The sequence below is a fragment of the Hyperolius riggenbachi genome, chromosome 5 (genome assembly GCF_040937935.1).
Source record: "Hyperolius riggenbachi isolate aHypRig1 chromosome 5, aHypRig1.pri, whole genome shotgun sequence".
NCBI classification, from domain to species: domain Eukaryota; kingdom Metazoa; phylum Chordata; class Amphibia; order Anura; family Hyperoliidae; genus Hyperolius; species Hyperolius riggenbachi.
Genome location: NC_090650.1, coordinates 111,080,302 through 111,224,480, shown reverse-complemented (window position 1 = coordinate 111,224,480; position 144,179 = coordinate 111,080,302).

Here is a 144,179-nt window from a genome sequence, read left to right as displayed (position 1 = left end):
CCTAGTGTCATATTATAGCGCAGTCCTTGCTGGTTTGCACATTTTTCCTACACAGGAATAATTTGATATATGGAATATATATATATATAATGTTTTGCACTTGCTATTTTACACTATTGTATGTGGATGTATATATTTATTTGTTTTTCTTGCTGAACCCGGGTTCACCCTTGAGTGTGCTCTGATCAGATGCACACTGAGGCGATTACTTATAGACAATATCTGTGCCATATTTTGTGATTATATCTATACGGTGGATTGCACCTTCATTTACCTTAAGACATGATTGTATGCAGCTGTTACCATTTTGGACCAATTGGTCGGTTTTAATTGTTTTTATCTTGTTTGAAACTCAAAGATGTCATATTTTGTATTAATGCTATACACTTTTGAATAAATGCTATTTCATTAGAGTGGTGCTATCTTTATGGGCTTTCTGTCCTTGATATTTTTCATATGCTTTTTGAGCCCTTGCACACTCTTATTATTATTATAGTGTGTGTTGCGGACACTCTGTTACTCTTTTATATATATACTAGCCGACCCGCAGCGTAGCATACGCCGCATAAGGGGGTAGAGGGCAGGAAGGGGGTATTGGGCACAGTGGCGGGGAGGGGGGTCGGACCCCCCCCTCAACTGGGTCCCCCATGTGTGCTCCCCCTCCAGCTTAAGCTCAGCAGGAACCCCCCCTCCCTCACCTGGGTCCCCCATGTGCGCTCCCCCTCCTGCTTAAGCTCAGCAGTACCACCCTCCCTCACCTGGGTCCCCCATGTGCGCTCCCCCTCCTGCTTAAGCTCAGCAGGACCCCCCCTCCCTCACCTGGGTCCCCCATGTGCACTCCCCCTCCAGCTTAAGCTCAGCAGAAACCCCCCCTCACCTGGGTCCCCCATGTGCATTCTCCCTGCAGCTTAAGCTCAGCAGGAACCCCCCCCCTGCCTCACCTGTGTCCCCCATGTGCGCTCCCCTCCTGCTTAAGCACAGTAGCAGCCGCCACTATTAGTAAGAGGCAGCGGGCGGGGATGCCTCACCTCTTCCGTGTTCAAGCGTGCAATCCACTGTTGTCACTTCCTGCAATGCTCCCCACTGTATTGGTGTAATTTGCCTTTTTAAAACAGAAGGAAATCTGCAATAATTCAGCTATAAGTGAACAATTTTAAATATGCAAATTATCCCTTTTCAACCTTAGTAATCCAAGCAAGCATCCAGAACCACTGGTGTATAGCAAGCTTATAGCTTTAAATTTTACACAGCTATATCAAACCCACATGTGACAGCCTGTTTCAGACTTTTGGTCCTCATTAGTACATAGCAGAGATTGATATGGCAGTATGAGATGGGGCTTGGACCAGTACAACAGAGTAACCAAGCAGCTCAGGGTGACCCAAACCACTCGGAATGTATAGGGGGATAAAAGGAACCAAAAAGACCTTCTACTAAAAAAAATCAAAGCTTGGTGTAATTTGGCTTCTTAAAACAGAAGAAAATCTGCAATAATTCAGCTATAAGTGAACATTTGTGGTTACCCACAATGCACCGCTACTAAATATGCAAACTATTCCTTTTCACTCTTGGTAAGTCAAGCAAGCCTATGGGCCTGATTCACAAAGCGGTGCAAACTGTTTAGCACGGTTGTGCTAAACAGTTAGCACGTGAAGTGCCGTTCGCGGACTTTTGCGCGCACAAAGTGCCGCGATTTGCATGATTGCGGTCTTTTGCGCGCGCAATTTGCCACAAATCGCGGTACTTTACACACGCAAAAGTCCGCGATTGCGGTCTTTTGCGCGATTCACAGCACTTTCCACGCACAAAAGTCCACAAATGGCACTTCACGTGCTAACTGTTTAGCACACCCATGCTTAACAGTTTGCACCATTTTGTGAATCAGGCCCTATAGCTTTAAATTTTACACGGTCATATCAAACCCACACGTGACAGCCTATTTCAGACTTTTAGTCCTCATCAGTTCACAGCAGAGATTGATATGGCTGTCTGAGATAGGGCTTGGACCAGTACAACAGAGTAACCAAGCAGCTCAGGGTGACCCAAATTACTAAGAATGTATAGGGGGATAAAAGGGACCAAAAAGCCATCCTACTAAAAAAAAAGCAAAGCTTAGTGTAATTTTCCTTCTTAAAATAGAAGCAAATCTGCAATAATTCAGCTATAAGTGAACATTTGTGGTTACCCACAATGCACTGCTACTGAATATGCAAATTATCCCTCTTTGCCCTTGGTTTGATATGACACTACTTCTTCTTGCTTGGACCAGCCCCTTCTTCTTGCTTGGACCGGCCCTGGGGGCAGGGCGCTACTTCTTCTTCTTGCTTGAAGGTTGAGGCACTTACTCTATTATATATATAGATATATATGTAAATATATATATATATATATATATATATATATATATATATATATATATATATATATATATATATACAAATATTTAATTTGGGTATTTATGGGAGAGTGGTGGGGTAAGGGGTTAATTCTAATGGTATTTATGTGTCTATTTATTTAAAAAAAATGTTTGTATGTGTAATTTTACTATTTGGCCACAAGTTGTCCTCATGCATTATTTCCTATTAGCGTACTGTTAGTATGCAAACAGGAAGTAATGCGTGGGTGCGTTACTGTATTTGTTACAATGACTGCAGGCATCTCATTGATGCCGGTGATCATTGATAAGGGGACTCGGATCAATGAATGGGAACTGCGCTCTTATTCAATGAACTCCCCACTAATGGGCCGTGAAGAGAATGTGCGCGGCGGTCATTCACCGCAATAAATTCTTATCTCTGCCAGAGATGAAGTTTACAGGGACATAGATAAGCATGACAGAAGTAGGCAAGCGGCTACCGTTATTAGCATATTGGTAAATTAACTGATATTTTAGCATCTAATTTTGCCATTACTAGAATATTGGTAAATTTACTATTGTTTTAACTATGTAATTTTACCTTTAGTGGAATATCTGTAAATTTACTGATATTTTATTATAACATCCCTGGAACCTAAACCTCACTTGAACACTCCTTACCTACGCCTAACCACCATACCCAAATTAATGTAACCACCCCTGCCATACCTATCCCCTGTATGTAGCCAGTCACATATTCATCAGAGATCAGGTAAATGTTTGCACTCCTTTGGCTCATTAGCCTTATACAATAAGGGTGCTCTATAGCTGGTTGGGATCAGCTACTATCCCATCAATCATAAAACACAATGTAGAAGTCAGTAAGCACACCAACTGATTGAAGTAGTTTTATTGACAACACGTATTCATAATCCAAAATTTTGGGATCTCTAAGGACCAATTTCTCAAGGAGGACATTACAGCAATGAAGCCCCCGTGTGCAAGAACTGCCATGTATGGGATCCATTTGTCCTGAGTGAATGCTACATCGGGAACTGGCAGTATGAAAACTTGTAGTGTGTGGCTGCTTGAAAGAAGAGCAGACAATGGTGAAGCACTCGAGCAGGATAACATTACATTGTTCTGCTGTGCTTACTCTGCAGAAGTGGGGGAGGAGCTACCCCTCAGTCCTGAGCCCTTCCCCCACGCTCATGGGGGTCACAGGGCTATTGGTCCACCATTTACATATAGTTGAAACGTTTAATTATTCACTACATTTGAAATTTGTAAATGTGAACCCTGAAAATTCTATCATCGTGTGCCTGAAGTTATGATACATTTTTACCAGTCTTTTCTCCTTCATATTAAGTATATAATGCAGATTTTATATAGAATGAACCAGAAAATTCTCATTAATGGAAAGTTGAAAATAACAGAGGCTTTATAAACTGGGCTTTTATGGGAAAATCCTAAAACGTTTTTGATGATGGTGATAGAGTTTCTTTACTTATTACTAACCAGTATTCCCAAGTCCTTCTTTAACTCTAATTATTCCAGCTGTATCCCTTTTTAAGTTATATGTTGCTATGCTATTGGCACAGCCAAGAATTTTGACCTTACATTTATGAACATTACATTTCCTATGCCGTTTAACTGTCCATATAGTCATTCTGTAGTATGTTCATATCTTGCTGAGTATTGCTCACAAACATGTTAATCATCTCTAAAAGAGAAACTCCAACCAAGAATTGAACTTTATCCCAATCAGTAGCTGATACCCCCTTTTACATGAGAAATCTATTCCTTTTCACAATCAGACCATCAGGGGGCGCTGTATGACTGATATTGTGGTGAAACCCCTCTACACACACACACACACACACACACAAAGAAATTCTGAGTATGTACTCTTGGCAGTTTACTGTCTGTGAACCTTGCTGCATTGTGGGAAATAGCTGTTTACAGCTGTTTCCAACTGCCAAAAAAACATGCAGCAGCTACATCACCTGCCAACAGTAAAAATGTCACCATGCAATAAATGTCAGAATGTAAATCAGGGATTTAAAAGATTTTACAATGGGCAAACACTGACTAAATCATTTATACATAATTATTGTAAAAATGAAGCACTTTTTTAATTACATTATTTTCACTGGAGTTCCTCTTTAACTTACGCACATGAAAAAACACATTTTTTAAAAGCTGAGTATATGGGCATGTAAAAACGCATTAGCCCTAGTGCATTGAAGGTATAAGAAAACACATTTGAAAGAAAGTTTGCGTTGTTAAGAAAATGTACATTCTGTGAAAAATCATTAGACGCTGTATAAGCTGTAACAACAAACCTGCTATTCCAGTCTAGAGCTTACCCTCTATGGGCTGCAAATGGCACATATTACATATTTCTATGTAGTTAGTATACTTAATGTAAGAACATGAATATCTTAGTAATGAACATGCTTAACCTATTTTGGTTCCTGGACGTAGTTTCTACGTCCAGGAACCATGCGCGCTACCGCACGCTCCCGGCCGCGGATTCGGTAGCCAAGGAATCAATGTATCGGGCTATGGAGCCCGATCACTGATTCCTCTCCCCCGCTGAAAAAGCGACAGCTTCTCTCGGAAGCTGCGCCTTTTCTGGCCGTTCCCTTCCCGATGTGTCACTCTAAGCGCGTGCTACGCTTAGAGTGAAGTCATGTAAACAAACTCATGGCCGCCATCTTGTGGCCAAAAAGTAATACTACACCTGAAAAAAAAAAAAAGAGAATTAACACACATTTACATTATAAATCTATTGTTTACCTCCCACCCTCCCAAAAGTACCCAAATAAAATGTTTACTATAAAAAAAATCCATTACAATTAAAAAAAAAAAATCATGTAAATATTTACCTAAGGGTCTAAACTTTTTAAATATCAATGTAAAGATGAAATATTTCTATATTTTTTTTATCTTAAACTTGTAAATAGTGATAGATGCAAAATGGAAAAAATGCACCTTTATTTCCAAATAAAATATTGTCGCCATACATTGTGATAGGGACATAATTTTAATGGTGTAATAACCGGGACATATGGGCAAATACAATACGTGAGTTTTAATTATGGAGGCATGTATTATTTTAAAACTATAATGGCTGAAAACTGAGAAATAATGAATTTTTCCATTTTTTTCTTATTCTTCCTGTTTAAATGCATTTACAGTAAAGTGGCTCTTAGCAAAATGTACCCCCCAAAGAAAGCCTAATTGGTGGCGGAAAAAACAAGATATAGATCAGTGCATTGTGATAAGTAGTGATAAAGTTATAGGCTAATGAATGGGAGGTGAACATTTCTCACGTGAAAATGACGGAACCTGAATGGGTTAATTTTCACACAAAAGTACACAAACATGTTTTCCCTTATACAGTAACTGATCTGTACCTGTGGAGCTTCTGTTGAAATGGCAAGGCATGGAGGGGTTCCTCAAACTTTTCTATGGTTATTCTCTGATTAGGGAACATCTGGACAACCTGAAAACACAAATGGAAGAAAGGATGAGATACAGAGATATATAGAGGTTATGCAGCTTCTGATTTTGAGAAATAGACCCAGGAGTTCAGATAGTGATCTAAAGAATACTCACTCTTTCTTCCTCCCATAGTAGAGTAAACTTTTTGAATTTGCAAAAAAATTAAGTCTGAGTCTAATTAAAGGGATACTGTAGGGGAGTCGGGGGAAAATGAGCTGAACTTACCCAGGGCTTCTAATGGTCCCCCACAGACATCCTGTGTTGGCGCAGCCACTCACCGATGCTCCGGCCCCGCCTCCAGTTCACTTCTGGAATTTCTGACTTTAAAGTCAGAAAACCACTGCGCCTGCACGCTCGTGTCCTCGCTCCCGCTGATGTCACCAGGAGTGTACTGCGCAGACACAGACCATACTGGGCCTGCGCTGTGCGCTCTTGATGACATCAGCGGGATCGAGGACACGGCAATGCAGGCGCAGTGGTTTTCAGACTTTAAAGTCTGAAATTCCAGAAGTGAACCGGGGGCGGGGCCGGAGCATCGGTGAGTGGCTGCGCCAACACAGGATGTCTGCGGGGGACCGTTAGAAGCCCCGGGTAAGTTCAACTCATTTTCCCCTGACCCCCCTACAGTATCCCTTTAACCTGCCTGGCGTTCTATTAAGATCGCCAGGCAGGCTGCGGGAGGGTTTTTTTTTAATAAAAAAAAAACTATTTCATGCAGCCAACTGAAAGTTGGCTGCATGAAAGCCCACTAGAGGGCGCTCCGGAGGCGTTCTTCCGATCGCCTCCGGCGCCCAGAATAAACAAGGAAGGCCGCAATGAGCGGCCTTCCTTGTTTTGCTTACATCGTCGCCATAGCGACGAGCGGAGTGACGTCATCGACGTCAGCCGACGTCCTGACGTCAGCCGCCTCCGATCCAGCCCTTAGCGCTGGCCGGAACTTTTTGTTCCGGCTACGCTGGGCTCAGGCGGCTGGGGGGACCCTCTTTCGCCGCTGCTCGCGGCGGATCGCCGCAGAGCGGCGGCGATCAGGCAGCACACGCGGCTGGCAAAGTGCCGGCTGCGTGTGCTGCTTTTTATTTCAGCCAAATCGGCCCAGCAGGGCCTGAGCGGCAGGCTCCGGCGGTACTGGACGAGCTGAGCTCGTCCAGACCGCCCAGCAGGTTAAGTCTAATTTTTATGCTAATACAACTTTGCCTAAAATGTAAGCTCATTCCTGCCTGCCACTGCTTCTTCTACTACTACAATTATATTACATATTCTTCTCCATGTATCCAGATCTCAAACCATACTGATTTGATTCATATGATTTATAATTTGTTACCATTGTTATGAAACAGTAATTCTATAGCTTACACTGCATTTAAACAGCCTACCTCTTACTTGTTACTTACATAAATATACAATGATTAATTAACTGTGTTCTTTGCAACATGACATTTTATTACCTGTAATGAAAACATGTCAATTACATTATAAATGTATACAAATCATTTGTTGTATGTTTATGTAAAGGCATTTCAGTGCAGAAATGTGAAACAGTTTCATGTTAAATACTAACAGATGGTATTGTTTAGTACAGAAATAGATAGAACTGAAGTGTAAGTGGCTCTGCGTGTGTGTGCATGTGTGCGTGCGTTTTTATACAGTATACGTACATTTAAAATAATATTACAGTAAAACCTTGGATTGAGAGTAACTTGGACTTGAGAGCACTTTGCAATGCAGGCAAAAATTTGTATGACGTTGAATTAAAATACAAGCAACGTCTTGACATACAAGCAACAAATATATACCTGTGTCAGGTCATCACAACTGAGTGTAACGATTGGTGTCGGCAACACAGATTTTTCTGATTATTGGTGATCTGCAGTATCACCAATAATGCAGATGCTATACCTGATTATGTGGTGATCTGCAGAATCACCAATAATACTGGTATAGCTAGACACAGGACACCCAATGTGGTATAGTGTTTGGTGCAACAGTAAACGGAGAGGTTATCTCCCGAGAAGTGGGAGATACAGATACTACTGCAGCCAAGGATTCCCTGAGGAGCAGGGAATCAGACTGCACTGCAGCCAGTGGACCTCTGAGGGGCAGAATCCCACTGACTGTGCTGCCAGATGATTTCCCGAGGAGCAGGGATCACTGGCTGGACTGCAAGGATGATATGTAATGGAATGAGTGATTCTGATAGACTTGCAGCCGAGGATTTCCTGAGGAGCAGGAAATCAGACTGTACTGCAGCCAGTGGATACCTGAGGAGCAGGGACCACTGACTGGAGTAATATGACAATGATTGGTCTACAGCTAGTGATTCCCTGAGGAGCAGGGAATCAGACTGTACTGCAGCCAGTGGACCTTAGAGAGGTAGAGATCCACTGACTGTGCTGCAAGATGGTCTCCTGAGGAGCAGGTGACCATAGGCCTGAGCTTGCAGCTAGTAAACACCTGAAGAGCAAGTGTCACAGATAGTACAGTAAGGCTGATCACCCAGGGGCTAGGTGACAGCCAGAAAGGTCAGACAAGCCAGGTCGGCAACACACGGACAGATAAAGTACAGAGGCGGAAGACTGATTCGGTATCCAGGTACAGGCAATGTTGGCAACAGATAATCAGATGGGTGGAAGTACCGAATCAGAGAGCAGGAGAGTAGTCAGGAAAGCCAAAGATCATAACAGGTAACAGTAATATATATCATTCCTAGTCTTAGGTGTGAGGTCCTTGGTCTCAACACCTGGGAACTAGTCTAATAGATAAACAGTAGCAATGTAGCAAACTCCTAGTCTTAGGTGTGAGGTCCTTGGTCTCAACACCTGGGAACTAGTCTAATAGATAAACAGTAGCAATGTAGCAATCTCCTAGTCTTAGGTGTGAGATCCTTGGTCTCAACACCTGGGAACTAGTCTAACACACAAACAGTATTAAAGCAATAGTACTTTAAAGCTATCAACGGAATCTGACTCAGTGTGAATTCCCAGCTCCAGCTGGTTCTAACACACTGTAGAATCTGACTCAGGTCTGCGCGCTCACATGTAATGTTCGCAACAGCAGACAACTAGCAACTGACAGGCAAGTCCTATATATACCAAAAGCGCTCCACAGCGCCACCCCAGTCACTTAGCCAATCCGGAGCATAGCTGAAGTCAGCTGATCGGCATGATCAGCTGACTCCCCTTCTGCTAGCATAAAGGTCCTGTCGCCTGGCGCGTGCGCGCGTAGCTCTCACCCTGTGTGCACTAGAAGGACCAGGCGAACCAGCAGCATGTAGCCGCACGGCAGAAGCTGCCGGCTGAAACGTGGAGATGGCCGCCCTGCCGCTTGCCCATCGGCGGCATATCCGCTATTCATTACACTGAGTCAATGGTTTTTCTCCCTTCAATGCTGCAGGACTGTACTTAATCCAAGTGTAGGGACTGTACAATATCACATCTCCATTACAGCCTCAAAAGTAGGCAAAAGCAACTGTCAATGGATAAGTTCCTTGTTAAAGTCACACACAAAACAAAGGTTGGAGTGAGCCAACAGATAGCGATGATTATGTTAGTTATAGAGAAAGTCTTGTTTACATTTTTATTTTATACAGTACCTTACTTTGTATTAAATATTTTTCTCTAACTGTTTTTGGTTTGTGGAACAAATCACCTGAGTTTACATTAATTCTTGAGGGGAAATTTGCTTTGATATAAGAGTGCTTTGGATTACAAGAATGTTTCTGGAACAAATTATGCTCACAAACCAAGGTTCCACTGCATCACCTTTACATGATCCTAAAGTTACAGTACACTGGTGAGTTAAAACAAAATAAAACAGTTTAAATTAAAATAATGTGTTTTTAAAGGGAATCTAAAGGGAAAATAAACTTATGAGATAATGGGCTTGATTCACAAAAGAGTGCTAACTGTTAGCACGGCCGTTTTCGCGCGAATTTTTGCATTGCACGCGTTTGCGAATTTTCACGTGAAAACGATATCGATTTTGTGGTAAAATTCGCATTTGCGCGCGAAAACGTTATTGTTTCGCGCGAAAAATAGCAATCGCTGGCAATGCGAAAATTCGCGAGAAAACGGCCGTGCTAACAGTTAGCACTCTTTTGTGAATCAAGCCCAATGAATTGTATGTGTAGTACAGCTAAGAAGTATAACATTAGTAGCACAGATATGAGTCTCATATTGTTTCCAGTAAAGGGAGAGTTAAGAAACTTCAGTTGTTATCTATGCAAAAGAGCTTCTCTGAGATCTCTGACCAAGCTTGGTGGGCTACAGTGCTGTTTTCTGAAGCACTTATCTCACCCCGTCTTTCACTGTTTCTTGTTTTGAATAGAGAGTGTAATTTGTAAACTGCAAATATTAGAGAATAATAACTGAAAATAAAAATATACAATGTATTATATGATATTTGTTTCCGATTCAGTGTCACGTTAAGTTTTTGTTATCTTATCTGCATTTATTTCTTATTGAATCTCCAAGTTATTATGCCTTTTTTGTAAGGCTCCATTAGAAAGCACTTTTTGGTTGCCTAAGGTAAGTCGAAAACATCTTTCGAATTTTACTCTACTGCATTTCTTTCTCAAGTCAGAAGAATCTGTTCATTAGCATGAGTATGCACATATAGAGTAACAAAGACCTTGTCCCAGATGTGGCTGCATCTTAATTAGCAATTTAGCAGTCCTTTGGCAGGTTTTTACAAACTGTTTGCATGGTTTTGAAATTTGCTTGCAAACCTTTATTTTTATTATATCTTCTTCTAAGAGTCATTGTAAATTGTATATTTTAATAAACTATAGTAACGATAAATATATGTTTGCTACCTACAGTATTTTTACAAATATTCTTTTTTATTATGGTTTAACAGTTTCATAATTTCATTGGCAGAGGTAGCAGCAATATATTCTTTTTAATAATATTATTATTATTGATTTTGTATAGCACAGTGAGGATGCACAGCATAAGACACAAACATGGGTACATGAAAATACAAACTTTGGTATACATAAAAATACAGACATTTGGCACATAAAACAGAGGTGATAGTTAAACTAGCCAATGGCATCCCTCTTCAGGGTGCATTCCCATTTGTATGTTACAGGACAAATGGGGAACCCCAGCAGCACATTTAAAGATGCTTTGTTGGAGCTTGGTATACTTTAGTATAGCGACTGCAGGTGGCGGAGAGCAAGTTGTGTCACAATATTTGGCGGATATCTTCAATCAAGGTCCAGAGGAGATTGTTGGAGGACATTTTCCCGAGTATACTGGTCTGGGGTCAATAATTACAGTTAAGCATTTATGGTAAATTAAGAACTTTAACTAAACTTGTCACAGGAGCCCGAGTGGCTGACCGCACTTAGCCTTCTAAACGGTGCCAGCGCACAGATCGTGCGAACTCTGGTCGCAGTCAATGCGCAGGAACCGTTAAGAATTAGCCGCAGACAACTCAGAAGGGAGCCTGTGAGACACGGGTGATTACAACTTCACCCACTGGTTCAGAGTAAACTGCCACCACCGCGGTTACCATGGGACCGTGGAGCCCACTAACTGACTGACTAGTCCTGCGAATAAAACGGTTAAACACACGGTATTCTGTCTAGCCAACAACAAACAAACAGTAGCGTATCTTCAGAGACCCGGGATCAGTTCTGTGTGTGCTGATAAGCAGGGTAGCGGACAGTGAATGACTTGGAGAAAGTCGTTTATTCACACAATATAAATAATTAATATATACAGACAATGATTAAAATCAACAATTATTAAAACAGTAATAGCCAGTATAAAAAATAAAAGAAGGGAGAAAAATACTTAGTTCCTGGAAAGATGTCCTTTTTGTGGGAAAAACAGAGTTCTGGGTTTCAATCAAAGTTCAGAGTTCAGACCAGGTAGATGCCAGCATATCCTCAAGCTGGCACCGATGAGTTCAAGATGTTTTCAGGGTGGAGGACACTGAGTTTGGCTCCTCTGCCATTCTTATGCCCCTGATTCAGTAGGAGGGAGTGAGGGCGGGGAGCCACACACCCCCTTAGAAGATGAGATGAGCCCTCCCCTTGTCCTGGGGACTAGAAATCATATCTACCCATATATGGGCTCTATCTCACAGAACCGTACAGGTCAGGGCAGATTTATTAACATTTTCAGGTCTGTCTCGATTTACCCAGCGCCCTGATACCAGACATGAGGGGTGGGACCCCTGTGGTATCATCAGGGCACTTTCAAACTGCCTAACTGGCAGTCCTTACCTCAGAATGTTCTGAAACTTCCTCAGAACCAGCACCGGGGCTCATGCTACACTTCCCCCACGTTTGGCGAAGCTGCCATCTCAGGAACCCCAGAAATATGACAGATCTGGGAAGTTATGGATATGCTATGAGACTCAGGTTATTCCCAGGCAAAGGCTCTTTGAAGTTTGGGGCAGCCAGCTAGGTGTCACCTCCCCTGCTGGGAGGGAGCCAGCGGGTCTGGTTTTTCCCCCAACTAGATTGCTTCTGCCATGGTGCTTGTCACCTTATACCTGATGGATGGGCCATCAGCACAGCTTGAAGCCAGGGACTCTCCGGGGCAGATTAGGCTCAGGCTCATTAGCATATCAAAAGAGCCATCCAGCATTTAGGCTGGTGCTCTCTCTCTGCTAACAACAGACTGCAGACCTCCTACACAATCAACCCAGATTCTATCGATCTGAAGCGCAATCGATGCAGGGAATCGAGTGCGATCGCTTTTTCTTCACGGGCGGTTACAGGACGCGCCTGCGGCCCCGCAACCGTCCGTGACAGCCCCCCCTGGGGAGAAGGCAGATAGACATTCATCAGCAAGATGTGTGTCGTTGCCGCTAACCTGCGAGATCTGATCTAGTTCCCCGTTGGCGTTCTGGGGTCGGCTGCCCGCTGCGTGTCGGCCAACCTGGCTGACGGGTCTTGGGTTGCCGGTGCGGCGGGAAAACCTATTGGAGCCTGTGGCTCGGTTCCCCTGGACCGGTCGCGGTCTGCTACCCTCAGGGTTGACCCGACATGGACCGTTCTGGACAGGGAGTTTGCGCCACTGCAGTCGGACGTGGTGTCTGCCGGGACTGCTGACAACGGGCAGTGGGTTGGTTAGGTCAACAGCCAGCCCACGCAGGGTTCCCCTGCTAAGTGGCTGTGGACCTAAGGGAACCCCGCGGGAATCCCTGGACCTTCCCAGCTCCTGACAGACGGCACATGCTCTGCAGTAGTTTGCTACATCCCTGTTCATCCGGGGCCAATAAAACTGTTTCCGAATACCGGCAAGTGTCTTGCGGACCCCTGAGTGCCCTGTCAGAGGATTACCATGTGCGGATTTCAGCACATGTCCCCTGAACGCACTCGAGACCACAAGCCATTTGGTATTCGCGTGGGATCTACCTGTAGGGGGCTGTACAGACTCACTGTACAGTCTGCCACCTTCCCAGTACACCTTGAAAGCGGCCCCGTCTGCGAGGGGCTCAGCGGCCTGCTGCCTGAGCACCTCCAGGCTTGGGTCACTTTGTAGTGCGGCTGAGAATATGGCGCTGTCAGTTTCAGCCAACTGGCTCATGTCACACGAGGGCAGCGGCTGAAAGGTCTCATCCCTGCGGTCAGAGGAGGGGGAGGAGGCCGGAACCCCCTCCACCTGTTCTGAGCTCAGGTTCTGAGCAGTGCAGCTGCGCGCTACTGCTAGCACAGGTACACTGTCAGAATGGCACAGACGGACATTACTCAAATCATCATTGCATGCAGTAATGACATTGACAGGTATAGACATTTTTTCATTACAGACAGGTTGTACAGTAAACTCAGGTACAGTTACAGCATCATCACAACAGACAGTCTGTACATCAAACTCAGGTGCCTTTGAAGCAGGCACTATTGAACCTGGTACCCTTGAACTGGGCACATTCAACCCACCTCCCCCTGGTGCTCCCCCAAGTGTATAAATTACCTGGTGGTGGGTGGAGAGTCCGTCTCCTTCCGTGAGCGACAAGGCGGTCGTGGCAGGTTCATAGTAGGACACAAGCTTGCCCAAATCAGTCCCCAGCAACACAGGGACTGGGAGATCCTTCATAACCCCAACAACCCTTTCTTGGATTCCTCCTACTCCCCAATCCAGCTTCACTCTTGCGTGGGCTATGTGAAAAAGGGTGCCCTCTACTCCAGTAAGGGCAAGGGATCGGCTGGAGCTGATGCTCTCCTTTGGCACAAGGTGTGAGTGAACTAACGTGATGTCAGCTCCGGTGTCTCGAAATCCGGTGACAACTTTGCCGTTCACTCTAACAAGTTGTTGCTGGTCGGTTCGGTCGCGGATTTCCTTTCCGCGGGCAAACAGGACAAAATCTGATGATCCAGGCTGTGGTTCGCCGGCGGGTCGCCTCTGCTGGGGGTGAGGTACAGGTGATGCAGATGATCCAGGTGCTGGTGGTGTCTGTCTCCGCTCCGGACAGTCGAATTTCATGTGTCCGGGCTGGCGGCAGTAGTGACAGGTGACCTCTCCAGGGGCTGCAGCCCTGGGTGCAGAAGCTGTGCTGGATGGCCTCTGTGGCTGACGGCTCACAGGGGCATTAGAGTCTGCCGAGGTATTGGGCTGACCTCCTCTACAGCTGGATGGGACAGTTCTGCGGGTATCAGCCACCCGGGTAGTTGCAAAAGTCTCAGCAAGGTCTGCAGCGACAGTGGCTGACGCAGGCTTGCGCTCCAACACAAATTGTCGTACATCAGCAGGGCAAATGTTCAGAAATTGTTCCAGGACTATCAAGTCCTCCAGGACATCATAAGGCCCTTTGGTGAGGCCTCGAGTCCACTGGCGGAGTGTGGTGAGCAAGCTGCTGACCACATCTCGGTACGAATCAGAAGACTTTTTCTGCCAGGCCCTGAACTTTTTCCGATAGGCTTCCGGCGTCAGCTGGTACTTAGTAATGATAGCGTCTTTTATAGCAGCATAATCATTATCCTTCTCCGCAGGCAATTCTGCAAAGGCATCAAGCGCTTTGTAGCGCAGCAAAGGTGTCAGATGTCTGGCCCACTGGTCTTGGGACAGACGATACTGACAGCATGCTTTTTCAAAAGACCGCAAAAACAAGTCAATGTCTGTGTCTTTTTCAATATTAGCAAATTTAAATTTTGCACTTACGGGTGGTGCAGCTCCTTCAGCAGGGAGGCTGGGCGGGAACTCCGGCTGGCCTGTTGCACTTTTGCCATGTTTAGCTCATGCTGTCGTTGGCGCTCCCGTTCTCGCTCAGCGGCATCCCTCTCCGCGTGACGTTCTGCAGCAGCAGCCTTGCGTTCTGCAGATTGGCGTTCCCGCTCCTCTCGTGCCTCTCGCTTTTGCTCCGCCATGTACTGCAGGTACTTGTCCAGGTCAGTCTCCATCAGCTTTTGTAATGCCTGCTGCATTACCGGGTCAGCGCCCATGGACAGTCCAGTACTGGCCAGTTCCAGGCGAGTACTGTCAGAAACTCTGGGATTGGGGTCCATACTGACAGTCTCTGGCGTAACTGTTGCAACAGGGCCCGCAGGATGCTCAACCTCTGTACGCCTAGGATCTTCAGCCTCTGGTTCCCCTCGATTGTCAGATGGGCTGGTATCCACCTCAGCGGACACTCCCGGCTCCCGCAGTTGCTGGGTATCCCATCTGGACAAGTCTGCTATCAGGTCCTGTTGTTTCCTGCGGCCGACGTCAATGCCTCTCGCTTGGCAAAGATTTTGCAGGTCCGACAGGCACATGTTCTGGTAGTTCCCGGACATTTCCATGCCAAATAAAATAAAACTTTTGGGGAGGGGTACTGGCTACACAGTCTCTCTGTATATATAAAAAATATATTGCCTTCCAGCTACACCAACGAATTAGTTCGTTTCTCGATAGCACTAGCGCTATCTTAGATACTTTCAGCACAACACAGGTCCCAACCGCTGCCTAACACTGTCACAGGAGCCCTAGTGGCTGACCGCACTTAGCCTTCTAAACGGTGCCAGCGCACAGATCGTGCGAACTCTGGTCGCAGTCAATGCACAGGAACCGTTAAGAATTAGCCGCAGACAACTCAGAAGGGAGCCTGTGAGACACGGGTGATTACAACTTCACCCACTGGTTCAGAGTAAACTGCCACCACCGCGGTTACCATGGGACCGTGGAGCCCACTAACTGACTGACTAGTCCTGCGAATAAAACGGTTAAACACACGGTATTCTGTCTAGCCAACAACAAACAAACAGTAGCGTATCTTCAGAGACCCGGGATCAGTTCTGTGTGTGCTGATAAGCAGGGTAGCGGACAGTGAATGACTTGGAGAAAGTCGTTTATTCACACAATATAAATAATTAATATATACAGACAATGATTAAAATCAACAATTATTAAAACAGTAATAGCCAGTATAAAAAATAAAAGAAGGGAGAAAAATACTTAGTTCCTGGAAAGATGTCCTTTTTGTGGGAAAAACAGAGTTCTGGGTTTCAATCAAAGTTCAGAGTTCAGACCAGGTGGATGCCAGCATATCCTCAAGCTGGCACCGATGAGTTCAAGATGTTTTCAGGGTGGAGGACACTGAATTTGGCTCCTCTGCCATTCTTATGCCCCTGATTCAGTAGGAGGGAGTGAGGGCGGGGAGCCACACACCCCCTTAGAAGATGAGATGAGCCCTCCCCTTGTCCTGGGGACTAGAAATCATATCTACCCATATATGGGCTCTATCTCACAGAACCGTACAGGTCAGGGCAGATTTATTAACATTTTCAGGTCTGTCTCGATTTACCCAGCGCCCTGATACCAGACATGAGGGGTGGGACCCCTGTGGTATCATCAGGGCACTTTCAAACTGCCTAACTGGCAGTCCTTACCTCAGAATGTTCTGAAACTTCCTCAGAACCAGCACCGGGGCTCATGCTACACTTCCCCCACGTTTGGCGAAGCTGCCATCTCAGGAACCCCAGAAATATGACAGATCTGGGAAGTTATGGATATGCTATGAGACTCAGGTTATTCCCAGGCAAAGGCTCTTTGAAGTTTGGGGCAGCCAGCTAGGTGTCACCTCCCCTGCTGGGAGGGAGCCAGCGGGTCTGGTTTTTCCCCCAACTAGATTGCTTCTGCCATGGTGCTTGTCACCTTATACCTGATGGATGGGCCATCAGCACAGCTTGAAGCCAGGGACTCTCCGGGGCAGATTAGGCTCAGGCTCATTAGCATATCAAAAGAGCCATCCAGCATTTAGGCTGGTGCTCTCTCTCTGCTGAGAACAGACTGCAGACCTCCTACACAATCAACCCAGATGCTATCGATCTGAAGCGCAATCGATGCAGGGAATCGAGTGTGATCGCTTTTTCTTCACGGGCGGTTACAGGACGCGCCTGCGGCCCCGCAACCGTCCGTGACAAAACTTTTTCCTAGTTACTTATAAAATAAAATAAGACAATCGAGAGCCTCTGACAGTGTAGTAAGTTAGACCAAATTATTGTATACCAGAGTAAGGTGAAAAGGAACTCACAATGTTGGGTTACCAACAGGCAACCACTTTTATAGCAGGTGGGGACAATGAACCAGACCCCACTCGGGTTAAGTTGTTGGCTCTGTAGATGGTGAACCACAAAAGGGTAACACCCCTCCACCAAGATAAATCTAATCATCATAAAATGACTCAGATAGTCAATTTGGACTACCTGAGTCCATTATTGGGGAAGTAAGTCCACAACTACCTCCCTTTTTAAACTTTTTTTTTCATGGTTAGGTTTTTATTAATATTTTAATTATTTTTGGAAATGAGTAAAGGGTACATTAGTACCCCTATACCCATTTTACCTAGGAGTGCAGGCATCTGAGGATCCCCTTGTCCACTAGTGAAACCTCCCCTCCAAGCCTTCACCTGCAGTAAATGTAGATGTCAGTATAGTTAACTTTAAAATAAAAGATGTATAAATGCATATATTTATATGGATGTATATTTTGTAAATAAATGGGATTTTTTTTCATGAAGATCTGTCAGCACCTACAGCAGTGTTGAAATCTGTTTACCCTAACTACCTATGCCTAATCCTAACAGAAACCGTATGCCTACCTCTAAAGGAGGGTACAGACGTACAATGATTGTTACCCACAGAGTTTGGGATTTGATCTCTTGGATGATATTTTGGGGCCAAATGCTGTACAGACACATCACAAAGCAACAGCCATGATGTTGGTAAGGATGGGGGGGGGGGGAATAGTGTGTTGCACATCTGTGAGGCTGCTGATGGTAAGTAGGGGAACAATATGATCAGCTGACAGGATACAGCACCCCTGTACACATTCTAAAGTCTTGGCAGAGATGACCCCTGACTGACCAGGCACCTCTGTCAAGTTTACTATAGCATATGTATACACATCAAAAAATAATTAAACTTCTCTGCTGTAGAAAATTTGCCACAGCATAATAACTTTATGGACAAAAACGTCTTATTCACAATTTATGGAAATCTTAAAAAAACCTGAAGTTTACAACATGATTTAACTGTTCATGGAGCACTTAAAGGGCTAAGCCTCAATGTTCCTTGTATGGGGAAAGCTGCCTGGGTGGAGTTCCTGCAGTCTATTTAAAGTTGCTGAGAAGAATTAATTAGGCATTTTGATCTGGCTCAAACAAAACAAGAACACAGAGCAGTTGATTTCTTCAGCAACTATATGTTATACAACGGCTTTTTGTTATGTACTATACAAGAATTCAGTTCTGCTTTAACTGTAGTCCTTTATTAAAGGACTCAGAAGTCAGTATAATGGATGCCCAGTTCCAGATAGCAGGGAAGGCATAATATTGTCGGGCTATTACCAGCATTAAGATTAACCACTTAAGGACCGGGCTGTTGTTAGCTGATCTGTGCTGCATGGGCTCTCCAGCCCACAGCACAGATCAGCAGTGTGGCAGGGCGATCAGACTTCCCCCCTTTTTTCCCCACTAGGAGGATGACCTGCTGGGGGGGTCTGATCGCTGCCACTCCGTGTGGCCGAGCGGGGGGGGGGCTCCTCAAAGCCCCCCTCTGCAGCGCTATTCCTACCTCCCTCTCCTTCCCTCCCTCTCTCGCTGGCTCTGGGCGGCACAGGACGGTGATCCGCCCTGTACCGCCTCCAATAGGCTTTAGCCTATCACACGGCGGCGATCCCCAGCCAATCAGAGGCCGGGGTTCGCCGATCTCCTTTACGGCGCTGCTGCGTATTGATGTAAACAGCGGGGATTTCTTCCCCGCGTGTTTACAATTAGCCTGCGAGCCACGATTGGCGGCTCGCAGGTTGTTCACTGCGGCACCCTCCGTGAACTGACATGGAACGAGCGGTCGTTTCCATGCAAAACCACAAATGACCAGCCGCTGCCTATCGGAGTTAGCTGGTCGTTAAGTGGTTAATGTTAACATTGATCTAATGCTTGTAATAGCTCTGGCAATAATATGGCTTCCCTGCTATCCAGAACTGGGCATCCATTATACCAACTTCTGAGTCAAAGTCACTTTAACCACATGCACAAAGAAACAGAGTAACTAAGCAGCTCGGGGTGACCCAAAACCACTCAGAACGTGTAGGGGACCAAAAGAGACCAAACAGCCCCCCTACTAAAAAAGCAATGCTTAGTGTTCTTAAAACAGAAGGTATTTGTGATAATTTAGAATTAAGTGTGTAACTGCAGTTACCCACAATGCACATTGCTGAGTATGCAAATTATCTCTTATACAAAGAAAATAATTTTGGACTTATTTTCTACAAACACAACTAGAGAGGAAAATAATGCATTCAAATAGATATTTGCTAGGACCAGTGTACTATCAGAAAGATCACAATAGTCTCTTTCATCTGCTCTAAGTTACTCCATTATTGTGAAGGTGGCATCTTTGATTGGCAGCTCCAATGGATGATCCCAAAGAACCTGCAGCATTTAGTATATTTCTACAAGTTCAAGTCTATGTGTGAAGTTAAACTAATAAAAAATAGCAGAAGATGAAAGCTGTTAGGGAGCATGTTCACTGCAAATAAACTGGAGACATACAGAGATAGTGACAGAGTTCTGTGTTCTGATTCTTTTGCTTTAATCCATGATTAAGGAGATCTGAAAACTGTAATACCAAATTGAGCTCAGAAATGAAAGACGTTGTCATCAAACATCTGAAATCAATCCTGCTGAAGTACATGTTATGAAATCCTTTTATTTTTACATAATGCCAGATGAAACAGTGCAGTAGAGTAGGCACAACCCCATGAATTATTAATGCAGAAAACTTAACCAGGGTATATGGTAAAGGAACTTTCAATATTTTTCATGAACAGTTATATTCATTTTTCTTGGAAACAACTTAAATCATTAGATTTTGTATATGGTTATAAGCTAGACATAATCAAAATACAATTAACATATAACTTATTTGGCTAAAGGGTTTTTATATATCTGTATGAAATGTATATTTCACGATTACAGTGACATACAACTTCAGAGATTTCACAGTGGGAGCATGTTAGAATCAGATGTCATTGTAGCAATATAGGAAAAAATGCTTCCTTACATACCTTATTGTGCTTTTATATAGAAAAATAGATGCCTTATATGCCTGCCTGTGCTGTCACACAGGAAATGCTTGCTTATAGGAAAAAATGCCTTCTTGCATGTGCAGTTTTTGAATTAAGTAAGCTTTAGAAAGACAAAGATGTGTACATTTGAAAATAGCACACAGTACAATGGGCACAAAATAGTGCCAATAGTGTAATACAGTCATTTTACTGATATTTTACCACCCCCAATACCCAATAGTAGAACACACTGATATGCTGCTATCCCTCTCTGCAATGTTATTCTCATATGAACCCTCCCCTATCTACACCTAACACTAACCTCCCTCCACCTTCTCCTAACACTTATCCCCCTACATATGTCTAACACTAACCTCCCCCACCTTTTATTCTCAGTAACCCCCTTACCTACTCCTAACGCTAACCCACCCGAGTATGTTCCTCACACTGGCCGAGACCCAAGAAACACATTGTCCTTTTTAATTGTGCTTGAATAAACTTTACCTGATCTAAACCCTTGTTTTTCTGGGTTGGTTCATCTGGAGAGGTAAGATACCTGTGTTTATGTATATCTTTATAACGTATACACTGAGATATTTATTTTCAGGTGCCTCCACCCTTCTTCATTACTGTAAAATTGGATCATTTTATTGTATCATGTGTGGCCACCTTAAAGGCCTTGCTGTGAGAGAAGATTAGCTAACTATGGTCTTAATGCACTAAGATTGTTCTTATCATCTTTTCACCTTAACTATAAGATACCTATAGATACCTAGTGGTAAGTAAAAAATTATTACAGGTGAAAAAAATAAATATAAACTTGAGTTAATCACAGATATATTATCTTAGGGACTTTTTTGCTGGAATTATGTTAAAAATGGTTAAACAAATATGGTGGGATTGGACATAGACCCCTATTCAATTCCCATTTTCTCCTGAGTTAGGTGATATTTTTTACACATTAGCAATAAAATACTCTTTAAGCTACTAGTAATAAAGAAAACAGTCAATATAATTCTGATTATACTATTTCACATACTTTTTGGTACTTTTTCAGTTGCAAGGTGCAAAAACTTAATTTTATCGGAAAAATAAAGTGTATCTCCTAGGAGAAAAAACTGGAGAAAAAGTAAACTGAATGAGGGTCATAGTATACACACAGTATAATGTAATTGCATCAGGGACAATGGTACAAAAAAAAAGAAATTGGAATCTAGACAAAAATGCTGGCAAGAAAATCTGCTCTGTGTTAGAAAATTAGGGGCCTTTATTCAAGTCATTTTTCTCTGCATAATTCTCTTAGGAGATACATTTCCCTCTTCTGTTTAAAATTCTCTATCAGTACTTCAGAACTCAGAACTTATCAGTACTATGAAGTTGAAAAAGTATCAAAGAATTGTAAAAAAAAAAAAAAAAAAAAGGATTTTAAAACTCATTCTGAGAATTTTCTTGCTTGCTGGTGGCTTGGAAGACATTTTATTGACACGGTGTGGAAATATCACCAAGGAGAAATCTCAGGATAAAAACTGAATTGAATAAGGGCCATGGAGTTTAGTGTGGCTGCCATTTTTGACAACCTTTAACAACATATTTTGTCCAGCCTTCTGGAATGCTGCTGCAAGAGGAAAACTGACCCTAAAATGTGCAGAATAATAATGAGAATCATACACAAACAGCCAAGGGCAGCTTCCAAAGAGATACAAGCTGACCTCAAAGTCAAAACGCTATCAGTGTTTAATCACACCATCCATTGCTTTTTGAATCACACTGGACTTTATGGAGCAGGACTTCGCCACTCTTTGTAAGAAAACATTAAAAAAATATTAACAATCCATAATGCCTCTTATATGATGTCTTTGTGGGCAGGTGGAATGCATAAGTCCCCAGAGGAAAAATTAAGTGTTTAGGGAAAAGAACATTATAACTGCCAAGAAAACAAGGCAAGGCTCAGTTATGTAGCATCTAGCATGGGGTGTCTTGAATCTGTGCGGAGAACAATGAACCCTTAAAGGGAACCTGCAGTGAGAGGGATATTGAGACTGCAGTATTTATTTCCTTTTAAACAATACCAGTTGCTTGGCTGTCCTGCTAATCTTTTTGGCATCAGTAGTCTCTAAATCACACACCTGAATCAAGCACAAGCATTCCCCGTTTCTGTATACAGGGACTGTGAGTGCTCCTTTGTCTTTTTAAAGTTAACAGTGTATATTCATAATGGAAATATATAACGATTTCTAAGGCAGTATTCACAGATTAACAAACAAAGCATATTAGTATTGGAAGTGTGTAACATTGGTTTGAGAGATGAGATAGAGATGGAGAAATAGGAACACTCAGGACCAATCCCTTTAAGTTAGCTTGCAAATAAAACATTATTGATGAACAAGCTGTCTTTCTCTTGATAAAGACTTCATCTGCATGATTGGTTACATTAACTGTCAGTGCTATTGCAGGTGCCTCCAATGCTTAACATATGAAAGTCATAATACATTACATTTTAACCTCCAAATAGATGTCTCTTGCTTGAACTTGCCAGGTCTTCCTGCCAAATATCTGTATTTGTCAAGTCAAGAAACCCCAGTAATACACTTTCCAAATCTCCCAGATGTCAGATAGTTGGATCCTAACATAGCAGCTCCACCATTGCCAAAAATAAACTTAAAACATTCGGATAATCATCCAGCTGTTTAATTGCCAGCACTCTTCATCCTTAATTACCCCGCCTCCACGCCAACACCCTAATGGTACATTCTGTTCAATAATAGTTTGGCAATGATCAAGAGTGCCAATGGCAACGTGAAAGATAAAGCATGCGAATAGCATAGGTCATATTATGACTACAAGTGCTTGAAATTAAGCATGTGAATACTTTTATGAAGTGAGAAAACAAGACTGAGGGCCATTTCTGTTTGATGTGGATACAAGAAGCAGTTTCCAGCATTATGCAAATTTCAACAATAAGGAATCCTTGTTTAAGACCAGTTTCCTTAAAATTGCTGAATAAATGCTCAGATTCTAACTTTCCAGCAAAGATTTGACTATTGCTAGCTGCTAGATATCAAAATTCAGACAACTTTTTAAAACTTTAATTAGAGATGGAATGGAGTGTATCCATACATGCACCTTATGTCTGCATTATAGATGAAAAGATAAATTACAATATAATGTTATTTTTTCACCAAATCAGATCATGCTTAGGGACATTGGGGTTGATTCATGACAGCTCACTGCGCTCAGTAGCGTAGGTAAAATCTAAGCTGCTTGAAGCTACACAAGCTCCTTTAAAGTGCAGCGCGATGGTAGAAATTGCAACCACCATACTTTACTAGCGCAGCCACTATTACGTAGCTTAATGTAGTAGCGGCCGCACTAGTAAAGTATTGCGGTAACACTACATACCATCTCGCAGCACTTAGCTGCTTAGCGCAGTAAGCTGTCATGAATCAACCCCTATGTTAAACGGTTGCTGTACTCAGTTTTTTTGTGTTACACAGTTACATACAGTATCTCACAAAAGTGAGTACACCTCTCACATTTTGTAAATATCTTATTATATCATTTCATGGGACAACACTGACGGTATGACACTTTGATACAATGTAAACTAGTAAGTGTACAGTTTGTATAACAGTGTCATTTTGATGTTCCATCAAAATAACTAAACACACAGCCATTAATGTCTAAAATATTTTCAGAAATGTGAACGGTGAACGGTGTACTCACTTTAGTGAGGTACTGTACATGGTTAGCTGGGCTGAACTTATGACAAGTGCCTATCAAACTCAGCCAATCACAAACTCCAGTAGGTTTGGGAGACAAAATGTTCAAAAGAAATTAAAGTGGTGATTGTGGCCACTGGCAACATATGGTACATGTGGCCAATTTTGCCTTGAGAGTAGTTTAAAAAAAACCCTCCTCGTAAAGTCGTCTAGGGTATAAGGCAACCCAAACATTTGATCCTTTTAAAATGGAATTTTAGGTTAACCTTGGAAAGTTCGCGGGTTGCACTTGGGGGCCAGGAGGCGTTAACGGCTACACTTGCGGACCAGGAGGGGTTAATGGCTGCTTTTGGGGACCAGGAGGGGCTACCAATGGCACTACATAAAATGCTATACATATTAACCCCTCCTAGTACCAGAATGCAGCCATTAACCTTTCCTTGTCCCAAACTGCAGCCATTAACTACTTGTGGCCCCCAAGTGTGCCCATTAACCCCCCTGCAGCAATTATCCACTCACCACAACTTAGTACCTTAGTAAGCAGTGCTGCTATTATTTATCCCCCCTCCCCAGTAATAAGTAAGGCCAGTACCAGCCCCCCCTTTAATGGGGGTCTTTAATTAAATAAAAATAAAATATAAAACAAAATAAATACACACACACATACTCATATGATTGGATTTCGTTTCTTTAAAGAGACACTGAAGTCTCAAAAAAAAAATATTTTTATTTAACAAATGTGTTTAACATATTAGCCCAAACTAAACTGCCGCATTCCTGCCGCTGTAAACTAAATCCCCCCTAGCTCGCACCTCCCTCTCCCCTCCAAAAACCACAACTTTCTTGGTCGTGGATTTTGCTGCCCTAAGCGCTTCCGTGTGAGGCAGAGCTATGAGCTGCAGCCCTGCCTCACACACGTCTGTCAGCGGCGGATCTCCACCTCTCCCCCGCCCCTCTCAGTGAAGGAAGACTGAGAGGGGCGGGGGAGAGGCAGCAATCCGGGCAGACAGATGCGTTGAGAGGCAGAGCTGCGGCTCATAGCTCTGCCTCTCACAGAAGCGCTGCCCGGATTGCCCCCCGGGGAGTTTGGGGGGGATTTAGATAGTGTACAGCGTCGGGAATGCGGCGGTTTAGTTAGGGCTAACATATTAAAGATATTTGTTAAATAAAAATACTTTTTTTTGAGACTTCAGAGTCTCTTTAACACTCGCCAAAGGTAATCCAGGCTGAAACACTGCATGATTCACCTACAATGCTGCAGTAAACTAGGAATCTTCACTCAAATCCAGTTGGAGACCAATAATGTATATCGGTCTGGTGTGCATGCTTAGGATCTAAGGGTGTGTGTATATATATATATATATATATATATATATATATATATATATATATATATATATATATATATATATATATATATTTTTATATATCAGATTACCTCTTATATGTCACATTGCCTCTTTCTTAGCCATAATGTATGCAAATTAAATACTGTGATGTACTTTGCAGACTATTAAATTAAATATCCTGGTGACACTATTCTAAGGATAAGGAATAAGATACTAGTCCACATTTCTCCAAGAAAAATATTTCTGCTCTTAAAATTTAGAGTGTTGTATTAACATCATTTGATATGACATTTTTGAGCAGCAGTAAAAGCATTTTGAAGCATTCTGTGCTGATAACATTGACCTTTGAAAGGCAGTGCGCATAATTCTGCAAAGGCAAATTAAAAGAATGTGGTTACCCAACAGCGCTTGTTCAGAGGATTAAATAACTATCTACATATCATAAAAATAAACTTTGCTTTTCCCAGGAGTTTTTCAACTAGTTAGGTTCCAAAAATTGTTGGTGGCTGACAATGTAACACATGATGAGCGATGCATTATTTTAATAAGCGACTAGAAAGAGAATGTATTAATTTTAAACATAAACCAGCTTTGTAGAAAAAAAGAAGATCCATTTTAACTGTGTAATATTGTGCAGATGTGGCAAAAATATTGAAATGAAACTTGGTTAAAGCTCAGGGAAAGCTGCCATTGTTTTTTCCACACGTGTTCGGTCAATGAGGAGAAAACAATTCTCAAAATAGACCTCACAAATTATATATTTTTAACTCTTGCTTTGTGATTTAATACTTTAAATATGGGGAGAGCAGAAAGGAAAGCCACACAGATGCCACATAAATCAAAAGAATGAATATCTCCACCAAAGCTGCAGATGTGTTTTGCTTCTGGTGTCTTTCAACAAGTGGTTGCCATCTGTTGCCTGATATTTCCATTGGATAGCAGACTGAACTCCTCCTTCTTAATGAATTTTGGCCACCTGCCTAAGCTGCTTGTTTTCAGATTCTGCTACCTGTTAGCTCTTACAGCCAACCAGTGTTCCAACACACTCACTTGTTAAACTGGGAACAAAAACTATTTGGCTCATTAACTACAGTTAAGGCATTAACTAACTAAAGAGATAAATTGATCCTAATCACAAAAAAATAGGATGTTTTCCCCTGTATGAACCATGGAGAAAACTGAACTTACTATATTTTATGTTAATATAACTGGAGGATATAAAAAACAGTAAATGAAATACACCCTGTATGTATTTAGAGACTTTAGCCTGTCTAACTCCCCACCCCACCCCCACATCTGTGACTAATCACCACTGCACTTTGATCTGTTCAGCTGTGTCAGCTCAGGAATCTCCCCTGCCATGGCAGAGCAGCTCATTTGTAAACACAGGATGTTAACTATGCCCCTGTCTGCTTCCATGAAAGCAGAAAGTAGATACACTGCAGATGAATTGCAGGATTTGTATCAGCTGTAACAAAGAAATGTTTTTCTTTACCTAATTAAAGTTTCAGGACGTAGATTCTACATCCTAATTAGCCCCCCTGTGTGTTCTAGGACATAGAATCTGTGTCCTGCATTAATTCCTGCCGTCTGCCGCCGCGTGTGCGATCCCATGCATGCACGTGACCGCGCACATGACCGCGCATGCACGTGACAGTGCACGCTCGTGCACAGTCACGTGAATGGTTAGCTCGCAACAATCATTCAATAAAGTTAGGGGAAAAAAAGTTGTAAAAGTAAATAAAAGAATTAAAGTGACATAGTTCCAAAAAATAAAATGTATTTTTTTTTCATTCCCCATTAATTTGTAACCCAAACCAAGGCTAGTAACCCCTTATTAACCCCAACAATACCTAAACCTGTTTATAAACATTTAATGACTGCGCGAGTAGCGATCGGATGCAATCGCTAGGGTGAAAGTTTCAGGCCCCAATGCTCTACAGATGTAATGCTCTGCCATTGCCTAGCGATGCATCTGTACAGCTCTCTGGCCGCCTGAACTGTTGCCCTAGTGAATGCATTCGATGGCCACAGACGTGCAGACTGGGGATAACGGTCCACCACACACTCAGCTACAAGTAAAATAAGGCATATGGGGTATCATTTTAATCAGGAAGGGCCAAATGATTTATTTGTAAATGTTTTATAACTGTGGGACGTGTGATGTGAAAATTAGGAAGGGTGAAAAGTGAAAAAATGTTTGTTTTCTGCATTTAGCCTAATTTTTCCCCATTAATGGACTGTAAAGCAAAATAGTTTTGGGAGAACAATATTACCCAAAGAAAGCCTTGATTGTTCTGAAAAAAACAAGATATGCATCACTAAGATGGCATAGATAATTAAAAAGTTACTGCTGTATTAAAACGACACAGCTAAAGTGTCAAAATGTCAGGAACTTTAAGGTGTAAAAACCGTGGCACGGGAACCAAATAAAGGTTATTGTGTTGTTTGCGTATCTTTTAGAGCAAAGAGTAAATTCGGAGTTCTAGTCCGCTTTAAGCATAAAATTCTACAGAGAATCAGGGAGTCATGATGTTTCCTGGCTGGCCTGAGAAAACTCTTGAGTGATTGTTTGCACTATAGAAAGTCTCCTGGGAGTTTACCAAGTCCACTAGGAAGACACTGTGAAGTAGATGAAAAAAGCCATAACAAAAGCAGTTGCCCACAATATTCAATTGGAACATTATTACTATTTTTTTATTTATACAGAGCACACCTCTTCCATAAAACATTTATTTCTTGTACCAGATAAAAACGTACAGACGGCTCCAAGAAAAAAAAATATTTCCTTCTGTTTTATTTTTTCTTTGTACTTTTCTTTGTAAATCAGTCTTAGTAAATAATTAATCTTTAGAGGAAAAAAGTGTCCTGCGCTAAAAGGATGTTGGATCTTAAATTCTGGGGTTGCATTTGCACTGAAATTGTATGAAAGAAATGGATATGCTATGCATGAAACAAACAAGGTCAAAGTTTATTAATGTTTGGAAAGAAGCCGATGTACTTTAAAGTAGACATATAAACAGGTGGACAAAAACATTGTTATTAGCTTTACAGTTTATAAAAATAAGTTTAAAATATATAATTAAATTGTCATGATCTAACCTCTTGACAGCGTAATAAGTCTAAAAACATTTAATATAATTGGAGATTCTCAGAGTCTTGTCAAAAATGTCTGTCTCACTACTGAAAATCTGGAATTATTCATGTCGTAGATTTTTTTTCTACATAGTTGACAGATGCAGAAATCAACTGTTAGCTTAACAATTCTCCCAAAATATTTATTAATATATGTATTATATGTATAACAGGTGTTGATTTGTTACTTTAAAGTGTCAATCTGCTTACTTTAAATCATTACCCTACATGACGTATTAGTGATTTAAAAAAAAGCTGCTTGCAATTTCTAATTTGATATTATTAAAAAAAATACTTTTTCATTCAACTTGAGGTCAGGTTTGGTTTTATGAAGTTGGGATAAAGTTACAATTTTATTTTCCTGAAACCATAACAGCTGCACATTGGTGTACAAGACTTTCTCATCCTAATGTTAATTTTGAAGAGGAGAAAGTAAGATTTTTACTTCTCCACACTCCATAACGTTTCAAAGGTAAACCATTGCTTTTTTTTCACGCTCTAATACTACTTTTGTTTGTTTTTTTTAGTTTTTTTTATTAATCTAGGTGTGAGCAAGTTGTTTTAGTTGGTTATCTGCTGGAAAGAATATTTAATTGTCAAAATGAGAGCTCTTTCTTAAATTAAAATTAAAATCTCTAGGATAGATTATTTCAGCTATGCATCAATGAGGTGTTAAATTTTTAAGGCATTGGCAGCCCACCCAGAAGTAATTGGAAAATCTCTATTCACTGCTGCACTGGCATACTACTAACCAGAAGTTAATGGCTAATGGTGCCAATATGCATAGTCTATGGGTTAGTTAATATCTGCACAACATGACAAGGTAAGATAATCTAATTGTGTTTTGCAAACATGTATGTGAACTAGTTTAAAGAAAACTGTGATTTTCTCAACAAAGATAAAGTTGCATTTTACATATTGTAAAATACCATATTGTTCACATATTGTGAACTGGAGCACTTCATTTCGATGCCTGGCGCCGAGCACCAAAGCTGAACGCCATCATAGCAGCAATGCTATTCTGCATTTACAGCGTAATGGTAATTCGAGGCTCTGGCAGTTGCCAAACCCCGAATTACAACTCCCTCCTAGTTGCCACATTTCGGAGGGGGAATAATATTTTATACCACTAGCGAGTTTAGCGGCAGCAGGGAGAGCTGTCATTCGGCTTGCCCTGCGCTGAACTGCCTGGTGCCGTAATAACATGCGCCCTATTGTCAATCTTCAGTTTTAAAAAGCATTTCTGTAAAAAGTGCTCTATATTAGTGTTGTGATATATCTGAAGAAAAATAAGATGCTTCATCACTCCTGAGGAATAACTTCAGTTCCAGTGATTGCAAGTAGAGACACCCCAAACCATTCGCCGGTGGACAGTTCCTGGCGAACATCAGCTGTTTGCGACTGTTCGCCCCGCCCTCTATATATTATAATGGAGCCAAAACTGACCCCTTACCCCAGAGTCAGCAGACACATGGCAGCCAATCAGCTGCAGTATCCTTCCCTCCAGCTCCCACCAATCAGAAAGCCAGCAAAGCAGCCATTTTGCAGTCTGTGTTTGGTTTCTGTGCTAGGCAGGTCAGGGAGAGAGTGCTGCTGACAGAGATAGTGTTAGTTGGGCCTGTGTTCTGTGTCCTCAGTGCACAATCTTGCTGCTACCACAGTGTCCTGGACAGCTAATAGCCATTCTTAGAGCTGGTACATTGTTTTTTTTTTTTTGCTATTGTATTGCTGTTCTTTGTGTCCAGTGCACAAGCATGCTGTTGGATGCAGGTCTGCTGGTTCTAGTAGTGCACTGACTAGATAACCTAATAATCCTTCACCACCACTACTGGCACTTAATATCCACTACTGCCATGCATAAGGTCTCACTGGCAGGGCCTATATTTTGAGGTGATAGTTGCACATAGCATACCTGTCACCTGACCTGCGTTAAGTGACAATCAGTTCCTCCCTGGAAGAGTTTTTCTTATAATGCAAAAAATGACAGGCAGGGGCAAGCCACACTGCAAGGGTCATAGGGGTCATGCTGCTGTGATTTCCTGTGGCCCAAGCATATTGCCGTGTGTGTGTGTGTGTGTGTGTTCACCTATCACTGTGTCTTTGTTTGTATTGGGAAAGATAAGGTACCCAGAGGAAATGCACAACATATGATTGAATCAGTTTTCTGATCTCCCTACCAGACTCAAATGCAGCCTGATCATTATGTACAAAGCAGAAAGTTTTTAATCAGGATGATACTACTTATGGATGTTTGCTAATCCGTAAAGCATTGTGAGGTATTTATGACAAATATTGTAGGTAAGAATCCCTTGTTTATTTCTCACGTGTCTAGGGCTCAATATGACCTAGAGAGATTGTAAAACCATAATTCACAAAATAAGTTAATAAAAGAGCTGATGCAATACTTTTTTTAGGGGTGCAATGTCATCCTTATGTACACTACCAGTTAAAAGTCCATGTCCATCTTCTCAGTCATAGTTATTGCTACAGTTATTGCTACTTGAGGATCTCTGTATCCAGGATGCAACAATGCCAATCAATTCTATTTACTATTAAAAGTGATGCACATACATGGGAAATCGTTGAATTGATGGTGGTGCAATACTTAAAGGTTCTTAATCCCATTGTGCCTACGTGTTATGCACTACATAAGGTGCACAAATGTTGTATTAAACTCCCTAACTGCCCTATTATATTGGGCAGGGTTTATTAACTATAAAGATCTGCATTTATGTTGACAAACATTTGCATCCTCATGTAAAAGGTCTACCGTCCTATATTAGGGTGTCTGGACACAACGTACCTTTTATATACCCTTAATGACTTACAAATTCAGCCAGGGGCACCTTTGGATTCACTGGATGTAAATGCCCTCTGTTCTAGCATCCTGTAGGACCTAGAGATCAAGACACGTTTTTGAGCAAAGTTAGGGCTTGATTCACTAAGGCAAATAGCATGCTTTATCAGAATTAACACGTCTTATCATAGTTAACATGCCTTATCAGAGTAGCATAGCGAGTGCCACAAACTAATGCCTGCTAATTGGCAATGGCGAGAGCGCCTGCTGGTCTAATCACTTTAAAGAGAATCTGTACTCTTAAATTCTTACAATAAAAAGCATACCATTCTATTCATTATGTTCACCTGGGCCCTCTGTGCTGTTTCTGCCACTCCCTGCTGTGATCCTGGCTTGTAATTGCCATTTTTAGGCAGTGTTTACAAACAAAAGACATGGCTGCTAACAGCATGTGATAGGCTGAGAGGAGCTATCTGTGACTCACACAGAGCCTGCAGGGAGCATGGAGAGGGTGTGTATAGCTTCTATCCTATTACAAGCAGTGCAGCACATTCCTGCCTGAGTGTCTGAGCCCGACAAAGCTGTCAGAGGAAAGAAGATTAGATTATATAACAGAGATAATGCAGCCACTGTGCAACTAGGAAAGGCTGCAGTAAGATAGACCACATTAGAACAGGTATAGGAACTTATAGGATAGAATAAATAAGGCTGAAAATGTTGTTACAGAGTCTCTTTAAAGGACATTATCCGTGCACTTTGATTGGCCCAATAGGCTGCCTGTCACTTGACAGGAAACTTGACAGGCAGCCTATTGGGCCAATCAAAGTGCAGGGATAATGCCCTTTAAAGTGATTGGACCCGCAGGGGGTCAGGGCAGGACGAGTGGAGCTCTCCTCATTGCCAATTAGCAGGCATAAGTTCATAGTGCTCGCTATGCTACTCTGAAAAAGATGTGTTAACTCAGAAAAGGCGTGTTAACGTTGATAAGGTGTGTTAACTCTGATAAGGCGTGCTATTTGTCTTAGTGAGTCAACCCCTTAGTGTTCAGAACATGGCACACAATCCGTTTTTGCTTAGCTTGTTGCATTTTATATAAACAAATATACATTTTTTTATGGTGACCACTACTTCCAGGACAAGGGGTAGCATTGGGGGCCATATGTGCTCCATCGTACACCTACCTGTACCTGGAGCAGTGGGGACAAACAATATTCACAGATAAGGGTCTTGCCATGTACCAGTGCCACATTTTAGCATGGCACAGTTACATTGGCAAAATCCTTATTCTGTTGATGCGCAATACGGATGAGACTGTTCCCTTTGCATCCCAGTTTAATAACCAAGAACCTGAAATTTACCCTCACGTTTGACCATCATACATTGGCATTTCTATATATCAAGGTATATATTGCTAATAATGGTTGGATCAGTACAGAACTATACTACAAACACACTGCAACCAATGCATTATTACAAGCAGGTATTTTCCACTCCTATACCATCAGGGGCATCCTCCATGCTACCTCCATGCTAGGTGGAAATGCTCGAATTATTCATCATTTGAAAGCAAGTAGTTTAAGACATTGATTTTAAATTAGGGATTATCATGATGGTATACTAAGTGACCTTATAAAAGGATTAGGGAAAACAATGAATTCAGGGGCGTAGCAATAGCCATAGCAGCCATAGCAACTGCTATGGGGTTTTGGATAGGAGAGGGCCCAGTTGGTATTTGATGTGTTAACTTTTGTTTTGCCATCCTTTGACTTTGTCTCTATGCCCATGGACTATACACAGTGTGCATTGCATGGAAATTTAAATTGCCCAATCAACTCATGTCCACAGAGTAAGGGCAGGGGACTTTGCTCAAGAAAGCCTATATCGAAGGACCCCAAAAACATGTTGCTATTGCTCGCCCCATAGTCTCTAGCTACACCACTGAATTAAGTCGATTGTTATGTGGTTTTGCACACAGGATTCTGAGCTCAAAAGTTTCCTTGAATGCCATTGGAATATTGTGGGTGATGTGGTCCTAGATGGACCAAGCATCACTTACCAGAGAGTCTGATCATTTTCGGATGTCCTGAGCCATATGCATTTCAAAGGAGATTCATAAACATTGTAAGATTTTGGGAACATATACATATGGTGGTTGTTCCAACTGTCAGTATCTATCAGTATTATATATCTTGCACTAAGGTTAAACCATCATACTTATAAATGTGCCATCTCCAGTATTGTCCCTCAAGTGATGGTCACATAAACACATAGTTCATAGTCACTGGGACTTCTACTGCCACAAATAGTGAAAAGGTTAGCTAAATGTTGTTGGGGGTAACAGGACTCAGGGTTCCACCCCCACCAGAAACTGTAATTCGTACTAACCTCCATTATCTATACTCTAACCCTACATTTTTCTTAGGAATGCAAGTGGCCATTCTGGTGAAGAACGTTTCTGTGCACAGAAAACTGTATTGCTGATAATTGTAGTTATACAGATGTTTAGCATGGGATTAATTTAAGAAGACAGAAAACCAAGTGAGGTACACTTTGTGCAAGTACCCTTATTAACCCTGATTAAAGCATAAGTTTGCTAATGGGTTTTTCACCTTCCTCCTCCACCCCAAATGTGTTTACAAGCACCTATTCACACCAAAATTGTATTTATAATTTTTGGAATGTTTCAACTAGGGTCTCTTGATTCCCATCTCAATTTTGGTGACGATAGCATGTACTGGGACTTTGTTGTTAATGCAGAAATAAACCAAGATGACCACCAATAAACTTCATTGCAAAATGTTGGCATTCCAATCAAAATCAGATTACACATCAAAAATCAGATTGTGCTGACAGAATTACATAAATGTTGGCTCTTACCATTTCCCATTAGTGTAAAATTAGTGATGCCAATAGTAATGATAACCACCAAGCTTGGTTGGAGAGCTCAGAGAAGCTCTTTTGCATAGATAATAACTGAAGTTTCTTAACACTTAACACTTAACCAGCCCCAGGACCACTCCATACCGATTGGTGTGAACGGCTCTCTATGGGGCTAGCAGGAGATCACACGCCCTGCTGAGTGTGCATCCCTGCTTGGAAGGCGGAAGCGGGGATTGCTGCTCGGAGACTGTTAGACAGCGAAACCGCGGGAGACGTTTAAAGCATTTGTCAGGGGTGAAATGATTCAAGCTGTTTCGGCTTGTAAGAGTGACTCGAAGCAAAGGGAACATGATCTTATTAAAAAAATTGATGTGGCTAAAGCCCAATACATAAATAATCCGTCCCCTGACACCCTATCAACATGGCAGGTGCTAGAACGCCAGCACAAAACTATGCTAGAGGAAATCACCCAAAGCAAACTTTTCTTCAACAAGCAGGCACATTTTGAGCAGGGTGAGAGAGCGGGCACACTACTGGCTAAGATCTCCAAAATTTACACCTCTCCTCTGGTTATTACACACATTAAAGACCTCTCCGGCACCTCAGTTTCCGGATGTGCAGAAATAAATAATACCTTTTTTGAATATTACAAGGCCCTCTATACTAGTAAAACCCCTGCCATGCAAACAGACTCTGAAATCTTTCTCTCAGAGATTAATCTACCTAGATTAAACCCAGAACAGGTCCTACTACTTGATGCCCCCATTACCCAAGATGAACTAACCACAGCAATTGCCAGTTTTCCCAATAAAAAGGCCCCCGGTCTTGACGGTCTTCCCATAGAAATTTATAAAAGATACTCGGAGTCCATAACACTAATACTTCTCCAGACCTATGAAGCAGCCTTCCTGGCAGGCCGACTTCCCTCCTCTATGACGGAGGCTCTCATTATAGTGCTACCCAAACCTGGCAAGGACCCCCTTCTATGTGACTCTTACCGCCCGATTTCGCTCCTCACAACTGACATTAAAATCCTGGCGAAGGTACTGGCCATTAGATTAAACTCAGCAATTTTATCTTTAATTCACCCTGACCAAACCGGCTTTATGCCTGGCAAAAACACTGCAATAAACATTTGCAGATTGATGACAAACCTACAAGCCAATCATTTAAACTCAGGCCGCAGAGTCATCACCTCCCTAGACATGGCCAAAGCTTTCAACACTGTCGAATGGCCGTACCTACAGGCGGTCCTTGCCAGGTTTGGCTTTGGGGAAGCTTTCTGTAATTGGGTGAAGCTACTCTACCAGGCCCCCAGGGCAAGGGTGGGTACTAACGGGTGGATCTCGGCCCCCTTTTCATTGGGTTGGGGAACCAGGCAGGGGTGCCCGCTCTCTCCCCTGCTCTATGCTCTAGCTGTGGAGCCCCTAGCTTGTCGTATAAGAACCAATCCCCTGATACGTGGGCTACGCACTGATCACACAGAAGAAAAGATCAGCCTCTATGCCGACGACACGATCCTATACCTGGAGGACCCAGACTCCTCCTTGAAGGCAGCTCTGGACACAATAGAAGAGTCCGGATACTACTCCGGCCTTAAATTAAACGCAACCAAATCAGTCCAGATGCATTTAAATGCCCCCTCTCCAACACAATCCCAGTCGCCTAATTTGCTGCAGTCGGTACAATCCGTTAAGTACCTTGGGGTATTGATTCACCCAAATCCTGTTCAATACATGGAAGCAGAAATTATACCTCTTATTTCCCTTGTACAAGCAAAGTGTAAGGCTTGGTCTAAATTACATTTAACTGTAGTGGGTAGAATAAATTTAATTAAAATGGTCCTGTTACCTAAATTGCTCTACGTCCTACACCACTCCCCGATCTACATTCCCCAATCAGTCTTTAAAAAATTTAGGGGATCTATCCTCTCCTTTATCTGGAACCACAAGAGGCCTCGTGTTAAGCATTCTCTCCTAATAAACCCAAATGGCCTTGGGGGCCTGGCTCTTCCCTCAGTGCAGCACTACTACCTGGCGGCACAACTCCAACACATAGCCACTTGGTTCTCCACGGAGGGCCTCTATAACCCTGAAGCCCTAGGATACAACAACAACTTATCAAAAGAAAGTATAGCCCTTGATCTCCTACGCGAATATATTCCCCCCAGTAAATCAAACAACACAATTCTAGCCCAGGCCCTTAAGGTATGGAAGCGGGTAGGTGGTCTGTACAACTCCTCCACCTATGACTATCACACCCCTCTCTGGCATAACCCGCACTTTCCTGAATTCAACTGCATCCCAGACCCAATCTTTTGGGAAAGAATTGGTGTTGCATTCTTAGGTAATGTAATAACTGGCCATGCCCTCACCCCCTTTACCTCCCTCCAAAACCACCACCCCGAAATTGCATCCCAATTTTTTAGATACCTGCAATTGAAACACGCTTATACTACACAATTTAAAAATGCACCAGTCCACATTGAACCCCATAATATACTGCAACTGATCGAAAAGGGCCCGACCAAACATCAAATAGGCGATATTTATAAGGAATTAATAACAAAAGAAGCATGTGATCGTACCCTCGGGTCCAAGGGAAAATGGATTTCGGAGGGGTTGCAGCTAGAGGAGGATGACTGGGATGACGCTCTAGAGGCCGTAAAGAGGGTCTCCCTGTGCGTTAAGGACCGGGCTACCCAGCTCTATATCCTGCATCAAGCCTATCTGATCCCCTCACGTGTGGTCAAATACAATCCCAATGCTAGTAAGCTATGCCCAAAATGTAGCCTTGACTCCCCCTCCTTCTACCACCTAATCTGGAGTTGCCCCCACATTTCTTCCTTTTGGAAACAAGTAATTACATTTTTGCATGACAAGATGGGTTCCCCAGTAACACTGGACCCAATATTATGCATTCTAGGAGTTATCCAAGACGAAGCCTTGCGGCCGTGTATTAAATCCTTTATTCGTGAGACTCTATTTGCGGCACGACAGGAGATAGCCCTGAAATGGCTGTCCCCTGCCTCCCCGCTTCTCTCTAACTGGATAAAGAGATTGGATGATGGTCTGGCCTACAAGAAACTAGTTTATACACACAGGGGTCGTGTCACTCAATTTCATCTCATATGGGACCAATGGGAAAACAGGAAATAACTCCAACTGCTGTTATCATGCGTCTGCCTCAGTATTACATAACACTGCATGACATTCAATATTCTGAACTGCAGTAAAATACCAGTACCTGCTGTAATAAAGTCATGCAGTGCGGCTCTTTTATTGCACATAATCCCCCTTATCTGTAATAACCTGCACCTTGCCAGAATGTTAATTTGCAAAATATTAATACCCCATTGGAATGTATCATTGACTGCAATAACTCTGTATGGTTGTATCCCTGCACATTCTTCAACTTCCATCCTGTTACTAATGCATTGTTGCCTGTACTTACTCTATATGCTTCAATAAACTTTGTTGGTTAAAAAAAAAGACAGCGAAACCGCCATTTAATTAGGCTGTACAGCACTGCAATCTAAGGCAGCGCTGTACTGGGGACAGCCGTGTGACACAGCTGTCCCCTCTGTTGATGCAGAAGTGATCTCCTGTCAAAGGCTGAAGCCTATGACAGCCGATCACGCTGATTGGCTGGAGGGGGGAGGAAGGGAGGCGGGTAAAAATTAAAAATAAATAGTAACATTTATTATAAAAATAATAAAATAAATATTTATTATTAAAAAATTAACACAGGGGAGCGATCAGACCCCACCAACAGAGAGCTCTGTTGGTGGGGAGAAAAGGGATGGGGTTAACGTGTGTGCTGAGTTGTACGGCCCTGCAGCTTGGCCCTAAAGCTGCAGTGGCCAGTTTAACAAAAAATGGCCTGGTCTTTAGGGGGTTTAACACTGCGGTCCTGAAGTGCTTAAAGGAGACCCCCGGTTGCAGTGGCGGAAGATGTTGGCGGGTGTGTGCATGTGTGGGGAGCAAGGCCATGGTGCTGAAGGACAGCACCACAGTGTAAAACCTAGCTCCCCATCGCTTGTAACATGGGAGCATCGCTCAGGCTTTCACCTGAGTAATGCTCCCTAACGATCAGCCATCGCGCAAGTGAAGCTGGCAATAGGATTTGCCGGTAATCCTTGTGCGATGGCAAGGTGATAAGTAGCTCGCATCTTGCAAGCTACTTATCACCTTAAATAGCATCAGGCCCATTCTATCATAAGTTTATTTTCACTTCAGATTCCCTTTAACTAATGGAGATCCACATGCCATTTAGGTCTCACTCTGCTCATTTTTTGCTTTCCTGATATATAGTCAGCACCCTGGAGAGAGATTCTGCACTGTGGTAGCCGATGGCCACTCCAGATGTCAGGCTGTACTTAGTGTTATCGCAATGGCTTACATCTGAGATAAATCAGGATTGAATCAGGCATCTAGAGAGATGTGTTAGTTTGAGTAATTTATGAGCCTTTCTGAACAATAATGAAACCCCCATAATGGTCATTAATACTAAGCCCTATTATTTCCTATAAGCATAATAAAATGAACCTTGCCTCCAGCTAGACATGTAAAGGGAGCTCCAAGAAGCCTATATAACCTAAGACAAATCAAAGTATTCCCGATAGCTAGAAACAGTGTAATTATGTATGTATTTTCCTTAAAGAAATAAGAAAAAGTAGAACATGATGAATTTTCTGTAGTATGAATCTATCAATTTATTTTCTTTATGATTTATATTTGTAACTCATCCATCTGTTTAGAAACTTCTGTGGCTTGACTGCTCAGCATCTCCAGATTTATTCATCATGTCTAGACATAAAGATTAGCTGCAAGAGATTTTCTATTGGGAAGAAAAAATATATATATTTAACTACTTTACTATAAATTGTGTTTTTTGGCAAAACATCTTTATTTTCAGAAACTAAAACACACACATAATTTAAATGTTGGAACACAGGGTGGTTTCTGTTTAGTTTCAGAGGTGTTATATTTTCCCGTCAGTTCAGAGAGAGTGTGTGTTGTGTTCTCTATTTTTTATTTAATTTTCTATCAACAGGGAAGGACAAATGAATTGCCATTTTCTTTTTATCACATCAAGTTGCAAAATTCTTCTGCTGGAGCACAAAGAGCGGGAAGATGCATTGAAATGTTTGCTGTTTTCATAAGTTTTCTAAGGGTATGTGTCCCACTAGGCAAGATTGACATTCAGCACACACCAATATTTTACCATTTATTTAAAGGGAAATTAAGTGTTTGTTGTGAAAATCTAAATGATCTCAGTTTTACTCAATATTAAGGATTAATGACAAACACCATTTCAGCTTGATTTTCTTTCCTTTATTTTGATTCATTTCACACTATTTTCAACAAAAAAATTGTTGGTAGGGATTTCAAAGTTTACTGTCAGGCAATGTTTTCTAGACCATTTTGATAATGATTACCATAAAATGAAAACACACATGGTAGACTTCACCCTAGGCATTTATACTGGGCATGCCGTGCATTTCAGCTTTATTGTCCCTTGAAAATCCTAGGCTAACTGAACTGGCTCTTCGTAGTAAAGAAAAGACACAGAACATTTACTGTATATTGCACTTTTCTGCTGGCGGACTCAAACCGCCAGAGCTGCAGCCACTGAAGGAGCAGTCTATGGGTGACCAAGATCATTAGGGAGCCCTGTCCAGAGACTCCTTACTTTTTTACTTACTGGCTTGAGCCAGGATTCAAACCCTTGTCAAAAGGTAAACATAAATGTGTGGAAGAAAAATGAATGCTGCGGCATTAAAAGTCCTAGTGGTGTAGGGGAAAATATCAATATTTTCCATAAGCAGGGAAATTCAAGGTTCAATGCAAAACAATCCCTAGTGCCACAACAAAGGAGTTTAAAATGATGTATATTATCCACTACTCACTGATCCTGTGCCAGCACTGTATGCTGCCGTTTGAGTTACAGATCATAAAGAACAGGCTGTAGCCTCTCAGAGCACACCAGCCCACAGTAGCTGTATGTGACATCTTCCCATGTTCTGTCATGTAGGTCATGAGGTACCCCAGTGATATTTAAGAAAGCTCCACCCACTGACGTGTTGATTGGTGAGCCTTATCATGGGTATCGCCATGCAAACAGCACAGATTAGTTCAGTATGTTAAGGGAATGGCAAAGTTGTTATGTACAATGTTTTGGGGTACTGTATAAATGCATTGTCAGTGGAGCTTTCCACTGTGTAGTATTTAATTTTAATTTTTAGGATTTATATTAATTCATATATTTTGGGGTATAATAATAGCATTTTCTTCATTTGTACTCATGTTTCTGGAGATCATCTAACCTTTTTTTTCCCATCTTATAGATCAGCTCATTTATGTAGTTCAGTTTGCTTTTCTCCTGAGTTTATTTTCAGAGATTTTTTTTCATCTACTTACAAATCAACTTTTCTTCACCTAACAACAAATGAAAAATCAGGGGAAAAGAAGAAGAAGATGAGAAAGGGCCAAATCCAATTCATTTTTTCTCATAAGTTTTCTCCTAGGTGATATTTTCACACCTTATAAATTAAATACCTTTTAAGTCACCAGCAAGCAAGAAAATATTCAGAATAATTTATTATTAATAATAATAATTAGTACTTTAGCCTGATGTTTGGTACTTTTTCAATTGCAGAGCGCTGAAAAGTTATTTTAAACAGAAGATGAAGAATTATCTCCTAGGAGAAATCTTAGGAGAAAAAGTGACTTGGATGGACCCAAAGCATTATTAAATTGATGTTAATGGGTCAATTTATTTTAAATAGCTGTTTGCTTGTTGAAGGCTGAAAAGATATTTTATTGAGAAGGTGTCTAAACATCTCCTGTGAGAAATCTCACGAGAAAAGTTAAATGAATCAGCATTATTTACATAAGCCCTGACAAGTGTTTTTCTTTTATCAGGTCTGTAAGGTTACCTTTAGCAGCTCATTTGTCACATATTGTTTTTCAGCAGTAAAACCAATTTTAAAATGGTTAAATAACGATCAAACTTCCTTTTCTTCTCTCATTGCCGAGACAGTAAAGTCTTGGTTATCCAACACTGACAGGGATTGGCTAATGCTGGATACTGTAAGTTGTTTGAGACTGTGAATGTTAAAAATAGGCCTAGCTAATACAGTACTATACCACCACTTTATATACATACCATGAATTCTGTATTACATGTTAAGATGCAGTAATTGAAAGTTTATTAACCTTGGGGTGCCATGGAACCCAGTCTTTAAGCCCAGCAGATCCCACAAACAGCCTAAGACGTTTGCCTTTACCATGGCAGGGGCGACCCCAGGATTTTCAAAGGGGGGATTCCTGAAAGGTCTCCCTCAGCCACGCACAATACAGTATAATAATATAGTAGGACATCATGCTGGGTACGCATAATGCAATTTCCCATCCGACTGACAGGATCTGACGATTATTTCCTAAGGCCTCATTCAGATCATTCAGCGCAGATGGCTGTGCGATTGGAACACAATGCATACGATCGTATTATGCACTGCACTGCAGATCCCATTCACTACAGTGAATGAGATCTGCGCTGCGATTCCCGAAAATGCATGCAGCAGTGCGATAGCGCATCGCACTGCTGCGCAGAGCATATGATGGGAACAGTAGTAGGGCTGTCTATGCCCTTCTACCGTTCTTGTGTGTCGCACGCTAAACGCGCTGCCGAAATGCGCATGGCAGGGCGTATAGTCTGAACGAGCCCTAAATGTCCGATGTGCTCCCGATCGACAACGGGATCGATCAGGAGCAGTTTGGATACAGATTATAATGACAGCCAACATTGCCAATGAAAGGGAAAGTAAAGCATTCACACAGCAGGGCAGAGCTGTGCTCACATCTGACTCTGTTAAATTCCCCAGAGCTGCTCCATTCTATGTGCACACGCTGCTGCTACATCCAAAGTCAACTATAGCAGGGAAAGAAAGATGGCGGTGCTGTGAGCTGCAGGATATCTAGAGATATTCTGGTGTCTCAACTTGTGCCTGTCCCCAGACACTGCACTGGCCCTGGTATGGGGGATTCTGGGCAGCTGTAATCTCCCCCTGTGTTTGCCTATGCATTGTGAGTACTGCCGGCAATTTGTGTGGGTTGGCTGAGACTGCTGGTTAGTTGAGTTCAGGATAACCGAGACTCCACTGTAGTGTCAAAATAAGGCCTAGTATGATTCTCTAAAGATTATGTGAAGTGCATAGAGGTGTGCAGTCAGTTCAAAATTCTGATTAGGTGATCCTGGATACATATAGAGAAGATAAATTATAAAAGCCATTGTTAACCCCCATCCCCCGCACCATTCTCCTTCACTATTTTCAGTACTACTGCCAATACTGCCATCCGATAGCGCAATAAGGAGGTCTCCTGGCACACAGAAATAGATGACATGCAAGGGAACAACTGTTGTGTAGCCGCTGGTCAGTTTCTCCTAAAAATATTCTCCTCATGGAGAATTCACAGAAAGGCTTGTGATCTTTCTGGTCCTAGAAGCTATTTGTAAATCTCTAATTGGCTAGTTGAGATCATGAGATCATTTTACTCCTCCTTTCTGTTCTAGCCTGCACATGAAAAATGAGACCGCATCTCATGATTATTATCAGCCAATTAGAGCCTTATAAATGGATCACATGATTTAACTGGTCAAATGCTTCTTCATAAATGTATTAGGTCAGTAAGACTGTCTCTGGTTTCTGAAATCAATCTATTTTCAAGATCCATAACTTATGCTCCTTCCTATGAGCCAAAACGCACATGCTAGCTATCTTCGGCCATTAAAGAGGAACTTTACTTAACCTATTTTGGTTCCTGGAAACTACGTCCAGGAACGAGTCGCGCTCCTTCGGCTGATCGCGCGCGTGCACGCGCGCTCCTGGCCCGCGGTTCGTTAGCCAGGCAATCAGTGAATCGGGCTATGGTGCCCGATCACTGATTCCTCTCCCCCGCTGAAAAAACGACAGCTTCTCTCGGAAGCTGCGCCTTTTCTGGCTGTTACCTCCCCCATGCGTCGCTCTAAGCATATGTTACGCTTAGAGTGACGTCATGTAAACAAACTCATGGCCGCCATCTTGTGGCCAAAAAGTAATACTACAACTAAAAGTAAAAAAAATAAATAAACACACATTTACATTAATAATAATAATCCGAACATTTGTATAGCAGCGATAAGAAGAGAAAAGACAGGCACTAAATGCGGGTAGAGAGGTCCTGGGTTTTACCGGGTTATGTACTCCATATTGCAGCGTGCGCTCAGAGACAGACAATGATCATGTGAAGTGAAGAGAGCCGAGGCACTGCTGCAGTAAAAAAGAGGTACCTTTAATCCACGGTGTGCAGACACAGCGGGGTATACAGTGGGGGTGAGGGGATGCCTGACAGCTGTTTCGCTAAGAAAGCTTCTTCAGAGGCAAAGTATAAGGAACAATTAGACCCAAGTAATGTGCAGCATTAAATAGCCTCACTTACCACCTCTCGGCAGCTCGCAACGCCCCCAGGATCGCGACCGCGGCGTCCCGGCATATAGGCTCCGCCCCCGGAAGTGACGCACACTCTGCTTCAACCAATCGGGAAGCGGCAAGTCTCCCTGCTTCCTGTGTGTCGTCATGAGTCGGGTTCTGCGTCACAGCCTGCCCGTTCGCCGGCCACATCCCAGGTTTGGTTGCCATAGTGATCATCAACCATAGCTGTAAACATACAAGGGGACACAACCGTCAGAGTGTTTAAACAAAGAAGATACATATTACAAACTGGAACATGGTTAGCCATAAAGCTGCTGTGAAGTAAGGATCAAATAAATATACAAGGATAAAGCATTAGCATTAGTACTTAGAAAGAAAACAATGAAGCTCATTCCTTTCATTAAGCCCAATAGGGCCACAGGCTCCAGTCTCAGATATTAGTCTGGCCTCATTCTGGAGCAGAATCTGCTCATGATTACCTCCCCTATGTGGAATAGGAACTTGCTTTAACCGGTTCAGCACCGCAGTCCGAAAATCTCATGCATCCGAGCAACGTTCACCTCCCATTCATTCGCCTATAACTTTATTGCTACTTATCACAATGAATTGATCTATATCTTGTTTTTTCCGCCACTAATTAGGCTTTCTTTGGGTGCTACATTTTGCTAAGAATTATTTTTTTCTAAATCTATTTTAACAGGAAGAGTAAGAAAGAAATGAAAAAAATTCATTATTTCTCAGTTTTTGGCCATTATAGTTTGAAATTAATATATGCTAGCGTAATTAAAACTCATGTATTTTATTTGCCCATCTGTCCCGCTTATTACACCATTTAAACGATGTCCCTATCACAATTTATGGTGCCGATATTTCATTTAGAAATAAAGGTGCATTTTTTCAAATTGCGTCCATCACTATTTATAAGCTTATAATTTTAAATAATATAATAACATATTCTCTTGACATGCATATTTAAAAAGTTCAGACCCTTGGGTAACTATTTATGTTGTTTTTTTTTAATTGTATTTTTTATTTTTATTTTTAATAAAAAAAAGTGTATGTGGGTAATTTTTGGTGTGGGAGGGAAACTGTTAATTTTAAATGTAAAATATATATTTTTTTTAATTAAAAATGAATTGTGGTGCAGTTTACTATTCAGCCACAAGATGGCCACAGTGAAAAAAGTCCTAGATGTGAACGATTTCGCATCTAGGAACTTAAAAGCAGGGGAAATGTTTCCTGGGGGCAGAAATACCACGCTCTCTGGAGAGAAAGCGTCGGTATTTCTGCGGGGAAGATAGATCGGTGAATGGGAATTATATTCCCATTCACTGATCAGGGGGCTAGCGGCGGGCAGCGGGAGCGCGCTCGGGGGCGCGCCCGATCGCGCGCACGAGGCGGCGGCAGCAGCAGTGCCTATCTGGACGAGGAAGCTCGTCCAGATAGGCCGAACTGGTTAAACCCATAAACTGCAGTGAGGTAGTGTTCCCATTATGGCATTCCCGCATGTGTTTAATAAATCTACCAGCACCTACGCCTGTCACAATAGAGTTGACGTGCTCCTGAAATCTGGTGCAGATCATGTGGGTAGTCTGGCCTATATAGAAACGGTTGCATGAGCAGACGATCGCATACACCGTATTTCTAGATCGGCAATGCAAAAATTGGTCAAACCTGATAAGTTTAGCGCCAAGATATGCGCTCTTACCTGTTTTGAACTGTGCACAATGGTTGCAATTACCGCATCTGAAATTACCAACCGGGGTGTATTTTTGCAACCAGTTCTGCTCATGCACCGATCTAAACTCACTGTTGGTGATTACATCACCAATTGTCCGTGCCCTCCTAAAGGAAACCAGTGGTTTATGGCAGGTCACACCAGATGGACCTGCATTCATCTGAAATTCACACCCAGGACCTCTCTACCCGCATTTAGTGCCTGTCTTTTCTCTTCTTATCGCTGCATATACATTGTTGTCTCAACGCACAGATGCAAGAGGTAGAGGAACCGACTGTCGAGGCTCCAGGCACGTCTATGGACACTGTTGCTGAATTGAAACGCCTCCAAGCTGGTAGGTCAGATTGGGAGACATTTTTTACTGACACAGTGAGCGGGTCCAGTTCCACCTCCAGCAAAACAGTGGGGGTGAAGGTTATCGAGCAAGATCTCAACCGCTTGTCTGACAAAGAGGTCATCAGGTTTGACCAATTTTTGCATTGCCGATCTAGAAATATGGTGTATGCGATCGTCTGCTCATGCAACCGTTTCTATATAGGCCAGACTACCCACATGATCTGCACCAGATTTCAGGAGCACGTCAACTCTATTGTGACAGGCGTAGGTGCTGGTAGATTTATTAAACACATGCGGGAATGCCATAATGGGAACACTACCTCACTGCAGTTTATGGGTTTAAAGCAAGTTCCCATTCCACATAGGGGAGGTAATCATGAGCAGTTTCTGCTCCAGAATGAGGCCAGACTAATATCTGAGACTGGAGCCTGTGGCCCTATTGGGCTTAATGAAAGGAATGAGCTTCATTGTTTTCTTTCTAAGTACTAATGCTAATGCTTTATCCTTGTATATTTATTTGATCCTTACTTCACAGCAGCTTTATGGCTAACCATGTTCCAGTTTGTAATATGTATCTTCTTTGTTTAAACACTCTGACGGTTGTGTCCCCTTGTATGTTTACAGCTATGGCTGATGATCACTATGGCAACCAAACCTGGGATGTGGCCGGCGAACGGGCAGGCTGTGACGCAGAATCCGACTCATGACGACACACAGGAAGCAGGGAGACTTGCCGCTTCCCGATTGGTTGAAGCAGAGTGTGCGTCACTTCCGGGGGCGGAGCCTATATGCCGGGACGCCGCGGTCGCAATCCTGGGGGAGTTGCGAGCTGCCGAGAGTTGGTAAGTGAGGCTATTTAATGCTGCACATTACTTGGGTCTAATTGTTCCTTCTACTTTGCCTCTGAAGAAGCTTTCTTAGCGAAACAGCTGTCAGGCATTCCCTCACTCCCACTGTATACCCCGCTGTGTCTGCACACCGTGGATTAAAGGTACCTCTTTTTTACTGCAGCAGTGCCTCGGCTCTCTTCACTTCACATGAACATTTGTATAGCGCTTTTCTCCTGTTGGACTCAAAGCGCTCAAGAGCTGCAGCCACTGGGACGCGCTCAAGAGGCCACCCTGCAGTGTTAGGGAGTCTTGCCTTGAACTCCTTACTGAATAGGTACTTGGCTGGTGTGCCACACTTTCCGCCACGCCTCCCTTTGAGAAAGCCGGAAATCCGGCGAAACATGTCAGGACAGCGTGTATTGGCGTCCTGAGGCTGTCCGCACCGCCTGCTGTGCCACTGCGCACCTCTCCACCACCTCTCCACCACCCTACCCGCAGGCTGGACTCTGTCCCCTTCAGCATACTCTGCCTCTGCCTCTGGACCCCACTTCTGCCTTGCAGTCTGGATTTTGCTCTCTTTTGCACGGAGGGCACACGGAGGGCACACAGACACCCTGGGATTTGTTCATCTGATGGCCACTGCTGCGGACATTGCTGCTGACAGGATGGAGGTTTCCTATATATCTCCTGCTACATCCATGGACTGGAACTGACAGGACACCATTTATTGGGTATTGTATGCCTAGCCCTTTTGGAGGATTCATTGTGCTCAAATTCTGCATTGTGTGCAGCTGGCTTATGGTGTCTGTCGCCCTTGCTTACGCATTGCTTGGTCTTGCTTGGCGTTTCCCTGTCATGCAGCATACTGTCGCTTCCTATTTGTGCCCTTATGAACTGTCTGCCCAAAAGCACTGTTACTGTTGATGCTTGGAGTGCTCATCTCCCAGGTGGGCTACGGATTGCGGAGTTGCCGGAGGTCACTTTATATGAGATTGTCGCTGCAATAGAGTGGACTTCTTACCTAGAGTATTTATATCCAATTTGGAATATACCTTATTGGCTCATGCATGAGTTCTTACAGTTGAGTGGTACCAGCAGCGCATGTAGGGTTCAGTATGGTATGGTGGTCTGTGTGTGCGGTATGAGTGAGCGGGGTGCTGACAGCTTTCAGGAGGTTTTTTGTTTTTATGTGTGTAACCTTTTTAAGCATTTCTCTTTCTTTTTTGAATAATAAAGTATTTTTGATATTTTCTTAACATATGTGCCTTTATTGCTTGGAATATATGCCCCGCACTAATACCTCCTTAAGCATTTTTTTAGGTACTTGACCTAGCCAGGATTCGAACCCTGGTCTCCCAAGTCAAAGGCAGAGCCCTTAACCAGTACACTATCCAGCCACCATTATAAACCTATTGTTTACATCCCACCCTCCCAAAACTACCCAAATAAAATGTTTAATATAAAAAAAAAACATTACAATAAAAAAAAAACATGTAAATATTTACCTAAGGGTCTAAACTTTTTAAATATCAATGTAAAGATGATATATTTATATATTTTTTTTTATTTTAAACTTGTAAATAGTGATAGATGCAAAACGGAAAAAATGCACCTTTAGTTCCAAATAAAATATTGTCGCCACACATTGTGATAGGGACATAATTTTAATGGTGTAATAACCGGGACATATGGGCAAATACAATACGTGAGTTTTAATTATGGAGGCATGTATTATTTTAAAACTATAATGGCTGAAAACTGAGAAATAATGATTTTTTTCCGTTTTTTTCTTATTCTTCCTGTTAAAATGCATTTACAGTAAAGTGGCTCTTAGCAAAATGTACCCCCCAAAGAAAGCCTAATTGGTGGTGGAAAAAACAAGATATAGATAAGTTCATTGTGATAAGTAGTGATAAAGTTATAGGGTAATGAATGGGAGGTGAACATTTCTCAAGTGAAAACGACGGAACGCGAATGGGTTAATATCTATAATAATATTTTTTAAGCTGGCCACTGTGTGTCTGTATGTCCTTCCATCCTGCACATGCCATCTCCTCATTAGACCCAGTCTGAATGGTCGTGGTGCTTCTGAATGGCACATGCCCTCTCCTGCCCTGCCCTGCTGTGATTAAATCTAACATTTACAGCATCTTTACTGCTGGCAAAGTGCAGCATCACCGTCGGGTGTTTGTTTGTTGTGGCCTCCTATACTGTTCTGGGGCATACGGGACATCATGTGTGACATCACAGCCTAGGCTAAGCATTACTGGCATGGTGGGGTTACATACCAATATATGGATAGATAAAGGAAGTGCTTCTGTTGCTAAAATAAGGATAATGAGTGTACAATTGGGTATCCTGAATAATATATTACACTCTTACCTACATTACAGTTCCTCTTTAAGCTCAAGCATTGTACAATGTCCAGAATGACAAAAGTCAGCTGTGCCTAACAATAATGGTTACATAATATTATACAAGAATCCATAGCTTTTCTTATCCTTAACGTAGTCTTTACACTTACCTGCTTATTTGTATTGAAAGCAAGGAAGTGAAATGAAAGCAGAGTATGTGTTTGTACTGTAAAAAATATGATAACATATTTCTAAGGCATCTATCTTGTCTGATGTGTATGCCAAACAAGCTCAAAGATCTGGAAGAACACCAAAGCAACGAAAGTTTGAAGAATTTCTCACAAAGACTCAATGAGCTGCAGAAAACCTCCTCACACTTCTAATTCTGACAGCTATCAACAGATTATGTTCTCTGCAAGAGATTTAACGTATATTTTTAAATCACTAAATGATCAGAACAGGCTGTGATCCAGGAAAAGCAGTGGATATAAATAATCCCAGCTATACCATTATAAAATTAAAAGGCACAATGCCAAGCACACTATGACGCATAGCGATATTTCTGTGTTTCTTTCCCGAGCCCTTTCTTCTAACCTTCAAAAGAATGTATCTTTGTCATTATATATTCCTTCGAATGTCATGTTCCAAGCAATTCATATTAAGCTTGTTTACCAACGATAACAGTGCTGCTATCTGGTTTGGTATAGTGCAAACACAACTAAGGAATGTATTTTGTTATGCCATATCGCTGTAAAATGGAACGTGCTGTGGGTGATTTACTGGAGGAGATAAACAGGGAGGAAGCAGTGAAGCTTTTTCCTGCCTGCCTGTCAAATACGTACTGTACATAGGTATTTAATACATCATATAAATTCTATGTGTATGACTGAATTCTATCTTAATTCAAATTTGCTGTAAACATATGAAAGTGTTATGCAAATGTGTTTGCAGTTCAGTAGAATTTAAAATGTTTTCTCTAAATCACTTTGAAATAAGCTATTGACTTCTTGTGCACCGCAGCCTCTGACCCCTTTAAGGACCTGAGCTTCTTTTTTGGCTCACAGTGATCAGGAGGTCAGGAGCCAATGGAAACAGCTTCTAACCCATGCACGGAACTCCGTTGTCTGTAGACAGTAGAGATCTGTGCCTGTGGGGACGCGCTATTGCACCTCGTGCTTGGGAGCCGCCCGCATTAAAACTATGCCACATCAGGCTTAGGCAGCCACAAGTGCGGTGTAGTTTTAACTACCGGCGTTTGTGAACCGGTTAATTTCCAAGACTGAAGATCAGTATAAAGGACTCTTCTTTGCAACCAGGGTAATCATTCTATGCCTGGGGTATACAAGCCCACAGACATCCAGGCTTCTCTATTCAGTTCAATGGAGAGGTTGTCTACTTTCCAGTAGCGTAGCTAAGAAGCAGTGGGCCCCGGTGCAAGTTTTGCATTGCCCCCCCCCCCCCAAGCACGCCGTACATACCAATTGATACGGCACACCAAACCCTAACAAGTGTCAGGGGTGCAAGAAGGGGATGGGAAACGGTTTGTTAATGATTACTACTATTTAAAACATCTATAGACTTGAATATTATTAGCACAGGACCAATAAAAAGCTAATACTGTGGTTGAGGGTGGGCCCCTCGGGGCCCCTCTGGCCCAAGAGCCCCGATGTAGTCACTACCTCTATTGCTATGCCACTGCTACTTTCTATTGCAAAGTTGCTCCAATGGCCTGGAAAGAGCAGTGATGCTGAATGAAGGTTTTTCCCTTGGTCAGTGATGCCTGTGAATGTGGAGGTGGCAACAGATGCCAGATGCATGGGTAGAGGGGAGCACGGGGAGTGGAATTTGGGATAGCTGTATATAATAAGTAGGGATGACCTTTCAAATGCAAAATCATGTCCTGCCAAAGTCAGAACAGAAACAAAGCATCTGTTCATCTGGGCCATGGCAGAAGGGGCTAACTCACCCTTATTGGAGCTCCACGCCACCCTACATCCTGGTAATTCCTCCTTCCAGCTGTGAAGTGATGAAATGGGGCATGGAGCTCCATGGCCAGAGGCAGCAACAAGGGGGAGTTAATTCCCTCTGCCACTGCCCACATGTACAAATGCTCTGTTGGTTCTGACACACTTTGGTTCGGAACACAATTTTGCATTTGAAAGTTCATCCCTAATAATAAGTGTAGTTACCCTTTAAAGAGGAACTTTAACCAAGGATTGAAGTTCATTCCAATCAGCAGCTGACAGCCCCTTTTCTATGGGAAAACTTTACCTTTTCTCAAATAGATCATCAAGGGGGTCTGTATGGCTGAAATTGTGGTGAAACCCCTCCCATGACAGTGGTATGTCGTGGCCATGGTCCTGACAGTTTGCTGTGAATCTTGTTGCATTGTGGGAAATAACAGCTTTTTCCAACTACCAAGTAAGCCATATCTCATTCAGTGCATAGAACCTTCAGAATCAAACATCCCATAAAGATCACCTGGCAGAACTAAAGATGTTACCACCAGTGATACATTTCAGAATGTAAATCAGGGAGAAGAAAGGTTTTATAATGGGCAAACACTGACTAAATCTATAAATGAATATTGTAAAAAAATAAGCAATTTTATTATTCATTGTGTAATTTTCACTACAGTTTCTCTTTAACCTCCAGAGTTTGGTGCAGATTGTAATATCATTTTTTTGCTTTTACACTGTTGAAATTAACTTTTGATTGAATAATCCTTTTGAAGAAACCTGTCGTAAAAGAAGTATGGAGGCGGACAACCTTTTCTTTTTTTAAAAAAGTGCTACTGGCCTGGCTGTCATGTTGGAAATGCCCATTTCCAATTCCGATTTCCATTTTTCGATTTCCGTTTTTCTGATTTTCCAGTTTTTCCTGCTTTCTGAGGAGTGTTGTATTTGTCAGTTTTTGCATTAACCACTTAACATCTCAGTCGTTTTCAGCTTATGCATCCGAGCAATGTTCACCTCCCATTCATTAGCCTATAACTTTATCACTACTTATCACAATGAACTGATCTATATCTTGTTTTTTCCGCCACCAATTCGGCTATCTTTGGGGGGTACATTTTGCTAAGAGCCACTTTACTGTAAATGCATTTTAACAGGAAGAATAAGAAAAAAAATGAAAAAATTCATTATTTGTCAGTTTTCGGCCATTATAGTTTTAAAATAATACATGCCTCCATAATTAAAACCCACGTATTGTTATTGCCCATTTGTCACGGTTATTTCACCATTTAAATTATGTCCCTATCACAATGTATCGCGACAATATTTTATTTGGAAATAAAAAAGCATTTTTTCCGTTTTGCATACATCACTATTTACAAGCTTATAAAAAAAAAAAATAGAGAGAAATATTTCATCTTTACATAGATATTTAAAAAGTTTAGACCCTTAGGTAAATATTTATGTTTTTTTTTATAGTAATGTTTTTTTTGTTTTTTTTTATTAAACATTTTATGTGGGCATTTTTGGGAGGGTGTAATATAAAAGTGTTTAATTTGGGGAAATATTGGTGTATTGTAATGTTTTTGAGGATTTTCTTGTAGTTTTACTTTTTGGCCACAAGATGGCAATCTCGATTTTTTTTACATGACGTCACTCTAAGTGTACAATGTACGCTTAGAGAGACACAGCTTCAGAAAGAGCGAAGCTTCCGAAAGAAGCTGTCGCTTTTTCAGCGGGGGAGAGGAATCAATGATCGGGCTCCATAGCCCGATAAATTGATTCCGTGGCTACCGACTCCGCGGCCGGGAGTGCGCGTGCACGCGCGCGATCGGCCGCGGGAGCGCGCGGGAGCGCGCCTGTCCTCCTTGACGTTTTTATACGTCAAGGAGGACAAAGTGGTTAAGGAATGCAAAAAATCCCCCAAAAAAACGGAAATCGGAAAACCAGAAATTGGAAAAATGGAATCTTGTAATAGGTCTAAAATGACTGCGGTAATACAATTTTTGAGAAAAAAAATTGGCATTCTCTGATTATTTCAGTGCTTCTGAGTTCTGTGTTTGGGCTAAATTTACGGAGCTGCGGTAAATCTGAATTCCAAATGGGAATGCCGATTTCTGATCAGAAATGTGCAAATTTCAATTCCGCAGAATCAGAATGAGCATCCCTTAAGGTGCCCATACATCTAGTGATTTGGCTGTATGATCGACCATTTGAGTCAATCATCTTATAAAGCCGAGAGAGAATTGAGGGTGTTCCAGAATTCTCAATCGATGAAAAGTGGCTGATTTCCTGTCAAATCGACCAGCTTAGTCGGTTGAGCAGGATGCAAGATATTGGTCAGGAATCGGCTACTGTTCACATGTCATTCGATGGACTTTAAATTGATTTTAGCATTCAGAGCATGGAGACCCAACATTGGTCAAATTGAATGAGAAGATGAATCGCATAGGATATCGTTTGTAGTGTGTGAGTTACTACTTGATCGACTTTCAATCAACGAAACTGAAGCAGATGTAGTGTTCAGGCTCAACTTTACTGACTGCCTGCTTGCTGAAGACACAGCTGAAGCCAAAAGAACAGCAAGTTAGCACAAATGGTATTTTTAAACGGGAATGATGACACTGGCAGCTGCATTCTTCTCGCTACAGGTTTCCCATAAGTCAGAATAGATTTGAATATGTGATGTGATGACATAAATATGAATGCCTTACTGGAAATGAAGACAACTGTATATATAGTTCTGCTTTAAAAGCTGAGTGCCGGCTATGTCAGAAAATATCTAGATTCAACGCTTTTTGTGGAAGTTGGCATATTTTAATAAGGTTGATGAAATGAAATACATGTGGAACGAGGAGGTACAATAAAAATAATGTTGTTGATACAGAGAACTTAGCAGAGCTTGATCTGTATCTCTGAAGAGATTTCTGATTGCATTAGCATGTGTAAAGGTTGAATTTTTTATTATTGGGGTGTAAAAATTCCAGCTATTTTTTTTTTTACAAAAGTAACTGTGATTGCCGTGCTCTATAAATATTAAAATCTTTCCAGAGCTTCTCTTCCTGTTTTCAGAAAACCTTCTTTAGGAATACCATAATTTCTTATTAAAAATCCAGTAATATATGTGCTATAAACCCTAATAAAATGCACATTATAGGTATTATGGGCAAAGGATGAGAAAAATCTTGCTAAATTAAAAACTGTAAAAGCACATTATTGCCTTTTTTAATACAGGTTTGCACATGTTATCGTTCCCATGTGACCAAATGCAGAACCCGCAATGCATCCTTTTAAAACATTGAGCAGAGCCATTCAAATAATTATTCTATGGTTATGTAAGTCAGGCACATGTCCAGATCCACCGGTTTATAGCATACTTGCTTTTAAATTTACAGAATCATTGCCTCCTGAAAAAATGTTCACAATATGCTTAGAGCTAGAGATGGGCCGAAAGGTTCGCCCGTGAACATTTCCAGGCGAACTTTGGGTGGTTCGCGTTCGCCGGCGAAGGCAAACTTTTGCGGATGTTTGGTTCATCCCCAGAATGCTCCATTAGGGTCAACTTTGACCCTCTACATCACAGTCAGCAGGCACATTGTCGCAAATCAGACTACACTCACTCCTGGAGCCCCATCCCCCTTATAAAAGGAAAGGTTCTCTGGCCGTTGTACTCACTCGTCTGCCTACAGTAATTAGTGAAGGGACAGCTGCTGACAGACTCTGCTAGGGAAAGCTTAATTAGGCTCTTGTAGGCTTGTTAGCGTGCTCCTGGCTGATTGTTATTCCTTAAATAGCACCCCACAACAGCTTTCTCCCTTCCTCCCTCCTCCCTTCCTCCTCCCTCTCCCTCCTCCCTTCCTCCCTCCTACCTCCTCCTTTCTCCCTTCCTCCCTCCTCCCTCCTCCCTTTCTCCTTTCCTCCCTCCTCCCTTCCTCCCTCCTCCCTCGTCACTTCCTATCTCCTCCCTTCCTCCCTCCTTCCTTCCTCCCTCCTCCCTCCTCCGCCATAGCCCCTTAAGAGAATGTGTCATTAGGGCCTTGCTGTAACATAGATTGTAGTTTAACTATTTCAACTAATGTACCCTTCTTAAACTTGAAGATTGTATACAAATGTAAGCAGACTGCAGAGTGGCGCAGTGGAAGTGTGCTGGGCCCATAACCCAAAGGTTGATGGATCGAAACCAACCTCTGCTAGGCATGATTTCATTATTGCACCTAGCTTTATCGCATGGACAAAAACGGCAGTTTCAATAGCCCTGTAAGAGAAAGTGTAATAAGGGCCCTGCCGTAACATAGATATTACAGTAGCTAAGACTACTCCTGGCCTTTCTTGTAGTTGAAGAGATGAGTGAACTGTGACACCACACTTAAAAAAAAACAACAACAAAAAAAACAACAACAAACAGAGAAGCTTCCCCATATTGGAGCATTGGATTTGGTAACGTCTTAAGCCAATGGCCTCAATTCACTAAACTTATCTCCTGTCTTTAATAACTCTTCTAGAGTTGTTACCATGGTGATAAGGCATGTAGAATTCAGGAAACATTTTACCTCAGGCAAGCCTAAAGTTAACTCTTCTGTCTTTAAATTAACTCTCCAATCCTTAAAATAACTCCAGAGTTAAAGACAGGCTGTTAATTAGCTGCATGTGAAAATAACTACAGAGGAGGTAAATTAACTACAAAGGAGGTAAATTAACTACAGAGGAGGTAAATTAACTACAGTAGAGGTAACTTAAGGAATGAAGAGGTAAGATAACTCTCTCACGTGTGGAGGTAAGTTTTCTCTTGCCTTATTATCTCTAGCATGATCTTAGTGAATTGAGGCCAATGTGTTGTAAGACACAAGTAAGCTTTAGGTTAGCAGGAATGGTTGCATGGCCTCCTAGCTTTTCATCCTTCCCAGGCCAGCTAGGCTGGCTTCAGCCTGTAGTGTTCGTGGTATAGTGGTGAGCATAGCTGCCTGCCAAGCAGTTTACCTGGGTTCAATTCCTGGCCAATGTATGTCAGCGTGCTTTTGACATCCTACAAATCCCTGGAAAACAAGATCCTCCTCCTATGGAGGAGGAGGGAGAGGGAGAAGGAACTATACTTCCTGATAGATGTGTACACATGCAAGATGTTGTAAAGCAGTTTAGGCCTGCAATTCAACATTCAATGTTATTTCTGACCTTAAAACAATGGTTTGCGCCAAATCTAGGTTTTTTATTGAGACTTTTGACATGTATCCCACTCAACCATGTCTCCGTCCAGGTATTGAAACATCGTTTCCATCATTTTTCTAGCCTGCATAATTTTTTCTAAATTTCCAAGTTCGCTTCTCCATTGAAGTCTATTGTGGTTTGCGAAAGTTCACGCGAAACGAACTTTCGCGGTAGGTTCGCGAACCGGGTTCGCGAACCTAAAATCGGAGGTTCGGCCCATCTCTATTTAGAGCACATTAATCCATGCCATGCACTGATGAAGGCCAACCAGTCTGAAACATTCTGTATGTATAATCAATGTCCACAGCGCTAATAAAAAGTATATTATATATAGCCCCTATATAATTATAGCTTAAGATCAATTCACTATTTTGTATTAAAAATTAGAATAAAAGTGCTAATACTTTTTATTAGCGCTGTGGACATTGATTATACTATAGTACTGTTGGGTATTGGATGATTTGCCTGGTCCATTCAGCTGCTGACATATCCATAGGCGCAGGTATCTGTACAAATTTGCATGCATTCTGTATGTAAGTTGGATAATTGCGGCTCTGTACAATTAACAAGCTGACACATCATTGCATTTTAGTGGTTCTGGAGGTGTTTAGCTTTCACAGGACATCAAAGGGATGATTTGAAAATTCAGCTGTTATGCATTGTGGGAAACCTTAGCGCTCACTCCTACCTGAATAATCGCAGATACCATCTGTTTTAAGAACGCACATTTCTGTTTTTTGGTCCTTTTTAGTCCCTTACACACTCCTAGGAATTCTGGTTGACCATGAGCTTGCTGGGCAATCTGTAAACAAGATTTACTGCAATTCTAAACATGTGCATCATCTGTTAAATGCACACTATGCTTTCTGTTATTCTGATGGAGTTCACCAGACCACTGATGCATAAATGTGATTGTACCAGTAGATTATAATTGCATCATGTTGCAATGTGATTATATTGGTCATTGCAAAGGGACACAATGGATGCTATGTGAGAAAACCCAAAGGATGCCTTCACTCTTGTCACAATGGTTCTCAGGCATGCTTTTAATGTGCGTGAAAATGTTCGCACACAAATTTCATCATTTACCTATGTGTTTTAAGTGCAAAATCTTGCAATGACCTTTTTAAATACAGAGGTGTGTTCAGCATGTGCTAGATTAGTTTGAAGGTATTGTTCTTACCTTAGTAAGGGATGTGCTGCTGTTAGTTGGTGATTGGTTGTTTTAGAGATGGCCTGAACCTCCAATTTTAGGTTTGTGAACCGCGGTTTGCGAACCTCCGCAAACGTTCACGAACTTGCAAACTTTCGCGAACCGCAATAGACTTCAATGGGGAGGCAAACTTTGAAAACTAGAAACATTTATGCTGGCCACAAAAGTGATGGAAAAGATGTTTCGAGGGGTCTAACATCTGAGTTTTTGCATGGATGAGTGGGATAGATGCCAAAAGTCCCAGGGAAAAATCTGGATTTGATGCTAAACAGCGTTTTAAGGGCAGAAATCACATTGCATGCTAAATTAGAGGCCTAAAGTGCTTTAAAACATCTTGCATGTGTATACATCAATCAGGGAGTGTAATTAGAGTACTGCTTCACACTGACACACTAAACTCACTGTGTAACACACCACAAACAGCTGTTTGTGTTGTGACAGCCGAGCTGGACTGGTGCGCACCATGGCGAGAGTGCAGGCGATTTTCAAGCCCATATGGTCGCCAGGCTGAGGTTGCTCAATGACAGAACAACAGTGACTGTCCAGCTGATCGAATTTGGTCTGTCCACAATGAAGCAACGACCTTATTATCTTTGGTGTGCCACCCCCTGAGACACTCATATAGCCGTTGGTCATTGCTTCATTGTGATACTCAAGTCCCTTCACCTTGGCAAGGTAACGATCACGAAGGGGAATTGACACATGTACATGCCTTTTGTTTTGTTGTTGCAGCCGTAGTGCAGCCAGAAAAATTAGGCAGGCATGTACACGCACCAGAAAAATTATTATAGCAGCCGCTGCTAGCAGCGGCCTTAAAAATTCAGGAATCCGCCTGGAGTCCTGGACCCTGTTGGTGGTGGCGGAGAAGGCAGTCAAGCAGCCTGCAGGCAGAGATGCTGTGTGGGGAGTGACTTAGTCATGGGGCAGGCAGTCACACGGCGTGTAGGCAGAGATGCTGTGTAAGGGGACTCACTTTGTGTTCGGGCGGGCAGTAGCCCCACGGGATCGATGCCTCATTAATTTTGATAAAGGTGAGGTACTGAACACTTTTGTGACTTAGGCGACTTCTCTTCTCAGTGAACATGCCTCCAGCTGCGCTGAAGGTCCTTTCTGACAGGATGCTTGAGGCAGAGCAAGACAGAAGTTGGATGGCAAATTGGGACAGCTCTGGCCACAGGTCAAGCCTGCGCACCCAGTAGTCCAAGGGTTCATCGCTGCTCACAGTGTCTACATCCACACTTAAGGCCAGGTAGTCGGCTACCTGCCAGTCGAGGCGTTGGTGGAGGGTGGATCCGGAAGCGCTAAGGCGAGGCGTTGGACTAAAGAATGTCCGCATGTCCAACATCACCATGAGATCGCTGGAGCGTCCTGTCCTTGCCTGCGTGGACATTGCAGGAGGATTACTGGCAGTGGTACCTTGATTTCGTTGTGCTTTGACATCACCCTTAAACACATTGTAAAGCATAGTTGCCAGCTTGTTCTGCAAGTTTTGCATCCTTTCTGCCTTCTGGTGATTTGGAAACATCTCCGCCACTTTGTGCCTATACCGAGAGTCTAGTAGTGTGGCCACCCAGTACAGCTCATTCCCTTGAGTTTTTTTTATACGGGGGTCCCTCAACAGGCTGGACAGCATGAAAGACGCCATCTGCACAAAGTTGGATGCAGACGCACTATCCATCTCCTTTTGCTCTTCCTCAGTCAGCTAAGTTCTCCTCCTCCCCCCAGCCACGAACAATACCATGGGAAAGTTGAGCAGCACAAGCGCCCTGCGACACCTGCTGCAGTTGATCTTCTGCCTCATCCTCCTCCTCCAAAACAACACCTTCCTCATCATCTGACTCCTCTTCCCCAATGACTCTTCCTCCTCCTCCCCCCTCTGTGCTGCCTCAGGTGTTTTGCTTCTGCTGAGAATTGATCCCACAACTCTTCCTCCCATACCTGTTCCTGTTCATGCTCCTCCACAGCTTGATCCACCACTCTACGCACGACACGCTCCAGGAAGAAGGCATATAGGATCAAGTCGCTGATGGCACCTTCACTGCGACTCACCAGGCTTGTCACCTCCTCAAACGGGCACATGAGCCTGCAGGCATTTTGCATCAGTGTCCAGTACTTTGGCCAGAACATCCCCATCTCCCCAGATTGCGTCCTTCTACTGAAATTATAGAAGTACTGGGTGACGGCTTTGTCCTGTTCTAGCCAGCGAAAGAACATAAGGAGGGTCAAATTCCAGTGAGTCGGGCTATCGCAAATGAGGCGTCTCACCGGCAACTTGTTTCTCCGCTGAATCTTGGCAAAGTGTGCCATGGCCGTGTAAGACCGCCTGAAATGCCCACACACCTTTCTGGACTGCTTTAGGATGTCCTGTAAGCCTGGGTACTTTGACACAAATCTCTGAATTACGAGACTGAGCACATGTGCCATGCAGGTTACAAGTGTCAACTTTCCCAAATTCAAAGCCAAAATGAGATTGCTGCCGTTGTCACACACCACGTTGCCGATCTACAGTTGGTGCGGGGTCAGCCACTGATCCACCTGTTTGTTCAGAGCAGCCAGGAGAGCTTCTCCAGTGTGACTCTCCGCTTTGAGGCAAGACATGTCTAAGATGGCGTGACACCGTCGTACTTGGCATGCAGCATAGGCCCTGGGGAGCTGGGGCTGTGTAGCTGGAGAGGAGATTGCAGCACCAGTAGAGCTGCGCTGCCACTCAGCCAAGGAGGAGGATGACAGTGAAGAGAATGTAGCAGGAGGAGAGGAGGTGGCAGCAGGCCTGCCCGAAAGCCGTGGAGGTGTCACTAGGTCCGCTGCACAGCCATGTACTCCCTGCTTGCCAGCAGTCACCAGGTTGACCCAATGGGCTGTGTAAGTAATGTACCTGCCCTGATCGTGCTTGGCAGACCAGGCATCTGTGGCAGATGGACCCTTGACTAGAGATGGCCAGAACGGTTCGCCGGCGAACCTCCGGGGGGTTCGCGATTGTGGAGAACCGCAAACTTTTCTGGAAGTTCGGTTTACCCCCATAGTGCATCATGAGGATCAACTTTGACCCTCTACATCATAGTCAGCAGGCACATACACTCCCTCCTGGAGCCCCACCCCCCTTATAAAAGGAAGGTAGCGTCAGGCATTGGACTCCCTCGTGTGCCTGCATTAATTAGAGAAGGGAAAGCTGCTGCAGACTCTCATAGGGAAAGCTTAGTTAGGCTCTTGTAGGCTTCTTAGCTTGCTCCTTGCTGATTCTTATTGCTATAAAAGCACCCCTCAACAGCTCTTTTGAAAGCTAATCTTGTTCTTGTGATCTATTTTGTGTGTGTGTGTGTGTGTGTGTGTGTGTGTGTGTGTGTGTCCCACTGACACATGTGTTGCATAGACGGCCTTGGTAATTCCTACTGTGTGTGCCACTGCCAGGCCCAGCACATTCAGTGACTACCTGTGTGTGTGACAGGTGCACATTGCAATACCTATCACTGCATATACCTACTACCTATTGTTCACTTCAGTGCACCCACCTACCTACATGAGCACACGCAGTGTTACGGTACCTGCTCGGTACCTGTGTGTGTGACAGGTGCACATTTGTAATACCCATCACTGCATATACCTACCTGTTGTGTTCAGTGCACCCACCTACCTACGTGAGTGCACGCAGTGTGAAATACCACTCTGTGCATACCTGTTAACTGCACCTGTGTGACTGCACATTGTATTACTCAAGTCAGTGCATACCTTTCACTTCATCGCCCCTGATATGGACAAAATGGACAAAACAGGTAGAGGCAGAGGTAGAGGCAGACCCAGAGGAAGGCCACCCAGCAGGTCTGTGTGAGGTTGTGGTGATGTGATTTCATGCAGCCCTGGACCAAAGTACAGTGCTCAGAAGAAGGCACGTCCCATCAACTCCCAAGATTGTCAGGACGTGGTTGACTATTTAACACAGAACACCTTATTTTCCGCAGCCACCAGCGCTATTCCAAGTACCACATCCACTACATTTGACAGTTCGCAGGAGTTATTTGGTGGGGAAATCACTGATGCACAGCCATTATTGTTACAACCAGATGAAGGCGCTAAGCAAGTTACACCACATCATATGTCTGAGTTAGGTGACACTATGGACGAAACGTGTGAGGAGGAGGATGATGAAGTACCTGCTGTTGGTGCAGTTTTGGAGGTGTTGGGGGCAAGTGAAGCTGGGCAGGATAAATATGATGATGACGATGATACGGATCCCATGTATGTTCCCAATAGAAGAGATGAACAGGGGGACAGTTCAGAGGGGGAGTCAGAGAGGAGTAGGAGGAGAGGAGTTCCTGAAAGAAGCAGGGGGAGCTCGTCATCAGAAACAGCTGGTGGCAGTTTCCGGCGCCATCTATTGCCACCTATGGACAGCCAGCCAACATGCTCTTCAACGTCAGCTGCTGATGCCACCATAGTGCCATCACCCCAGGGGGGCTCAGCGGTTTGGACATTTTTTAATGTGTCTGCCTCAGATCGGAGCAATGCCATCTGTTGTCTCTGCCTCCAAAAATTGAACCTTAGAAAGGCCAACACCCAAGTAGGGACAACTGCCTGACGAAGGCACATGGAGGAAAGGCACAAACTGCAATGGTAAGAGCACCTGAGCAAAAGCAGCACACAAAAGAAAAGCCACCCTACTTCTACTCCTCCTCCTTCAGGTGCATCATCTTCAGCCGCTTTCTCCCTTGCACCTTCAAAGCCACCCTCCTCCACTTCTCCTCTGACCTTGAGCGGTTCCTGCTCCTCTGCCCACAGCAGCCAGGTGTCTGTGAAGGAAATCTTTGAGCAGAAGAAGCCCATTTCTGCCAGTCACCACCTTGCCCGGCATCTGACAGCTGGCTTGGCGGAACTGTTAGCTCGCCAGCTGTTACCATACCAGCTGGTGGACTCAGAGGCCTTCCGTAAATTTGTGGCCATTGGGACACCGCAGTGGAAGATGCCAAGCCGCAATTATTTCTCTAAAAAGGCGATACCCAAACTGTACCATGAAGTTGAGAGGCAAGTGGTGTCATCTCTGGCACACAGCGTTGGGTCAAGGGTCCACCTGACCATGGATGCCTGGTCTGCCAAGCACAGTCAGGGCCGGTACATTACTTACACAACCCATTGGGCCAGCCTGGTGACCAATGGCAAGCAGAGAGTAAGTGGCTGTGCAGCGGACCAACATGTGACATCTCCACGGCTTGCAGGCAGGCCTCCTGCCACCTCCTCTCATCCTGCTACATCCTCTTCACTGTCATCATCCTCCTCCTCCTTGGCTGAGTGGCAGTTCAACTCTACTGGTGCTACGATCTCCTCTCCAGCTACACAGCCCCATCTCCCCAGGGCCTGTGCTGCATGCCAGGTATGACGGTGTCATGCCATCTTAGACATGTCTTGCCTCAAAGCGGAGAGTCACACTGGAGCAGCTCTCCTGGCTGCTCTTAACAAACAGGTGAATCAGTGGTTGAACCCGCACCAGCTGGAGATTGGCAACGTGGTGTGTGACAACAGCAGCAATCTCATTTCTGCTTTGAATTTAGGAAAGCTGACACATGTACCCTGCATGGCACATGTTCTGAATCTAGTCATTCAAAGATTTGTGTCGAAGTACCCCGGCTTAGAGGATGTCCTGAAGCAGGCCAGGAAGTTGTGTGGGCATTTCAGGTGGTCTTACACGGCCATGGCACACTTTGCCGAGATTCAGCGGAGAAACAAGTTGCCGGTGAGACGCCTCATTTGCGATAGCCCGACTCACTGGAATTCGACCCTCCTTATGTTCTCTCGCTGGCTAGAACAGGAGAAAGCCGTCACCCAGTACCTCTAAAATTTCAGTAAAAGGACACAATCTGGGGAGATGGGGATGGTCTGGCCCAACAACTGGACACTCATGCGAAATGCATACAGGCTCAAGCGGTCATTTGAGGAGGTGACAAACCTGGTGAGTCACAGTGAAGGCACCATCAGCGACTTGATCCTGTACTCTTACTTCCTGGATCATGCCGTGCGTAGAGTGGTGGATCAAGCTGTGGAGGAGCATGAAGAGGAACAGTTACGGGAGGAAGTGTCGTGGGAACAAGTCTCATCAGAACCAGATGTTTCCTCAACTCCTGCAGCAGCACAGAGGGGGGAGGAGGAAGAGTCATGTGGGGAAGAGGAGTCAGCCTCGAATGATGAGGAAGGTGTTTCTTTGGAGGAGGAGGAGGAGGCGGTGGCAGAACAACCGCAGCAGGCATAACAGGGGGCTTGTGCTGCTCAATGTTCCCATGGTATTATTCGTGGCTGAGGGGAGGAGGAGGAATTACTTAATGTCACTGAGGAAGAGCAAGAGGAGATGGATAGTACATCTGCATCCAACTTTGTGCAGATGGCATCTTTCATGCTGTCAAGCCTGTTGAGGGACCCATGTATAAAAAAACTCAAGGGAATGAGCTGTACTGGGTGGCAATGCTACTAAACCCTCGGTATAGGCACAAAGTGGCGGAGATGTTACCAACTCACCTGAAGGCAGAAAGGATGCATCACTTGCAGAACAAGCTGGCAACTATGCTTTACGATGCGTTTAAGGGTGATGTCACAGCACAACGGAATAAAGGTACCACTGCCAATAATCCTCCTCCCATGTCCACGCAGGCAAGGACAGGATGCTCCAGCGATCTTATGGTGATGTCGGACATGCGGAAATTTTTTAGTCCAATGCCTCGCCTTAGCCCTTCCTGATCCAATCTCCACCAACGCCTGGACCGGCAGGTAGCTGACTACCTGGTCTTAAGTGTGGATGTAGACACTGTGAGCAGCAATGAACCTTTGGACTACTGGGTGCGCAGGCTTGACCTGTGCCTGAGCTGTCCCAATTTGCCATCCAACTTCTGTCTTGCGCTGCCTCAAGCATACTATCAGAAATGACCTTCAGCGCAGCTGGAGGCATTGTCACTGAGAAGAGAAGTCGCCTAAGTCACAAAAGTGTTCAGTACCTCACCTTTATCAAAATTAATGAGGCATGGATCCCGGAGGGCTACTGCCCACCCCAAGACTAAGTCAGTCCCAACACACAGCATCTCTGCCTTCACGCCGTGTGACTGCCTGCCCCAAGACTAAGTCGCCCCCCACACAGCACCTCTGCCCACAGGCCGCTTGACTGCCTTCTCCGCCACCACCAACAGGGTCCAGGACTCCAGGCGGATTCCTGAATTTTTAAGGCTGCTGCTAGCAGCGGCTGCTATACTGATTTTTCTGGTGCGTGTACATGCCTGCCTAATTTTTCTGGCTGCACTGCAGCTGCAGCAACAAAACAAAAGGCATGTACATGTGCCAATTCCCCTTTGTGATCATTACCTTGCCGCGGTGAAGGGGCTTGCGTATCACAATGAAGCAATAACCGCCGGCTATATGAGTGTCTGGGGGGGGGGGGCACACCCAAGATAATAAGGCAGTTGCTTCATTGTGGACAGACCAAATTTGATCAGCTGGACAGTCATTGTGGTTCTATCATTGAGCTACCACAGCCCGGCGACCATATGGGCTTGAAAACCACTACGGCCTGCACTCTCGCCATGGTGTGCACCAGTCCAGCAGGGCCATCACTACACAAACAGTTGTTTGTGGTGCGTTACACAGTGATTTTGTTGTGTCAATGTGAAGTCTAATTACACTACCTGATTGATGTATACGCCTTCGTAAGGCAGTTGTCCCTACGTGGGTGTTGGCCTTTCCACGGCTCAATTTTTGGTGGCAGAGAGTACAGATGGCATTGCTCTAATCTTTGGCATACACACTAAAAAATGTCCACACCACTGAGCCACCCTGGGGTGTGGGCACTATGGTGGTGTCAGCAGCTGACATTGAAGGGCATGTTGGCTGGCTGTCCATAGATGGCGATACATGGTGCCAGACACTGCCACCAGCTGTTTCTGACGACTAGCTCCCCCTGCTTCTATCAGCAACTCGTCTCTTCCTACTCCTCTCTAACTCCCCCTCTGAATTGTCCCCTTGGTCATCATGTCTCTTAGGATCCCATGTGGCATCCATGGCAGTATCATCATCATAATCACCCTCCAAAGCTTCGCTTGTATCAGACACCTCCAAAACTGCACCAACAGCAGGTACTTCATCATCCTCCTCCTCACACTTTACGTCCATAGTGTTGCCTAACTCAGACATCTGAGGTGGTGTAACTTGCTTAGTGCCTTCATCTTGTTGTAACAATAATGGCTGTGAATCAGTGATTTCTCCACAAATAACTCCTGCGAAGTTTCAAATGTAGCGGATGTGGTACTTGGAGTAGCGGATGTGGTACTTTGAGTAGCACTGGTGGCTGCAGAAGATGAGGTGTTCTGTGTTAAATAGTCAAACACGTCTTGACAATTTGGGAGTTGATGGGACGTGCCTTCTTCTGAGCACTGTACTTTGGGCCAGGGCTGCACAAAATCACGTCAGCATGACCTCGAACAGACCTGCCGGGGTGCCTGCCTCTGGGTCCGCCCCTGCCTCTGCCTCTACCTGTTTTGTCCATATCGGGGGGGATGAAGTGAAAGGTATGCACTGACTTGACTAATACAATGTTCAGTCACACAGGTGCAGTGAAAGGTAGCAGTGACTGGTATTACAATACAATGTGCAGCTGTCACACAGGTGCAGTTAACAGGTTGTACGGTCTGGTATACTAAACAGCGTACGGTCACACAGGTGCAGTGAACAGGTATGCAGGGATTGGTATTACAAATGTGCAGCTGTCACACACAGGTACCGTGAACAGGTGCCTAACTAAGCTTTCCCTATGGCAGGAAACACACTTGACTGTTTTCGTGCGTGTTTTCTGCACAGAAAAACTGAGAACTCATGTTAATCAATGTGCTAGTACACACTTACTGTGTTGTTTGTGTGCAGAAAAAAAACTGACATTCTGCATCCTGATTCTACACATTTTGGCAGTTTTCTGTATCGATTACATCAGCTGCTGTAAAAAAAAAGCGTGTGTTTTCCTGCATGGAAACACACTTAGTGTGCAGAAAAAGTATGCAGAAAAACGTGCGCTAAAAAAATTGAAAGTCAAGTGTGTTCCCTGCCAATAGCTTTCTCTGCAGCAGTACAATAACACTTAAAATCCAGTAATGTTGTTCCACCCCCAATACAGTACTATATACATTCCACACCAAAATATGGGGTTTTAAATGAACAATAAGTCTTTTATTCTTCTTTTTGAAATTTCTTCAAGATTGCGGACAAGTATGCGAACAGGCAAATTCAGGATTCCATATCACAAAAAGGACTGCCTGACACGTGTTTCACAGTCAAAGGCCGCTTCCTCAGAGGCACACAGTATACACACACATCAACTGTCGGCTCACACACAGTATATCAACGCAATCTGTTAAAATCAGAAGACTGGCATTCATTGATGATATCCTGGAGGCTAAAGCGCGTCCATGAATGGCAAGAGCTCTTGCCATTCATGGACGCGCTTTAGCGTCCAGGATATAAAAATATATAACGGGTGCTATGTCTTTCCATTAGCACATGTATGTGTTTGCTGCACAAGTGTCGAAGTCAAAGAATTCCACGTATTTAGTGTCTTGGCCAAAGTCAATAGAACAGTTATAAGAATTTATTGCAGGGGTAAGTATGCCTCTATTAGAAACAGAATTACTGAAATAACTTGTAATCTTTTTGGTTTCTTAAGTAAAATATTTTCTTCTTTTTTGTCTAAAATATTGAAAATTATTTGTTGCCTTATGAGTATAAGAAATACTCCAAAACTATGTTCATAAGTCATGATTATGATTATGATTATGGGCAGCATGGTGGCGTAGTGGTTAGCGCTCTCGCCTTTGCAGCGCTGGGTCCCCGGTTCGAATCCCAGCCAGGGCACCATCTGCAAGGAGTTTGTATGTTCTCCCCGTGTCTGCGTGGGTTTCCTCCGGGTACTCCAGTTTCCTACCACATTCCAAAAACATACAGATAAGTTAATTGGCTCATCTCTAAATTGGCCCTAGACTACAGTACTTACACTACATAATACAAACATAGACATATGATAATAGTAGGGATTAGATTGTGAGCTCCTTTGAGGGACAGTTAGTGACAAGACAATATATATATATATACTGTACAGCGCTGCGTAATATGTCGGCGCTATATAAATACTAAATAATAATAATAATAATAATGATTCATAAACTGACATGGCTTTTTTGGCAGTAAGCACTGTTATTATTAGAGACACAAGACAAATATGTGTCTCATTAATGATAGATAATTATCAATAATTGACTGAAGGAGCCATGGAACAAAGCTGTCTGCACTGAGGTTGCTGAAGTAAAAATGTTCAAAGTCTTAACTTTTGAAACTACATAATTTTGGGGATGGCTGTGCAAAACATAACTGCATAAGACAGTAAAAGAGACAAATAACCTCACACCGAAAGCAATGCAAAAAAAAAAAGTCAACTTCCTGTTAATCCTAGACATAAGTCTATAGTTAGTTTAGTTGAAATTAATTGCGGGGAACAGTGTCAAAAGTCGTTGCAAAGTCCAAATGCACTTCATCTATAGCTTTCCCAAGATCACCACTTTATAAAAGCTGAGCATGTTGGTGAGACAAGACTTGTCTTTAGTAAAGCCATGCTGATGAGCTAAAACGAGATTACTCTGTGCTAGAAAATCTTGTATAGCAGTTCACACACAACTTATGTTAAAGAGAACCCGAGGTGTGTTTATCAAATCTTAACAGGACACAGAGGCATGTTCTGTGTACAATGACCTGCCTCCGTGTTGTTCTGTTGGAGCCTCCAGTGACCTTCCACCCCCCCCCCCCCCCGGCTCTGCTGTCCCCCCTTAAAAAAAGTGCCAGGCTAGCGGCAATCTGCTTGTCACTAGCCTGCTATTTACATGCAGCCTGTCACTCATCACCACTCCCCGCTCCTCGCCTCCTGTATTGCAGGGCTCCCCCGCCTGTGTCCCTTCCCTCCCCACCTCTGTAAGCTTCTTCCAATCAGAAGCTGAGCTAAGTACTTCCTGGGTCACAGCTTAGCTTCTGATTGGAGGAAGCTTACGGAGGCGGGGAGGGAAGGGACACAGGCAGGGAGCCCTGCAATACAGGAGGTGGGGGAGCGGCGATGAGTGACAGACTGCAGGTAAATAGCAGGCTAGCAACAAGCAGATTGCCGCTAGCCTTGTGCTTTTTTTAAGGTGAGACAGCAGAGCCCGGGGTGGGGCTGGAGGCAGCAATAGAAGGACACGGAGACATGTCATTGTACACAGAACATGCATCTGTGTCCTATTAACATTTGATAAACATACTTCGGGTTCTCTTTAAGCTTACAGGTCTCTAGTTTCCTGGTTCTGATATTTTTCCCTTTTATGAATAAAAAGAAACAAATATCAGCTTTATGCCAGTCATAGGGAACTGACCTGCTTGAAAGACAATTGTAGAAAATACCATAGACTGAACTCAGCTCCCTTAATACTCGGGGGTGGATGCCTTCTGGGCCAGGTGCCTTATCTATCTTGATTTTATCTAAGTGTGCTTTCACTCCTTCCTGTGTTAGGCAATTCATGTTGAATGAGGTAGATTGGGAACAACCCAGGGCTGTATCATGGGGCATAGGCATTATTTTGGTAAAGATAGAATCAAAGCATGCATTTAAAATTTCAGCTTTACATATGCCTGAAAGGAACAAAACATCAGAAGATCATGTTATCATGGTTCTGATTTTAATTTACCACCTTGCAACAGTACATTCCCATAGTTTTTGCCTCCAGTTGTGACAGAACGACATGAATGCATCAGGGGCAACAAGTGGGAGAGGCACCAGGGTGTAATATGTGGGAAAAGGGGGGCCACTAGATTACCAGGGAATGCTTTAAAGGTTAAGTGGGACCACTAGACTACCAGGGAATACCTTAAAGGGAAAGGGGGGACCACTACACTACCCCCACCAAAAATATGAAGGGGAGGGGCCCACTAGATCCCAGGGAAAGCTATGAAAATAGATGGGGGATCCCTAGATCACCAGGGCAAGCTTTAACAAAAAGAGGGTGCTATTAATATAGAAATACTGTTTTTCTACCTCCTATAACCTCAATCTTGAAACCACATCCCCTGCATAATACAGCAAAGCTAATTACACTTTCCATAAACCTTTTATCTTTAGACATGTTTTTCACTCATTGCAGTGCGAGGAGAAAAAAACTATATAATGCAGATTTTTTTTTTCATAATTAAATATCTTCCCCGTTCATTGCACCAACAACAAAGTTTAAGCTTTATAATAATAGGATAAATAGCCAATTGTAATGAGTATTTATTATCTATGGTAGCTGTTTTTATTTTAGAATAATCTTAGGTGGAATTTTGTTTTCATTTTAAATAGTTAGAAAATAAAATGATCATGGGGAACAAACAAAGAATGATTTATATATCACTAAAATGATGTATATATTACTAAGGTGTCAAAAGTAGTGATGAAGTTATTATTGATTAAATAGGGTCATAGCTAAAATGTCTAAACTGCTCTGGTAGATAAAGAGAAAACATGTCTAGGTGCAAAGTGGTTAGATAATCACTACTTTGGTTGCATACAAGGAACGACCCAAAAGTGACAATCAAAAGCTCCTTTCATGTGAGTGTAGAAACTTATCAGCAGCTAAGAAGCATTAATACATGGCCCCTTGACTTGTATTGCAACTGCTACTTCTTAAAGAGGAACTGTCATGAAAATCTTAAAATTTAAAACACATACAAATAAGTAGTACATTTTTTTCCTGAGTAAAATGAGCCATAAATTACTTTTCTCCTATGTTGCTGTCACTTACAGTAATAAGTAGAAATCTCAGAATCAGAATCAGAATCACTTTATTTCGCCAAGTACAGCAGAGCTATACTCAGAATTGATTGTGGTTCACATGGCATAAACATAGTGTAAGAGGACAGAGGACAATTTCGCAACACATACAGTTAACAATGAAGTACAGAAATGCAGTAGTGATATAGATATGGCTTTTAGGTGAAAACAGTCCCGAGGCAACAGTTAGTCCAATAGAGCTGCTACTGATAGTGGATGGGTAGTGATGATACAGTGGTGATAAGGACAGCGACAGAGACCTGGGCAGTGGGGACCAGGCAGGCACGGGCGTAATCTGACATTACCAACAGATTTTGGACTAGCCCATCTTCTCATAAGGGGGTTTTCAGGGTTTTCTTTATTTTTGAAAAAACTTAGTGAATGGCAGTTGCTCCGTCCAACTGCCAAAATAGTGTGCAGTGAGCAGGGAGGTTGGCCAGCATCTTTGTATAAAGATTTTTCAGGGAATGTCTTTATAAAGAATAAAGGCAATGCTGAGAATCCCCTATAGAGAGATGGACTAGCCCAAAATCTATCTGTAATGTCAGATTTCTACTACCTACTGTAAGTTACAGCAAAATAGGAGAAAAGTAATTTATGGCTCATTTTACTCTGGAAGAAATGTACTTATTATTTGTATGTATTTAAAAAAAATTCAGATGTCTGCGACAGTTCCTCTTTAAATGGCAGAAAATGGCAAACATTGTAAATGAGTTATCAGTTATTTATAAATACAACACGTAGAAAATAAAATGCCAAAATAACTAACATCTGAATTATTAAAACAGACAACAAACATGACAACAACAACAAAAAAACAGATAGAAACGAATAATTTAGGAAAACTAAATCTTTCTCCGCAAAGACACTAGGGCGTAATTTTTAAATTAAAGTGGACCCAAATTAAAAATACAAGATTTCAGAAATAAAATCTATTTTCTCAATTATAATAATAAATAGCAGCCTTTTTTCAGCTGCATGATGACAAATATAAAATATTTTACATTTATTGGAGGAACCCCTCCCTTCCTTTCAAATTGCCGGGACAAAATCCGGCAAACTGGTGAAGTAGGTGGTGTCCGGCAATGGAGGAATTGCTAATGGCTGCCCACTGTATAACCCTAGTTATGAAAAGAGAAGGGTGAAAAACATGCACTGAAATGCTCATAGGCTTGAAGGAGTGTTTATTTATCTTTGTATGTGTCAGAGTGGTGCAACTAAATATTTTTAATTTAAAAAAATGTTTGGTTTGGGTCCGCTTTAAACCCAATGAATTGTAATCGTGAAACTATCAATATGGCAGTGATTTTCTCTCTTTTACTGTATATATAGACATCTAAATGCATACTAAATTGTATTGGAAAATCTCAATCTAGTAATAAAAAAGGTAAGCAAGTTAACTTGACAAAACTTTTTAGATGAAGTCATTTGCATTTATTTAGCATCTGTAAAAATGTCAGCAAATAAGATGTAGCTTTGTTCTTCAATAGGCTCCTGCAGAGCAAAACATATGGCATCTGCATATAGAACATTCCTAAGAGACCAGATAAGTGAATTGAGTTAAAAGTACCAGACCATCCACCTCAGGGAAACCTAAATAGATAATTACTCCAGTCTCCATTACACTAATTAGAAAAAAGTTTTGTCTGGAGCATAAGGACACAGTTACACAACTCAAAGCAAGTTAGTCGTAATTGTTAATTAACAATTAAAGACAATATTGATTAGAATGATGTCCTTATTATTAATACAATAATAATAGTAGTTATTATAGTTACCATTTATTTGTAAAATGCCAACATTTTACACAGTGCTGTGCGTTAAGTAAAGGTATTCAATTAGAATCCTTGGTCAGTCATAAAGACATGCCCAAAGCCAGTTTAAAATTTAAACTGATTTTTTTTCCTCATTAATGTTATATATGACTTCATTATTTCATTGTGATTATGAGTAATTCATCATTTCAGTGCTGAAATTCCAGGCAACCCTAATGAATTTCAGAAATGTTATCTTTATGTATACAGCATTTAAAGCAAGTCTGGAGCAAGAAAATCCCTACAATACATTGGTAATAATATAAAAATAATAAAAAAAACCCTGTAATTATCATGTTTCCTATATTAACAAAAGTGTTGATATAGCTCAGTGATAAAATATATATATAACTGCAAATAAAAATATGAGACTGTTTTCTAGGCTACTAATGTTATATTCATTATCCGTACTACATATACAATTCATTTTCTCATAAGTTTATTTTTACTTCAGGTTAGCTTTAATGTTTGTTTATTGTTTATGGCATTAGCTAGGTGGTTACCAAGGTTTGGATAACTACAAGCCTATTTGGTCATTTTTAGTCTATTTTTCTTGTGGCTTTGCACTACAAAAATGTAAATGTTTTAGGAAGGTTATACTTCTTTTTTCCAGCATACCAAACGGACACAAAGGCCTTATCTTTTCTTATTTGTCACTAATGCCACTATTTTTGCCAAGCAGTACAAACAATAAAACAAACAGTACTGGTATGAAAAAAAAATACCACAATGTACCACACTTTCCTGGTATTGGCTAACACGGTATAATACTCTACCCTACTATTATGGAAAAAAATTTGAAAAAATATTTATTGTTTTTCTCCATTCTGAAGGTTATAAAAAGTTGGACAAGAAAGTTCAATACTTCTTCCAATTAAAGAAAAAAGCTGATGTAACGACTTCTCACTATTGCTCCTAAGAATCAAATGCCGTAAAAGAAGACAAAAACTATGCATTTTGCACAAATAGCACAAAAATAAAGTACTTTTGGGTACTTCAAATACCCATGATGCATGGGGCCACTGGTCCATGAATAAAGATTTTAGAGAGAGAAATTACCCCCTAAAAATTATGTTCTCAATTGTCCCTGTTTATTGTTAATCAAGTTGCTGGATGGCTTTCTTAATTATGTCAGCATTTCTTTGGCTTTTCATCAGATTTTCATACTTTTACAGGTAGGATCTAATTTGTCACTTTGTTTATCAATTTTTAATCAGTCTTTTAATCACATTTTTGGAATTATTACAATGCATTCATTCATTCAGGCCCGGTGCACACCAAAACCCGCTAGCAGATCCGCAAAATGCTATCAGATTTTGAAACGCCTTTTGCTATTTTTCTGAAGCGTTTCAGCTAGCATTTTGCGTTTTTGTGAAGCGTTTTTGGTGTAGTAGATTTCAGATATTGTTACAGTAAAGCCGTTACTGAACAGCTTCTGCAACAAAAATGCCTGCAAAAGCGCTCTGAACTGCCGTTTTTCAGAGCGGCTTGCGTTTTTCCTATACTTAATTTTGAGGCCGAAACGCATCCACAATCCAAAAAATACCTCACCCCAGGAGTATGCATTTCTGCAACATGCCTCCCACTCTGGTGTGACCCACCCCATTGAGATACATTGACCAAGCGTATCCGCAGCCGCAAGCAGCTGCAGAAACGCTGAAAAAGCCGCTCGGTGTGCACCAGCCCTCACTGCATGTTAAGGACCATTTTATCACTGAACAATATCTACACTTTTATTAATTTAACAAACATGATAATTACCGCTTTTTTAATATTATCTTTTATGATCAACAATTATTACCAATATTATTTAAAATGTATTGTAGGAATATTTATCATTGTAAAAATATAGAAATATACCATTTTAGTTTTTTTTTTTTTATATATAACCCATGGTTAAGTACATAATATCTTGTCTGTATTTACCTTGCTTTACTAAACTAAACTTTGTTACATTGTGGCAGATTCACAGTTTTGAAAGACATTGACATTTCATACATCTGATGGAAAATATTCAAGAAAGATTTGCATTTCTTTTACCTGGAAAGGAAATGTGTACATGAGCTACTATTTAGGATGAAAACAATGTATACATTTCTTAGGATTGAAATTGACATTTGCCCTTGTAAGCTCTAAAGGGTGTGTGCTTTAGAATTTAATTATTTCAGTAATTAAGAGCAGAGATGATAATGTGGCTTGAGATGGCTTAAAATGTGACTGTACATTTTGCAGTACAAAAATATGAATTTTTCTTTTTGAACCAATATCCCTTTTGTACTCCCAGTTCTCTTTCATTTCTTATACGCCTCAGTTGTACTACTAAATATAAAAGGGAATTCACATAACGTAACTCTGTACTGCAATGTTTCCCTCCCCCTCACACAGGGACAACAATGGATAATTTGCATATTTCAGCAGTGATGCACTGGGAGACATTTTGGAGCTTACTCCAACCTGAATTATTGAAAATACGTTCTGTTTTAAAGAGACTCCGTAACAAAAATTGCATCCTGTTTTTTATCATCCTACAAGTTCCAAAAGCTATTCTAATGTGTTCTGGCTTACTGCAGCACGTTCTACTATCACCATCTCTGTAATAAATCAACGTATCTCTCTCTTGTCAGACTTGTCAGCCTGTGTCTGGAAGGCTGCCAAGTTCTTCAGTGTTGTGGTTCTGTGATGCATCTCCCCCCTCCAGGCCTCTCTCTGCACACTGCCTGTGTATTATTTAGATTAGGGCAGCTTCTCTCTTCTCTCTTATCTTTTACAAGCTGGATAAATCGTCCTCTGAGCTGGCTGGGCTTTCACATACTGAGGAGTTACAGACAAGGGCAAAGCTGTTTGCAGGAAGAAAAGAGCAGCCTGAAACTTCAGTGCATGAGAACAGGGGGAAAGAAACACACAAATGATCTCTTGAGATTCAAAAGGAAGGCTGTATACAGCCTGCTTGTGTATGAATGTATTTTCTATGTGTGGACATACTGTACATCAACCTACTTCCTGTTTTGGTGGCCATTTTGTTTGTTTATAAACAAACTTTTTAAAACTGTTTTTAACCACTTTTAATGCGGCGAGGAGCGGCGAAATTGTGACAGAGGGTAATAGGAGATGTCCCCTAACGCACTGGTATGTTTACTTTTGTGCGATTTTAACAATACAGATTCTCTTTAAGAAAGCTTACTTTTGTTTTCATAGCATTTTAGTAAAAGAGCTTTTTAGTCCATTGTAGCCTGAGTACGTTGAGTTCTGGTTCACCATGAGCTTGCTGGGTAGTCTGTAACTCCACCTCACACAGCAAGCTTCACCAGTGTATGACCACCACTTGGTTATCACCCCTTGTGCAGTGTACACTCCCAACAGCAGGCCACTTACCAGATGGGATGCTACTCCAGATCTGAACTTAGTGAATATTGTGCTTAGCATATCTGTAGATTTACTCTCGTTCCTCCCCTTTGCCAACTCAGAATAAGATAACCTCAGAGACAAATATACACTTCCATAAAATACAATCTTCAGCATTTAATTTCTTATGCAATAAATTTGTGCTTACCGGTACTTAAAAACCTTTTTCATATACATACACAGTATATCACCATAAAACTTTGGGCAACAGACAGGCACTTCTAAGTATCCGGACCTAATGGACTGTGGCATCACGCTAGCTGTTCTAGACCTCTGCTTGTGCTTTTTTTATCACTGCTGTTGAAGGGAAGCCAGTTTATCAATGACCACTTCTAAACACTAAAATCTGGAGTCAATATACCAAGCTCTATATTATGTTTTTATTTCTAGAACACCCTTTCAACATACGGTACTCATGATTCCTTTTATGTAAAAATGTAATACATTTTTTAAAGCGGACCTGAAATTAAAACTTCCTCTCTGCTCTAAAAGATATGCAACAGTATAATAACCTTTAAAGAAAATATTTCTTTATTACAGCTACTATAAATCTTGCAATAAATCTGCAGTGTTTCTACTTCCTGCTTTCGTGGAAGCAGACATTTTGTTAACATCCTGTTCTTCCAAATGAGCGTTTCTGCCTTTCTGTCATGGTACACAAGTGACACAGGGATAGATCAAATTACAACTTGTGATAAGACATAGATGAAGGGAAATTAGAAGTCTCTAAATACATACAGGGTGAATTTCTCTATATTCTGCATTATAAAGCCTGTAAAAGTGAAATGATGTCATAAACAATGCCGGCTATTATCAAAATTTGTGTAAATAGCGTTTGAAGTCATCTGACCACAGACTGCCTCTTCTGCTGATTCAGTCAGCCAGGCTCCCTGCTCCACTGCTAACCTAGTTACCTGGGACTCCCTCCTCTTATAAAGTCTTCCATGGTAAATAGAGATGTCGCGAACTGTTCGCCGGCAAACGGTTCCAGGCGAACTTCGGGGGTTCGCGTTCGCCTACCAAACGCAAACTTTCCGGGAAGTTCGATTCGCCCCATAAAGCAAAACTTTGACTCTTTATATTACAGCCAGCAGACACATTATTGCCATAAACGCTGCTCTCAGTAAGCCAGCACCTATTCAGTAGGAGACCTTAGGCAAGTCTTCCTAACACTGCTATTTTGTCTAATTTTTCTCTTGACAACTGTTGAACACAAAATACAAGGCCGTGTCTGGCTACATATCTGTGCTACTGCCTATATAGAGTGTGCCCTAGTGGCTGCAGCTCTGGTGCTTTGAGTCTGCCAGGAGAAAAGTGTGATATAAATGTTATTTGTCTTGTCTAATTTTTATCTTGCATTAAGCATAAATGGTACATGCTAGGCTACTTTCAGCTACTTTCAGCTACTTTCAGCTAGTAGGCTTGGTGGAACCATGGATATGTTGGTTGCCTACCATACACTGAGGCCTGGGTTCAAATCCCTATCATGGTATGTAAGCTAATTTTTGAAAAAACTGGAATTCCCTGGCAGATGAGACCCTCCTCCCTCCGGTAGGAGGGAATAGGTAGAAGGGTAGAAGGGTGGAGGGAGGTGGGATGGAGGTCTGGGTGAAACCTAGATATTAGCCTGGGACATTTGATGTGTATTTCACTCAATCATGTCTGCCTCCAGGTATTAGAGCCTTTGAAACATGTTTTCCATCATTTTTCTAGGTGTCAGAATTTTTTCTTTTTTACAAAGTTCGCCTCCCCATTGAAGTGTATTGCGGTTCGCGAACTTTTTCGCGAACCGAACCTTTCGAAAATCGGAGGTTTGCGACATCTCTAATGGTAAATGGAAGCCTTGCCTTATCTCTATTTTATATGACCTAGTGATGGGAATAGTGATTGACAGCCCAGTCATGCCTTACTCCCATTGCAGACTGCAGAAGATTAACCGGTTCAGCACCGCAGTCCGAAAATCTCATGCATCCGAGCAACGTTCACCTCCCATTCATTCGCCTATAACTTTATTGCTACTTATCACAATGAATTGATCTATATCTTGTTTTTTTTGCCACTAATTAGGCTTTCTTTGGGTAGTACATTTTGCTAAGAATTATTTTTTTCTAAATCTATTTTAACAGGAAAATTAAGAAAGAAATAAAAAAAATTCATTATTTCTCAGTTTTTGGCCATTATAGTTTGAAATTAATATACGCTACCGTTATTAAAACTCATGTATTTTATTTGCCCATCTGTCCCGGTTATTACACCGTTTAAACAATGTCCCTATCACAATTTATGGTGCCGATATTTCATTTAGAAATAAAGGTGCATTTTTTCCCATTTGCGTCCATCACTATTTATAAGCTTATAATTTTAAATAATATAATAACATATTCTCTTGACATGCATATTTAAAAAGTTCAGACCCTTGGGTAACTATTTATGTTGTTTTTGTTTTTTTTTATTGTATTTTTTATTGTATTTTTTAATTAAAAAAAGTGTATGTGGGTAATTTTTGGTGTGGGAGGGAAACTGCTAATTTTAAATGTAAAATAATATTTTTTTTATTAAAAATGTATGTGGGTGCAGTTTACTATTTGGCCACAAGATGGCCACAGTGAAAAAAGTCCTGGATGCGAACGATCTCGCATCCAGGAACTAAAATGCTGGGGAGAAGTTTCCTGGGGGCAGAAATACCGCGCTCTCTGGAGAGAAAGCGTCGGTATTTCTGCGGGGAAGTTAGATCGGTGAATGGGAATTATATTATATTATATTCCCATTCACTGATCGGGGGGCTAGCGGCGGGCAGCGGGAGCGCGCGCGGGGGCACGCCCAATCGCGTGCACCAGCCGGTGGCAGCAGCAGTGCCTATCTAGATAGCCCGAACTGGTTAAAGGGTGCTGTCAGTGGTGGGCCGAAATTCCGCATATGTGAAATTTTGCATCGAAATTCGCAGTGACGCATCGTAATGCGAAATTTCAGGGAAAATCATAATTAATTTTGTATGTAATAGTAATGTAAAATGTTGTGCCCAATTAGCGGTTAATACCAAAACTCCCATACATGCTATTACTACCAAAATTCGTACATATGTTAAGGAGAATATTAGGTACAAGGCAGAAAAAGAAAAAGAATTTTTCAAAAAGACATTGTAGTTTTTGAGAAAATCGATTTTAAATATGCAAAGAAAAATGGTTTTTAAACTGTCATTTTTCAAAGTTTAAAAAACGTTTTTTCTTTGCATTTTTAAAATCGATATTCTCAAAAACGATTTGGTCTGTTTGCAAAATTCTATGGGGGCTTTGCTATTAACCTCCAAAGTCAGCACAAAATTACGCAACATTTCACGAAAATTATGGGAATTTTTATGCGAAATTACGATTGACTACGAAATCAATTTAGTTTGCAAACCGTAATTACGTATAGGCATAATTGCGAAAATGTACGCAAAATTTTGCTAAATCGTAATTTTTCTGATTACGATCATCACTAGGTGCTGCAATTACCATAGTTTTAAGAATATAAGACACATTTTTTTCTCCCCCAAAAGAATAAAAACAATTGCACAGAAATGTCACCTGCGTGACTGGTCGATCTCTGCAGCAGTGTCGGCAGCCTTTCAGCTTGCAGAGCTCCATGATGCAATCGGCACCGGGCTCCAGCATGACTGCTGCATGTGTGGTCCCCGCTCTCCCTGCAAAGTAACTAGGCGGCAATGGCAGTAGCAGTCGTGGGCATCCCTCACCTCATCCTTGGAACCCGCGATAGCAGCAGCTGTCCTTGCATCCTTTGTGTCCCTGATGTCCTCCTCCAGTCTTCTGCTCCCCCCGCAAAGTAACTAAGTGGTGGCTGCAGCCGTGGGCATCACCTCATCCTTGGAGCTCACGAGATCAGCAGCCTGTATCTCTCTCTCTCTCCTTCCCTCTAGTGCTGGTCTCGTCTATAATGATGTGACCAGGAAGTACCAGCACTTGAGGTAAGGAGAGAGAGAGAGATAGGCAGCTGATCTTGCTGGCTCCAAGGATGAGAATTGCAGGGAAAACATCTACAAGACGCCCGTGGAACATAGATGCACCAGGTGTAGTATATATTTTTTATCCCCTGGTTTTTGCCCTCTAAACCTAAGTGTGTCTTATAGTCCGCTGTGTCTTATATTCCAAAAAATATGGTACTTCACAGGTAGGCTAAAATCAGTAGATGGCATCCCAAAAGCATATGACCATGGTCTGTCTGCCAAACGTAAAAGCACTCATGATTGTTTTACTATAACTGGCCAATATTTCTTAATTCCTGTGACCGAATAGAGCACTTTCAGCAGTGATTTATTATTTCAAGGAATCGCCACCTATTCCAAAAGCACATTCCTGCTGAAAGGAAATTACCATAAAATCCCTTTCCATGAAATTCCTTTGCTTTTAAGTGGCAAAAGTGCTCTAAAAAACACTAAAATGTTTGAGAGCACCCCTATTTAATTAACATTGGAATCACGATTTCCACATACCAATTTTCACCACAGAAAGCCAGTTTATGAAAGGAAACTCCGAAATTGGAATTCTGCATAAATACCACATTACCGAGACTCCGAAATTTTTAGGCCAATCACTTGGAAGTGCAGAAGTGTACTGAGGCTGCCAAATGGCAATGCAGATTGCGTTTAACATCGTACATCCACAAAAAATAGCAGATTCACACATTTTTATTTTTTTACATTTTACTAAATTAATTGACAAAAATACCCCCAAAACCCCTTTCTGTGGAAATCGGAAAGACGGAAATCGGACATTCAGATTCCCGAGAAATTCTGTGGAATTAGACACTTATCGAAATGCAGAGTTCTGTAAGAATCAGAAATCAGCATTTCCGACCACACCTAGCCAAGAATCGCATGTGTCTTTTGCAATGCAAAAATGCATGCAAAAATGCATGCAAAAACACACATAATGTTTCCCCAGGGCCGGCCTTTGACCTGAGCGACCTGTGCGATCGCTCAGGGCGCTGGCTTCCAGGGGGCGCTCCTGCCGCATGGAAGCTCCGCCCCCTGGTGCCGTGATAGGCGCAAACATGATGCCCGTGCAGCCAGCCACCGTGATGGAGGGGGAGCCGCGGGGAGGGCAGCCCGACCTCTCCCCTTCCTCTCCGGGCCGCCCTCCCTGCTCCCCCTCCGATGTACACTGCAGCAGAGCCAGACAGAACAACTCACCTCCCTGGTTCCGATCGCCGGCGCCTCTCACTTCCCGCTGGTCGCCTCTTCTACATTAGTTACTGATACACACTAAACTTCCTGTTAAGCAGGAAGTTTAGTGTGCATCAGTAACTAATGTAGAAGAGGCGACCAGCGGGAAGTGAGAGGCGCCGGCGATCGGAACCAGCGAGGGAGGTGAGTTGTTCTTCTCTGGCTCTGCTGCAGTGTACATCTGAGGGGGGAGCACGGAGGGCGGCCCGGAGAGGGAGGGAGAGGGAGGGCTGCCCTCCCCGCGGCTCCCCCTCCAGTATGAGGGGGCACCTACCTACCTACCTACTCTATACTGGGGGCACCTACCTACCTACCTACCTACTCTATACTGGGGGCACCTACCTATCTACCTACTCTATACTGGGGGCACCTACCTATCTAACCAATACTGGGGGGGGGCAGCTACCTATCTAATCTATACTGGGGGCACCTACCTATCTAACCTATACTGGGGGGGGGGGCAGCTACCTATCTAATCTATACTGGGGGCACCTACCTATCTAACCTATACTGGGGGGGCAGCTACCTATCTAATCTATACTGGGGTCACCTACCTATCTAACCTATACTGGGGGGGCAGCTACCTATGTAATCTATACTGGGGTCACCTACCTATCTAACCTATACTGGGGGGCAGCTACCTATCTAACCTATACTGGGGGGCACCTACCTATCTAACCTATACTGGGGGGGCAGCTACCTATCTAATCTATACTGGGGGCACCTACCTATCTAACCTATACTGGGGGGGCAGCTACCTATGTAATCTATACTGGGGTCACCTACCTATCTAACCTATACTGGGGGGCAGCTACCTATCTAACCTATACTGGGGGGCAGCTACCTATCTAATCTATACTGGGGGGCAGCTACCTATCTAATCTATACTGGGGGGCAGCTACCTATCTAATCTATACTGGGGGGCAGCTACCTATCTAATCTATACTGGGGGCAGCTACCTATCTAACCTATACTGGGGGCAGCTACCTATCTAACCTATACTGGGGTCACCTACCTATCTAACCTATACTGGGGGGCAGCTACCTATCTAACCTATACTGGGGGGCAGCTACCTATCTAATCTATACTGGGGGGCAGCTACCTATCTAATCTATACTGGGGGGCAGCTACCTATCTAATCTATACTGGGGGCAGCTACCTATCTAACCTATACTGGGGGCAGCTACCTATCTAACCTATACTGGGGGCAGCTACCTAACCAACCTATACTGGGGGCAGCTACCTATCTAATTTATACTGCGGGCCACCTACCTATCTAATTTATACTGCGGGCCACCTACCTATCTAATCTATACTGCGGGCCACCTACCTATCTAATCTATACTGCGGGCCACCTACCTATCTAATTTATACTGGGGGCAGCAACCTATCTAATCTATACTGGGGGCAGTTACCTATCTAATCTATACTGGTGGCAGCTACCTATCTAACCTATATTGCAGGTACCTACCTATCTAACCTATACACTGGGGGCAGCTACCTATCTAACCTGTACTGTGGGCACCTACCTATCTAACCTATAGCTGGGACAAATGCCCATCTAGCCTATACTGGGGAAAGTATACTGGCTACCTATACTGGGGACACCTACCTGGCTAACCTATACTGGGAGGGATCTACAGCTGGCTACTTTTACTGGGTCACCTATGCCTGGCTACCTATACTGGGGGGGGACTTATAGCTATATGTCAGGATTCAGGATGGACGGATACGCCCCCCCCCCCATTAGTGTATGTGTGTGGTGCGCTGAAACACGAAGAGGATGAATTGGGGGGGGGGGGGGCACCAAAACCTGGTTACGCTCAGGGCGCTGTGAAACCTAAGGCCGGCCCTGTGTTTCCCTATGGATAATCACACGAAAGTAATGGTCATTTCCCTCAGCATGAAAAATACAGTGACTGTTGCTTTTTTCACACAATGGGCTTGATTCACAAAGCGGTGCTAACTGTTAGCACGCCTGTGAAAACCCCCTTAGCATGTCTAAATGAGCTTTTCACACGTAAAACTTTATGCGCGTAAAACCTTATGCTCCGCGCGAAGTGCCCATTAAAGCCTATGGGACTTAGCGCGCGATCTGATTGAGAAATCTGGTGCTAACCTACTTAGCACCCTGGTTAGCACGTCTAAAGACTTTAAACGTGCTAAGTAGGTTAGCACCGCTTTGTGAATCAAGCCCAATGTGTACGATTCCCTACTGTCGACAGTCAGCTGTTCTCAGTTGGCTGTCAGCCAACACCGCAGATTCATCCGCAGAAAAATGCTTCTATTTTTCCTCAAACTTAAAGACAACCTAAACTGAGAAGGATATGGATTATTCTTTTAAAATAATACCCGTTCCCTGACTCTCCTGCTGATCCTGGCCACAGCCCCTAAACAAGCATGCAGATTAGGTGCTCTGACTGAAGTCAGACTTGATTAGCTGCATGCTTGTGTCAGGTGTGTGATTCAGCTACTACTGCAGCCAAAGAGATCAGTAGGACTGCCAAGCAACTGGCATTGTTTAAAAGGAAACATCCTTATCCCCGTCAGTTAAGGTTCCCTTTAACCACTTCGCATCCAGACCTTGTTTTCCCCTTATTGACCAGAGCAGTTTTGACGCTTTAGCGGTGTCTCTATTTAATCACCAATAACTTCATTTGTACTCGTGCCACATAAATGATCTATATATCTTTTTTTTTCAAGACAAATTAAGCTTTCATTGGGGGGTATTTGGTCCCAAGTAAAATGTTCCTCTCTATGCATGTTAATGGGAAAAACGGGGGAAAATAAAAAAATTTCACTATTTCTCAATTTTGACCAATTTCTGTTTAAAAATAAAAAGTGCGATTGACATAAAAACTGTGCCACCAGTTAAAGTCGCCCCAGTATAGATATCCAGATGTGTCCCCAGTATCACCCCACCCCCCAGTATAGCCAGATGTGTCCCCAATATTAGCCCCCCCAGCATAGCCAGATGTGTCCCGTGTTTGCCACCCCCAGAATAGATTGACACATGCACCCCCAGGAATAGTGCCCCTCTTTATAGCCAGATGTGTCCCCAGATCAGGATTACCCCCATTATGGCCAGATGTACCCCCAGGATTAGCGCTGCCCCCCATTATAGCCAAACGTACCCCCAGTATTAAGTTATGGGCCCCCCCAGGTGCCCAGATGTGCAAAATTTGTAAACCCCCCTCCCCTTGGTTCCTCAGATGCCCCCCAATAAACATGTAAATCCCCCTTTAGGTAATCCCCCTCCCCTCCCCCCAAGAAACTATAGTCAGGTGTCCCGGCTTGATGACATCGTCAAGCCGGGACCCGGGTTTCCGGCAATATGCGGCTGACTTCAGAGCGGTGATCGGAGGATCAGGCTTCAGGATCGTCGCAGGAACGAGGTAGGTGAGTGTGGCTGCTTGCTTGTGCCTTTTTATTAACTACATGTGCGCCGAGGGGGACAGATGAAGGATCGCTGCAGTTCACTACTGCAGCGATCGTTCATGGGAGGGGGGTGGACTAATTGGCCAAAAGGGAACATGTTCCCTTCCACCAATTAGTATTGCAGCTGACAGTGCCGGAGGGTGCGCTCTAAAGAGCACCCGACCGTGCACAGCAGGGCTGCAGCCAGGTCAGTATATCTACGTGGCTGTGGCTTGGAGGATGCCACAGCTGACGTAGATATACTGTAGTGGAGGGGAAAGTGGTTAAAGAGAGCCTACACGTTTCCACATGAGTGAAGGAAAACATATTAGACAAACCTGTCTAATTCCCCCTTATAGAAATAATAAATCACTGTTATTTGATCTGTGACCTCTGTCCAATCTGTGCCGTAATGTGCCGTTCAAACAGGCTATATGTAAACACAAAAGTTTAACCCTGTAAGTTCTTCCATGAAACCAGGAAGTAACTACAATGCAGTATCTCTGAGGAGTTCAGTAAGCAGTAACAAAGAAATGTTGTTCTGTAAAGGATATTATGTTGATGCTTATCTTTAGAGCAGAGAGAAAGTCCTGGATTTAGGTCCGCTTTAAGAGTGACCTCTGCTAAAGCCACCAGCAAGCAAGAAAATCCTAAAAATAGGCTAGATACTACTTCTTTACCTACTTTTTAGTATGTTTTCAATTGTTAAACACTGTAGAGCTATTTTGTAGATAAGTTGAAAATGTTTCTCCTGGGAGAAAACTCAGGAGAAAAGTTAATTGAATAACATGATGGCCAGTAAAGGGTTTGTGTAGGAGGAGGGGGTTGGGGAGAGATTGTTTGTGATGGCACAAAAGGAATCTGAAGAGTGTAGTTGAATCTGCCATGACTTCTATTTTCTGTACTAAGAAGCACACAAAGTGGAAAATAAACCTTTCACTTGACCCTAACATCAGCTTCTGTCTGTGAGTATTTGTATTTACAGGTGAGAGACAACTGTCAACAGATTTAAAGGGAAGCCATGTCATAAAGTCTTTCCTATACATCACTGTGTACCTGTACTGACAGAAGGAAAATACAGATTTGTCCAACGGTATTTTTGTATGAAATAGATTATCTGATTCTTTTCAGACTGAGATCCTGATAGGAGCAAATACACACACATACTACACATACTAGAAAATGTACAAAGACACAAAATATTGTCAAAAAATATATCAAAAAATGAATGCATAAAAGAATTAAGGAAATATTAAAGAGACCCCAGGGTGGGATTTAATTATGTTACTGGGGCACAGAGGCTGGTTGTGGACACTAAGACCAGCCTCCATTGCCCCATGGCCGCTATACCCCCGCAGTGCTGGCGACACGCAGCGTGTCGCCAGCACAATGTTTACCTAAGCGCTGTCTGTCAGCGCCGCTCCCCCGCCTCCTCCGCATCGGCGCTATCCGCCCGTGTCCCTTCCCTTCCCTTCCGCTGATAGGAGGGAAGTGACGTGGGCTGGTAGTGCCGATGCGGAGGAGGCGGGGGAGTGGCGCTGACTGACAGCGCATAGGTAAACATTGTGCTGGCGACGCGCTGCGTGTCGCCAGCACTGCGGGGGGCATAGCGGGCAACGGGGGCAACGGAGGCTGGTCTTAGTGTGCACAACCAGCCTCTGTGCCCCAGTAACATAATTAAATCCCACCTCGGGTTCTCTTTAAGGTTATTTTCTATTCTAAATCCTTGCTATGTATTTTTTTCACTTACCATAATAAAGATTCTGTCTCTAAATAATTTAAAGACTAATTTTAATTTTCAGAGTAAAATTTACTGAAAGAGCAATTTAACGCGGGTGAGAAAATATGCTGCTAGTTCCCAAAACCTGAACAGCTTGGGTTTAAAAAAAAATGAAGCGTGATTTTATGTTTAAAGGGAACCTGAAGTGAAAGGGATATGGATGGCTGCCATATTTATTTTCTTTTAAGTTCCCTTTTACTCTATGGCATTGTGGTAAGCAATTTTACGACAAGAAAGTCTATGAAGACTTTCATACTTAATGCGTAGCGCATTAAGTATGAAAGTCTTCATAGACTTTCTTGTAGTAAAATTGCTTACCACAATGCCACAGAGCGCGACGGAAGTAGTCAAATCGCCGCAATCCAATTGCAAAATCAACAGTGTGTTACCGCATGATCCATGCCTAGTGCATGGATTATGCAGTAATGCAAGTCTATGGTGACACAGTTAATTTAAACGATAGAGCGCAGTGTAAAGTGGCACGCATGCGGGGACTAACGGGAATCTCTGTGACATACTTCCTGTCCAGCAGGGCGTACATCACTGAACGAGGGGAGGGTCTATGCATATGACTCTGCCGGCCCACTTTACCGCAGGGTTATGTGAAGTATAGAGTCTTGCAGTGTACCGATCCCATGGCAGGCTCCCCTTCTTCTTGAAAATTCAAGATGAGAACAGCTGCCTTGCTTGTGAAGTGGTTGCCAGATGACCACATGTATTCTGGAAGTCTACTAAAGCTTGAGTTTAGTAAGAGTTGTGGTTTCAGCTTAGAATGGATGGAATGGTGGTAGGACTCTAAAGCTACCTTTAATCAGCAAATACCTGTAGAAAAACCATGGCAATTAATCCTTGTGGCAGAGTACTTCTACCTGATATGGTTGCCAATTAACCAAATGATCCATTTTAAACTCTTAACTCTAGCCTACAAATCTCTCTCTACAATCTCTTTACCCTGTACATATTCTCACTAGTTTCCAGATACCAGCCCAACCGCAATATCAGACCTGCACACAACCTTCTTCTGTACTCCTGTAGAATAACCTCCCCACATTCATGTATAGAAGACTTCTCACGTGCCTCACTCCTCCTCTGGAAACTCCTTCCAAAACACATCCGTCAGTTTCCAACCTTTGAAATCTTAAAGCAGTCCCCTTATAACTCACTTTTTCCAAAAAGCATATGCTCTAACTTAGGCTGTTCCCCCTTCAACCTCTGGCCAAGTTGTACTCCTTACTAAATATAACTAAAAACAAACTGCCTCTAGCTATAAATATTGTATACTACTCCTCCTATTGTTTCTTCCCTATTCATTTAGATTTTAAGCTTGCAAGAGCAGGACTCCCTCATTGTTTTGTATCTTGGAATTTGCTATATATTTTGTTCAGAATCAGAATCAGAATCATTTATTTCACCAAATACAGCAGGTCTATACTCAGAATTATTTGTGGTACACATGGCATGGGCATAGTATAGGAAGACAAGACGCATAGCACAACACAAACAGTTGGAATTACAGGAATGGTATAGGTCGAACCCTCATTAGTGACAGACCCCGGTCATCAGTTAGTGTTCTTCCAGTCCAATAATAATAATAATAATAATAATGATGATGATAATAATAATGATGATTATGATGGTGCCCCCCCCCCATACTGCCCTGGGCAGTGAGAACCAAGGCAGCAGCGGCGAGAACTGGCTGGAAGGCCCCGCTAGGGCATGCCAGAAGGCGGGCCTGACAGGAGGAGGTTGGAGTTCAGCAGCCGAACCGCTTGGGGGAAGGTGTTCTTCCGTCTGGTGGTTTTGCATGGTATAGTCCTGTAGCGATGGCCCAATGGGAGAAGCTTGAAGTAGCGACTGCCTGGGTGGGAGGGGTCACGGGAGATCACAGTGGCCCTCTTCATCATCCTAGAGGAGTGGAGGAGATCAAGGGGTGGAAGAGGAGACCTGATGATCCTCTCTGCGTCAGTTATGACTCTCTGCAGTTTGTATTTATCACTGGCTGTTGTTCCCATGTACCAGACGATGATTGAGGAGCAGAGGATGGATTCTATAGTGGCAGTATAGAAGCTGGCCAGCAGCTTCCTGGGCATGCCGGATCTCTTCAGTTGGCGCAAGAAGAATAACCTCTGCTGAGATTTCTTCTGAATTTTGGTGGTGTTCTGCCCCTACTTCAGGTTGTTGGTGAGAGTCGTGCCGAGGAACCTCACAGATGACACCCTAGAGACTTCGGTACCCCCAATGAAGACAGGTGGGAGGGGGGAGGATTCTTCCTGAAGTCCACGACTTCACACTGTCACTGTGTTTCAATTGTCTGTATTACTAGGGTGTGTACCACATTTGTTTTTACTCTGTACAGCACCACTGAATATGTTGGCGCTTTATAAATCACTAATAATAATGGTTATTAATGTTAAAATTTGTTTTAATTGCCACTGTGATGTACAAAGACATACATGTCAGACTACCTCACATGCTTTATTAGAGCTCAAATTAAAATCTATCAAAAATAAAGTAATTATTTTCATCAAGAAGATTGTCCTGAAAATGTCATTACTTTATGAAGTTGAGCCAAAATGTGAAAAAGAAAAGTACTGAACCATGTGATGCAAATAAACTCATAGAGGGACTTAAAATGACCCTTACTATGGATTTACTCTACTTAAATAATATAACCCATTTCTGCATATTCACAAAAGTTAATTGAGCAGTGCCTTTGATGTTTAAGTCATGAGTGACAGATGCTTTTTGTATCATCCTCCGGTCTTTGCATCATTAAAAGATTAAAAAATATTGCCAATCCCCAGAGATATAATGAAACCTGCACTACTAATCTGTGCTAAATGTGTACGTTTTGCATTATGCACCAGATATATGTACTAAGTTGACTGTACTCTTAGAAAAAGGACGTGGTACATAATACAGCAACATTCTTAACTACATCATGTATTACAAACTTACAAAAATGGAAGTGTTACATAATATAGAAATGCTGCATAATACATCACAACGTTAGTCTAAAAGATCACAGCCATGATGCTAATGTTAAAGCATAGCTTTAGACGTAACTTTCATTTTAGATTAAAAAAAAAATAGAAAAGGGTTATTGCCTTTTTTTATTTTTTATTGCTGCCAGTTTACCTATTAGATAGCCTATTCTTTCTGTCCCAGTGACAGGGAAGCAGGTTTATCACACCAGGTATAATAAGCCCCCAACTCCCTTATATTCACATGTCAGGCCTCCAAAATTGGTAATCATATGATATCACTGTTGGGGCAGACAGTCACAATACTGATCCCCTCTGCTGCATCATGTTCTACAGCCACATCTTCCTGACAACTAAAAAAAAATGACGGGATGGTCAGTAGCTCTACCAAAAATACCTCTCTCTAATCAACAGCTAAGGGGTTGAAAGACTTAAGAACCCATTAGCAATAATGCACTGGTGTCATCTCCAGAAACCAATAGAGATTCAGATAGAAGAAGACCCAGGGCCATATCCAATTAACTTTTTCACTTGAGTTTTCTCCTAAGTGATATTTTTACAACTTGTCATAAAATGCTGCTAAGTCACCAGCAAGCAAGAAAATACTCAAAATAAATTTGATAATACTTTTTCACCAACTTTTGGGTGCTTTTTAAATTGTAAAATGCTGAAAATTTAGTTTATAGAGAAGTTAAAAATAACTCAGGTGAAAAAAGTAATTGCATATGGACCTCAGTGTGATGTAATTTTTAGACTATAGGAGGTCCACGTGAATTTTGAAAAGAGCAGGGAAAAGGAGAAAAACTTGGCATTAGGATGGGTGGAACATTTTTAGTAAAAAACATTAAATAAAAATAGTGTGTAGATAGCTTTTTAAACAGTTACTCTACCTTATTAGCAAAATCTATACAACATATGACATTATGGCATCAGACAATTTGGACACATGGGCTAATGAACAATTTGGTTGCTGCTATTGAATATAATGTTAATTACCTGCATCCGGGCACCAAGACGGAAATTTGGTCACACAGAAAAATTAACAGCTACAGCAAGTATATAGTAGCTATTGCAATAAACAGCGGATACAGAACACTTGGTATTGGGAAAGCTACGGCAATAAATAGCAAAAAGAAAAAACTGTGTTCAATATGGCGCTGGTAGGTTAGTCTACAAAGCAGCGTGTTAAAAAGGGTCCCTTCCACCTTATAACTCAGAAAATACAAAAAACATATAAACACGTGCTGTAATGAAGATATAACTAACATCTTTGATTTGCAGCAATCCATTAAAATCCTAAAACTGTATGTGAAAGCCCGGGCTCACAGATGTCAACACTAGTGATGGTCAAGTAGATGCAAATAACTTTGAGTTGATGCAAATGTATGCCAATTTTTATGCAAATTTATGCGGCTTAAAAATGAACCAATCAAATCCTGCTGAGGTGAAATTTGATTGGTTCATTTTCACGCTGCATAAATTTGCATAAACTTTTGCGTAAATTTACATCAACTCGAAGTTATTTGCATCTACTTGACCATCACTAGTCAACACACCCATACACACAACTCAATCGCATATGGACCTCAACTGTATACCTGAGGGGTCCCTCAATACACTAATATCCCATACAAAAAAGGAATGTTGATCGGCAAAAAAGAGGACGGTGTCCACAACACCAGTTCCAGCAATTACTAATAGTGTGCAAAAAAAAAAAAGTCATTTATAAAAAAAAAAAAGAGTTTCCTCCTAAATGATTCCTTCATATATTGTCCATATTCCTAATCGGACTTCCCTTAGGACTGGTAAAGTTATATAGGCAAAGACTCACAATACCATTGCTTTAGCGGAATGCTAAAGATACACCATTGCCACTTGAACTGTGCGCATTGCTCCCCGTTGCTGGTGGTCTCGCTTACTGGCTATTGCGCTTTATCTGTAAGTCCCAGAGCTGCACCTCATGTGTTTATGCTTAGCTGGTACCGGCAAGCGCTGATGTTCTGGTGGTGTCACCACTGGAGGATTGGAACTTTACTGGCATTAAATTTAGCAATAAATAGCAGATGCAGCACATTTGGTACCAGAAAAGCAAAGTGTCTTTAGCGGATAGTGTAAATGGCAAAACTAGTGGCTACAACAAAGCAATTACAGTGGCTGCAGCACACTTGGTGCGCAAAAGTAAAGTTGTTGTAGCACGAAGTGTAAATGCAAAAATTAGTGTCTACAGCAAATGGTTGTAGCAGCCACAGCAATAAATAACCGATGTAGCATACTTGGTATTGCAACAGCAGAGCGGTCATAGGTGGTGATAGGCATAAGTAGGGGTAGGTTAGTGTTAGAAGCATGGTAGTAAAATATGTGAATTACCCCGGGGCCCAATAGTAGAATATCAATAATATTGCCAATACTCTACTACCGACTTCACCCAAAACTTAAATTTTCAGAGGCCCTTTTTTAACCTTGGTGGTTATCCCGAACTCAGTTCGGGGTAAGCCGCCGTGGATGATTTCTCAGGCCCTAGTGGGCCGATTTGCATACATTTTTTTTGTTACACGCAGCTAGCACTTTACAGGCAGCTAGCACATTGTAATACCCACTGCATATACCTACCTGTTGTTCACTGTGCACCCACCCAACTACGTGTGCGCACGCAGTGTGATATACCACTCCGTGCATACCTGTTAACTGCACTTGTGTGACTGCACATTGTATTAGTCAAGTCAGTGCATAGTTTTCACTTCATCCCCCCCCCCCCAAATGGACAAAATGGACAAAACAGGTAGAGGCAGAGGAAGAGGCAGACCCAGAGGAGGGCTGTGCGAGGTTGTGTTGATGTGATTTTGTGTGGCCCTGGCCCAAAGTACAGTCCTCAGAAGAAGGCACGTCCCATCAACTCCCAAGATTGTCAGGACGTGTTTGACGTGTATTTAACACAGAACACCTCATCTTCCGCAGCCACCAGTGCTACTACAAGCACCACATCCGCTACATTTGACACTTCACAGGAGTTAATTGGTGGGGAATTAACTGATTCACAGCCATTATTGTTAAAACCAGATGAAGGCGCTAAGCAAGTTACACCACCTCATATGTCTGAGTTAGCGGCGACACTATGGATGTAACGTGTGAGGCTGAGGATGAAGTACCTGCTGTTGGTGTAGTTGAGGTGTTTGAGGCAAGTGAAGCTTGGCAGGATGATTATGATGATGACGATGATACGGATACCACGTGGTATCCTAAAAGACAAGATGACCAAGGGGACAGTTCAGAGTGGGTGCCAGAGAGGAGTAGGAGGAGACGAGTTGCTGAAAGGAGCAGGTGGAGCTCGTCAGCAGAAACAGCTGGTGGCAGTGTATGGCGCCAGCCAACATGCCCTTCAATGTCAGCTGCTGATGACACCGTAGTGCCATCACCCCATGGGGGCTCAGCGGTTTAGACATTTTTTAGTATGTCGTCCGTAGATCAGAGCAATGATTGAGCCGTGGAAAGGCCAACACCCACGTAGGGATAACTGCCTTATGAAGGCACCTGCAGAAAAGGCACAAACTGCAATGGGAAGACTAGAGCACCTGAGCATGAGCAGCACACAAAAGCAAAGACACCCTCCTTCTCCTCTTCCTCCTTCAGGTGCAGCATCTTCAGCCGCTTTCTCCCTTGCACCTTCACAGCCACCCTCCTCCACTCCTCCTCTGCCCTTGAGCGGTTCCTGCTCCTCTGGCCACAGCAGCCAGGTGTCCGTGAAGGCTGAGGATGAAGTACCTGCTGTTGGTGTAGTTGAGGTGTTTGAGGCAAGTGAAGCTTGGCAGGATGATTATGATGATGACGATGATACGGATACCACGTGGTATCCTAAAAGACAAGATGACCAAGGGGACAGTTCAGAGTGGGTGCCAGAGAGGAGTAGGAGGAGACGAGTTGCTGAAAGGAGCAGGTGGAGCTCGTCAGCAGAAACAGCTGGTGGCAGTGTCTGGCGCCAGCCAACATGCCCTTCAATGTCAGCTGCTGATGCCACCGTAGTGCCATCACCCCATGGGGGCTCAGCGGTTTAGACATTTTTTAGTATGTCATCCGTAGATCAGAGCAATGATTGAGCCGTGGAAAGGCCAACACCCACGTAGGGATAACTGCCTTATGAAGGCACCTGCAGAAAAGGCACAAACTGCAATGGGAAGACTAGAGCACCTGAGCATGAGCAGCACACAAAAGCAAAGCCACCCTCCTTCTCCTCTTCCTCCTTCAGGTGCAGCATCTTCAGCCGCTTTCTCCCTTGCACCTTCACAGCCACCCTCCTCCACTCCTCCTCTGCCCTTGAGCGATTCCTGCTCCTCTGCCCACAGCAGCCAGGTGTCCGTGAAGGAAATCTTTGAGTGGAAGAAGCCAATTTCTGCCAGTCACCCCCTTGCCCGCGTCTGACAGATGGCTTGGCGGAAATGTTAGCTCACCAGCTGTTACCATACCAGCTGGTGGACTCTGAGGCCTTCCATAAATTTTTGGCCATTGGGACACCGCAATGGAAGATACCAGGCCGCAATTATTTCTCTAAAAAGGTGATGCCCAAACTGTACCGTGAAGTTGAGAGGCAAGTGGTGTCATCTCTGGCACACAGCATTGTGTCAAGGGTCCACCTGACCACGGATGCCTGGTGTGCCAAGCACGGTCAGGACAGGTACATTAGTTACACAGCCCATTGGGTCAACCTGGTTACCGATGGCAAGCAGGGAGTACGTGGCTGTGCAGTGGAGCAACTTGTGACACCTCCACGGCTTGCAGGCAGGCCTCCTGCAACCTCCTCTTCTTCTCCTCCCACTCCTCCTGCTGCATCCTCTTCGCTATCATCCTCCTCCTCCTCCTTGGCTGAGTGGCAGTTCAATTCTACTGGTGCTGCGATCTCCTTTCCAGCTACACAGCCCCATCTCCCCAGGGCCTATACTGCATGCCAGGTACGACGGTGTCACACCATCTTAGACATGTCTTACCTCAAAGCAAAGAGTCACAATGGACCAGCTCTTCTGGCTGCTCTTAACAAGCAGGTGGATCAGTGGCTGACCCCGCAGCAGCTGGAGATCGGCAACGTGGTGTGTGACAACGGCAGCAATCTCATTTCCGCTTTGAATTTGGGAAAGCTGACACATTGAATTTGGTAAAGCTGCAACAACAAAACAGGGTTCCTGCATGGCACATGTGCTGAATCTAGTCATTCAAAGATTTGTGTCAAAGTACCCAGGCTTGGAGGATGTCCTGAAGCAGGCCAGGAAGTTGTGTGGGCATTTCAGGTGGTCTTACACGGCCATGGCATGCTTTGCGGACATTCAGCTGAGAAACAACTTGCCGATGAGATGCTTGATATGTGATAGCCCGACTCGCTGGAATTCGACCCTGGTCATGTTCTCTCGCCTGCTAGAACAGGAGAAAGCCATCACCCAGTACATGTACAATTACAGTAAAAGGACACAATCTGGGGAGATGGGGATGTTCTGGCCCAACAACTGGACACTGATGCGAAATGCATGCAGGCTCATGCGGCCGTTTGAGGAGGTGACCAACCTGGTGAGTCGCAGTGAAGGCACCATCAGCGACTTCCTGGAGAGTGCCGTGCGTAGAGTGGTGGATCAAGCTGTGTAGGAGCGTGAACAGGAACAGTTATGGGAGGAACAGTTGTGGGAGCAATTTTCATCAGAACCAGATGTTTCCTCAACACCTGTGGCAGCACAGAGGGGGGAGGAGGAGGAGTCCTGTGAGGAAGAGGAGTCATACTCGGATGATGAGGAAGGTGTTTCTTTGGAGGAGGAGGCGGTGGCAGAAAAACAACCACAGCAGGCGTCACAGGGGGCTTGTGCTGCTCGACATTCCCGTGGTATTGTTCATGGCTGGGGGGAGGAGGAGGATTTACCTGACGTCACTCAGGAAGAGCACGAGGAGATGGATAGTATGTCTGCATCCAACTTTGTGCAGATGGCGTCTTTCATGCTGTCCAGCCGGTTGAGGGACCCCCGTATAAAAAAACTCAAGGGGAATGAGCTGCACTGGGTGGCCACGCTACTAGACCCTCGGTATAGGCACATAGTGGCGGACATGTTACCAACTCACCAGAAGGCAGAAAATATGCAGCACATGCAGAACAAGCTGGCAACTATGCTTTACAATGCGTTTAAGGGTGATGTCACAGCACAACGGAATAAAGGTACCACTGCCAGTAATCCTCCCATATCTATGCAGGCAGGACAAACAGGACGCTCCAGCGATCTCATGGTGATGTCGGACATGTGGACACCTTTAGTCCAAAGCCTCGCCTTAGCCCTTCTGGATCCACCCTCCACCAATGTCTCGACCGGCAGGTAGCCGACTACCTGGCCTCAAGTGTGGATGTAGACACTGTGAGCAGCGATGAACCCTTGGACTACAGGGTGTGAAGGCTTGACCTGTGGCCAGAGCTGTCCCAATTTGCCATCCAACTTCTGTCTTGCCCTGCCTCAAGCGTCCTGTCAGAAAGGACCTTCAGCGCAGCTGGAGGCATTGTCACTGAGAAGAGAAGTCGCCTACATCACAAAAGTGCTCAGTACCTCCCCCTTTTATCAAAATGAATGAGGCATGGACCCCGGGGGGCTACTGCCCGCCCGAAGACTAAGTCTGTCCCCACACACAGCATCTTTGTCTGCACGCCGTGTGACTGCCTGCCCCAAGACTAAGTCGCTCCCCACACAGCACCTCTGCCTGCAGGCCACTTGACTGCCTTTTCTGCCACCACCAACAGGGTCAAGGATTCCAGGTGGATTCCTGAATTTTTAAGGCTGCAGCTAGCAGCGGCTGCTATAATAATTTTTCTGGCTGCACTGCAGCTGCAACAACAAAACAAAAGGCATGTACATGTGCCAATTCCCCTTCTTGATCATTACCTTATCACAATGAAGCAATGACTGACGGCTATATGAGTGTCTAGGGGGGAGGGAGGGAGGCACACCCAAGATAATAAGGTCGTTGCTTCATTGTGGACAGACCAAATTTGATCAGCTGGACAGTCACTGTTGTTCTATCATTGAGCTACCACAGCCCGGCGACCATATGGGCTGGAAAACCACCATGGCCTGCACTTTTGCCATGGCACACCAGTCCAGCACGGCCGTCACTACACAAACAGCTGTTTACGATCTTCAATTTAGCATTCAATGTGATTTCTTAAAACGCTGCTTTGCGTCAAATCCAGATTTTTCCCCGGGACTTTTGGCATCTATTCCGCTCCACCATGGCCCCCTCCAGGTGTTAGGCCCCTTGAAACATATTTTCCATCACTTTTGTGGGCAGCATAAATAGTTCTAGTTTTCAAAGTTCGCCTCCCCATTAAAGTCTATTGCGGTTCGCGAAAGTTTGCGCAAAACGAACGTTTGGCGAAGGTTCATAAACCCGGTTCTCGAACCTTAAGTCGGAGGTTCAGGCCATCTCTACTTCTGAACAAGCGAGTTACCAAAACTAGTAAGGTGGAGAGGAAGCAGTTTTCAACATATTTTGGGAGAAAAGCATGTCCATGCGTGTTTGATATTCAAGACCTGGACTGCTGAAATGTAATTTATAGTAAACGAGGTTTCATACTGACTATATTGTACTTCTACAGTATTTTCACCTCAACAAAGTGCAGGTGCTATGTAAAAAAAAATCAGTTTTTTTTAAACATATTCAATCACAGCAGTGCATTATATTGTAGTGTATAAAAAAATATGTATGATACATTTTGGTTGTGATGAAATGCCTTTTCTTACTCATTACCTTTAAATGTCAATGCAACTTACTACAGGCATGTATGATGTGAACTTTTGTTGTTATGTTGTATGTATTGCCATGTTGGAAGGTAGCAGCTTTTTCTGTAGAATTTTTTGATTTGATTTCATTTTCCTTCTATGCTTGCAAGTATCCAAGTCCTTGCTATAAGGAAACATGTCTACAGCAGGACATTATCACCACCATGTTTTACGATAGGTATGGTGTGCATTGTGATCTGTATCATTTTTTTTAACAGATTAAAGAGAAACTCCAACCAAGAATTGAACTTTTTCCCAATCAGTAGCTGATACCCCATTTTACATGAGAAAGACAATGAGTTTCACAAACAGACCATCAGGGGGCGCTGTGTGACTGATTTTGTGCTGAAACCCCTCCCACAAGAGGCTCTGAATACCGCGGTACTGCTGGCAAACTGCCACAATGTAACAATGTTCAGAGACAGGAAATAGCTGTTATTAGCTGTCTAACAGACAGAGCAGCTAGAAACAGCTAAATAACCTGCCCACAGTAACAATGTCACCATGTAATAAATGTCAGAATGTGAATCTGGGAGAGGAAAGATTTTACAATGAGCAAACACTGACTAAATCATTTATACATAATTATGGTAAAAAATGAAGCACTTTTTTTACTACATTATTTTCACTGGAGTTCCTCTTTAAGGGCCATATGCAATTCACTTTTTCAGCTGAGTTTTCTCCTAGGAGAAACATTTTTATCTGTGATTTAAAATAACTTTTTAGCCCTTTGCAATGGAAAAAAGTATCAAAAAGTAGGTAAAAAGTAGTATCAAAATTATTTTGAGTATTTTATTGCTTGCTGGTGGTTTAAAAGGGATTTTATTGACTAGTTTTATAATGTCACCTAGGAGAAAACTTAGGTGAAAAAGTGAATTGCATATGGCCCTAACTGTTTGAGGCCAAATCATTTAATTATGGTTTCATCTGACTATATCACCTTTTATCATTTGGCCTCAACATCTTAAAGGTGTATTTTTCTCCCCAAACCTCTATTGAAGACTAATATGGCCTTTTTGTCTTGCAACATCATCCCCCCAATACAATCCCCATTTGTGAAGCCAGATTTGTGTTTATGAAATTTGTCAAATACACACAGTGTGTTTACAAAAAAGTGCAGATAATTGAGTAGTATAAAAGAGAAGTACATAGTAGAGAAACACTACTCAAACCCCCACTATACCATGATTGTGATGGTAAAAAAATTATTCTTGGTAATCCACACTGGCAGTAGAAGCAAATCCCTAACATCTCAATGGCTCCAATTAAAACTCCACTCTTTATTTGCAATCAAAGCAGGACAGACAAAAATGGCTGAAGCATTTCAAACAGCGCTGTGCCATATCCTCTGGATTTGATTCTACTTCTATTGTGAAAAAGTCCCCAATACTGTTACTGCTAATTTATATATTATGCATACATTTAGATCTCCCTATAATGACATATAAGGAGCTCCTTGCGTTCACCTGTATCATTTCAGCAGTGAATTGCGGCATAACATTTTTCATGGATGATAAATAAAAAACATGAGTTAATTTACATGTAGACAGAAGGTGTTAATGAAATTATTCTTATTCTTTTATATAATAATGGTTCTTTCATGCATATCACTTTCCTTTTTTCACTTAATTTTTCTGAAACCATTTCTGTTTTCATAAAAGTACAGTTAAGCCAATGATTTCACCACTCTCTTATTAAAAGAAGACATATTATCATTCAAATGCATTTGTATTTTATAGCAATGTGGTCTTTGATATAATTATACTATATAGCTGTGAACATCAAGGTCATTTTATCTTTAAAGAGTGGGAAAAAATGTTATAGTACTGATTTTTATCTTTGCTGATTCCATTCCTGTTGGAATTGTTTCCCCTTATGCAGGCTCACTGATTTCTCCCAATAATATATATCCATTTTGATCACTCTGAACGAATCGGCGAAAATTTCGGTGCAGTATTTGGCCTAGTTAATTGGCCAAATTAGCAATTTCTGGCCAAAATTGCTCAATTGAGTTGATCGGTCTAGATGGAAATTTTTGGGCCAATTAGTGCCCTATCAGGAGCCCGTCACTAGTGGTGTTCAGTTTGGTGACCAACAAAGGTACTCTCACCTGTGTGCTGCATTGCCCAGTCTCCCCTTCTCATCAGCATCTTCTTCACTGTCATGTCCCTGGGTGCATGTGTGAGATAACGGTGGAGATTGATACTAGGGGCTTCTAGTGGTCTGGTCACAGTGCCCCTAGTGTCTATCCCCTGTATTACACCAAACAGATGTCCAGGGATACGGAAGTGAAGAAGACTGAGCAGAGACCAGGACCATGTGGCGGAAAGGTGAGAGCCACATGACCTGGGGGGAGGGGACTGGGACCCAGCAGGAACACACATATTTTCAAAGATTTCATGATGAAATCAATTTAAAATCTGTTTGTAGTGTGTGGAGGGAATAGAGCAGATAGATCCCTCAGATAATTGGAGAGGGATCTATCTGCTGGCAATATCGATCAACCTTTAAGCTGGCCATACACTAGTCCGATTACCCGCCGATCGACAGCAGATTCGATCACTGGGATCAAATCTGCTGTCACATCGTTCACGCTAAACTCTAAATTTCGATCTATTTCATCCCAAAATAGATCGATCCCGTTGATTGCTACGTGCGGGAAATTACCGTCGATCGCCCACGGGTAGGGAGCGCATCGCTAGCGGCATACGATCGACGCAGCTATACATTACCTGAAGCTGGCTCCCGGCATTTTTTCCGCATCACTTCCCGGCTCCTGGCTGGCATCTTCTCCGCATCACCTTCCGCATCACAACATCCGTGTATAACTTCCTGTGTCACTGCAGTGACAGCGGAAGTACAAATAGAGGGCGCTCTGTTTGAACTTCCGCTGTCACTGGAGTGACAGAAAGTTATATGCGGATGCCGGATGTCGTGATGAGGAAGGCGATGCGGAGAAGATACCAGCCGGGAGCCGGGAGGTGATGCGGAGAAGATGCCCGGGACCAGGCTTCAGGTAATGTATGCGGGGGGGGGGGGGGGACGACAGGGGACAGGCGACAGTGGCAGCTCAGCAGAAGGTAAATTGGTTTCAGGCTGAAATCGATTCACAATCTGTTTGCAGTAAAGGCAGCCATACAATCCCTCTCTGATAAGATTCAATCAGAGAGCGATCTATCTGTTGGTCGAATCTGATGGCAAATCGACCAGTGTATGGCTACCTTTAGTTCCTGTATCTACCATACCTATGACAGATTGCATAGAGTATGCACAGGAATCTAGAGCTCTGAAGGTAGAACAGATTAGCCAGTAGAGGATGAGCAGAAATGCCTCTGGGAATTGCAAACATTTTTCAGACTTTTTCAGGATTGCTTAACCAATTTTTGCAGAAGATACGGTATTTCTGAAATTAATTGGGACAACTTTAAAAGTTAATAGCAAAGCTCCGATACATATTAGAACCACAAAATGTTCTAGGTGTGTGTAGGAGAACAGTGGCAACAACAACAACAACAAAATTCCAAAAGATCTTGTGGGGTTTTTTTTCCCAGAAAATTATTTAGGGTGCCCATTTAGGGTGCCGATCGGATCAGATAGTGTTGATGGTACCAATCAACAAAAAATTATTGATTTATTGATCGTTTCATCAATCTGTTTCATGGAGTGATTCTATTTGCAATTATTGGAATAGTTATATTTTATATCTTAATTCTGGGCTTGATCAATTCTTTCCAATTATTTCCTTTTGATGCAATTTTAGCGAAGGATCAGAAGGTCATCATCATCAAATTGCATCATTAATGGACAACTTAACGTGTACCTGAGATGGGGTTACTAAAAGATTCCTACAGCCCCATGAGCACTGATGCGTCTATAGCCATCCTCCCAAGTGCCTCTGTTGATCCGCAATCAGCCCCAGTAATCTGGTTCATTTGCACCAGTCATCTCTTCTGCACATGCGCGGCCCCTCCGTGCATGTGCAGAAGAGCCCGACTGGCGCGGCTGAGCCAGTTGCCAAAGCTGATTGTGGCTGAACGGAGGCACTTAGGAGGATAGTGAGGAATGCATTGGTGCTCATGGGGCTGGAGGAAGCCCCGGGTAAGTATCAAATCTTTAAAGGAATACTATCGATACCCAAGTGTTCTAAAATGACAGTGTGCAAATAATGTCTAAGTAGCTGTGTAAACATTTTCCTACTTTTCATGTTAAATATCAGAGGCAAAAACTGTAATTTATTGAGAGTAGGATTTAGCTGTATTGTGACAAATCAATTGCAGAAGGGGTGTCTGCTTCAATGCACAGCAAGAGTTGCATAACAGACTACAGAAAGAAAATATCAAACATATCAAACTCTGAAAGCAAAAACAGTATGAAAAGCTATGACAATTAGTTACATTTCCTCTGCTCTCTTCAGACACTTCAGTCAGAAACACAGGACACAGGCAGCTGCAGCTGTTGGGAGCTTTGTCTCTGTCACACACAGAGCAGTGATGAGCGAAAATGCCAATATTCTTTTTGCCGAATTTTCGCGAAAATAAGTACTATTTTCGTTTCGAAAGGCGAAAATTTGCCGAATATTTTCGCATTAATTTTCGCCTAAAGTCCGTTTTTTTCGCGTTTAATATCTAAGCCCCCTTACAAACTAGAATCACCAAATGTTCAGGGTATATTAAGGAGATATGTGGGTACAAGAAGAAATTTTTTTTTTTTTGCAAAAAGACCTTATAGTTTTTGATAAAATCAATTTTAAAGTTTCAAAGGAAAAAAGTATACATTTAAATGCAGTAAATGACAGTTACTGTAGCAAACCTAGCGGTAGTGTAATTTTACTAATATCAAATGAAAGGGCCAAGTGCAAAGGGCCAAGTGTCAAATGCAAAGTGCAAAGTGCCAAGTGCAAAGTGTTAAATGCACTTTGCTTGCAAGTTCAAAGTGCCAAGTGCAAAGTGTCAAATGCAAAGTGCCAGGTGCAAAGTGTTAAATGCAAAGTGCAAAGTGCCAAGTGCAAAGTGTCAAATGCAAAGTGCCAAGTGCCAAGTGTCAAATGCAAAGTGCCAAGTGCAAAGTGTTAAATGCAAAGTGCACTTTGCACTTTGCACTTGGCACTTTGCATGGCACTTTGCACTTGGCACTTTGCACGGCCATTTGCACTTTTCATGGCCCTTTGCACTTAGCCCTTTGCACTTGGCCCTTTGCACATGGCGCTTGCACTTGGCACTTTGCGCTTGCACCTGGCACTTTGCGCTTGCACTTGGCCCTTTGCGCTTGCACTTGGCCCTTTGCGTTGGCACTTGGCCCTTTGCACTTGGCAGTTTGCACTTGGCCCATGGCACTTGCACTTTGCCCTTTATTTTGATATTAATAATTTTACACTACCTCTAGGTTTGCTACAGTAACTGTCATTTACTACATTTAAATGTAAACTTTTTTCCTTTGAAACTTTAAAATCGATTTTCTCAAAAACTATAAGGTCTTTTTGCTAATTTTTTTTTCCTCTTGTACCCACATATCTCCTTAAAGTGAACCTCCGGACTAAAAATCGACTCAGCAGCACTGCAAAGGCTTGGTGTTTCTTTAACAGTATCACAGCATCAGAACTTTGTTTCTCTTACCCAAGCCTCGTTTTTAGCTGCACAGAAGAAAACTGCCCGGGCTTTTTTCCTCTGATGCTGTGCAAAGCATGATGGGATTTCTGATGTTGTTGCTCTCGTTCTGCTGTTTTGGTGCAAATTTTTTTTTTTTACATTTTGAATTTGACATTTGAAGCCTAGCGTGTGCAGCTGGGAGGGGTCATCAGGGCACAGGACAGTTGGAACTGTCTCTCCTGCTCCTTGTCACCTCCTTTCAACCAAAAAGATGGCTGCCCCCATGACAAAGATGGCAGCCCCCATGAATCACAAACATTTGCCTGTTCTTTTAAAACAGGGTGGGTAAAAAATTACATTACCTATCTATTCTAATTAACATAACTAATGTAACTTAATGACAGTATGTGTGTTTAGGCTGAAGTTCCCCTTTAATATACCCTGCAAATTTGGTGATTCTAGCTTGTAAGGGGGCTTAGATATTTAACGCGAAAAACGGACTTTAGGCGAAAATTAATGCGAAAATTGAAACGAAAATAGTACTTATTTTCGCGAAAATTCGGCGAAATCGAAAATGGGATTTTCGATGCGAAAATGACTTTGGCGAAAATTCGCAAGCAACACTGACACAGAGCTACACATAGAATTAACTGATCAAGTGTGAGGGGAATTTCCCCTCTCCTCATGGCTCAGTCAGCCGTCAGTTTTGGCGTCAGTAAAGTTTGAAAGTATTTTACGAACAGTAAACAAAGAAGTTGCTACTAAAATGTATACACCAGTACTTAGCAGCACTTCCCAAACAATTCCTGTGTCAACTGAAAAAAATATGTGAATCGATAGTATTCCTTTAAGTAAGCCCATCTCAGGTTTACTTTAAGTAAATAAATACTAAAGCAGTATACCATAACTACTAGGAAGACCAGCTCTCTATCTTGGTAGTAGAAAAAACTAGTTAAGAGACAATGTGACCCTGCAGTAGTATAGTTTCTAACCAATTTGCACACACAGGTCTACCTTTGTCAGCAATGAAGGATAAGGAAAGTGTAAAGCTACCAAACAAGCTGGAGGACTACAGTGCCTTGCATAAATGTTTCTTATTTCACTTCACCAACTTAGACCATTTTGTGTAGATCCATCACGTAAAAAATAAGATTAAGAAGCATTACAGTTAAATGTTAGAATGTAACAAAATAGGTACAAAGCCAAAGGGGTTGAATACTTTTGCAAGGCACTGTAACTTAGCACACACCATTGTAAGCCTAAACATTGTAAATCTATAACAGTTCTGCTATGGCACACAATGCACCCTATATCAATCACAATTCTAAGTAAAATAGAGCTAACTTCCAGCTATCTCTCCCTGAAGCATACACTTATCTCCAATTTTCTGTCTCTGTCTCTCTGGCTCCTATCACACTGACAACACAAGATGGAGTGAGAAACCCCTCCCTCCACCCCCACCCTTTATATCTGCTTATGATAGGATCTCCTCTTGCTGGCTGCTGGGGTTTGCTGTAGATCCTGGGAGCAAAGGATTTTGCTCAGCAAGCTTCCATATTGCACTTCCAGGCCGAAATATTGGCGCTTTACTACCTATGATTGTTCAGTGAAAAAGCAAATGCATAGTTAATCATTATTTCCTAATGGAAAATTGGCCTAATTCGCCACCAGATAAAGTTTACAATTCTTGCTCACCAGGGCCGGCCCTAGACTTTTTGCCGCCTGAGGCAAATTTGGAAAAAATTGCCCCCCCCCCCCCCATGGGGGGCTGCCGAGCTGGAGGGGTAGCGGGCAGGATGGGGGTATTGGGCCTAGCGGTGGGGAGGGGGGTCCTGGGTCCCCCGATCTGCGCTCCCCTCCAGCTTTAAATCGTTAGGAAGCAGCCGATAGGAAGAGGCACAGGCGGGGAGGACTCACCTCTTCCGCGTTCTAGCGTGCGCTCCACTGACGTCACTTTCGGCGTTTCAGGAAGTGACGTCAGTGGATTGCACGCTGAAATGCGGAAAAGGTGAGTCCTCCCCGCCCGTGCCTCTTCCTATCGGCTGCTTTGAGATTGCATTTGTGGGGAAATCTGCCAATGAGATTGCATTTGTGGGGAAATCTGCCAATGAGATTGCATTTGTGGGGAAATCTGCCAATGAGATTGCATTTGTGAGGAAATCTTCTGCCGTTGAGATTGCATTTGGGGGGAAATCTGCCAATGAGATTGCATTTGTGAGGAAATCTTCTGCCATTGAGATTGCATTTGTGGGGAAATCTTCTGCCAATGAGATTGCATTTGTGAGGAAATCTTCTGCCGTTGAGATTGCATTTGTGGGGAAATCTGCCGTTGAGATTGCATTTGTGGGGAAATCTGCCAATGAGATTGCATTTGTGGGGAAATCTGCCAATGAGATTGCATTTGTGGGGAAATCTGCCAATGAGATTGCATTTGTGAGGAAATCTTCTGCCGTTGAGATTGCATTGGGGGGACATCTGCCAATGAGATTGCATTTGTGAGGAAATCTTCTGCCATTGAGATTGCATTTGTGGGGAAATCTTCTGCCAATGAGATTGCATTTGTGAGGAAATCTTCTGCCGTTGAGGTTGCATTTGTGGGGAAATCTGACGTTGAGATTGCATTTGTGGGGAAATCTGCCGTTGATATTGCATTTGTGGGGAAATCTGCCAATGAGATTGCATTTGTGGGGAAATCTGCCAATGAGATTGCATTTGTGGGGAAATCTGCCAATGAGATTGCATTTGTGAGGAAATCTTCTGCCGTTGAGATTGCATTGGGGGGAAATCTGCCAATGAGATTGCATTTGTGAGGAAATCTTCTGCCATTGAGATTGCATTTGTGGGGAAATCTTCTGCCAATGAGATTGCATTTGTGAGGAAATCTTCTGCCGTTGAGATTGCATTTGTGGGGAAATCTGGCGTTGAGATTGCATTTGTGGGGAAATCTGCCGTTGAGATTGCATTTGTGGGGAAATCTGCCAATGAGATTGCATTTGTGGGGAAATCTGCCAATAAGATTGCATTTGTGGGGAAATATTCTGCCAATGAGATAGCATTTGTGGGGAAATCTGCCAATGAGATTGCATTTGTGGGGAAATCTGCCAATGAGATTCCATTTGTGGGGAAATCTGCCAATGAGATTGCATTTATGGGGAAATCTGCCAATGAGATTGCATTTGTGGGGAAATATTGTATGGCTCTCACAGAATTTAATTTTAAGATATGTCGTGTTTATGGCTCTCTCGGCCAAAAAGGTTCCCTACCCCTGGTCTAAAGGCTCAGTTATCAGAGTTATCAGAGTGCTCAAATATTACCTTTTTGGCTGAAATTCTGTTTCTACAAAACGTACGTGTAAAAAGGGTGCTGGGGAAAATGTAGTGCCGTAAATAGCCACTAATAGAATAACGATAAAATTGCTAATATTTTACTATTGGGCAGTGATAATTCCAATAGTAAAATAGCTATACATTTTACCAAGGTTTTACTAATGCTAACCCCTATTTTCTTACAAGCACTGGTGATGCCTAATTCTAGTTGACCCCACACCTACTGCCTAACCCTAGCCCCATCCCTCCTTCACCCCCCCCCCCCCCACCCCAGGGCCACTGAAATCTGCACCGCCAATGCCTCTATAAAATATTATGTGCCATGGAAGTTTGGGAACCCCATAGGCACCCGTGTTAATTATGGCTATAAAGAGAAACCTAGCCATCGGAGGAGGCTCCTGATAAATTAGCTCGTGCTGAGGCCACCCGCTATACAAGCTGCCGAACTCAAATTTCCCTTTATAGTCACAATTAAAAAGGGCACCTATGGGACATCCAAAATTCAGGCTGCAGCACTCAAATTTCCCATTTTTGCACACAACCCCTTTACCCCTATATGTCACTCACAACGGGAGGAACATATACTGACGCCAAAAGAGACCCTGATGGAACCCCCACTGTAACATCATTGCTGAAACTTCTAGTGGTCTTGGTGAATAATGGTTGTGGCTTTTGAGTGGAGGGAGGTCACCATTAAGTTAAATGGTAGGTTGAGAGGAACACAGTGGAAAAAAAATCATGCTTGTGATGGGCTCTAATTTATATTATTATATTCACAAAAATATTATATTTTTAGGAAAATGTGATCTACTAAAATTATCATATTCACTCATCACTAGCTGCAAGGTATCTGCATTTAGTACATTTTGCAATTTTTGTGACCTTTTATGATCTGATGAGGCCACTTGAAATTAATACATGCACACTACAAGTATCAAATAATTATAGCTGTGAACTATCCTATATAAGTAATAATAACAATATTTAGCTACTGACATGTTTCCAGTCACTGAATATTACTTCTTTGCAGCTATTTGAAAGTTTTAGGTTTGTGGTCTTTGCTCTTTTTTAGAGCAGTCCTTCCAATGCAGACGTAAAATCACAGCATGATAAAGGAACAGCAAATTTATAGAGAGGAAATGCTGTGAAATCTTAGCCTTAATGGTAATGAAAAGTAAGGTATTGTTTCACTCAGAATGAGCATGAAAAGCCCACAGAGAAAACAAATTGTTGGGGCACAGTATGAAATCAAAGAGAAAACATGCTGTGTAAATAGTAGAAAATGAGAGGATAAAAGAGAGGGAGGGAAACTGTAAGAGCTGTGAGTGAAATATGGACAGAGAGAGAGAGAGAATGAGGAAGAGAGGAAATGCTAGAGGCATGATATAATAGATGAAAGTCACTTATGCGTTAAGGAAACTGGACTAAATAAATGGCAAGACACTAATTCTCAAAACCACTTGAAATCAATTGTTGATGCTAACCAGATCAGTTCATATGAAATCCGTGAGTCAAAGTTACATGAGGCTAAATCCAAGGTCATCTGTTTCCTGGGAGGACTTCAAGGGACTTAGATAATCAAAATCCTTTCTTTCATGTTCTAGATAGACATAAAAATAGAAGGACATCCAGTCAATACGAACAGATAGTTGTTGATTTTCTGGCCCATTAGAGGCCCTTGTAGAGACCCGCACATATCCTGTCAAGTGAGCAAATTAGTTGTAAATGCCAATATGGAGGGATGGATGTATGGATGTATGAATGCATGTGTTTACTTATTTATTGTAAAAAGTAAAGTATCTGAAGGAAACCCACACAAATACAGAGATGTCATTCAAGCACCGTAGGACGGGTGGAAGCTATTTGGAGAGCACGACATACCAAGGACTTATGGGTAAATAACCCCTTATTTCCCCGCCGCACACCTGAATTCGGGTGCTTAGACACTTGTAATTACTTGTGACCCCATCACTGTTTGGGACTTCACAAATTCTTTACATTGCGACAGATCCAGAAATCAGTATGCACTGGGCTGATTTTTAGGATATCAATGGCTTTAAAATCAACTTAATGGCTGCTTTGGAATTTGCAGGGTGTAGTCACTGGAGTCTAGAGATTTTTGACTTTGCCAGAATTGTATTTAGGAAAAAATCATTAAATTGACCACAAATTGCAACCTAGATTTGATTGAGATTTATTTTCTCACTATTTTGCATTAAAGTCTGGAGCCTCCAAACAAGCAATTGACACCAAAACTGCTGCAGAGATTGGAACACTTGTCGCATGTCACGGTGTGGTAAAAAATGCAGTTTTTGCAAAAACTTAATATGCATTTTTTGGTGGGGAAAACACAAAAGGTGAGGACATTTTCACTTTTTTTTTACATCATTAACAACTTAATGCTTTAATAAACAATATTTTACACTGCCTTCATTTATTAAAGCTTTGAAATTCAAAGTGTCAAAAGCAAACAAGCAATCAGCAGGCGGGGGGCTCCCTGGCTCCCCGGCTCCCCTTCCCAATCACCTTGAATTCCTTATACTCAAATGCAAGCTAGTATCCCTCTAAGAATTTGGAATTATTTCACAACAGGACCTAACCCATTTTTTTTTAAAGTTATGGGCAGGAGGCTCAATCTGCACTCAGGCCCAGTGCACACTGGGTGGATCCGCCGGCCGCATCCGCTTGAAAATCAGCGTGGCTAATGTATATCTATGGGCTGGTGCACACCGGTGGTTTGAGGTTTTTAGCAAGCCGCAAACGTGCCTCTTGCTGCACGTTTGCGGTTTGCTTAAAACCTCAAACCGCTGGTGTGCACCAGCCCATAGAGATACATAAGCCACGCGGATGCTGATGCGGATGCGGCCGGCGGATCACATACAAAATCCGCTCGATGTGCACCCGGCAAATATCGTCTCTCGGCTCCCAAAACCGCTAGCGTTTTCACGATCTGCTAGCGCTTTTGGTGTGCACTGGGCCTCAGTGTTCAGTGAGGTTACGCTAACTACCCCATGCATGTTGCAGTAGGCATCAATCTTCAGAAATGGATCTGCACCACTCAAGTCGAGTACTTAAAGCTCTTTTACTGCATGTAAGACAGCAGCAATGACAGACACTGTTTTGAGCTACCATGCCATTGCAGCTTATGCAGTTTGAGAAAGGGCATTGAAAACTGAAACAGCATCTCTCATTGCTTACATGCAAGGAAAGAGCTTTAAGTACTTAACTTGAGTGGTGCTGATCCATTTGTGAAGATTGATGTGTGTATGCCACTTGGGACACAGGATCGTGGCACACCTGCTTATTCCTAAAGTGGTGCTCCTTCATACTACCTGTTTTGTTGCAGTAGGCATGGCAGGTGACTTATATGGATGATTGACCTCTTTAATAATAACAAGGTCCCCAAATACCTGCCACTCCTAGCAAGAATGAATGAATATAGCTTATTGGTGTTGTTATTGTACTTAGTATTTCTTAAAAATCTATAAATTTTACCTTTAAAAAAAATAAATAAAACAAAGGTACTTAATTCCTTTAGGCTATTTGCACACAGGGTGCAGTGTGATTGTCCTGCGGCAGGAGAGCTTGGGGCAAGATGATGGCACTGCACCATTCTACCGTGCATATTACCCTGCTGCAGTGTGCAATGACAGGGTAATATGCATAGCTCTGCCCCCACTCAGTGACCTGCTCCCTGCTGGACAGAAAGTATGTCACTGTTTTTCCCCCGATTGGCACATGAGTGGTGCACCATCACTGCAACAATCTAAAGGCAATTATAGTAACTAGAATCCCCGGTCTAAATTCAAGCCAGGTAAACATCTGCTTGGAGTTTGTATGTTCTCCCTGTGTCTGTGTGGGTTTCCTCCAGGCACTTCGGTTTCCTCCCATGCCCCAAAAAAATACAGATAAGTTAATTGGCTTCCCCCTAAAATTGGCCCTAGACTACGATACATACACTACACAATACATACATAGACATAAGACTATGGTAGGGTTTAGATTGTGAGCTCCTCTGAGGGACAGTTAAGTGACAAGACAACATATACTCTGTACAGTGCTGCGTAAGATGTCAGTGCTATATAAGTACTAAATAATAATAATAATGAAAGACTGGCCTCCAATGCAAATATCAGCCGCAACTACAGCGTCTGCATCACACACTGCAACACACTGCAACACACTGCATCGGCATCACCTCTGCGTCCTTGTGACAACTTCTGCCACATCGCGTCACACTGCGGGTATTGGGGCCAGTCTCATACAGACTAATGGTCACAGCGAGGGGGGCAACGTGATATGCGTGAATATAGCCTCAACAACAATATTTTTTATTTTTCCGTCTTCTAAAAAATAAGTTAAGTATTTTTATTAGCGATCCTACAGCAATATCCTCAGAAGGGTCCCATGCCAATAGCCTCATGAATAAGATCCTTGCACATGGACTCTTTTCTGGCAGCTAGGGTTAAGTATAGTTAAACAGTGCATTTTCACATGACTGAGGGTTTCCCTCTGGCAGAGTCCACATTTGTAGTGGCCATGTTGATGGTAGCAAGATAGCACTTAATTGTTAAGCTAAACAGGATTTTTTAAGCAGTTAACACCAGAGTCCTGCCCCACCATTCTGAGAGAGAAAATTCCTAATTTACGTATGAACCCTACTATAAAACTATAAAATGTCGAGAAAGGTTTAATCTTTTTGCAAAATATTCAAATTTTAAATTGAATAAAGAAAAAACTGAGATCTTAAATATAGGTTGCTCTATGAAACTCATAGAAGAGATAAAGCAAACTAGTGAATTTAGATGTAATAACCATTCGATTAAATATTTAGGCATTAATCTTACCAATAACCTGGATCTACTTTTTAAAAGTAATTTTTTAAAAATAATGGACGAATGTAAAAAAAAACTGAGAGCTTGGGACCGGCCGTGTTTCAATTTAATCGGCAGGATCGGCATTATTAAAATGCTGATCCTCCCCAAACTTATTTTTCTGTTTCAGAGTTTACCGATAGCCATCCCTACTGCATGGTTCCAGAACTGGCACAAGATATTTCAGAATTTTATTTGGAGCAATACTAAGCATAGAATTAACTACAAACTGACCATGAAAAGAAAAGATCAGGGTGGACTGGCCACCCCAAATTTATATAACTATTATAAAAGTGTACACCTGACAAGAATCCTAGATTGGAAAATAGAGACCACCACAGATATAAATGATAATATATGGCCACGGCTGGAGGAGGAGGAATCCGATCTGGACCTTGTTTTTACTTGGATTCCTAAAAATATTAATAGGGTCTACAATTTATCGTCCCATCCATTGATCAAACCAACCCTAAAATCATTGCTCGGGATAATTAAAAAATGGCAAGAGAATACGGGGCTCTCTCCCTTGACAACTTTACGAGATAACCCAGACTTTCCCCCAGGTCTTGACCCAGCTTGGTTTGGCAAACATAATATAAGTCGGGAAACTCGCTTCATTGATGTTAGAGGTAGCAGTGTTCTGGGAATTAAGTCGATTTTTGAGAGTAACAATGAGGTTAGCTTATGGGGTTCTTCTCAGATACACAGTTTTACTCAAAAATGGATTTCACGGTTTGTCCTGAGGGTGGAACTGAATAATTTTGAGAAACATCTTTATCTGGGGAAAAAAATGAACAAATCAATTTCTAGTTTATACTCAGATATCTGTGCTGCAGATTATGGCCGGGACCTCCCGGCATACTGTAAGAAATGGGAAAGAGAGCTGGGGGTCAGTCTGGAAGGAGCTTGGCCACAAATATGGGCAAATAATTTTAAAATTCAGGACCCAAGGTTACAATTGATACAATTTAAAACAATTGGTAGATGGTATATGACACCACTTTGTGTTAGCAAGTTTGCAAGGTGCAGGGTGTTGTGCTGGAGATGTGGACAGGGGGATGGAGATACTCTGCACATGTGGTGGGGGTGCCCGATTGTCAAAAAATTCTGGGATGATGTTTGCCTCCTGGCTGGGAAACTGTTAAAAGAAAAATTTGAGCTTACACCAAATGAAGCAATCTTTAGTTATACAGATATGGAAAAAAAAAGAAAGCCCCGGATGCCTACTGATCAAAGAATATGGAACAATAGTGGCTAAAAGCATTATTGCTAATAACTGGAAAAATCCGGCCACTTTGGATACAAGGGAATGGTTTGTTGGGATGGATGAATTATGTATGAATGTGGGGCGGGGACATGCAGCCAGATGTGAAGAAGTGTGGAGAAGCCTCACAACTAACTTTAGTTAGGTCATCTGAAGGGGTGGCTGGGGAGGGGAGAAGGGCATGGGAGAAAAGGGCATGTGTAAGAGGGTGTGGTTGTATGGGAGAAGGTTGTGTTTTTGAGAAAGATAGCCAAATACCAGGCTCAGCAACAGTCGTCTAATGATGAGGTAGGGTGTGAAAAAGACCGAAAATGCTTGTATGTAGCCTCTACCAAACCATTATGATCACACAATTCAGTTCAGGGGTACGGCAATAAAATAGTATTGCTAATGCCACATGTAACTGATTACTCATGAATTTGGGTCTGTGTGCTGAGTTTGAAAAACAGAAGGAATAGAAAAAAAAATAAAAAAAAAATAAAAATAAAAATTTACGTATGAACCCTAATTGCTTCATTACATTATATTTTACAATTGGAATCAAAGATATGATATCATTGTGGTAATAAACAAAAATCCTGTCAGATCCATGGTATTTGTGGTAGGTGTGGTATTTAAGCACATGGTGTTCACTGTGGACTATAAAATAACAAAATCATCTTGCTACTGAATCAAATCTCAAAGTGGGTAACAATACATTGATTCAATATATATGCAACATTGATAAGTGGCAATGTTTAAATTTTTTCTTGTAAAAAGAATGTTGTATTATCAGCCTTTAAATAGCAGACATAACAATTGACTAAATAATCTATCCTCCGTTATTCAGCTCTTCCTTCAGTTCAAGAACTTAATACCTTTTACTCTTCTTATTCATGAGCAGTTGAGCACCTAAGTAGCAGCAGTAGTTTAACACGTAGGGTGCTTTTTTTAATAAAAGAGTGAGTAGACTATTTACAAGAAAATATTTATTTTTTCAGTGTAAATAATGCCACTTGTATTATCTGCACATTTTCCAATTCCAAATGGCTATCCACTGAAAACCTTGTATCTTTTCAGCATAATGCCCACTTGTTCCACGTTTGCCACATTACCATTTTTAATGTTGCTTTGGTGCCAAGTGCCAAGTTTACAAAAGTGTAAGTGTAAAGTGCAAGTGGGCCACAATGCTCAGCAATTTTTTTTTTATTCTTTATTTAAAGAAAGATTGACTGAAATGAACATATATCAGTTACAGAAAATATAAACATCTATACATGAGGTGGAAAACTGACAGCAGCATGTGACATGTACATCAGGAGATGCAGCTCTCATATCAAGAAAAAAGTGAATCCAATATCACAATCATGTAAATAATACAGTCATTTTTTTAAGTTTTAATATTCAGGCCCGGGTAAGCCAAACCTAAGCATAGCAGTTCTCTTGTAAGCTTGTCGTGGTATAAACTTATGCATATAATTAAGGATCCAAATATAGGCTGATTCTGATGCAGACCGAAGTACGGTAAGTCCCGCTGCCAGTAGTAACCAGATATCAGATATTATGAACTGTAGATGTCCAATCGCAACATCCAAGTCCCTGTAGTCCAACAAGCAATTCACTGTTGTATGTATGATCCATAATTATGCACTTAAGAAAAAGTAAAGATGCAGCAAGATGTAATGGCTTATGTTATAGATACCGCTCCTGAAGGGGAATCACCGTGTGTAGATCCATGTGCCACATAGAAGAGTCCACCAAGCAACAATAAAGTGAGTAGTGATAATTGTCACAGGCGTGGAGAGAACATCCGGCTGAACGGCTGTTGGCTGTAGTGGGCCAAGTGTCGACCGCTTTTGCTGGTAATCCGGCTCCTCAGGACTAGTGTTGGGCGAACACCTGGATGTTCGGGTTCGCGAACATGGTCGCGATGTTCGGGTGTTCGCGCCGAACTCCGAACATAATGGAAGTCAATGGGGACCCAAACTTTCGTGCTTTGTAAAGCTTCCTTACATGCTACATACCCCAAATTTGCAGGGTATGTGCACCCTGGGAGTGGGCACAAGAGGAAAAAAAAATATTTGAAAAAGAGCTTATAGTTTTTGAGAAAATTGATTGTAAAGTTTCAAAGGAAAAAATGTCTTTTAAATGCGGAAAATGTCATTTTTCTTTGCACAGGTAACATGCTTTTTGTCGCCATGCAGTCATAAATGTAATACAGATAAGAGGTTCCAGGAAAAGTAACGCTAACTCGGTAACGCTAACCCAGCAGCAGCACACGTGATGGAACAGGAGGAGGGCGGTGCAGGAGGAGAAGGCCACGCTTTGAGACACAACAACCCAGGCCTTGCATGAGGACAAGAAGCGTGCAGATAGCAATGCATTTTGTCGCCATGCAGTCATAAATGTAATACAGATAAGAGGTTCCGTAAAAAGGGACCGGCAACGTTAACCCAGCAGCAGCATACATGATGGAACAGGAGGAGGCGCAGGAGGAGAAGGCCACGCTTTGAGGCGCAACCCAGGCCTTGCATGAGGACAAGAAGCGTGCGGATAGCAATGCATTTTGTCGCCATGCAGTCATAAATGTAATACAGATGAGAGGTTCAATAAACAGGGATCGGAAACGCTAACCCATCACAGATGTTCATTGTTCATGTTACTTGGTTGGGGTCCGGGAGTGTTGCGTAGTCGTTTCCAATCCAGGATTGATTCATTTTAATTTGAGTCAGACGGTCTGCATTTTCTGTGGAGAGGCGCATACACCGATCTGTGACGATGTCTCTGGCAGCACTGAAACAGCGTTCCGACATAACGCTGGCTGCCGGGCAAGCCAGCACCTCTATTGCGTACATTGCCAGTTCGTGCCAGGTGTCTAGCTTCGATACCCAATAGTTTAAGGGTGCAGATGGATTGTTCAACACAGCTACGCCATCTGACATGTAGTCCTTGACCATCTTCTCCAGGCGTTCGGTGTTGGAGGTGGATCTGCACGCTTGCTGTTCTGTGGGCTGCTGCATGGGTGTCAGAAAATTTTCCCACTCCAAGGACACCGCCGATACCATTCCCTTTTGGGCACTAGCTGTGGCTTGTGTTGTTTGCTGCCCTCCTGGTCGTCCTGGGTTTGCAGAAGTCAGTCTGTCGGCGTACAACTGGCTAGAGGAGGGGGAGGATGTCAATCTCCTTTCTAAAGTCTCCACAAGGGCCTGCTGGTATTCTTCCATTTTGACCTGTCTGACTCTTTCTTCAAGCAGTTTTGGAACATTGTGTTTGTACCGTGGATCCAGAAGGGTATAAACCCAGTAATTGGTGTTGTCCAGAATGCGCACAATGCGCGGGTCGCGTTCAATGAAGTCTAGCATGAATTGAGCCATGTGTGCCAGAGTCCTGCCAGAATCCTCATCATCCTCTTGTGAGCGTTGTGATAGTTGTGATGCATCATAGTCGTCACCTTCTTCCTGGTCTGCTTCTGCTGACCATTCGTGCTGAATTGTGGAAGTCCAACGTGCACTGCTCTGGCCCTCGTCAGTGGTGGCATGAAATTCCTGCTCCAACTCCAGCTGTTCCTCCTCCTCTTCTTCGTCATAGCTGCTGGGGCCAGCGTTTCCTGAGGCGGATGGCCTGATGTTGGTATCATCACGCTGATCAGGTTGGTATCATCACGCTCCTTCAGATTCCCCCAGTTGCATCATGACAGCTGTTTCCTTGATTTTCAACATTGACTTCTTCAGTAAACACAGCAGTGGTATGGTAATGCTGACTGAAGAGTTGTCACTGCTCACAAGCAACGTGGATTGCTCAAAATTTTGGAGGACTTGGCAGAGGTCCAACATGTTGGCCCAATCGGATCCACAGAAGCTTGGCAGCTGTCCGGATGCGTCTCGGTACTGCGCCGTCATGTACTGGACCACTGCACTCTTCTGCTCGCAAAAGCGGGCTAGCATGTGCAGCGTAGAATTCCAGCGCGTAGGGACATCACACAGCAAGCGATGGTGGGGGAGATTGAAGCGCTCCTGCATCTTGGCGAGTGCCCCCGAAGCAGTACTGGAATTTCTATAATGTTCTTCAACAGAAGATCGGCCACGCCTGGGTATGTCCTCAGGAACCGCTGAACTACTAGGTTCATCACGTGCGCCAGGAAAGGGATGTGTGTCAGCTTAGCCAACCTTAAAGTGCGAATAATATTACTCCCATTATCACACACAACCATGCCCGGTTTCAGGTCCAGCGGTGCCAGCCACAAATCCGTCTGTTCCTTTATTCCCCTCCAAATTTCCTCCCCTGTGTGCTGCTTATCCCCAAGGCAGATCAGCTTCAGCAACGCTTGCTAACGCATGCCAACAGCTGTGCTGCACTGCTTCCACGATCCTACTGCTGCTGGGTTAGTGTTTCCGGATGAGGTACAGCTTTGAGATGCGTTGGAGGAGAAGGAGTCAGAGAGGTAGGTGCTGCTGTTGTTATCCAGTGGAAGGGACGGCGGTGCAGCTGTTTGCGGCGTGGGCAACACCCGCGCCGTAGCAGGTGAGCAATCGCTGCCAGGCTCCACGAGGTTCACCCAGTGCGCGGTAAGGGAGATGTATCGACCCTGGCCGAACGCACTCGTCCAGGTGTCAGTGGTGAGGTGAACCTTGCAGGCAACGGCATTATTCAAGCTTCGGGTTATTTTGCTGACCACGTGCTCATGCAACTCAAGCACTGCAGAGTGCGCAAAGTGGTAGCGGCTGGGAACCACGTAACGTGGGATGGCCACTGACATCATGCCCTTGAAGCTGTTTGTCTCCACCACTCGATATGGCAGCATTTCGCAGGCCAGAAGCTTGGCTATGCTGGCTGTTAGTGCCACGGCCCGGGGGTCATTTGCTGGCAATTTCCTTTTGCGCTCCAACATCTCCGAGACAGACAACTGAACCGTAGGGCTGCACACTGAAGGGCTGTTGGTTGTTGTGTTTGATGAAGACTGGGAGACCTCAAGAGCACTATTCCGGAAAGTGACAGTGTCAGCGTCGTCTGATGTTTGTGAATGTTGTTGTGAACCTCGCAATGGCTGGGCTACTGCTGCTGCTGAGGAGGGTCTGATGGTGAGTCTGGTGACCCCAAGGGAGGCAGTGTTGCTGGTACCCTGTCCTGCCGCATTTGCCCACAGAGTGGGATGTTTGGATACCATGTCATGCTGGTGGTGGAGAGGTTGTTAATATTTTTCCCCCTGCTCAGGCGGGTCTTGCACACCTTGCAAATCACCATGGTACCATCCTCACTGCAGTCTTCAAAGAAAGGCCAGACTTTGGAGCACCTGCCTTGCTGGCGATTTCTGTTTGCACCTCTTTTGCGTCTCACTTGAACTTCCACGCTTGTGGTGCCTGAAATTTCGCGCCGCCTACCTTGTGGCACAAGGCGAACTCATGCAGCAGTGGGTTCTTCAACAGACTCATCTGTGCTGCTACGACGGCGATGTTCTCCTTCACATACAAAATCTGGGTCTGTGTCCACATTGTCCAAACCCTCCTCTTCCATCTCCTCAAACTCGTCATATGTGATTGTGGGCCGCCGCCATGGAGTAGAGCTCCCCAGAACAACCTCTGCGCAGCTCACTCCAACGTCGTCTTCCAAATCTTCTCGGCCGACCTCCTGCAATTGAAACCCCTCCTGCCCAACTTGCTCTGGGATTTGGGTTTCAAAGTCCTCGGACTCGCCTTGCATTTCAGTGCGCGGTGCATTTCCCACAGTAAATGGTTGTGAATCCGGGCACAACATTTCTGGCTGTTCCATTGACCTTTGAAAGGTGGAAGTTTGTTGGGCTGGGAATATCTCCTGCGAATACCCCATTGTGTCCTGAGGAAATTCTTCGGACTGGTTATTTGGCAGTTGTGTGCGTGGTGTCGCTGCCGGTTGTGTCAGCTTTGTGCCCACTGGCTCCTTGTAACTGGCTGAGGACTCGGACCTCGTGCGTGATGTGCTGGTGCTGCTTAACCCACTGCTGGACGCTTGAGAGGTCATCCAATTAATTATCTGGTCCTGTTCTTTTGGATTTGTGAGGGTTGATTTCCTGGACAACATGGGCGGTATTGAGTGGGTTTTCTTCGGTGCTCCACTGTGGCCTGTACGTGAACCATCAGGGGAAACACCTCTTCCCTTGCCCCTCCCTCTTTCACAGGATTTCTTCTTAATTTCACTTATCCTTAAAGTACACGCTGACTGGCAGCAGTACAGTGGCAGTACAGAAATGCTATATAGTGGTGGGTGAGCGGTTTACTACTATTCCCAGCAGCGACACAGAGCACAATGCTATACAGTGGTGGGTGAGCGGTGTACTACTATTCCCAGCAGCGACACAGAGCACAATGCTATACAATGGTGGGTGAGCGTTGTACTACTATTCCCAGCAGCGACACAGAGCACAATGCTATACAGTGGTGGGTGAGCGGTGTACTACTGTTCCCAGCAGCGACACAGAGCACAATGCTATACAGTGGTGGGTGAGCGGTGTACTACTATTCCTAGCAGCGACACAGAGCACAATGCTATACAGTGGTGGGTGAGCGGTGTACTACTGTTCCCAGCAGCGACACAGAGCACAATGCTATACAGTGGTGGGTGAGCGGTGTACTACTATTTCCAGCAGCGACACAGAGCACAATGCTATACAGTGGCGGGTGAGCGGTGTACTACTGTTCCCAGCAGAGACACAGAGTGGCAGTAAACACAATGCTATACAGTGGTGGGTGAGCGGTATACACAGAGTGGCAGTAAACACAATGCTATATAGTGTGGGTGAGCGGTGTACTACTGTTCCCAGCAGCGACACAATGACTGGGGGGACCCTGGCTAGCCTGGCTGGAGAGAGAACTACCCTGCCTGCCTACCCAAAGCTAAACCCACAGACAAATGGCGGAGAAATGACGTGGATCGGGTATTTATTTACCCGAACCACGTGACCCGTTCGGCCAATCAGAGTGCGTTCGGGTCCGAACCACGTGACCAGTTCGGCCAATCACAGCGCTAGCCGAACATTCGGGGAACGCTCGGCCATGCGCACTTAGTTCGGCCATATGGCCGAACGGTTTGGCCGAACACCATCAGGTGTTCGGTCGAACTCGAACATCACCCGAACAGGGTGATGTTCTGCAGAACCCGAACAGTGGCGAACACTGTTCGCCCAACACTACTCAGGACCCCAGACCAAGCAATTATTGCATTTATGACAGCAAGCGTTCCCCACGCCATAAGAGGCGTTGTACCCGGAAATACAAACGTCAGCCGCATCCATATTGAGGCGCGGCTGCTGCGTTCCAGGAAGCCCGGGTCCATCGGAAATCCACGTGGTTGCGCACGCCCAATAAACCGCTCGGGGATCCAGTTAGACATGCGCAGAGGGAGGGAGGGGAGGGGCGAGCTGCCGGGCACATACGTCACCATATAGGCAAGCCCCCCCTGTCAACGCATAGGTGAAAGTAACCACCCACGCACTGGAAACCCAGAGCGCCCATAGCACATGTTGTGTCTGCGCATGTCTGACTGGATCCTCGAGCGGCGCATTGGGCGTGTGCAACCTCGTGGATTTCCAGCGGACCCGGGCTTCCTGGAACGCAGTTGTATTTCCGGGTATAACGCCTCTTATTGCGTGGGGAACGCTTGCTGTCATACAGGCAATAATTGCTCGGTCTGGGGTCTTGAGGAGCCGGATTACCAGCGAAACCGGTCGACAGTGAATTGCTTGTTGGACTATAGGGACTTGGATGCTGCGATTGAACATCTACAGTTCATATCTGATATCTGATTACTACTGGCAGCAGGACTTACTCTGGATTGCATCAGGATCAGCCGATATTTGGATCCTTATATGCATAAGTTTATACAACAACAAGCTTACAAGTGACCTGCTATGCTTATGTTGCCTGCATCCTGAACAAGCTACCTACATTGAGCTATGTTTTCTTTTTGATATTGCATCACTGGCCTACAACCTGTTGAGATTGTACAGGATATACCTTACCTCATGCAAAGAGGACTCTATCATATCCAGGCTGTTTATGGAAATGTGCTGAGTGGTCTTACAGACCGTTCATCTCAACCTATGTACTTTTTTGCCTATATGTATGGGAATAAGTTTATCTCTTTTAGGGTGTTTTAATGGAAACAATAAATGCCTTTTTACTTTTATAAATACATGACTCATTGAGTGCTTTGGCTTGCAGATGGGTTCTGCTTTCCTTTTTGTACGATTTAATTATTCAGCCAGATCACTCTGAGCCATGTTTAAAATGGACTATTATTGCTATCTTGGAACAGTGGTGTGTTGAGATGCAAACTCTAGACAGCTCCATTATGTGCTTAAAAAGAACAGCCACTAGCTCCTCCATTCATTGTAGTGACGGCTAACCCTAATAGGGAATACATCAGTACTCAACAGCTTTTTAGGCTTATCAGCTTTGTGGTGCACCCAGTGGGGAAGTTGGAGGAACACCAGACCAGACAAGGGGACGAGCCCACATGGTACACAGACACATACAAACAGCGTGACGCATTTCACCCCACACTACAGGGTTTTATCAGATGACAGGTCTGTCAGCTATTTTACTTCAGAAGGTAAAAGTGGATAAAGTAGTCATTATTTTCAGAACTGGCATTATTGAAAGATAATTTATCCACAAACAAGGTTGAGATGGAACAGTTTCACAGAATGCAAAACTATCTCAGTTTGTATAGGGGAGTGGTCCATAGCAGAAGGGATTCACTAGCCCATATTGCCACCTTTCGCTACTAAGCTGCATGCTGCTTTCCATCTTCCTGACACTACCCCCTTCACAGCCAAACCTCTGGTTGTGAAGGTGGAGGTGTCAGGAATGTAGAAAGTGGCATGCAACATGTCTATGAGAGGCAGCTACATAGGTAAGTATAACCTTCTGCCAACGACCACACCCTGATATGCACTGGGACAGTTTTGCCTTTTGCTAAACTGTTCTTGTCCACCCCTATCTACAAATATCTTAACACTGGCTCATAATATTCAAATCTCTATTATGAAGTAAATACTGGGTATGTAATGGGGACCTTTGATTATTTGGGGGAGGAAAGCATCAGGATTTCTCTGAGATTTTATCTGTGTTATAAGCCAGTGAGTCTGAATTCAAGTTTACTACCCGGCAAAACCAAGCGTAACGTGTGGCTCCTCCTACTGTACTGAAATTAAGTTTTATTCCAGCATGTTTTTGAAGTTTAAGCTGAAACCTTTGACAAATGAATACATTCTGCTTTTAAAAGGCAGTTCTGTACTCTTACAACCTTAAAATTTACTGGTAGTTTACATTGTTTCCATCCATAATTATTCCTATTATAAATGTGTATGACTGCAGACAGAAAGGCAAATTGTAAGTTCCTTTGGGGCAACGACTGATGTGAATAATTCAGCGTTCTCTATAAAGAGACTTGGAAAAAATGCATTCTTTCCTCTGCTTATTATGGTTTATGGTTTGCTGTTTACTGACACAGATGACTGCTGAGCTTTCTTAAACAGCTTTTTTAAATGTTAAAGATGGACAAGTATTATATTTTTAACATGTGAGGAAGAATAATTCACATTTTGAAGATGGGTATGAGAGTAACATATTAAAAGAATAGCGTAGGCACAAGATGACATTCAGAAGGACAGTTGTCAAAATGACTCCTCAAGGGTAAGCGGCCTGTCACAATCCTACAACTGTAGAATTTCTCTTATGAAGAGGCATTTCATTATGTATTTTATCTGTATATCTCAGTCCCGAAAACACCTCCATTTAAACATAGCAGACTTTTTGGCTCTAATATTTAAAGATGTATTTGAAATAATCCTTTGTAATTACAGTTTATGATTTCTCTTTTTTTATTGTATTTCATGGGGGGTATTGTTTTACCGTATTTATATAGCACTGACAATTTTAATTTCTGCTGGGCTCTACACAGAACATGAAACAATTAAATGCATTAAATGTCCCGCAAAATGGCTCAAATATGACTAATATTAGGGCTAATTTCGTGGGGGTAACCTACACAAATTTCATGTTAGTGATCCTCTTCTCCTGTAGCTGTCGATCACTGCAGCTGCCTGTTGCCACTGATATACACCTTCAGGGTCCTCTGTTACTTGTAGCCTTCATGCTCAGTGCCCTGGTACAAGCACCCCACGTCAAGCATGACTGCCGATGGGGCTCGTGTGCTGGAGGCACGCATGACATGTGGCGCGCGTGCCAAGGAACCACTGAGGCCCTGAGGAACAGAGGATCACATTTACAGTGGCTGAGCCAAGGGAGAGAGGAACACAATGGCAGGATTTGTAAGTGCTTCCCTGTACACTCTGCACTCTTGTTTCCTGTATCTTCTGAATATAAGATGCACCCACTCCCCCCCCCCAAAAAAAAAAATCTTGGGGAAGAAAAAGTTTTGCAATCGTTGTCCTTAAAAGCGGATCCGAGATGAAAAACTAACTATAACAAGTAACTTATCTATATATCTTATCTAAAGTTTAGATAGTTTGCCCAGCATATCTAGCTGCAAACTGCTTCAAAAGTTCATGATTATTTATTCCTGTGATACAATGAGGGCAGCCATGTTCTGTTTGTCACATTGTCATAAGCTGAGGGCTGGAGATGCTATCAGCTTGCCTGTGTGTAAATTCAGTCCCCTCTCCTCCCTCCTCCCCACTGCCTCTGAAATCAAGGGCTAGTAACTTCCTCCTGCCCAGACTGAGCTCCCATAAGCCCTTGCTATGGTGCCAAGGCACTGTGAAAAGCTGTGGCTGAGGCTTGTTTAGTTTATAAGGAATTAGAGTATGAAAAAAAAAAACAAATAAAGTATTTGGCTTGAGGAAGGCCCTATAAACTATGTGAAAGGAACACAATTATGCAATGAGTAAAAGTTTATCTCGGACCCACTTTATGTAAGATAAATTGGAGGTGCTAAAAAAGGTGTGGGCAAACAACTAAATCAATTAACCATTTGTACACTATCACACAAATAACATTGCAGACCAACCACCATGACAGATGCAGTGTATATTGTGGCTCTGGCAAGCAAGGCAAGGCAATACTGTGAACAATAATATTGTATTCATTAGCTATGTAGACTATGGCATAGATAAGTGAAGGTGGAATAAAGTTTAGTTTAGATATGTGTTAAGGTGGCCACAGACATGTCATAATAGTCAGCCAATAGCATACTGCTCCATTGACTTGCCACTGAGCAAACTTGACAAATAACATGGTTGACTGTCACTTGCTGAAACAATGCTTATTCCTATTTTGTAAACTTTGTTTTAGACTGTTAGATTCCATCCTATGCTGCTGCTATTATGCATAATATTATCTTAGGTGAATGAGGTAAAAAGTAACAGAAGCGTTGATGAAGTCAGCATTTAACATGGATGCAATAACAAATCCAGATGCTGTGGAATCTTTTTGGAAGTAATGATGCCAAACAGACCACTATAGTTCAAGAGAAGTTGAAGCTAGGGTAGCTGTTATGTGTTACTACAGATGATTGCATTTTCCATCTTGCTGTTGAAGTGTTGTTGTTGTTGTTAGAAAGCTTATATTAATGGGACACAAACTTACACACTTAAGTGGTACAAACTATGACTAGAAGAAGTAGACCTTGTCCAGTTAATCTTACAACTTAAGTCCTTAAAATAGTTTAAGAAGCTACGTTATCTGCTTTTTGAAGTATATGCCTATTGTTGCTTCTTTCCAATAGCCAATATAATTAAAAAAAAATTGGGAAGGTGGGGGGGGGTTGCTTATGTCAGCCCTGCGTGTACTATGCACTTAAGTTTAGCTTATTTTAGCAGTTTACAATCCTGAGTGCTCTCTGTCATTTTGTACATTCATTCCAAATTGTTTCCTAAAAGTCTGATGTTTGCAAAATGAAGCTAAAGTACTGTCTATTTTAAAAAGTGCAGAATTGCTGTAAAAATAAAGCGGCTCTGTTATCTAGTTATTTCTGTAAAGCAGGAAACACGCTTGTTTGATCCATGTGGTGCTGGCCCTTGAAGCCAATGGCCTTCTTGGGAATCAGAAACTTTTTTTGGGTGTGTATGCAAAAATCACACACAAAAAACACAATTGAAACCGCAAAGAACACTAAAAAAAGAAACTGCCACAAAATTGCTGTCCCTTTAGGCAGGTGTACTCTTTGCATAAAAGGCTTTCGACAATGGTAAGCAAGCAGCACACTTAAGGTGCGTACACACGCACTACCAGCGTCAACGACGGGTCCGCCGGACCCTTTTAGCCGACAGTAGTGCCTGTGTACGCACTGTCTGCGGACTGATAAGGCTGTTTATGAACAATCCGCTCAGCGGATCGTTCATAAAGAGCCTGTAACGATCGGTGAAGCACAGAGAGGATCTGATTACCGGTGATCTGCAGTATCACTGGGAATACAGATCTATACCAGATTATAAGTGATCTGCAGTATCACCGATAATCCGATATACCAGCTAACCTCTGTTCACCTGAGTAGAGTGTAGTGTTTGGTGTAACAGTAACACTTTGAGGACTAAGCCTCAGCGCAGTAAGGTATACTGCACGGATTCCTTCCGAAGACCTGGACTCTCCAAGACGGGAGGAGTCAGGCTGCGAGTAGGAAGGATTGTCTAAAAGTAACACTCTGGAGGAAGTGTCACTGATAGAACGGGGAACCGCCTCCAACAGTGAGGTCGGTTCTCGAGGTCGGACAAGCCAGGTCGTACACACACGGACAGATAAAGTACAATATCAAGAGGCAAAGGCGGAGTCAGGTACAGGCAGGGTTCGGCAACAGGGTATCAGAAATATCGAGGTACAAGATCAGTAGGCGGAAGCAGAGTCTAAGGACGAGCCGGGGTTCGGCAACAGAGTATCAGAAATATCGAGGTACAAGATCAGAGTTCAGGAGGATAGTCAGGCAGGCAAAAGGTCAAAACAGATAATCACAATCAAACTAGTACTTTAAGCTATCAACAGAAACTAGCTAAGTGTAGGATTACAGCTCCAGCTGGTCCCGGCACACTTGCGGATCTGACTACGGATCTGGGTGCTCCCACGTATGTGATCGCAACGCCAGACAACCAGCAACTGAATAAGCAGCAGAATATATAGTTGCTGGACTCTGCTGCCCCGCCTGAACCATTCAGCCAATCATGAGTCCTGCAGGAATCAGCTGACCTTTCTGATCGGCTGACACTTCCTCTGCAGGTATAAAGGTCCTGAATTCAGGCCCGCGCGAGCATAGCTCTCCATCTGCCTAGGTGCACTAACAGACCCAGCCACACAAAGCACATGCTGCTGCATGCAAACCGCCGCTTTACTGTCAGGACATGCGGCGGCTTTTCCGCGTTCCACCACACAACCAGACGCGTGCAAACCGCCGCGTAGGACGCGGAGTCAGCCGCCTAGCTCTTGGCACACGCGGCGGCTTTTCCGCGTTTCCTCACAGAGCCTTATCAGTCCGCCGACAGTGCGTACACACACACTACTGTCGGCTAAAGACCGCCCAGCAGGAGGGTCCGCCGGACCCGTCGTTGCCGCTGGTAGTGCGTGTGTATGCACCTTTAGGCTTGATCATTCTGCAATGCAAAATAGGCACTTTTACAATAACAGCAGAATGCAAAAATGGACAGCCAAGCGGATTCTATTTAAAAACATTTAAAAACAGATTCCATTTAGACTTGTCAGTCCACAATGGATCTGTTGGATCTGCATAGTTTTTCCAAGCAGTGTGTACATTACCCACAAAAGCCTTATGCTGGATACACACGTTGCGTTTTGCCACGCAATTCGCGGGATCGATTCCATAGATTAGATTATTTCCAACATGTTCGATTGTGTTTCGATGGATACAGCCGTTGATTTTGCATATTAAGTATGCAAAATTGACGGCTGTATCCATCGAAAAAAACGCAACGTGTGTTTCCAGCATTAGGTAGAAGCACGTCTGCTCATGACTCCAACTGGACAAAAAAAAAGAAAAAAATTAGAGCAGACACAGCAATGTCTGCTCAGAACAGGTCATTTGTGATCCAGCTTGATGTGAACTGAGCCTTAGACTGCTGTCTTATTTGAAATATGTTGTGAAATCTACACTTTAAATAAAGGAGTTACAATGTATTCTATTACAAGCAGACCCCTATTTACAAATGACTCAAGTTACAATTTTTCATACATACAAACCGCGTAGGACAAAAAGCGTAGGACGCGGAGTCAGCCGCCTAGCTCTTGGCACACGCGGCGGCTTTTCTGCGTTTCCTCACAGTACCCCCCCCCCCCCCCCCCCCCGAGGAGTGGACTCCGGACAACTCCTACCAGGTTTCTCGGGATGTAAAGCGTGAAACTCTTTCCTTAATTCATCCGCATGCATGCGGTTCCCAGGTACCCATTGTCTCTCCTCAATGCCATACCCTTTCCAATGCACCAGATATTGTACTGAGTTCTGTACAATGCGCGAATCTAAGATTTTCTCTACCTCATACTCGGGTTGGTCCTCCACCATCACAGGAGGAGGAGGAGTAGGACCCACATGAACCGCAGGTCTGAGTAGGGACACGTGAAACGACCTTACGCCCCGCATGCTAGCAGGAAGATCAATGGCATAAGTGACGTTGTTGATCTTCTTGGTCACAGAAAATAGACCCACAAACCTGGGGCCCAGTTTGGCAGATGGCTGCTTCAGGGTCAAGTGACGTGTGGACACCCAGACTAAATCCCCTGGCTGAAACTTCCATTCCATGGAACATCTCTTGTCCGCTTGACCCTTTTGACTTTGGAACGCTTTCTGCAAATTCTCTCTAACAATTCCCCAATTGCCCCTGAGTGACTTCTGCCAATCCTCCAGTGCGGGAAACGGAGAAGAGGCAACTGGCAGCGGGGAGAACTTGGGCGACCTCCCTGTCACAATCTGGAACGGAGAAAAACCAGAAGAAGAACTCTTCAAATTATTCTGTGCGAATTCTGCAAAAGCCAGAAACTTTACCCAATCATTCTGTGTCTCCGCAACGTAACATCTTAAGAACTGTTCTAAAGACTGATTAATTCGTTCGGTCTGCCCATTGGTCTGTGGGTGGTAGCCTGACAAGAAAGACAGCTTCATGCCCATTTGGTGGCAAAATGCCCTCCAGAATTTAGAGATGAATTGGACTCCCCGATCGGACACAATGTTTTCCGGAATGCCGTGCAGCCGGAAAATGTTGACGATAAATAGGTCGGCCAATTCCTGGGCCGAGGGGAGTCCTTTCAAGGGCACGAAATGGGCCATTTTGCTGAAGCGGTCGACTACCACCCAAATGACCGACATGCCTTCAGACCTGGGGAGTTCACCCACAAAATCCATGGACAAGTGGGTCCATGGTTCACTCGGGGCGGGCAAAGGCTGCAAGGTACCGACAGGTGCCTGCCGGGAGGGTTTACTCTTGGCACATACCGCACACTCCCTGACATACTCCTTGCAGTCTGTTGCCATAGAAGGCCACCAAGCACACCTGGCGATCAGATCCTGCGTTCTGGCAGCACCAGGGTGACCAGCATTCTTATGGGCGTGAAACATTTGTAAGACCTGTAGACGAAAAGGTAGTGGGATAAACAAAACCCCCTCTGGTTTTCCCTCAGGGACATCCTGCTGAAAGGGACCCAAAGCTTTTGTCCAATCCTCCCAGGTCTCTGTGGCTGCTAATACCAGCCTTTGCGGGATGATGGACTCAGGAGCGGGGGGCTGTGCTGTCTCTAATTCGAAACATCTGGACAGGGCATCTGCCTTGATGTTTTTGCTGCCTGGAGTGTACGTGATAATAAATCTGAATCTCGTAAAAAATAAAGACCAACGGGCCTGTCGGGGACTTAGTCTCTTAGCCCCCTCGGTGTATTCCAAATTTTTGTGATCAGTATAAACCGTGATCGTGTGCTCTGCCCCCTCCAACCAGTGGCGCCATTCTTCAAATGCCAATTTAATGGCCAGAAGTTCCTGGTTGCCTATATCGTAGTTTTTCTCTGCCAGAGAAAACCTACGGGAAAAATAAGCGCATGGATGCAATCTGCCTTGTAACCCTGACCGCTGAGACAGCACCGCCCCTACCCCAACCTCCGAAGCGTCAACCTCCACAATAAAGGGAAAGGACATGTCTACATGTCTTAAAATAGGCGCTGAGCAAAACAGTTTTTTCAAGTGCGAAAAGGCTGCCACAGCCTCAGAAGACCAGTGGGTGGTATCTGCCCTCTTTTTTGTGAGACTGGTGAGAGGGGCAATTATCGTGGAGTACCCCTTTATGAACCTCCTATAGTAGTTCGCAAAACCTAAAAATCTCTGCAGGGGCTTCAACCCCACTGGCTGTGGCCATTCCAGGACAGCTGTGACCTTGGCAGGATCCATTGACAAGCCTGAGGTGGAAATCACATACCCTAGAAATGTGACAGTGGTCACCTCAAAAATACATTTCTCCAGCTTGGCATACAGCATATTTTGCCTCAATTTGTCCAACACGAATTTAACGTGGACCCTGTGCTCGGAGAGGTTGTTGGAATAGATCAGTATATCGTCAAGGTATACTAGCACAAATCTACCCAACACCTCCCTGAATACCTCGTTGATTAATTCTTGGAAGACGGCTGGCGCATTGCACAACCCGAAGGGCATCACTAAGTACTCGTAATGCCCGTCGGGAGTGTTGAAGGCCGTCTTCCATTCATCGCCCTTTCTAATGCGGATCAGGTTGTATGCACCCTTCAGATCTAATTTTGAAAAGATCTTGGCGTTCGTGACCTGCGTAAATAAATCGTCTATCAATGGTAACGGATATCAATTCTTCACCGTGATTTTATTCAGGCCACGGTAGTCGACGCAAGGTCGAAGCCCTCCGTCTTTCTTCTTAACAAAAAAGAAACCGGCCCCTGCAGGCGACCGGGAGGGGCGAATGAACCCTTTGGCTAAATTGTCACGAATGTACTCCTGCATCGCTATTTTCTCTGGTCCAGACAAATTATACAGGTGACCCCTAGGGGGCATACAACCGGCACGGAGATCGATGGGGCAATCGAAAGGGCGATGAGGAGGTAACCTGTCAGCAGCCTTGGGACAGAATACATCCGAGAACTCGGAGTATTGCTCGGGAACACCCTCCACATGAAACTTGGTCTGACCTAAAGTCACCTTCCCTAGACACTGTTGGGAACAGAAGTCTGACCAACTAGTTAATTGTCCAGCAGCCCAATTAATCTGTGGCGAATGGAGCTGCAGCCAGGGCATACCCAAAACAATTGTGGAGGTGGTCATGTGTAATACAAAGAAACTTAGTCTTTCGTTATGCAGAACCCCAATAGTGACTTCCACCTCTGGTGTCTGAGACAGCGGACGGTCACTTTGCAGCGGGGAATCGTCCACAGCAGTAACCTGGATAGGTGGTCTTACTGGGGTGAGCGGAATGCCCAACTTTTCTGCGAACTCTGAACTCATAAAGTTAGCCGCGGAGCCTGAATCAAGAAAGGCCTCTGTGGCTTCAGATTTGTCCCCCCACGTAATCGTACAAGGAAGGAGTAAACATCTTTCTTTTAGGGGTGTGAGTTGGGCACCCAGGGTGTCACCCCTTACAACTCCTAGGCGGTAGCTTTTCCCGGCTTATTTTGGTTTAATGGGACAGTCTCGTACCCTATGCCCCCCGTCACCACAGTATAGACATAATTGCTCAGACATTCTCCGTCTTCTCTCCACTTGGGTCAACTTAGACCGAACGATCTGCATCGGTTCAGGTTGGGGCAAGACCGGAGACGATGAGACAGCAGGAGATGGAGTTACTAGGGGTGCAGCAGGAGGTGCTGCGTAGGAAGTCACCCTGACACGATGACTGCCCCTAGTTCGTCTCTGATGGCGTAGCCTACGGTCGATTCGAATGGCCGACGAGATGGCCTCATCGACTGTCTTGGGCTCGGGTTGGCTTAACATTAGGTCGGAGACCTCATCCGACAACCCAGACAGGAAGTAGTCTAACAGGGCATAGGTGTCAAACCTGGCCATAACTGACCACCTACGAAATTCGGACGCGTAATCTTCGACTGGACCCCTGCCTTGCCGCAAAAGCTTAAGCTTCCGCTCAGAGGTCGCAGCAAGGTCAGGGTCGTCGTAAATCTCTGCCATGGCTTTAAAGAATTCCTCTACTGAGGTAAGGGCTAAGTCACTGGCCGGCAAATTGTACGCCCAGGTCTGGGAGTCACCAGTTAGTAAGGTCTTAATAAATATGACCCGTTGGGTCTCAGTTCCCGAGGATCGGGGTCTCAGCTCAAAATATGATAACACTCTACTCTTAAAATTCCGAAAGTCAGACTTGTGGCCGGAAAATTTATCAGGTACGGGCATACGTATGTCATCACTAGGAGGGGATCGCACCGAATCAACTGACGTCTGAAGGGTTCGCACAGAGCCTGATAGGGCATCAATTAAGGCTTTATGCTGGCCCAGTGCTTGATGGATGCTATCCACCGAAGTGGCAAGCACAGTCAGAGGGTCAGCGCGTGCGTCCATCTGTTTTTTGGTCTGGCATTCTGTAACGATCGGTGAAGCACAGAGAGGATCTGATTACCGGTGATCTGCAGTATCACTGGGAATACAGATGTATACCAGATTATAAGTGTTCTGCAGTATCACCTATTATCCGATATACCAGCTAACCTCTGTTCACCTGAGTAGAGTGTAGTGTTTGGTGTAACAGTAACACTTTGAGGACTAAGCCTCAGCGCAGTAAGGTATACTGCACGGATTCCTTCCGAAGACCTGCACTGTCCAAGACCGGAGAAGTCAGGCTGCGAGTAGGAAGGATTGTCTAAAAGTAACACTCTGGAGGAAGTGTCACTGATAGAACGGGGAACCGCCTCCAACAGTGAGGTCGGTTCTCGAGGTCGGACAAGCCAGGTCGTACACACACGGACAGATAAAGTACAATATCAAGAGGCAAAGGCGGAGTCAGGTACAGGCAGGGTTCAGCAACAGGGTATCAGAAATATCGAGGTACAAGATCAGTAGGCGGAAGCAGAGTCTAAGGACGAGCCGGGGTTCGGCAACAGAGTATCAGAAATATCGAGGTACAAGATCAGAGTTCAGGAGGATAGTCAGGCAGGCAAAAGGTCAAAACAGATAATCACAATCAAACTAGTACTTTAAGCTATCAACAGAAACTAGCTAAGTGTAGGATTACAGCTCCAGCTGGTCCCGGCACACTTGCGGATCTGACTACGGATCTGGGTGCTCCCACGTTTCTGATCACAACGCCAGACAACCAGCAACTGAATAAGCAGCAGAATATATAGTTGATGGACTCTGCTGCCCCGCCCGAACCATTCAGCCAATCATGAGTCCTGCAGGAATCAGCTGACCTTCCTGATCGGCTGACACTTCCTCTGCAGGTATAAAGGTCCTGAATTCAGGCCCACGCGAGCATAGCTCTCCATCTGCCTAGGTGCACTAACAGACCCAGCCACACAAAGCACATGCTGCTGCATGCAAACCGCCGCTTTACTGTCAGGACATGCGGCGGCTTTTCCGCGTTCCACCACACAACGAGACGCGTGCAAACCGCCTCGTAGGACGCGGAGTCAGCCGCCTGGCTCTTGGCACACGCGGCGGCTTTTCCGCGTTTCCTCACAGAGCCTTATCAGTCCGCCGACAGTGCGTACACACACACTACTGTCGGATAAAGACCGCCCAGCGGTAGGGTCCGCCGGACCCGTCGTTGCCGCTGGTAGTGCGTGTGTATGCACCTTTAGGCTTGATCATTCTGCAATGCAAAATAGGCACTTTTACAATAACAGCAGAATGCAAAAATTGACAGCCTAGCGGATTCTTTTTAAAAACATTTAAAAACAGATTCCATTTAGACTTGTCAGTCCACAATGGATCTGTTGGATCTGCATAGTTTTTCCAAGCAGTGTATACATTACCCACAAAAGCCTTATGCTGGATACACACGTTGCGTTTTGCCACGCAATTCGCGGGATCGATTCCATAGATTCGATTATTTCCAACATGTTCGATTGTGTTTCGATGGATACAGCCGTCGATTTTGCATATTAAGTATGCAAAATTGACGTCTGTATCCATCGAAAAAAACGCAACGTGTGTATCCAGCATTAGGTAGAAGCACGTCTGCTCATGACTCCAACTGGACAAAAAAAAAGAAAAAAATTAGAGCAGACACAGCAATGTCTGCTCAGAACAGGCCATTTGTGATCCAGCTTGATGTGAACTGAGCCTTAGACTGCTGTCTTATTTGAAATATGTTGTGAAATCTACACTTTAAATAAAGGAGTTACAATGTATTCTATTACAAGCAGACCCCTATTTACAAATGACTCAAGTTACAATTTTTCATACATACAAAGTTGTCCCTTGTTCAAAATATACATTACTGATTTTTTAAACTTGTTTTTGTTGTTACATGTTACAATATTGTATAAACTGTTAAAGGATATGTCCAAGCAACACAATAAAAATATCCACTTACCTGGGGCTTCCTCCAGCCCCTGGCAGCCGACCTGTGCCCTTGCCGCAGCTCTGGTGGCTCCCGGTCTTCTCCGCTGGCGAAGCCGACCTCGGCAGGTCGGGTTCCGGGTCGGCATCTTCTGTGCTCCATGGCGCGGGTCACGTGGTTTCCCCAACGTCATTAGGACAGTACTGCGCAGACGCAGAACTACTGAGCCTGCGCAGAACTACTGAGCCTGCGCAAAACGATCCTACTGACGTCGGGGAGACCACGTGAACCGCTCCGTGGAGCGCAGGAGAAGCCGACCTGGAACCCGACCTGGCGAGGTCAGCTTCACTAACGGAGGAGACCGGGAGCCACTGGAGCTGCAGCAAGGGCACAGAACGGCTGCCAGGGGCTGGAGGAAGCCCCAGGTAAGTGGATCTTTTTCTGTGTTGCTTGGACGTATCCTTTAAGTACTCCGTAACATGCTGCAGAAGATGTTTGCACTATATAAATACTTAATAATAATAATATGAAGTGAGTAGTTTAAAACAAATTAAAAGCATGTTGAAAAACAACCGAAGTTGTCCAAAAATAAACCATTTATTTGTGTTTCCCTATGCTTAACCACTTGTGTACCAGCAGTCTCTGGTAGCTTAAGGACCAGAGATTGCTGGTACTAAAAAACTGGGCTTACCGAGGACTCGCCGCAGTACTTTTTAGTTTGTTTTTAGTTTTAGCTATTTTAGGGGGATATCTGTGTGTGCAGGTGACTATTACTGTGCATAATTATTAGGAAACTTAACAAAAAACAAATATATACCCATTTCAATTATTTATTTTTACCGGTGAAACCAATATAACATCTCAACATTCACAAATATACATTTCTGACATTCAAAAACAAAACAAAAACAAATCAGTGACCAATATAGCCACCTTTCTTTGCAAGGACACTCAAAAGCCTGCCATCCATGGATTCTGTCAGTGTTTTGATCTGTTCACCATCAACATTGCGTGCAGCAGCAACCACAGCCTCCCAGACACTATTCAGAGAGGTGTACTGTTTTCCCTCCTTGTAAATCTCACATTTTATGATGGACCACAGGTTCTCAATGGGGTTCAGATCTGGTGAACAAGAAGGCCATGTCATTAGTTTTTCTTCTTTTATACCCTTTCTTGCCAGCCACGCTGTGGAGTACTTGGACGCGTGTGATGGAGCATTGTCCTGCATGAAAATCATGTTTTTCTTGAAGGATGCAGACTTCTCCCTGTATCACTGCTTGAAGAAGGTGTCTTCCAGAAACTGGCAGTAGGACTGGGAGTTGAGCTTGACTCCATCCTCAACCCGAAAAGGCCCCACAAGCTCATCTTTGATGATACCAGCCCAAACCAGTACTCCACCTCCACCTTGCTGGCGTCTGAGTCGGACTGGAGCTCTCTGCCTTTACCAATCCAGCCACGGGCCCACCCATCTGGCCCATCAAGACTCACTCTCATTTCATCAGTCCATAAAACATTAGAAAAATCAGTCTTGAGATATTTCTTGGCCCAGTCTTAACATTTCAGCTTGTGTGTCTTGTTCAGTGGTGGTCGTCTTTCAGCCTTTCTTACCTTGGCCATGTCCCTGAGTATTGCACACCTTGTGCTTTTGGGCACTCCAGTGATGTTGCAGCTCTGAAATATGGCCAAACTGGTGGCAAGTGGCATCTTGGCAGATGCATGCTTGACTTTTCTCAGTTCATGGGCAGTTATTTTGCGCCTTGGTTTTTCCACACGCGTCTTGCGACCCTGTTGACTATTTTGAATGAAACGCTTGATTGTTCGATGATCACGCTTCAGAAGCTTTGCAATTTTAAGAGTGCTGCATCCCTCTGCAAGATATCTCACTATTTTTGACTTTTCTGAGCCTGTCACGTCCTTCTTTTGACACATTTTGCCAAAGGAAAGAAAGTTGCCTAATAATTATGCACACCTGATATAGGGTGTTGATGTCATTAGACCACACCCCTTCTCATTACAGAGATGCACATCACCTAATATGCTTAATTGGTAGTATGTTTTCGAGCCTATACAGCTTGGAGTAAGACAACATGCATAAAGAGGATGATGTGGTCAAAATACTCATTTGCCTAATCATTCTGCACTCCCTGTAGACTAACTTATTCTTAAAGCAATGACCACAGCAATTTTACTAATACCACTATGCTCATAATTATTACATAATTATTTCCACGTAATAATTATTACATAATTATTTCTAAATAATTATTATTACATACTGTAATTATTTATATATAAGTAATTATTATTACCTAATAATTAGACTTATACATCATTTATCACATCTATATTTATATTTTTACAGTGAATCAGAAGTGAAGTAAATTGATGAGATAAGAAATTGTATCCATAAATGTAATCCTAAATTTAATTTTTCTGGAGTCCCACATTTCTATTTTGGTTTTAAAGGTTAACAAATCTAGATTTAATGTTGAAACACATTGAACCCTCTCCCTAGCACTCATACAGACAGAGTAATGGTGAACTAATGAACTTTTTATCACTATCCTTCTATCAACAGTATTTGTACACACAAAGTGCTTTCGTTGCCCTTGTTATCTGAGAGAACTGCCTCTGCAAACTAACTAGGTGGCCACACACTTAAAGATTTGCAGCAGATTCGACCATAAGATAGATTTCTGTCAGATGCCTGTCAAGTCGAATCTGACAGGAATCTATCTGATGTGTGCAAAACACTAGGAACAGATTTCCAATAGATTTCAAAATTAAATCTATTGAAAATTGATCTAAATGCATTATTGCACCATTAGATCCAATGCAACTCTATGGGCCATCAATCTGCTGCCAGCAGCAGGTCGACCTAGATTTTCCATCCTGTCAGATAGATCAAATCGATTGAAATTGACCGCAAATTGATTACTAAATTTGACAGAATCGATTTCTAAATGATCAATCAATTCCATAGAACCGATCGATCGATGGCTGAAATTGACCAGTGTATGGACCCCTTAAGTAATTTTTAGTAGCAGGGAAACTGTAATTTACAGCCTTGGTTTAAGAACCCTTACAGTGAAAGAAAAATTGGGCAAGCACAGAAAAGTAATAAGTAATTTTAAGTGCAGCGCCAAATGTATTTTTTTTATTAGAACACTGTGAGATGTACTCCAGCGGGTGTGGTCCGACTGAACAAAAACCATTCACACTAATTGTTGAAAAATATGTACAAACACTTTATTAATCATCATAATTACCTCAATAAAATTCCCATTAAAAATGTGTGCCCCCCTCTCCCTCCTTCCCTATCCACCTTGCGGACCACTCCTCATCCACAGTTCCCGACCCTCAACCCACCACTCCCAACACAGTATAAGTAGTGAAGTATATGCATCTACTTCACTGCTGAAAAAAACACACAACATGCAGTTCAATTGAGCTCAAAAAATAAGAAGATCAGCTGGAGGCCTCCGTAATCAGGACAGAAAAGGGAACCCATCTGTTGGATATATTCCTCTGCTGTGCACCAGGTATACAGTTCAATGATAAACCATTTGATCCTCCAGGGGTAATGCAATCAATATCCAGGCAATGGTAACAAACCCCAGATTGAACCAGTGCGCAAGTGTATGTTCCATGTGTCAGAAGATGGATACAGTTCATAAGCAAGTGGCAGATTAAAGCAAGCCAAGGATGTTAGTAGCCAGCAAATGTGCAACAGCAAACAATGCGTCTTATTCAGCCATCTAGAGCAGAGTAAGCTTATAGCTTATAGCTCAAGCGTGATTCAGTCAATTGAGCATGCCTGGTTCAATGTAGCACAGATTCTTGCATAGCCAGCAGGGAGATAAATCCACTACACAGTTCCCATACGAGGCATGGCACACATGCAATACATCATGTCACTCCCAGGTATAGCCTACTGGGCTGCTTACATCTCTTGGATTAGAGCTGATGGCTGGCAACGCTGGCTGCTATAGGAAGCTAGTGGTGGTTGATGGCCGCATGGAGCCGCTGGATGGGGTGCCTTGATGGAGACCGAAGGCCAGGCAGATCCACAGTGGAGAGGTACACGGAGGTCGGGATGCAGCACATGCGTATCCTCGACCGGTTTCACCGGACTTCCGGCTTCCTCTGGAGGTACGTCACTGTCCTGTGCTACCTCAAATTTATTCCTCCAGCGGATAGCGAGCCCAGCGCCGGCCACGCCCACCCCCACCAGCGGCCAAAGCCGGGCAGGAGGGCGAGGCCAGCCGACACAGCGGGGAAGCGCGATGCGCAACCAACCAATGCGTCAGCATGGCCACGCCCACCAGCCCGGACACACACCAGGCGAGGGGGCGGGGCAGGCAGACACCACGGGAAGGCACCAAAGCAACCATCCCGGGCGTCCGCCAAGCCCCGCCCCCCGCCCGGACCGCCGCCGGAGGGGGCGGGCGAGGGCACCCGAAAAGAACCCGCCACCCCGCTAGGAAAAACAAAGAGGCAGCCAGGAACAAACCCACATACTTCAACAACCAAGTAAGCCATTGAGAACGATTATAATCATATACAATAAATTCAATTAGCTAATCTTCAAAGAGAAAGTTCATGGTAGTAGAAAAAACAATAGATTTTATAAATCTGTCAAAACGCGGGCGACTTATATAGAACCCGACCCGTAAAATGGGTCGCGTGCCAAATGTCCCTAGGAAACAAGGACAATAAATGTTCCTAATATAATGCATTGACTATACAAACAAACAAAGTCTGTGCTTGGCAATGTACGGCAAAACACCCCACAAAAACAGCAACAGGTGGGCCAGAGCGCCCCCAAGGCCCAGGTGACCCAGGTGCCAGCATACTCTACAAAGGCAAGAACGAAACATAACTTGTATGTTCATTCAAGCCAGGGGGCCTGGTGGCCTCCAGTTCAAAGATCCATCTAGACTCCCTTTGTAATAATAAACGGTCCATGTCTCCACCCCTGATGGAGGCATGGATCCGATCCAAGCCAACAAACCACATCTTCGTAGGGATGCCAGCATGCGCTGTTTTAAAATGTCTTGCTACAGGGGTCAGGTTGGAGAAATTTTTACTCTTGATACTGGTAACATGATCAGAAATACGGGACCTCAGCTCACATTTTGTCTTATCAATATAAAATGCCCCACAAGGGCATAAAAGAAGATAAACCACTAAGATGGTATTGCAGTTAACATAATGTGCCAACTCCCAATCTCTACCGTCGGGCAATTTGACTGACTTCCCCACCTGTATGTACCTGCACATAGTGCACCCACCACATGTGTAAGTACAGAATCGATTTCTAAACGATCAATCAATTCCATAGAACCGATCGATCGATGGCTGAAATTGACCAGTGTATGGACCCCTTAAGTAATTTTTAGTAGCAGGGAAACTGTAATTTACAGCCTTGGTTTAAGAACCCTTACAGTGAAAGAAAAATTGGGCAAGCACAGAAAAGTAATAAGTAATTTTAATAAGTGCAGCGCCCAATGTATTTTTTTTATTAGATGGAATGTGCTCTTTCTTGTTAAGTTGTTTTTTTTGAGGGGAGGGGGAGATTTGGCCATATCCGGTACAATGCAGATAATGGCCTATGGCAACTATATATCTATTTAAACATACAGACAATGAATACCTTACATGTTACCATAGACTGTTAGTAAGCCCGTTGCCTATCCACAGTACAGAAAAATGTGCAGGGTTGTATCACAATGTACATATATGCAATAGAAATGTGCGAAAGGGATCATGCAAAAACATGGGTCCATTACCCCTTACCATTGCATGTTTGGGCCCATATACAACTTTTTTCTTGAGTTTTCTCCTAGGAGATAATTTTTCAGGCTCTTTTTAAAATAACTTTTCAGCTCTTTGCATTTGGAAAAATATTAAAGCAGGAGGATTAGCCATTCTATGCCAGGAAATAAAAACACATATATAAGTAGATAAATATTTGCTCTACCCATTTCTTTTTCCCACAGTCTGAGGCTAAATCACTGATGTAATTTCTTCCATCAGTTCTCCTCCAATGTAATGAGTCACTGTGGCTTGCATTCTAACTATGTGTGAGTGCAAGCATCAGATTTCAGCCTCAGCCTCTCAGTGCAGTGTGCTCTGCCCAATCAGAGAGGGGAAGGTATGTGGGAGGGCAGATGACAAGCTTCCCTCTTTCTCTGCCTTTGGCGATCACGGCGGAAAATAAAACTCAGCTGAGTGAGATAAGATAATTACAGCAGAGACATTCCTCAATAGACTGGAGAGCTTGCAAAGCAGGATGAGATTTCTGGCAGCATTAAAGACACAGTGCAGTGTTTAAATGAAATTTGATTTTGTGGCTGACAATCATGCTTTAACCATTTCCGCCGCCCGGACGTGAAGCTCACGTCCGGGCGGCAGCTCTGCAGCGCTCCCGCGCTTGGGCGCGCTCCCGCCCGCGATCGCGGGCGCGCCCCCGCATCCCCGCTGTGCCGCCCGGTAGCCCTGGGATCAGTGAAAGGGAACATGGTTCCCGATCACCGATCCCTTTCCCCCGCAGAAAAACCGAAGCGCTCACCTGTGAGGCTCCGGCTCTTCTGCCCGGAGAGATTTCCGCATCCCCCTTGTACTTCCGCTTAGAGAGAAGTACAAGGAGGGAAACAAAAAACGAAGGTGGCCATCTTGTGGCCAAATAGTAAAACTACAGCTACACATTTTTTACATTACTATTTACACAGCTAACAACATTAAAAATTAACAGTTTATGTCCCACACCAAAATATTACCCAAATAAAAGTTTTAATAGTAAAAAAAAAAAAAAATACAATTAGAAAAAAAAAAAAAAGACAAATAGTTACCTAAGGGTCTGAACTTTTAAAATATGCATTTGAAGGGGGTATACTACAAACATTTTTAAAATTATAAGCTTGTAAATAGTGATGGACGCAAAACGGAAACGATGCACCTTTATTTACAAATAAAATATTGGCGCCATACATTGTGATAGGGACAAAATTTAAATGGTATAATAATCGAGACATACGGGCAAATAAAATACATAGGTTTTAATTATGGTAGCATGGATTATTTTAAAGCTATAATGGCCGAAAACTGAGAAATAATGATTTTTTCCATTTTTTTCTTATTGATCTTGTTAAAATGCATTTACGGTAAAGTGGCTCTTAGCAAAATGTACCACCCACAGAAAGCCTAATTAGTGGCGGAAAAAACAAGATATAGATCAATAAATTGTGATAAGTAGTGATAAAGTTATTAGCGAATGAATGGGAGGTGAAAATTGCTCTGATGCATAAGGCGAAAAATCCCCGCGGGCTGAAATGGTTAAAAAGTAGGTGAAAAAGTACATAAAAAATAATTTTGAGTATTTTCTTGCTGGGGACTTAAATGGCAATTTATTGACAAGGTGTAAAAAGATCACCTAGGAGAAAACTCAAGAGAAAATGTAAAATGTGTCTACTAAAAGAAAGACCTAAGGTAGTATTTTTTTAATGCAATAAATCAGGAGGGGGAGAAGGGAGGGGCATGAAACAATTTGCCTATGATGCTAGGATCAATTTTGATTAGGATTATTTGGTCATTTAAAGCAGTTAGCATTATATTTACACTCATTTTGATATTTTATTCATTGTTTTCTATCTTTGCCACCTCGACATATATGAATGCTACAATAGACTATTCCTATAATGTAGGAGCATTAGCTGAAAATCTGCTTTAACATTTAGCTGTTTAATTAAGGTCATAGTCCCATGCATTTCATTGCCTCCATCGTAATAAGCTTCTTGCTACATTTAAGCCATCGTATGTTTTTATAGTGTGAGGTTTTATGGCTGATTTAACTTACTTCACTTTGTCAAATGATACAAAAAAAAGTACATGCAGATGTCTTTGTGGTCTGTTACCCCAGCAGATAGAAATTAGTAATGGGATGCATTTGAATCATGGGAAGCACCTGTTAATCCGTGGTTTGGAAAAGTCACCTTCAAGCCATTGCTTCTTGTACATTATGTTTTATGTCCCCGGACACTGTAAATATATATTTTTCATTTTTCTTCCGAGGTTACACCACTGATGTGTATAATGTTTTGTTGGTAGCTAAATAGCATACTGTAATTGTTTTACAGAAAATATGAGTCTATCCAACCTGGATTCACTTGGTCAAATTTATCTATAAATTACTGCCAAGAATGTAAGACTGCAACACAACAACCTCCTTCTTTATCTGCAGTATTGTACTCTAGTTCAGCAGAGCATGAATGAAGGATTTTTTGTTAAAAGGTCAAAAATAGGACTGTTTATTCTGTTTTTCAGCAGTAATTTAATCTTACAAAATATGTATTAAAATTATATTAATTTTATTCCAGTAATGCTTGAAACCAATGTTTTCAAACGTTTCCAACGTATTTACTCAATATTTGCCAAGAATCAGCCTATCTCAAGTTAGTTGTGATATTTAATGTCCGGCAGTAGATAATGTTTTAAGATACATCCTTATTTATTTATTTATAAATTATACTTTGGCAATCCCATACTCCACATTCAAAAGAAGACAATTGACATACCATTACGACATGTTAAAATAACAACAAAACCAAAAGTAGATGCAATATATATGTATATACTGTATATATATATATATATATATATATATATATATATATATATATATATATAATGCTTAGAATAAATGCTGCATATGGCAAGAGCCACTGAAACACTATAGATAGAAACAAACAAGTAGTAGGACAGAAAACTGATAAAACAGAAGTGCCTAATCATTTTTTTCATATCAATCTGTCCTTTGATGTAACCCATAGTGTTTACATAAGCCTAAGGCCTCTTGCACACTACATGCAATTCTGATTTTTTCTACCATCCAATTTTTGATTCCGATTACTTTTTTTAATTGTAATCAAAAATCGGATAGTAAAAAAAAATCTGAATCACATGAAATGTGCAAGAGGCCTTACATACTCCCACTATGGGTTAATAAAAATTAAAGTCCACCATGCTGTTTTCTTTGAAAGATATTGTAGACCACACAAAAAAATGTTGAAGAGGAACTGAATGAAAAAAGAGCTTTGAACATATTGAACCTACAGCACTGCAAATAGAAAATACAACAATACTATCTAGCTAAACCTCACCCACTGTTAAACATTTTGGATAAATGTAAAAAACAAGGAACACCAAGAGCCCCAATAGTGTAATATGTACTGGTAAATTGTTACTAGATAGAGTAAATATTAATACTCACAAACCAGGGTTACCATTAGGCAACCACTGTAAAGGAAGGTGGGGAGATTTTCCTGGCCCCACTCAGGAATAAGAAGTTGCTCTCTGTAGATGAGAAAAAGGGGGTTCAATCCTCCACCCAGGGTGGACTCAATATTATGCAGGAGAACCGAGGCGCCAAAAGGATAAAAGGAAGCTAAATGAGCTTAAAAACCAAATTCTTGGTAAATAGAGGAGGTACAGGTGGTCTTACTTCCTCCAAGTAGTCACACAACGACTGTAGTAAAGACAGTCAATATATTGAATTTATGAACTCCAAATATGCAACGCGTTTCGCAGGTTTGATCCCGCTTCATCAGGCAAAAACAACGGAGCAATGGCATATGTGGTCAGTAGAAGAGCCAGAGCCAAATTTAGGCTACCACAATCTTGAAAAATGCTAGTGCAAATGCATGTGATTTTTCTGGTTATTCTCTGGCTTAACTCAATGGACGTACTGTATTTTTTGGACTATAAGACTCACTTTTTCTCCCCCAAAAGTGACTTGTGAATGCCTGCCAATACAAACTGCCAACCCTTGCGAATATCAGGGACTCCCTGTACTGTGCCCATACAAAACAGGACACAAGGGGGACACAAAAGAGCATAGAGGAGGACACAAGGGAGACACAAAGGGGCATAGAGGAGGACACAAGGAATACAGAGGCAGACACATGGGGACACAGGAGGACACAAGGATTACAGAGGAGGACATAAGGAGACACAAGAGATACAAGGGGGCATGAGGTACAAAAGGGCATAATCCACAAGATCCCCCTTCACCATGGATGCACCAGGTTTAGTATATATTTTTCCCCTGGTTTTTGTTCTCTAAACCTAGGTGCTCCTTATGGTCAGGAGTGTCTTATAGTCTGAAAAAAACTGTATTTTTTTTTTCAACCCAAATAATTATGTAACAAATCTGAGGTGAAAAATGAACTTATATGAATTATATGTGTAGAACAGCTTAGAAATAGAACATAAGTAGCAAATAAAAGAGTCTTGTATTGTTTTCCAGTAAAGGAAGAGTTATAGAACTTCAGTTGTTATCTATACAAAAGAGGTTCTCTGAACTATTCAACCCAACTTGGGTCGAATACAGTTCTATTTTTTTAAGCACTTAAAGTGAATGGGAATCGCATTTAAAAAAAATGAGACAGATACTTACCCAAGGAGAGGGAATGCTCTGGGTCCTATAGAGCCTTCCCGCTCCTCTCCTGGTCCCCTCGTTCCAGTGCTGGCTCGCCCGGTAGCAGTATTTGACTAATTTAGTCAAATACTGCTTTACCCAGTCGAAGGAGGCTTCAGAAGTCTTCAGGGAGCCCGAATGCTCATGAAAAAGGGCGGCCCTCTACTGCACCTCTACTACTCTTGCGCGCTCACGCCTGTGCAGTATGGAGGACACGGTTCCCAAAGACTTTCAAATACCCTTTCGGTGGGGGATTGAAACGGGGGGGGGGGGGGGGGGGAGCCAGCACAGGATAGAGGGCACTGAGAGAGGAGACTGAAGGCTCTACACGACCCAGAGCCTTCCCTCTCCTTAGGTAAGTATTTGCTTCATTTTTTAAAAAATGTGATTCCCATTCACTTTAAACAGCCAAGAAACAGTGAGAGACAGCTTGGGATAAGGTTTTACTGCAGGAGAGTTCAAAGGGTCATTATTTCTGTTTTGTTTTATAGCTTTAAAGATGGGGTAAGTTTTAAAACTGCAACTGTAACAGTATGATGCAATATTATAAAAAAGCTACATATATAACTGAAAGTAAAAATATAGGACCCTTTTATTTGCTACTAATGTTCTATTCATTATCCGTACTACACATACAATTCATTATATCATACATTTATTTGTTGCTTTGCTTTTATGCTTCAGGTTTGCTTTAACCCCGGTACACATGGAGTCGCTTCTGTTGCCCAGCATGATCAGTACATGATCCCATGAGGGACAGTGCTGACATACAGATGCGTCACTAGCTTTCAGGTTAGCTAGGGGGGCGGAGGGGCTGGTGGAAAGAGAACAAGCAAAATATCAGTTACCCTAAGGTGGGAGAGTGGGGAGAACAATGTAATCGGGTGGTGCTCGGGCACTGGGTATCACTGGAGATCCAGCATGCCACATCTTTAGCAAACATCATGCAGCTGTTGTACACAAGCTGGATTCACACTAGATTCTTGGCTGAGGCAGTCTTTATTGGCAGCAAAGGCCGATGCCAATCCAGCCTTAGAACATAAAAGAATAATAAGAAAAACAAAAACAATCTACTGGTGCTGCAATCTCCTCTCCAGCTCCCTAGCCCCAGCTCCCCAGGGCCAATGCTGCATACCAGGTACAACGGTGTCACGTAATCTTAGACATGTCTTGCCTCAAAGCGGAGAGTCACACTGGAGCAGCTCTCCTGGCTGCTCTTAACAAACAGGTGGATCAGTGGCTGTGTGACAACGGCAGCAATCTCCTTTCCGCTTTGAATTTTAGAAAGTTGACACATGTACCCTGTATGGCACATATGCTGAATCTCATAATTCAGAGATTTGTGTCTAAGTACCCTGGCTTACAGGACATCCTGAAGCAGTACATGAAGGTGTGTGGGCGCTTCAGGCGGTCTTACATGGCCATGGCACGCTTTGCTGATATTCAGCGGAGAAACAAATTGCCGGTGAGACACTTGATTTGCGATAGCCCGACTCGCTGGAATTCGACCCTCCTGATGTTCAACCGCCTGCTACAACAGGAGAAAGCCGTCAAACAGTATCTCTACAACTACAGTCAAAGGACACACTCTGGGGAGATGGGGATGTTCTGGCTGAAGTACTGGACACTCAT